The 140,526-nt window shown below is 43.7% G+C and overlaps 8 protein-coding genes and 1 long non-coding RNA gene across 23 annotated transcripts in view; 6 read left to right on the top strand and 3 right to left on the bottom strand.

Annotated features, from left to right (window-relative positions):
• The window catches only part of AIFM1 (apoptosis inducing factor mitochondria associated 1), a 25,877-nt gene extending 12,709 nt beyond the window's left edge, over positions 1 to 13,168 (bottom strand). The window contains exons 1-7 of one of the 6 annotated variants that reach the window (XM_083596694.1): positions 12,944 to 13,168; positions 10,088 to 10,230; positions 5,858 to 5,951; positions 5,403 to 5,432; positions 2,397 to 2,521; positions 2,170 to 2,300; positions 841 to 931 (exon numbers count right to left, since the gene is read on the bottom strand). In XM_083596694.1, coding sequence (XP_083452820.1) covers positions 841 to 931; positions 2,170 to 2,300; positions 2,397 to 2,521; positions 5,403 to 5,432; positions 5,858 to 5,951; positions 10,088 to 10,230; positions 12,944 to 13,016 — 687 coding nt within the window. In that variant the 5' untranslated portion in view covers positions 13,017 to 13,168. Of the gene's footprint in view, positions 1 to 840; positions 932 to 2,169; positions 2,301 to 2,396; positions 2,522 to 5,402; positions 5,433 to 5,857; positions 5,952 to 7,160; positions 7,289 to 10,087; positions 10,231 to 12,943 lie in introns of all 6 variants that reach the window. The other 5 variants (XM_083596695.1, XM_083596697.1, XM_083596696.1 and 2 more) reach the window with 5 other exon arrangements.
• A 10-nt stretch (positions 13,169 to 13,178) lies between these two features.
• On the top strand, positions 13,179 to 25,259 carry MARS2 (methionyl-tRNA synthetase 2, mitochondrial). 2 transcript variants are annotated; one of them, XM_083596701.1, is made up of 5 exons: positions 13,179 to 13,483; positions 14,247 to 14,581; positions 18,550 to 20,165; positions 20,203 to 21,882; positions 25,062 to 25,259. In XM_083596701.1, exons 1-3 carry the CDS (start codon positions 13,237 to 13,239, stop codon positions 19,690 to 19,692), a joined length of 1,725 nt encoding a protein of 574 aa, XP_083452827.1. In that variant the 5' UTR covers positions 13,179 to 13,236; the 3' UTR covers positions 19,693 to 20,165; positions 20,203 to 21,882; positions 25,062 to 25,259. The 2 variants fall into 2 exon arrangements, with proteins under 2 accessions (XP_083452827.1, XP_083452826.1); XM_083596700.1 differs by having other exon boundaries at positions 18,550 to 21,882.
• Positions 25,260 to 27,933: 2,674 nt separating this feature from the next.
• On the top strand, positions 27,934 to 36,431 carry RAB33A (RAB33A, member RAS oncogene family). Its single transcript, XM_083596702.1, has 2 exons — positions 27,934 to 28,488; positions 35,819 to 36,431. The coding sequence occupies exons 1-2, from the start codon at positions 28,294 to 28,296 to the stop codon at positions 36,272 to 36,274; spliced, it is 651 nt and encodes a 216-aa protein (XP_083452828.1). The 5' UTR covers positions 27,934 to 28,293; the 3' UTR covers positions 36,275 to 36,431.
• A 6,886-nt stretch (positions 36,432 to 43,317) lies between these two features.
• RBMX2 (RNA binding motif protein X-linked 2) lies at positions 43,318 to 48,172 on the top strand. 2 transcript variants are annotated; one of them, XM_083596647.1, is made up of 6 exons: positions 43,318 to 43,415; positions 43,965 to 44,080; positions 44,195 to 44,246; positions 46,572 to 46,701; positions 47,041 to 47,218; positions 47,594 to 48,172. In XM_083596647.1, exons 1-6 carry the CDS (start codon positions 43,411 to 43,413, stop codon positions 47,950 to 47,952), a joined length of 840 nt encoding a protein of 279 aa, XP_083452773.1. In that variant the 5' UTR covers positions 43,318 to 43,410; the 3' UTR covers positions 47,953 to 48,172. The 2 variants fall into 2 exon arrangements, with proteins under 2 accessions (XP_083452773.1, XP_083452774.1); XM_083596648.1 differs by having other exon boundaries at positions 47,041 to 47,226; positions 47,605 to 48,172.
• A 9,735-nt stretch (positions 48,173 to 57,907) lies between these two features.
• Positions 57,908 to 70,602, top strand: SLC25A14 (solute carrier family 25 member 14). 2 transcript variants are annotated; one of them, XM_083596645.1, is made up of 9 exons: positions 57,908 to 58,170; positions 60,710 to 60,857; positions 61,069 to 61,163; positions 63,166 to 63,251; positions 64,630 to 64,725; positions 66,620 to 66,744; positions 67,662 to 67,797; positions 68,583 to 68,663; positions 70,158 to 70,602. In XM_083596645.1, the coding sequence occupies exons 1-9, from the start codon at positions 58,107 to 58,109 to the stop codon at positions 70,197 to 70,199; spliced, it is 873 nt and encodes a 290-aa protein (XP_083452771.1). In that variant the 5' UTR covers positions 57,908 to 58,106; the 3' UTR covers positions 70,200 to 70,602. The 2 variants fall into 2 exon arrangements, with proteins under 2 accessions (XP_083452771.1, XP_083452772.1); XM_083596646.1 differs by lacking the exon at positions 57,908 to 58,170 and adding an exon at positions 58,952 to 59,794.
• Positions 70,603 to 77,258: 6,656 nt separating this feature from the next.
• Positions 77,259 to 82,756, bottom strand: GPR119 (G protein-coupled receptor 119). The gene is made up of 2 exons (XM_083595281.1): positions 80,466 to 82,756; positions 77,259 to 77,682 (listed from the first exon to the last, which is right to left on the bottom strand). Exon 1 carries the CDS (start codon positions 81,453 to 81,455, stop codon positions 80,469 to 80,471), a length of 987 nt encoding a protein of 328 aa, XP_083451407.1. The 5' UTR covers positions 81,456 to 82,756; the 3' UTR covers positions 77,259 to 77,682; positions 80,466 to 80,468.
• Positions 82,757 to 84,079: 1,323 nt separating this feature from the next.
• Positions 84,080 to 125,131, top strand: ENOX2 (ecto-NOX disulfide-thiol exchanger 2). 7 transcript variants are annotated; one of them, XM_083595293.1, is made up of 15 exons: positions 84,080 to 84,294; positions 97,901 to 98,017; positions 101,700 to 101,831; positions 102,831 to 102,968; positions 104,299 to 104,505; positions 105,917 to 106,150; positions 107,172 to 107,384; positions 110,489 to 110,595; positions 114,227 to 114,338; positions 116,473 to 116,654; positions 117,767 to 117,874; positions 118,563 to 118,616; positions 120,425 to 120,533; positions 121,476 to 121,561; positions 124,912 to 125,131. In XM_083595293.1, the coding sequence occupies exons 1-15, from the start codon at positions 84,132 to 84,134 to the stop codon at positions 125,044 to 125,046; spliced, it is 2,097 nt and encodes a 698-aa protein (XP_083451419.1). In that variant the 5' UTR covers positions 84,080 to 84,131; the 3' UTR covers positions 125,047 to 125,131. The 7 variants fall into 7 exon arrangements, with proteins under 7 accessions (XP_083451419.1, XP_083451420.1, XP_083451418.1 ...); XM_083595294.1 differs by lacking the exon at positions 124,912 to 125,131 and adding an exon at positions 123,420 to 123,538 and having other exon boundaries at positions 118,563 to 118,625; XM_083595292.1 differs by having other exon boundaries at positions 84,081 to 84,294; positions 118,563 to 118,625.
• Positions 125,132 to 130,007: 4,876 nt separating this feature from the next.
• On the top strand, positions 130,008 to 133,228 carry PIN4 (peptidylprolyl cis/trans isomerase, NIMA-interacting 4). Its single transcript, XM_083595299.1, has 4 exons — positions 130,008 to 130,143; positions 131,108 to 131,181; positions 132,046 to 132,165; positions 133,053 to 133,228. The coding sequence occupies exons 1-4, from the start codon at positions 130,104 to 130,106 to the stop codon at positions 133,209 to 133,211; spliced, it is 393 nt and encodes a 130-aa protein (XP_083451425.1). The 5' UTR covers positions 130,008 to 130,103; the 3' UTR covers positions 133,212 to 133,228.
• A 5,812-nt stretch (positions 133,229 to 139,040) lies between these two features.
• On the bottom strand, positions 139,041 to 139,962 carry LOC310753946. Its single transcript, XR_014543521.1, has 3 exons — positions 139,450 to 139,962; positions 139,304 to 139,335; positions 139,041 to 139,154 (listed from the first exon to the last, which is right to left on the bottom strand). It is a non-coding gene; the product is annotated as an uncharacterized lncRNA (long non-coding RNA).
• Positions 139,963 to 140,526: the final 564 nt, after the last annotated feature.

The following is a 140,526-nucleotide window of genomic DNA, read 5'->3' as shown; positions in this document are numbered from 1 at the left end:
TGGGAAGAGCTGCCCTAACAGATAACCTTTGCTTGCCAGTGGTGTGTGGGGCCAGAGGCAAAGTAGGCAGAGAAATGGTTCTAACTCTTACTTCTGTACAGCTGGCTTCATTCAGCCATGTAAAAGCCAACATTCAGGCAAACAGGGTGCATCACTGCAGTTCAAGGATGAATTCCAGCCAGGAAAACACACACAAGGAGGATAAAGAGAAGGGCTGGTATGAGTCATCGCCTAAGGTGAGGGGCTAAGCAGAGAGGCTTGGAGGGCCAACATTGCCCCTGAGGCCTGAGGTTCCTCATCCTGCCTACATCATCTTGAGAGGACCTCCTATGGGCTCCCCTGGCTTGGGTGACAGTAAAAGAAATGGAGGCAACCACTGCTATGGAACAAACTATCCATTGCCTGGTGCCAACTCTTATCTTCTGGCACCAGGCAAGCCCTTTTTAATTTTTGCAAGCCTTTTAACATTTCTCCTCCCTAGGAACATAGGAAACAACCTTACTACAAGTCAGGCTACTGATCTATCTAAATACACGTTGTCTGTGCACTGACTGGCAGCAAAAGCTCTCTGCCATTTCCAACAGAGGTCTTTCCCAGCCTGACTTGGAGACTGAACCTGTGACCTTCCGCAGCCAACACATGCACTCCGCCAATGACCCTTCTGCCAGCCCCCTGCTAAAATTGGGTGTCATGCTGTTTTATATACAGCAGCATCTCTTTCAGTTTTGACACAGATTGGTTTGTTATTGATTCTGCTTTGGTTTCAAGAAATAAAGGAGAGGATATAAATCCCTTCAGATATGGTACTGATGAAACAGATGTAATCAATGCTACACCAACCTTCCTTCCAGTGAGGACGGCCACTCCACCATTCTCTAAGTGAGGCAGGTCACGTGCAGATACATAGAACGAAGGTGGCTGGAAGTATATACTGCAGTGGGGTGATAAATAAGATGGGAGAAAGTGATGCTCCACTCTAAGTAGCCATTATCTTCAGACGTGCTTCCTCCCATGTATACCTCCACATACTCAAACCCAGTAGTGGCCAATGTGGTCCCCTCCAGTTGCTGTTAGATGACATCTCCCATCATCCCTGACCACTGGCCCTGGGGCTGGTGCGTTTTGGTAGTCCAACAATGCCTGGAAGACCCTACACTGCCTATTCCTGTTTTAATATCTCCAGAGGTGACCCTGCTTCAAAGTGCTTGCACTACTCTCCTCAAGTTAGGCAGCTGAAGATTAGGACTTCTGGGTAGTGATACCCTCTGGGTGGAATTCACTGCCCCATGAGGCCAGTGAAAGTCAATCCTTGATGAATATTTAAAAGCAGGTAAAATCTTAGTTAGGAACAACACTTGCTGCTTAAGACTGGCTGCTGCTGTTATTTTATTGTTGCAGGTTATTATTATACAGGGTGCCCATTTTTATTGTGCTTACTGTTGATTATATCATTCAATGGATCATAAGCTGCCTCGAGAGCCCTTAGCTTTTGGTCAACAAAATTGGACAAAAATACTAAACTGTACATTAAACTTAAAACTCAAAAGCAATTCTTGGGAAAGATACCAGGATCCTTCGTGCCAGGGATGGGTTGATCTCATACTTTTTTTAAAACACAGAATCTTCATGGTCCCCCAGCATGTTTTAAAGGTACAAAGCAAGCAATTCACAATCTCTCAATACTTAAGCCGTAACTGATCTGTGTTGAGCAATCCTGAGTATACACTCTTGCTCAAGGACATACAATGAGCCATGCTGGACCAAGAGCCAAGAGGTCCATCACTGTTTGCAAGGATCCCGGCAACAAGCACGTCTAGGAGCCAACGCCCCAACCTGCAGATAACAACCCAACTTTTTTGCTCCAAATTTATTCAGTTGGGAAATAGCTGCAGCACTTGAGGGAGGAGGTACCTCAGGAACAGCTAGCAAATCCATACAGGGAGCAGGGAACAGAAAGATTTCAACCAGCAAAGTAAAGAGCTCTGACCAGACTTCTAGGGACCTATTGTGCACCACTCATTGCCAAGCAGGAACATGAGGCACCTATTTGGGTAACAGCAGATACTTTCCAGGGCATTGCTTTGGATTCCAAGTCTCAAACACTCACATTGATTATCATTTTGGCACATTTTGGGGGAATATGTAGTGAGGGAGGAACAAGAAACCCACCTCCTCTGTTTACCATTCCATTGCTTGAACCGCAGCGTTTCTGGGACATCTGGGTCATCTGAAAACCACAGTTCTTTGGAAAGTGGGGGCCGCATGTATGGAAGTTCAGGGTCTTCAGACACAATCAATACCTTGGACATGAGGCAGTGAAAATATTTACCTTGAGAACCTCAACAAGTACAAGAAAATTTGATGTCACAGCCAAACTCCGTGCTTCTGTCACTTACCTTGGCCCCAGGATCTCGAGCCCGGATGGATCTGGCTGCAGCAAAAGCAGCAGTGCCTCCACCAATTAGTAGGAAAGGAGCATGGGACGGAACTTCTGAGCGAGCGGCTGCTTCTGTTTCTTGGGCTGCAAGCAACAGACAACCAAGTGGACAGTGAAGGCAACCACAAAGGAAAAAGGTCTCTCGTCCAAAAGAAACAGAAAGGGAAAAGAGCTAAGTCTCATCTCTCTGCCTGAGAATAATTTTAATACCAAAGAAACAATATTAGTGTGTAATATAGTGACTTCATGTATTCAAAATGCATCTGATATTTTCATTGTTGTAATCCTCAGAACACCCCTATGAAGTAGGTCAATAGTGCCACCCACAGTTATATCTGTCTTGGAGGTTTTATTAAACATGATCAGAGGGGACCAGCTGGTTAAAGGGATTCAGGTCGGAACTAAACAATACAAACTGAGAGCGTTTGCAGATGACCTAGTATTAACTTTACAAGAGCCAGACACTAGTACGAAAAGAGTTTTAGAGCTAATACAAGTATTTGGTCAAGTAGCAGGTTTTAAGCTGAATAAACAGAAAACGAAAGTACTGGAGAAAAATCTAACAGTTGCTGAAAGAGAGAGGTTTCATAGTGAAACCGGTTTAATGGTAGCAAAGAAAGTGAAATACCTGGGGATTAATTTGACATCTAAGAATGTGAACTTATTTAAAGACAATTATGAGAAATGTTGGACAGAAGTTAAGAAAGATTTAGAAATATGGTCAAATTTGAGACTTTCCTTGTTAGGCCGAATTGCTGTTATTAAGATGAATGTTTTGCCGAGAATGTTGTTTTTGTTTCAAACATTGCAGATTGTGAATAAAATGGATTGTTTCAAGAGGTGGCAGAAAGACATATCTAGATTTGTCTGGCAGGGCAAAAAGCCCAGAATAAAATTTAAGATATTAACTGATGCAAAAGAAAGAGGGGGGTTTGCCCTGCCGGACTTAAAATTGTATTATGAATCAGCAGCTTTTTGCTGGCTGAAAAACTGGCTGCTTCTTGAAAACACAGACATTTTGGATCTGGAAGGGTTCAATAATAGGTTTGGTTGGCATGCATATATATGGTATGACAAGGTTAAAATTCACCAAGGTTTCAAAAACCATATTGTTAGGAAAGCATTATATAATGTTTGGATTCGGTATAAAGATCTGTTGGAAAACAAAACCCCTAGGTGGCTGTCACCAATGGAAGCTAAGGAAGTGAAAAAACTTAATATGGAATCTAAATGGCCAAAATACTGGGAAATTATAGAACAAGAGGAGGGAAAAGTGAAATTGCAGAGTTATGAGAAATTGAAGTTTAAAGTAAGAGACTGGCTTCATTATTACCAGATAAATGAAGTTTTCAAACAGGACAGGAAAATTGGCTTTCAGGTGGAGAGATCAAAATTAGAAACAGAATTGTTGGAACCCAATACTAAGAATTTGTCAAGAATGTATAACTTGCTGTTGAAATGGAATACACAGGATGAGATGGTTAAATCAGCTATGATTAAATGGGCACAAGACATTGGTCATGACATTATGTTTGCTGACTGGGAACAGTTGTGGACTACCGGTATAAAGTTTACGGCATGTAATGCCTTAAGAGAGAACATTATGAAAATGATTTATAGGTGGTACATGACCCCAGTCAAGCTTGCAAAAATCTATCATACGCCCAATAATAAATGCTGGAAATGTAATGAAACTGAAGGTACTTTCTACCACCTTTGGTGGACGTGCCCAAGGATCAAGGCCTTCTGGGAAATGATCTATAATGAAATTAAGAAGGTCCTTAAGTGTACCTTTCATAAGAAACCAGAGGCCTTTCTCCTGGGCATGGTAGGCCAATTGGTGTCAAGGAAAGATAGGACGTTCTTTATGTATGCTACAACAGCAGCAAGAGTTCTTTTAGCAAAGTATTGGAAGACACAAGAACTACCCACGCTGGAAGAGTGGCAGACCAAGGTAATAGACTATATGGGACTGGCCGAGATGACTGGCAGAATCCGCGACCAAGGAAAAGAGACGGTGGAAGAAGATTGGAAGAAATTTAAAGTTTATCTTAAGAACTGTTGTAAAATTAATGAGTGCTAAAATGTCATGGGTAATGTAAAACAGAATTGCAGTGACAAATAATTGGGTAAGAGAAAAGGGATTAAAGAAAGTGAATTATAAGTAATTGAAATTAGGGGTTGCTGGAAAAGTTTAAAACAGGGATGCAGAAAAGGGAGGTATGGGGAAGTCGTTGAAACAAGGTTTAAGGAAAAGAGGTTATGAAATTATACGTGTTTATATGTTTGTTTGTTTATGTATTGTCAGTTGTATTGTGTTTTAATATATGTTGGAAAATTAATAAAAATTTATATATAAAAAAAAAATAGTGCCACCCACAGATTGGAAATGAGGGGCTGAAGCTGAGAGGACAGTAGCTTACCTAAAACCACCTATCGGCACAAACAACTGTCAGGTGTGATGTGAATTGTAGCAACACCTGGAGGGGCACAGGTGCTCTCTCCTGTTGTAAGCTTTACTACAACTTAGCAAACCCTCCAAAACAATGGTGGTCACTCCAAAGAGACAAACAGGGTCAGCCTAAAGCTTAAATCCAGGTTAAATTCCTTGACATCACCATGTAGGGACAGGAAACCCTGGAGGGCAGGAGATAATATTAAGCTAGACAGATCACTGCTCTGACTCTGTAGAAAGCAGCTTCCTGTATTCACAGTAGCATCAAAACCACACCAGGATCACAAGCCCAAGCACAGGGGCAAAATACAAAACTTTCCTAGGGGACCCCAAAAACGTCTCTTCCTTCCTTATAATCCAAAACAGAAGAGCAGACAGCCGCTCCATCATAGCCTCCACTGCAGCATTTATTTCTGAAGCAGCACACATTGTAAAAATAACACTATTCAAAGATACTTTGGTGGTGGTGGGAAGGATACAAAGTCTGTCTGTCTTGAAGCACTCTCTCACCTGCTGTGCTCTGGGAGGCAGCATCTGCTTCTGGAAAGAGAGGAGATGCAATTTGGAAAGCTGCCCTGTGCAGGTAAGCAGAATGCAACTTCACATCACACGCAGATCAGGCCAACATGCTAGTTTGATGGGGATGTCTGCTACAGCTAACAGGATAGGGTCGTATTTGCTCAGAATCTTACTGCTAAAGGCCTATTTCCCCTCTGTTGACAGCTCCGTTTCCTTACATGATGGTAAAACCTTTTTAAACAGCGAACCTCATTTGAACTCTCTTCTTTGCAGATCCCAGCTTGCAAACCAACATTTTATAGCAGGGACCTGCTTTGACACGTATCAGCCCCAGCCAGCATGGACAGCTGTCAGGAGTGATGAGAGCTTGAGCTCAACAACATCTGGAGGTGTTACACATCCCTCTTCTAAAGGTTGAGGCAATCCTGATAAAGCTAGATACATACCTGACAGGGGTTTTGCATCCTGCTCGGGGCGCTGATCCATTGTTGCAATGCGCTCATTATACCGCTTTTGATCTTCTCTTAATGTCTTGTACGCCTAGACAACCAAACAGGTGACAATTTTGACATACATTTGGTTTATCTTTGCATTTACTGTTAGCTGAGCAATTGGCTTTTGCCACCCGGCACACTCAGGAAAAGTGGCTTCATTCCAAGGAAGTAAAGCAAAAAAAGGGAAGCATCTGCCTCCCGGGGGGGCGGCAGTGGGAACACATTTTATACAAAGATTGTGGGCTTGAAATGCAAGGGGTAATTTGAGAGTCCCCTTTTGCATATGGGAGAGAATTTCTGCAACTCCAAGTGAAGGTTGCTATAGAGGACTGGCCAGGCTTAGCTTCAGCAAACATATAAAGGTGCAGACAGCTGGAAAACCTGATCCATGGATCAGCAGCTACTGGGCTCTGGGGCCAAATCCAAATGTTGCTCTCTTAAGGCACCAGCAATGCAGGGGCAAGACAGCTGTGGGATGGGGGAAGCAGTGGCTGTGGTCTTGAGAGGCTAGATAAGTCTCAGCAGGCTAGCTGTACTCAAATGTTGCCTCTAGTGAAAGTCGCTGCCGACTGGAATTATATTGCTGAGAAATAAGTTGGCTCAAAGTGTGCCTGTGGACTATTTCTTCCCCTCTCAACAAAAAGTAAATAAATAAAACCATGTATACTTCCCCAAAGGGGGTCTGAAAAAGTAACAGGATACCCCAACTCCATGCAAAAAGTGAATTAAAGCATCTATTAGCAAGAAGCAAAAATCACACAAATATGAGAAGACGTGGGGGAGAATGGAAAGTTAGCAATTGCTAAAAATGAAAAAGTGTGCAAGGTTCTTCTTAAACAGGTATAAAATTATGTAAGATAAAAGAATAATGATGGAGAGACAGAGAGAGAGATAGACAGAGAGAGAATCAACATCCATCAACAAAGAAGCTGAGCCTTCAAAGACAGCAGGAGCAAAGACAAGCATTTGATTTACCACAACCAGAAGCATGAACTCCAAAGTCAGCCTTCTCCAACCTGGCACTCTCTAGACTCCCACTAGGCCAAGACAACATGGCTGAAGGTCAGTGCTGATGGGAGTTGTAGTGCAACAACAACTAGAGAGCACCAGGTTGGAGAAGGCTGCAGTAAAGCTCGATTTTATAGAAAGATTAGGTTGTGAACATTTAAGACTGCCAGCATGAAATGGCAAGCTTCAGTTATGTCATGCACCACCCACCAGCCCCAGCAACCAAACTCAATGGAAAGCAGCTTACATAAGCGCCTGCCCCCGTAACTGCTCCTCCTACAATTAAGAAGTACATTAGGTTGCTGCTGCCCTTGCCAGGAGCACCTGGAGACGTTAGCGATCTAGAAGGGGGTCTGAGATGCAGGCACTGCAAAACTGTAAAAGGAGACAGGGAGGAAAGAGAAGAGGGAAAGGAAGCAGAGAGCTCTGAATATGAAATTAGGACACTGGATTATACAGATCTTGGGGTGAGCAAGGGCTGTGTCAAAACCAGTATGCTAAAAGACAGAAGGTGTTCATTTATAGTAAAGAAAAGGACTCTTTTCATCCCTGACTCATTGTAGATTTAGCTTTGACCATGAAAAGAAGCAGCCTTGTTCAAGAACAGCCACTGCCTTCCCCTCCTGCAGCTGAGGCATGTGAGAAGGTGAGGTCCGCACATAACATCTGCTATTTCATGAAATTATTCTGCAGAAGAGAATGCTAAAGCAGGTGCCACAATTCTTCACCATTACCACCAGCAGTTGCAAAGGTTCTGCTGCTTCTTTGGATTGGGTCCTAAACATTTTGACATGATGATGACGATGTATGAAGTGGCAACATTGCACAAGAGGTGCATACTATTCCAAAGGTCCTTTCCTATCATTCAAAATAAATGAGAGGCACATTCTGAATCTCCATCTAGTTGCTCTCTGAGATTATTCACATCTCTCTGTTCAAGGAACCCAGCATAATGTCTTAAGGTGGCAGGCAACTGTACATTTGCACAATGCACTAGATTTACCCATGTCTCCACCAAAACAGGTTTCAAACTGCCCATCCCATACCCTATACTGTTTTTTTAGAAGAGGAAGCACATGCAAAGAGTAGAGTGTGTGCTTTGCATACACAAGTCTCCAGTTCAATTGCTGGCATCTACACTTTAAAAAAAGTATTGGGAAGTAGGTCATGGGAGATATCTCAGCCCCAAACCCTGGAAAATTGTCACCATTCAGTTGCCAAAACAATGGGCAGCTTAATGGCCTCTTTTCATTTACAACATCAGTTATTAGCTCCTTTGAAGAGTGTTTTAGGCTGTCCCAAGCAGTTTCCCTTTAGAAAATGATTTTGATGTGTTCCACGGGCAGATCCTCTGAATGGTTTGGGAAGCATCTGATGTTGCATAGGTGCTCAAGCTAAGAAGGGTTAGACTTGGCCAGTCCCTGGGATCAGAGACCACTGGGAACATCAAGTTAAAAGTAGCTAGTATAATAAATAATGCTTAGAACAATATCTTTATATATTGTTTTGTTGTTTAGAATACCTAATGCTTTAATTGTAAGCTATGCTTCACATAGGCAAAGTCCAATGCAAAAGCTTTCCTAGTAAAAGGGTTTCAACAAAGAGACAATGGATGACTGATAATAGCCAGACTAGTAATAGACTGTGACTTGGTAATGGCACTGGACAGATCAACTACTTGTCTGACCTAGTAAATATTTCTTACCCCCATTATCCCTAGTGCCACAGTTCCTGGCAGCTGCTCCCAAATCAGCACAACTCCAAAATAGCTGGTCAGTAGTGGCACCAGTGGCTGATGCAGGATTTCACCGGTGTTGGGGGCAAGAAGAAGAGACACTGAATAATAGCAGCTTTTCTATTTTAAAAGGGTCTCCAGTGGGCCATGGAAAGCTTGCTGAGACAAATGAGCCAAGAACTAAGAACACGTTGCACAAACGCAATCAAAGCATCCTGCAGATCTCGACTGCTTAAAGACTCAGGGGTTCGATTCTCAGAGAACAGACAAACCAATTGTTCTGCTATCAGGTTCACGCATCAGGCTCATGTACCCAGTCTTTCCCCAAAGTTTTCCAGTGATGGCCTGGAATCTTGGTTTGAAATGGATTTCCAAATCTGTTTTGGAGGCAAAACATAGTTTGATCGAGTTGAACATAACAGCCACCCATGGTATACTCAAACCAGGAAGGGAATCAGAGTGGGCAAGGAGTGCAACAAGTCTGAGGTCTGATCCTGGTGACCAAACCATAATTTAAGAACGAAGCCAATGTTCCTTTTTTGCCCTCGGTTAAGTCCTGCTATTTAAGAATCTGATTTTAAACAATAATTCATAACTGACCTTCTTTTGAAAAAAGGGTATCGTGGGAGGAAAATCCTTAAACCAAATTTGCATATACCCAATCTCAAGGAATACCAAATCTGCAAGTTTCCTCAGAGACTAAAACAATGGCTTTGTCTACTGCTAATGTCATAAGCTATGGCATTTACAGCATTCTACAATGTGTCTGGAAAGCAGAAATAAACAGAACTCTCAGGCTAAGCAAGTGTATCAGCTTGCGTTTAGGGACAAGCTCAGTGTATGATGCAATAATTGCTTTAAAAAAATCTCTCCTTTACAAAAAATATCAGAATTCTTCCAACCAGTAAGAATAAACATAGAATTTCAATCTAGTTTCTGTACAAACTCAATAAAGTGGTACCTTGGTTCCCAAACGGCTTGGCTCCCAAACGCTGCAAACCCACAAGTGTTCCAGTTTGCGAATGTTTTCTAGAAGCTGAACATCTGTTTCAGCTGTTGGCATTGTTTCTGGGGCCAATCAGCCCCAGATTACAAGCCGTGCCTTGGTTTGCAAACGTTTTAGAAGTCGAACGGACTTCCAGAACGGATTAAGTTCAAGAACCAAGGTACCACTGTATAGCAGACAAAGTAGCCATTTGTTTGTGGATATATAGTGTTTGCCCTTCTGGTGAGATAACTGAAACAATGAGAGAAAAGGTTAACTTTTGAGCCAGGCTTAACTTTGCTCCTGTGAGATTTTGCTGACGGAGAAGAGAAGCACAGAAACAGAGATGAGAAGCAGGAAGAGCAGAAACCAAAGGAGGGCTTAGAAGAGAAATGACCACCGTGTAGCAGGAGACATCTTGCTCTTTTCTTGACCATCAGGCCTTTCTACTTACATAGGCCCCTGCTCCTAAGGCGGATAAGCCCACAAGAAAGGCAAAGACAGTATTTTCGCCTTTGCCTCCCGGAACACCAGAACTAGTCATTTGTCTGCTCAGCTGAACTTCTAAGGGAACTTTCCATCGCTGAAAGAAGTTGCCTGGAAACACAATTTGTTAGGAGGGAGAATAGTCAACAGTGTACCTTAATACACCAGCTAAGTTATAAATTGACAGTTGAGCAATCTACTTGTTTCACAGCCAGTGCTACATTGGTACTAAAATTATTTCACTGAGACATCCCAAAAGATAAAAATTGAGCTGTTTACCCTCTAATGCAAAGCACAAAGGTGGGCCTCGGATTTAAAATAAGGGGCTCAAGGTGGCAGACAACAAGGTTCCTCCCCTCCCCCCATCTCTATATTCACAATCACCTTGCAATCACCTTGTAAGTTAAGAGACAAGAGCCACATAATAGATATTCTGGCTTACCGTGGTTTATTGTGAATATGAAATAGGCTGGTACACATACTGTCCCATCACTCCCACTTGAGTCTTCCCCGGGGCAAACAGAATAAGCAAACCACAAAACCTTGGTTCCCTGTTATGTCTGAACCAAGAATCCTGGTTTGTAGCTCCCTAAGAGGCCATGATCTCCAAGCCATGCCTTCAGGTTGGCTAGCAATCATGGCTTGTTAGGAAGCACCTGTACTTTGAAACTCCCTGCCTATTGCTATTAGGCAGGCACCATCACTATAATCTTTTAGATGCTTGCTGAAAACTTTTTGTTTCAATCTTATACCTATCATATGCAATCCTATACATGTATATTAGCCACATTCAGTGATACTTCCTCCCAGGCAAGCGTGCAACGGTTCTTGGTCAAATTCAGTTGGCAACTGGGTTCAGCAGAATACACTCAAAGGTACCAATAGTAATCTACATCATTGGCAACTCTAAGGCCACAACTTAGAACCATAGCAAGCTTTGAGGCCACAGCCAAGAACTAAGTTTAACACTGACTAAAAGCATTGATTGACAACTTGGCATTCCATTCCTGTCCACAGGCAAGTGGACTGATTTCCAAAATCAAGAGTAACTGTTCATAAGCACCCATTAACTTCTCCCTGTTACTAAGTCCCCTAGAATTACAAACCTGCAATAATTTTTACTTACCTGATTTGTACTCATAAGGGACATTGCTCTTGTGAGTGAAAAACAGACTGGTTTATTTGTTTAAAGGAGGCTTAAAAGTGCAGCAAACATGTGAAGGAGTGGCAGAGAGCACTCTGTCCCTCCTTCATCAGCTTGCTAATTTGCCTATGTGGAATTCCTGATCCAATACAAGACTGCTTCAGCTGTGATTTGACACCTTCAATGACATAGTAAAGGTTAAGTAAATGGGAGTCTGTTTTCCCCATCATGTCTATTACAATTTAGTCACATGAGTCTTGCAGCCCAAGTCTATGCAGAACTAAGGTATTCCTAAGCTCACTGAAATAATTGACTTTAAGCACCATTAATGTGTACAGAATCAGACTTGTTAGAGATGCAGAGAGCTAAGCTTTAAATATTCCAGCATCCCCACTCACTTCTTTCTTCATTACTATAACTGCATTTTACTTGAAAACAGAAGAAGCCACAACTAACACACATTCCATTCCTCAACGATCAACAGGGAAGTTGCACCAAAATGATTTGAGACTTATTTCCAAGCAAACACTTTTATAATTGACCAGGGAGAAATATAGGCTTAAGTTCTTGATTTCAGAAATGAGATCATTTTAGGAATTCAACAGCCAAATATCTACACTGACCAATTAGTTAGATGTATGAACACGTCAAGTGCTGGGCTCTTCTTGAAATCATTCATTTGATTAACCAACACCAGGAGGGTTTGTTGACTCTAGGCACTGTACTTTGATATTTGCCCATTTAGGTTTACCAAATTCTCTTCTCTGGCCTCTTAATACCATTCTAACTGCAATCCTAACCAATTTGAAAATAAATAAATAAATGTTCTCCAAAAATGTAGGCTATTAACATATGGGTGCCAACAAAGGCTTTTTTAGGACATAAGCAAAGGATGAAACAACAGTAATAATTGGTTGCAAGACCAATAACTCTGCCTTTTAGGATAGAAAAGTGAGTTCCATTCACTTGGAAAGATCTGGAATTGTTGTTGTTGGCAACCATCTATCTCAAGAGACAATGGAGTGTCCCTCCGGGAGTGAAATGGGTAGCTACATATCTGTACTTTACACATGTTTATTACTTAATTAATAAGCCCCACTGAAATCAGCAAGGCTAACTTCCAGGTAGACCTGCTTGGGAATAATACGTTGGTCCTTGTTTTTTCTTTCTTTAAGAGCTTTGGGGGAGACTTGGCATGCACATCAACCTTTGCAGAAGTATAGCGTCATAACGACCCATATACTTCCTTGGAATAAAGCGTCAGCTTCGCATTGCCTTTGTGCATTATGCGGTACCTCGGGGTTTTTCTTTGTTTTTGGTTAGCTGGCAACTCCATCCTAAATAGCTCTCCTTGGCCCACCCCCACCCCGAGAATCAAAGCAGGTGGAACTGATTTCCTTACGTGGGCATCTGGAACGAATGAAGCAATTTCGTAACTAGAAGTTGTGAACATGTTACCTACGTTCAGAATTAGCGGGTGTGTGTGTGTTTAATGTACCCTAAAAACAAAGACACGTCATTTATGACAATCGCACTGCAGCAAAGGAAGCACTGAACCCATTTCCCCGAAGGGGAGACTGAGGGACTTCTGGAAAGACCTTCTGGAGATTCGCACCCCCACCCCACCCCCGCCTGCCCTGCCTTCCCCTTTCAGGCCACGCCGGCGAAACCCCCGCTCACCTGTCCCCGCACGGCCCCGTGACCTTGGGCCCAGCGCTCGCACTAGCCTGGTAGCCACGCGGCAGCGGAACATGATGGCGGCGGCAACGGGCACCGACCCGATTCAGGTCCGATCCCGGTCTCCACCTCTACTGACAGAAAGACGCCCGCGGAACGCCGGTCTCCCTGCGCACGCGTGTTCCCTGTCAGCGCGCGCTGCCGCTCTAGGAACGGGGGCTCTGCGACTCTACGGCCAGGGGGAGGGGCGCCTGAGAAGGGGCGTGGCCTCCTTGTCCTCCCCGCGTGCGGTGGTCATGCTGCTGCTGCTGCTCCGCTCCCTTGCCGCGCGCCGCCTGCTCCGCGCTGCTCTCCTCCCCGGGCAGGGCTCGCGGAGAGGCTGCCACTCCTCGGACCGGAGCGGCCGGCCGCTGCTGCTCACCACGCCCATCTTCTACGCGAACGGCCCGCCGCACATCGGGCACCTGTACTCTGCGGTGCTGGCTGATGCGCTGCACCGGCACCGGGAGCTGCAGGGCCGCGGAAGAGGGCGCTTTACCACGGGTCAGTGAGAGGGCTGGCAAAGGGGGTTGTGTGAATGGGTGGTGGGTTTTCTTCTCGTGTCAAAGGATGCTAGATGTTGCTGATCGGTGGAGGCTTTTCCTTGAGCGTTCTTTAAAGCGGTTGTTGTTGTTGTTGTTGTGTTCGTCTCCCTTGTGCGGAGGCTTACCTCCCTCAAGCTTACAATCTTTTCCGCGGGGAGATGGGTAAATAGCAGAATGAAGTTTCAGTGAAGCACGTGTGCATGCAAGTGTGCGGAACCAGCCAACTCGCGAGGGAAGGTGAGGCAGTCGCTTTGTGGGCAGGATCCACAGGGGCAGCAGATCCCAGACAGTAATGCATCACTGCTGCTGCAGTGGCAGCAACAGCCTTGACACACTCCTTACCCACCCACCTAGCTGCCAGATGTTCTTGGGCTGCAACTCTCATTAGTCTCAGCCAGAATTGCCAGCAGAGATGATAGATGGATGCTGTAGTCCAACAACATATTTGGGGAGGGGGGTTCTTTTTCCTTTCATATAACCAGTTTTCTCCATTTTCCAGCCCTAAGAACATCAGATCAGCTGGATCACATTAGAAGTCTGTCTAGTGCAGCCTTCCAACCTTGGCTACCCAGATGTTGGTTAGCTGCAGTTCCCATCATCCTTGATCATTGGTCAGGCTCCCTGGGGATGATGAGAGTTGTAGCCCAACAACATCTGGAGGCCCGCAGATACCAGGTCTGTTAGATTCTTAATTCTTTGCACTCTCCTATTTCTCTGCACAGGAACTGATGAACATGGTCTGAAGATCCAGATGACAGCAGCAGCTGCAGGCAGTTCCCCTGCACCGTTCTGTGACTGTATGTCAGCTAAATTCAAAGAACTCTTCACCGAGGCGGGCATCTCTTATACAGACTTCATCCGTACCACAGAACCTCGGCACAAACGGGCTGTAGAGCATTTCTGGGCTGCTCTGCAGGACCAGGGCTGGCTCTACCAGGCCCACTATGAAGGCTGGTACTGTACTGCTGAAGAAACCTTCTTGGCTGCTTCCCAGGTCACTGAGCGTCCTGATGCTCATGGCAACAGGCACATGGTCTCGCTTGAGAGTGGCCACCAGGTAATGAAAAGCACCTCTGTATGAGTTCCCCTCTGTGTCTTTTCAGTTCTGATAGGGAAGCCCTGTTTTGTAGGGTTCCATCACTCGGGGAAGTATCTTTTGGGATTTGCTGCAGAGTCTGCTTTAGGATGGCCCCTATGATCTCATGCAACACATCTCAACAAGCATTTGGGGCAAATAGGAAGCACACAGATGCAGTTATATTTTAGAAACACTTTTCATCTTACCTCTGCCTTGGCTTTAAGCAAGAAAGGCTTCAGTGATACTTCTGAAATTTAATTATTTATTCACCATAAATATTCCCAGGTTGAGTCACATAAGAATAAAACAAATACTATTAAAAAATTTAAAGGAAGATTGAGAGCAGTGGATTAGCAACTGTAAACAATTAAATTGTTTCAGTTTTCAGAGTTAGAAGCTGGTGGGTGGGTGTTAAAGAAATATATTTCCATGCTGCTGAAAACTTAGCAAAGTAGGTATTAGGTGGCCCTGCTTTGGTAGAGCATTTCAGAGACACATGGCATGTAACAAAGTGAGAAGACCCTGGCTACATTTAAACACCTGCCGTTCCCCTACAATCCTGAGAACTGTCATTTATTAAGAGTGCTGGGAACTGTAGCTCTGTGAGGGATAAACTACAGTTCTGAGGATTCTTATTTGGGGAACAGGTGTGATTTAAATGTGCTTGAAATGTATGTTGGGTACACAGCTCCTCTCTCTATACCTCACCCCCCTCACTTTGATGTTTGAGGAAGGCCTCTGATGAGCACATTGGCAGACTGATGTGAAATCTCAAGTCCATAGTCACTGCTTTGATTTTTTCCCCCCTCCAACCTTTGATTATTATATTTGAAGACCTACCTCTTTTTATCCTGCTAAGAAATCCTCCTCTGCCCCTTCCTTTTCATGCAGTAGCAAGAACACAGTCACATTGACTTTACTGCATGGCTGATTCCCAAATGACTGCAGACACCACGAGGTTACGTAGTGTCACCAAGCAATGCTGCATCTTGCAAAATCGCTCCAGAAGTGATTCTGTCCAGCCATTCAATTGCAAGCACACAAACCTTCTGTGTGAGTGAGGGAGGCTGAATGATGAGAAGAGGTTGCTATATGAGTCATGGCTTAGAAATTTGGCTCCTTTTTCTATAATGTGTCTCTGGCATAGGAAGGGGCATTGGGAAAATGCAAATGTTTCTTGCAACATTGGTACACACAATCTCATGCTTTTTTTACAGGTGGAATTATAGCAGAAATGACTGAGCAATTAAGTCACGTATGAGGCCAAATAAGGGACGCGGGTGGCGCTGTGGGTTAAACCACAGAGCCTAGGACTTGCCGATCAGTAGGTCGGCGGTTCGAATCCCTGTGACGGGGTGAGCTCCCGTTGCTCGGCTCCTGCTCCTGCCAACCTAGCAGTTCGAAAGCACGTTAAAGTGCAAGTAGATAAATAGGTACTGCTCCGGCGGGAAGGTAAACGGCGTTTTCATGCACTGCTCTGGTTCGCCAGAAGCGGCTTAGTCATGCTGGCCACATGACCGGGAAGCTGTACGCCGGCTCCCTCAGCCAATAAAGCGAGATGAGCGCTGCAATTCCAGAGTCATCCACGACTGGACCTAACGGTCAGGAGTCCCTTTACCTTTACCTTTATGAGGCCAAATATGTGTGTGCTTCACAATCATGCTGCACAAGCATAGAAATCTGATAATTGGTGGAAAATTCAGCATCCTGGGAATTTCCTGGGGATTTGAAAAGCAAGTTTCTAGTCCTTCAGTTTGCAAAGTTAATATGTAATACCTGTCGCAATCTCAGAAGTGAGCAAGTGGGGCTGAGCAAGATTTCCAGTAAGAAGCCTTTAACAGTTGTGTTTCTGTATTCTATGAGAAGCAAAGAAAAACCAATCCTGTACATTAATAGTGAAAGTTCTCTGACTCTGAATCTTTATTTTGCTGATATATCAAAACTGCATAAGAAGGAATTAGCAGCAGGCTCAGAGGAACCTTGTAGAAACACAAAAACCTTAAGGGAATAAAAGCTATAAAGGTGACAGGTAGGAACTAAGTGAGGACTGAGCAAATTTAGTGGGCGCAGAATGATGATGGAGTTTTGTGTGGGAGGAGGAATGGAAACTGGAAAGATAGAAAGAACGTGGCTGGCTGGGACCTTGAATAGTCCAAGCAAGACACTTAGCACTGCAACATTTTGTTGCAGGTTCGACTTGTTGGTGTAACATAAGCAGACACATTAGGGTTGCTTAATTTGCACAATTTATGCAGGTTATAGGATTTGGTTTCTCTTGGCACCAAGCAATGCAGCATATGCACAGCCTCGGATTATGCAGAAACAACAATTTGGCCTTTAATTCTGGGTGCACATTTTCTGCATATTATGAGGAATTTGATTTATTTCTATACATTGTTTGATACTTAATCCATTTTGGAGGGTATAGTTGGTGTTTGTGTGAATGAGCCTGCTTTATTATAGAAAGGCATGGTATAAATGCTGGGGGGAAATGAATAATGGTTCCTGGTTATTGGCTGAAGCAGGGCAGTCCAACTTTTCATACTAAGTGGGCTGCAAGAGCACTTCAACACAGAACCAGCAAACCGCATGCCGTGTTGTCATGGGGACTGGAATGCTAAAATGTGATGCCCCCTCATGCTGCCAGATAAATGAGGTACTGGTTTTTGGCAAGGAGGTATGAGGCTTAAGCAGCACCACCTCCTTCCCGAAGCTGGTGAAGCAGGAACAAGGTTTTGGAAAGGAGGCAGGAGGACCCTCATGCCTCCTTCTCAAAGCCTAGTGCCTTGCTTACGTGGTTGGGGAGAGTCAAATGTTGCTGAGGGCCTCAAGGGTGACATGTGGCCCTTGGGTCATGTGTTGAACCGTCCTGGTATGAAGGAATACCGTGTAGCAATTTTTCTGGAGCCTAGCAAGTCTGAGGACTCATGTGTGCTATACTTTCAGTAAAATGTCCTGGGAACTGTAGTTTCGTAAGGGTGCAGAGAGATTTTAGGAGACCTGCCCTCCATTACCTTTGCAGAGCCACAGTTACCAACACCCTTAACAAACTACAGTTCTCAGAATTCTTTGGGGGAAGCTAAAGCCAGGATATTGCTTTACATGTATAGTGTTCATGGGGTTTGAGAGTGGTCAGTGCCTGGATGGGAGGCTGCCTAGGAGCTCTAGATATGCTGCCTTAAACTCTATGAAATAAAGGGGGAATATAAATGTTTGATTGGTTTTTCAAATTAGAATTTTACAGTCACGTGTCCAACTTACAACATAAAAACAAGATTCCAAGGAATCTCCTCGACTTCCCTCCTCCCCTTTGTGGGTCCTATTGTTAATCATTTCCTCCTGCATCTTTTATGATAATCCAAAATCTTTTACCTCTCCATTGTGTCCAAAATTCACCATTAAAATACAAGTGATATTCCAATCCTACTAACGATTTTAACTGTTTACAATGGTTTTTAAAATAAGTTATAATCTTTCCCCATTCCTTATTAAAATTTCGGTCTTCCTGATTTCTGATTCTTCTGGTCGTTTTGGCCATTTCAGCATAATCCATCAACTTGATCTGCCATTCTTCTCTGGTAGGGACTTTATCTTCTTTCCATCTCTGGACCAATAACATCCGCACAGCCATGGTCGCATACTTAGTCTTATCTGCTCCCTTGGGATTTCAGCATGGGGGGAATATAAATGTAATGCAGATGTGGGGAAACTTCTGGCCTTGCAGATGTTGTTGGTCTCTAATTCCCATCAGCCCCAGCCAGCATAGTTTGGGGTGATGGGAGTTGTACTTATGAACTATAAAGGTCAATGGGAGTAATAGTCCAGCAATATCTGGGAGGCCAAATGTTCCATCATAGGTGCAATGAATATAAACAAATGAATAACTATTTGTAGGGGAGACAGCAAAAAAAAAAAAGGTTGTGACCAGTTTCTCTCTTGCATCTCAGGTGCACTGGACCAAAGAGGAGAACTTCATGTTCAAACTGTCCGAATTCCGGGAACCTTTGCTGAGATGGCTCCAGGAAAGCAAGGCAGCCATAACCCCTGAGCCTTTCCACCAGCAGGTGCTCCATTGGCTGGAGCAGGACTTGCCTGACCTCTCTGTGTCGCGTGACCAAAAGCGGCTGCAGTGGGGCATCCCTGTCCCCCACGACTCGACGCAGACCATTTACGTCTGGGTCGATGCCCTGGTGAACTACCTGACCGTTGTGGGTTATCCTGACACACACCACACCTGGTGGCCCAGTGCAACCCACATTGTGGGCAAAGATATCCTCAAGTTCCATGCCATCTACTGGCCTGCCCTGCTCATGGCAGTGGGGCTGGAGCCTCCAGAGAAAATCCTGGTGCACTCCCACTGGACAGTTCAAGGGCAGAAGATGTCAAAAACTCTGGGCAATGTGGTAGACCCTCAGGCCTGTTTCCAGCGGTACTCAGTAGATGGCTTTCGGTACTTCCTGCTGAGACAGGGTGTCCCTGAGCGAGACTGCGACTACTATGATGAGAAGGCTGTCAACTTGGTCAATTCAGAGTTGGCTGATGCCTTGGGGGGTCTTCTTAACCGGTGCACGGCCCCCAGCCTCAACCCCAGCGGAAGCTACCCAGGCTTTTCAGAGGCATGTTTCCCTCAGGTCATGGATGCTAATAGGAGAGGCAAAGCCATGGCTGAGGACTACAAACTGGTGTCATCAGTGAAAGACCTGCCTGCTCATGTGAGCGACTGCTTCGAACGCTTTCAGATCTACAAAGCTTTAGAATCGATCCTGGACTGCGTGAGGCAGACAAATGGCTTTCTTCAGAGGCACGCACCTTGGAAACTACGTCGTGAAGATCCTGAGGAGCAGCAGTGGCAAGACACCATCCTGCACGTCACCCTGGAATGCCTTCGGATTTATGGGAGCCTTCTGCAACCAATGATCCCAAACACTGCTGATAAAATCCTCACCAGGCTGGGTGTTAGTCCCACGGAAAGGTCTCTAAGCAACTTGAACTTTCTTCCTCGCTACTATGGCGAAAGGTCTCCCTTTGAAGGCAGGAGGCTTGGGCCAGATGCTGGGCTCCTATTTCCAAAGCTGGAAAAATCCAAATGAACCCAATTTCCAAAGCTGGAAAAATCAACAGATGCTGCAGAAGATCATCCACAAGTAGTCTCTTTTTATGCTTTCAGAAGGAGAAAAAAAGATGGCAACTTGTGCCTTGTGGTTACATTTTAGTAAATGGTTGGCGGCACGGTGTAGGTATTTACTCTCTTAAGTTCATTCACAATAGTGCCTAGTAACAAGGTTCATTCATTGAAAGGGAGAGCTAGCTTGGCTCTGGTGCATATTACTCTGATGGCCCCACTGAGGATAATAATTCCTTTTAAGGCACATCTCTATCAATCCCCCCACACAGAAGAATTAGGATAGCACTCACTTCTCATTGACCAGTCTGAGGATGTGGTGTGTTGGTGATGGCTGATTCTCCTGAACATTTTTGCTGAACATCATCCAGGTGTCAGCAAAGTAGAAGTGGCAGAGTATGGCTTTGCCCACACACTGGTTGAGGAGGACAGTCACAAATGGTGAGCTGGGGTTCTTATTGTCCCAGATGGGGTCCAGCCTGTGGGGTCCAGCTGCCACTTGGCAATCAGTCATGGCTTGAAGAGGCACTCCACCCTTTCAAAAACCTCCATGCCTTTGGAAAACACGTTGCCAAAGTCTGTTCTCCAGTTCAGGAAAAATTCCCAGTATGAGACACAGAACATTGTTTGTATTCCAGAGCCTGGGGGGACAGGGAAGCATGGGTTTGATGTATGTGAATGCTGGCATATTAATGTGGCAGGGATGTGAAGCTTGAGGACAGGGATGTGGAAACTATGGCCCTCCAGATTTTCTGGGGCTCCCAGCTCCCATTAGCCCCAGCCAGCATAGCTGATACTCAAGGATGATGGAAGTTGGAGTCAGGCAACATCTGGAAAGCCACATCTTTCCCATCCCTGCAATGTCCCACAATACAGATGCAGGCAGAACATAGATGAAGCTCTTGAGTGATTTGCAGGAGATCAGCAATGGTTTGGGATGCCCAGTGGTTTAGCAATTGCAACAATAAACAGCCCCCCCCATTAAGCTGCTGAAACAAATTTTGGAGGAAAACCAAGGACTGGAGTCAAGGTTTTGATTCTGGTAGTGAAAACAAATTGCTACCTGAGCAGGCGGTGCTTTTCTTTATTCTAAATGCATGTCCAGGAGCACCACCCAAGCCAACATTCAATACATGGTTCCTATGCGTGGGTTTCGGGGTCCTATCAACAACAGGATCTCATAAACTTGGAGTCTGCCTACCCCTGCTCATGTACGTTGGTCTTTAAATTTGGGATGGGGAAACTAGTCCTCTAGATATTTCTGGGATCCAACTCTCATCAGTCCCAGTCAGCAGGCCATAGATCAGAGACATTGGAAAGAGCCATAGCTCAGTAGCAGAGAATCTGCTTTGCATCCCTGACAACTCTAGATAGGGCTGGGGGATAGTCTTGCCTGAAATCCTGGACAGCTACTGTCAGGCAGTATAGACAACACTGAGCTAGATGACCCCATGGTAAAGCAGCTTCCTATGTTCCTATCATAATGGATATTAACTGATTCACAAATGTTAATTTGAATAAAGTAATAGTTCTGCTTTTAGATCAGGAATTGCCTTCCAGATGTGGGGCTCCAGTTCCCATCAACCACAGACAGAACAGCCAATGCAGAGATTATGTAACTGCAGGCTAATAACTTGCTTTGTTGCTAAGAAGGTATCTAGCACCTGCAACTTTTGTAACCGTGTGTGTGTAAAAGGTAAAGGTCAAGGACCCCTGGGTGGTAAAGTCCAGGCAAAGGAGACTATAGGGTGGAGCGCTCATCTCGCTTTCAGTCCAAGGGAGCCGGCGTTTGTCCACAGACAGCTTTCCAGGTCATGTGGCCAGCATGACTAAACCACTTCTGGTGCAGTGGGACACCGTGATGGAAACCAGAGCACACAGAAACGCTGTTTACCTTCCCGCCACAGCGGTACCTATTTATCTACGTGCACTGGTGTGCTTTCGAACTGCTAGGTTGGCAGGAGCTGGGAAAAACCAACAGGAGCTCACCCTGTTGCGGGGATTCGAACCACCGACCTTGTGATCGGCAAGCCCAAGAGGCTCAGTGGTTTAGACCACAGCGCCACCCGCTCACCACCTTTTTATTATATATATACACACATGCAAAATTAATTGAGAGTATCCTTTTATAATTAATCAAATACCCCAGTAATGAGAGGTTGTTGTTGTTGTTGTTTAGTCGTGTCCGACTCTTCGTGACCCCATGGACCAGAGCACGCCAGGCTCTTCTGTCTTCCACCGCCTCCCGCAGTTTGGTCAAACTCATGCTGGTAGCTTCGAGAACACTATCCAACCATCCTCTGTCATCCCCTTCTCCTTGTGCCCTCCATCTTTCCCAACATCAGGGTCTTTTCCAGGGAGTCTTCTTTTCTCATGAGGTGGCCAAAGTATTGGAGTCTCAGCTTCACGATCTGTCCTTCCAGTGCGCACTCAGGGCTGATTTCCTTAAGAATGGATAGGTTTGATCTTCTTGCAGTCCATGGGACTCTCAAGAGTCTCCTCCAGCACCATAATTCAAAAGCATCAATTCTTCTGCGATCAGCCTTCTTTATGGTCCAGCTTTCACTTACATACATCACTACTGGGAAGACCATAGCTTTTACTATACGGACCTTTGTTGGCAAGGTGATGTCTCTACTTTTTAAGATGTTGTCTAGGTTTGTCATTGCTTTTCTCCCAAGAAGCAGGCGTCTTTTAATTTTGTGGCTGCTGTCACCATCTGCAGTGATCAAGGAGCCCAAGAAAGTAAAATCTCTCACTGCCTCCATTTCTTCCCCTTCTATTTGGCAGGAGGTGATGGGACCAGTGGCCATGATCTTCGTTTTTTTGATGTTGAGCTTCAGACCATATTTTGCACTCTCCTCTTTCACCCTCAATAAAAGATTATTTAATTCCTCCTCACTTTCTGCCATCAAGGTTGTGTCATCTGCATATCTGAGGTTGTTGATATTTCTTCCGGCAATCTTAATTCCGGCTAGGAATTCATCCAGCTCAGCCTTTTGCATGATGAATTCTGCATATAAGTTAAATAAGCAGGGAGACAATATACAGCCTTGTCATACTCCTTTCCCAGTTTTGAACCAATCAGTTGTTCCATATCCAGTTCTAACTGTAGCTTCTTGTCCCACATAGAGATTTCTCAGGAGACAGATAGTTTGCTGTGGTCGACACAGTCAAAGGCTTTTGCATAGTCAATGAAGCAGAAGTAGATGTCTTTCTGGAACTCTCTAGCTTTCTCCATAATCCAGCACATGTTTGCAATTTGGTCTCTGGTTCCTCTGCCTCTTCTAAATCCAGCTTGCACTTCTGGGAGTTCTCGGTCCACATACTGCTTGAGCCTTCCTTGTAGAATTTTAAGCATAACCTTGCTAGCGTGTGAAATGAGTGCAATTGTGCGGTAGTTGGAGCATTCTTTGGCACTGCCTTTCTTTGGGATTGGGATGTAGACTGATCTTCTCCAATCCTCTGGCCACTGCTGAGTTTTCCAGACTTGCTGGCATATTGAGTGTAGCACTTTAACAGCATCATCTTTTAAAATTTTAAATAGTTCAGCTGGAATACCATCACTTCCACTGGCCTTGTTATTTGCAGTGCTTTCTAAGGCCCATTTGACTTCACTCTCTAGGATGTCTGGCTCAAGGTCAGCAACCACACTACCTGGGGTGTACGAGCCATCCATACCCTTCTGGTATAATTCCTCTGTGTATTCTTGCCACCTCTTCTTGATGTCTTCTGCTTCTGTTAGGTCCTTACTACTTTTGTCCTTTATTATGGTAATCTTTGTACAAAATGTTCCTTTCATATCTCCGATTTTCTTGAACAGATCTCTGGTTCTTCCCATTCTGTTGTTTTCCTCTATTTGCATTGCTCGTTTAAGAAGGCCTTCTTGTCTCTCCTTGCTATTTTTTGGAAATCTGCATTCAATTTCCTGTATCTTTCACTATCTCTCTGCATTTTGCTTGCCTTCTCTCCCCCGCTATTTGTAAGGCCTCGTTGGACAGCCACTTTGCTTTCTTGCATTTCCTTTTCATTGGGATGGTTTTCGTTGCTGCCTCCTGTATAATGTTACGGGCCTCCATCCATAGTTCTTCAGGCACTCTGTCCAGCAAATCTAAATCCTTAAACCTGTTCCTCACTTCCACTGTGTATTCATGAGGGATTTGATTTAGATTGTATCTTACCGGCCCAGTGGTTTTTCCTACTTTCTTCAGTTTAAGCTTGAATTTTGCTATAAGAAGCTGATGATCTGAGCCACAGTCAGCTCCAGGTCTTGTTTTTGCTGACTGTCTAGAGCTTCTCCATCTTTGGCTGCAGAGAATATAATCTATCTGATTTCGATGATGCCCATCTGGTGATGTCCATGTGTAGAGTCGTCTTTTGTGTTGTTGGAAAAGCGTGTTTGTGATGACCATCTTGTTCTCTTGACAGAACTCTATTAGCTTTTCCCCTTCTTCGTTTTGATCTCCAAGGCCAAACTTGCCAGTTGTTCCTTTTATCTCTTGATTCCCTACTTTAGCATTCCAATCCCCTATAATGAGAAGAACATCTTTCTTTGGTGTCACTTCTATAAGGTGTTGTAAGTCTTCATAGAATTGGTCAATTTCAGTTTCTTCAGCACCAGTAGTTGGTGTATAAACTTGGATTACTGTGATGTTAAAAGGTCTGCCTTGGATTCGTATCGAGATCATTCTATCATTTTTGAGATTGCATCCCAGTACAGCTTTCACCATTCTTTTGTTGACTATGAGGGCCACTCCATTTCTTTTACGGGTTTCTTGCCCACAGTAGTAGATATGATGGTCATCTGAACTGAATTCGCCCATTCCCGTCCATTTTAGTTCACTGATGCCCAGGATGTCAATATTTATACTTGCCATCTCATTTTTGACCACATCCAACTTGCCCAGGTTCATGGTTCTTACATTCCAGGTTCCTATGCAATATTTTTCTTTACAGCACTGGACTTTCCTTTCACTTCCAGGCATATCCGCAACTGAGCATCCTTTCAGCTTTGGCTCAGCCGCTTCATCAGCTCTGAATCTACTTGTACTTGTCCTCCGCTCTTCCTCAGTAGCATGTTGGACGCCTTCCGACCTGAGGGGCTCATCTTCCAGCGTCATAACTTTTATATGCCTGTTGTCTTTGTCCATGGAGTTTTCTTGGCAGGGATACTGGAGTGGCTTGCCAGTTCCTCCTCCAGGTGGATCACATTTGGTCAAAACTCTCCACTATGACCTGTTCATCTTGGGTGCCCTGCTCAGCATAGCTCATAGCTTCTCTGAGTTACTCAAGCCCCTTCACCACGGCAAGGCAGTGATCCATGAAGGGGAATGAGAGGTTAGTGCTCTGCTAAAGCATGGAGTATTGTAAATGTGTGTATATGTATGTGCGCCATTGCTACTGAAACACACCTGACTGTATATATGCCATTGGATGAAGTTAGTTTTCAATTCTTCCACATGCTTTAGCCCTAATACCTGCTTTAAAGACCAGACCTGGGGAATGTGAGTGAATAAGAGTCTGCTACGAGTAGAACTTTCTGCTTGTGTCTATCTCTATTTTCCTAGCAGCAAGTCATACAGATGTCAGGGTTTATTACCTGTCTATCCAGCCTTTCCAATAAGGAGCTTAGGGCAGTGTCCATGGACTCCTTTATCACCAACCCCTCATTTATACCCTTGCAACAACCCTACTTAAGAGAGAGATTGACTGGCCTAGGCAGAGGTGTACCTAGGGGGACTGGCCAAATTAGCCCCCACCCCAGCAGGTAGCACACACACTCCACAAAAATCACACGGTTGCTTGGCACTCCTGGGTTACAAGGCAGTCTTGGTTGGTAGAGTCCCGGCTCTTCTACCTGCTCACAACCATCTCGTAAGGTGATGGGCAAGGATCATAGGTCTGGGCAGTGTGTGGCCCCTTCAGGGAGTGGGGTGGGGAAACAAAGAAAGAACTGAGTGCACAATTTTGGGGGATCTCAAACCTGTGGTGTGAAACTACCTGGTTGTCTGCTTCCTTTCCATTGTGCTCAAGGGAAGGGAAGGGAAGCGCACAGGAAAATGAAACAAAAAGGTTGACTGGAGGGGGCCCCTAGTTCTGAGCATGGAGTTGCAGTGCAAGCTATTTACTAAATGGGTACAGTTGCTGAATCCCCAAGAACAGGGCATCAGCCTGCAGACTGAAGAAGATATGAAAGATATAAAAATTGCATAAAGCACTTTGTAAACAAAAGGGAAGGCTGATAGAAATGACAAACAAATAACAGCCATAATCATGTGCCAATATCATTTCTGTATCCCAGGTGGTGGTCAACACTTTTTAGGATCCAAAGGCACATTTGCAATCCTGAGCAACATATTGTGGGCACCACGTATAATGTGAGCACTGATCTAAGGCTTGGCAGAATTCTAAGATCGCTTCAGCAAGAAACAACTGAGCCTAAACTTTGTATAGTAGCAGCAGCAGCTTAATCCTAACTGTCATCCTCACCAGCATTGTAAGATGCTGCTTTGCTGAAGCAGGTGCCAAACCCTTCAGCAATTCTGCCACAAGCAGGAGAGCTTCTGGTTTCACCTGGTCTTCTGCTCTGGAATTCTCCAAGGATGACAACAGAGTCACAGCTGAAAAACTTCATGCACCCTTTAACATGCCAGGAGAACAAAAACCCTGTTTACCATCAAGCATCATTTGTGGAAGGCGTCTCCTTCTGGGGATTTTCCTCTATCTTTGAGGCTGACCTTATTCAGTTAGAACTGAGAACCACTTGCCCATAGCCTTATTATTTATTCTGATTATTTTATGAATACTGCACAATTAATTATATTCATCTGCCCCAGCTGCAACAAAACATGTCTCTCCTGCATCAGTCTCTACAGCCATAGCACTGCAACCTTTTGACTTCAAACCCAAAGGTGCACTCCTCCATTGTTGCCCAAGACAGACGCCAACCAGTTATATTCCATTTAGTTAGTCACTACTTCTAGACCAGATTAAAACAGCAAACCTAAAATTATATACCAAACCCAACAGAATTCACATTAGATTCACTTATGGGTAAGCATGTTTAAAGATGACTCTGCAGCACAATCTTATCCACGCTAACAGTAAAATCCTAACCAAATCTCAGAAGTAAATTTCAGTGGAATTTAAAGGTAAAGGGACCCCTGACCATTAGGTCCAGTCGTGACCAACTCTGGGGTTGCGGCGCTCATCTCGCTTTATTGGCCGAGGGAGCCGGCATACAGCTTCCAGGTCATGTGGCCAGCATGACTAAGCCACTTCTGGCAAACCAGAGCAGCGCACGGAAATGCCGTTTACCTTCCCGCCAGAGTGGTACCTATTTATCTACTTGTACTTCGATGTGCTTTCGAACTGCTAGGTTGGCAGGAGCAGGGACCGAGCAACGGGAGCTCACCCCGTCGCGGGGATTCGAACTGCCAACCTTCTGATCAGCAAGTCCTAGGCTCTGTGGTTTAACCCACAGCGCCACCCGCGACCCATAAGCCACCCACGTCCCATCAGTGGAATTTAGTCCCAGGTAAATGGGGTTAAGATTACAGCCTAACCTGAGAGCATATGCCATTGAATCTTCTGTGTTGGATTAAGGTTCTTTTTTTTGAGGGGTGGGCATATGCAGCTCCTTGCCAAGGGCACAAGGGACCCTAGGTAGGCCACTGGCCAGGGCTAGTCAATGTGGAGCCCTCCAGATGTTGGGATGCAGATTCCCATCAGCCCCAGCAAGCATAGACCAAAGTCAGGGATGATGGGAGCTGAAGTCCAAGAAGCATCATTTTCTGCTGGACTCGCCCAAGGTCAAGTTAGCTTCATGAGTGAGGATTTTAGCCAGGATCTTCCCAGTCCTATCCCGACATTCTCAGCAATACAGCCCTCACCGACACTGGAGCGCGTTGTTTAGGCAGCATGTGTTCGTTCCATCACTGTAAACATGAGAGGCCTCCGTACGTGTCTTCTATTATAATTGTTTTTACATTCCTTTGAGCAGCAGAACGTGGGTCACCAAGCACCCCCGTCTCAGATGTTAGCAAGCGCTAAGGAAATGAGCACATTTCCATGCGCAGCAGGGGATGAACAGTTAGGAGCTGAGAGAGCCGGCAAGCAAGCGGGGGCCACCCAGGCTTATTGGTTTCCCTCGTCCTGCCTTCTAGTTGGCTAAGCGCAACACAAGGCGCCGGTGGGGTGCTGCTAAGGCTCCGCCTTTGGGGCTGTGCCCTGGAAGCCGGCTGGGTGTCGGCAGCCAATGGAAACGCGGAGCGATGGGCGGCTCCTGGCCGGTGACTCGAGGGTGCTCCCGCAGCTGCGACTCATTGCTTAAATGCGGCTGGCTGGACCGTCAGCTTGGAGTCTTGTAGGCAGGGAGCTGTGTTTCGCCCCGGTCGCCATGCCGGCCGTACTGAGCCAACCCTGAGCTTTTCCGTCGAGTCCTGCCTTCGTTGGGTTTGCTTATTTGTTCCTTTTGCGCGGCGCGTTCCTCCCGCTCTCGCGCTACGGAAAAGCCGAGCCTTATCCTCGCCTAGCCTGCTAGCCAGCGCCGACGGCGTGTCCTTCCAGAATGGAGCTGGAAGCCTCGATGGAGCAGTCCGTTCAGACGCGCATCTTCAAGATTATCGTCATTGGCGACTCCAACGTGGGCAAGACCTGCCTGACTGTGCGCTTCTGCGGGGGAGCCTTCCCGGCAAACACCGAAGCCACCATCGGCGTGGACTTCAGGGAGAAGGCGGTGGAGATTGAGGGAGAGCACATCAAGGTACAGCACGAAGAAAAGCAGGGAGGGAAGAGGGGGAGAGCGGGGGAGCCGGGCCTGGTGCACACAGCCTTTTCTGGGAGCCGGGTCCTCCTTCCAGGTGGCTTCGTCTGTTATTATCGGGGTGTTTTTTTAAGCAACCATAATTGAGGATGCTGCTTCTGAAAGCTCCGCTCGTCTTCTATTGCTGCCATGTCTGAAAGGATGTAGGGCGCCCCATGGAGGTGAGGAGAGCTGGGGAGCAAAAAATCGATGGACTCCCGGAGAAGCAGGCTATAGAACCCTGTTTGGTCTTGGGAGAGTAACGGGAAACCAGTATAAGACAGGCTTGGGGAGGAGGAGCAACAGTAGGCAATCTACCCTGAACTGCAAGCTTCTTAAGGCACAGTGTGTAAGATGTATATATTTTGTCTAATCCAAATCCTGGTGCTGTTCTCCTCACCACCATCTTAATATGCTCACAAAAACCCTATTGGGTGGGAAATGATGAGGGAGGGAGAGACAGCAAAACGAGGACTGGCCCAGTAAACTTAATGTGTAAGTAAGGATTTGAAGGCCCGTAAATCTGTGGTAGAGCTCCTGCTTTGCATGCAGAAGGTCCCAGGTTCAATCCTTGATAAAGCTGGAAGAAAGAACCCTGCCTGCAACCCTGGATAGGCTCTGCTATTCAGTATAGACAGACCAATGGCTGACTGTGTTGCATGTATATTCTCCCTAACTACTTACATCACTCTGGCTCCAGGTTCTTCTGAAGGTTGGGGTATTAATTTCACAGTGACTAATTTCTAAAATTACAAGTGTTTTAGGGCTCCACAGTGTCTGGAAGTCAAGTGTGGTGGAAGCATTCCCCGTCCCTCACCCCCAACTTGGCAACTCCCGATTGCTAAAGCTGGTTGTGATGCCCTATAGTGGCAAGAGAAAAAGAGGGCCAGGGCATAGTGCTCACTGCATTTACATCACTTCATTACTCAACTACTTGATGACTTGCATCTGTGAACTGACACCCTCCTCCCCTGTTATGCCTGATATGAAAGTTCTGGCTTCAGTGCTGGAATCTGTGATGGCCTATTCCTACAGGCAGTTCACTACCATGTCCATAATCAATTGGCATGCATGAATGAACCAGCCTCCATAACTGTACTGTGCTCAGATGCTCTGTTCTTTATGGCTACTTCACATGTTTCACTAAGCAAACACCTCCTTCCCAGTAGAATGGACAAGGTGTGGGAGAGATACACTGGTAGAAGGGGGAGGTATGAGCAGGGCCAAGATTTAAGTGCATTCTCACAGTCACATCACATCCCAGAAACTGTACGCAGCCCTGGTGCTTCTGTTATGCAGACTTCTGTTGAGGTCTCTGTGTGATTGCACAAGGACTGCCTATACTGTGGGATTCTGAAGCTGTTATTAACTCTGATGTTTTAGTTTTGGATCACTTTTGCACACCAGGAATTAAGGACTGGATATATGTGTGCTGGTTCAGTCATCTCTGCTACATCCTTGCAATGCTAGGCCAATCGAGAGCACACATATTGACATTGGGGATGGGAGAAGAAAGATATAAAATCCAGAATATTTAGATATCATAAAATCGGCATCTGCAGAAGTGTTCAGATTGCTCAGTTACAGTAAATTCCAGGGCAAAGTATACGTTACATACTAATGCCATACTCAGTTTAAGAAGGATATTGACAAGCCGGAATGTATGCAGAGGGTAACCAAGAGGATCAAGGGTTTGGAAACCAAGCCTTATGAGGAATGGTTGTAGGAGTTTGGTATGTTTAGGGTTCCTTCCAACTCTACAATTATATGCTTCTATGAGTCATAGACCTTTAAAGAGCAAAAATTCATATAGGAGATTGCCTATACTAACCTTTCTCTTTTTTTCTCTTTTTTCCAGTAATTTTTTTTATTATTTTCCTTATTCATACTTTAACAATACAATACAGTAAATCATATAATTACTTTAGCTCTGCCAAGCTCACAACTTCCCATCCGCTGAAGGGATACTTCAGCGAGTATCCCTTATTTTCTTATATTGCATATTCTATTTATTTAATCTTATATCTGCCATACATTGTAAGAGCTATTTCAATCCTGCCAGTGTTTTTAAAGTTTTACAATTGTCTTTTATATACACCATAAATTTACTCCAACTTTCTTGAAACCTCTGGGCATCCTGGTCCCAAATTCTTCCCATCAGTTTGGCTAACTCTGCATAACTCATCATTTTCGTCTGCCACTCCGCAATGGTAGGGACTTCTTGCACTTTCCAGTTTGGGGCAAGCATATTTCTTGCTGCAGCTGTGGTGTACATAAAGAATCTTTGGTCTAGTTTATTAACCCATCAAACCCAACAAAAAGGCTTCTGTTTTTTTGGGAAAAGTGTACTTAAATATTTTCTTAAGTTCATTATAAATTAGCTCCCGAAAGTTCTTAACTTTATCACAAGTCCACCACATATGATAGAAATCTCCATCCACCTCTTTGCACTTCCAACATTTTTTATCCTTCATCCTGTACATTTTTGCCAGCTTTACCGCTGTTAAATGCCACCTATAGATCATTTTCATTAGGTTTTCTTTTAAAGCCATACATGCCGTAAATTTCATATTTACTTTCCACAACTCATACCATGCATCCAATTCAATATTATGCCCAAAATCTATAGCCCATTTTATCATTGCTTCTTTCATTTCCTCATCTTTTGTAAACCATTCTAATAACAAATCATACATTTTGGATAATGTTTTACCTCTGCCTTCTATTAAGTCTATTTGAAATCTTGATTTTTTGTCTTCAAACCCAGCTTTCTTTGTGTCATCCTTCAGTATATCATTAAGCTGATGGTATTGCAGCCAACCTGTAAGCATACCTTCTCTTTGATCATATGGCTTAAGTTTTATCCCTTGTTCCATTTTTCTAGTAATTTTTCTAGTACCGGTAATTTCTTCTTTCCCTCCATGTTAACTTTCTTGATGGTCAACACTTCTATTGGCGATATCCACCATGGGGTTTTCCTTTCCAATAATTTTTTTATTTCTTTCCCACACCTCATAGATTGACCTTCTTATCATATGGTTTAAAAAACCTTTATGGACCTTTATTTTATCATAACACAGGTACGAGTGCCACCCGTACCTGTTATCATGCCCTTCTAAATCCAAAAGGTCTGTGTTTTCCAGTGTTATCCATTCTTTTAGCCATACGAGACAGGACGCTTCATAATAGAGATTCATGTCTGGTAGGGCAAATCTGCCTCTTTCTTTTTTATCTATCAAAATTTTCATTTTAATCCTCGGCTTCTTTCCCTGCCAGACAAATCTCGACAGTATTTTTTGCCACTCTCTACATTGTCCTGTCCCCTTAATCACTGGAATTATTTGGAACAAGATTAATATTCTAGGTAAAACATTCATCTTAATCACCAATATTCTGCCCCGGAAAGAGAGTTTCAGCCTATCCCAAATTTCTAGATCTTTCTTAAACTCTCTCCATGTAGTTTCATAATCATCTTTATACAAATTTATATTTTTTGTTGTCAACCATATTCTGAGGTATTTCACTTTCTTAGTCACCATGATTCCTGTCTCCTGTTGCAATTCCTCTGTCTCTTCTTTGTTCATGTTTTTAACTAACATTATTGGTCTTTTCTCAAAGGTATTGAAGCCATATATCTAGAACAAAAAGCCAAACTTATTATAAATAATAATTTGTCAGACACTTTTGAAGTTTCCAAGGGGACCAGACAGGGGTGTCCCCTGTCACCTTTGGTGTTTATTACAGCTTTGGAAGTTCTAAATAAGAATTTGAGAGAAACATCAGAAATTAGGGTGGGAGTAAAAGAGTTTAAAATAAAAGCGTTTGCTGTCGATCTAGTTATAACATTAGAAGATCCAAAGAAAAGTGTACAAGAAGCCCTGCAGAAAATAGAGGAATTTGGCAAAGTGGCGGGGTTTAAACTTAATATACTAACCTTTCTCAACTTGATGCTCTCTAGGGGGTTTGGATTACAATTAACATCATCCCTTACCACTGGTCATGCTGGCTGGGACTGATGAGAGTTATAGTCCAAAAATCTGGAGGGCACCAGGCTGGGAAAGGCTGGTCTACATGGACAACCAATAGGGTTTTGACATGGACCTTTCCCAACCCTACCTGAAGATGCCAGGGCTTGGACTTGGACCTTTTGCATGGAAAACATACTCCATAACTGAGCTACAGCCCCTTCCGAAAGAGCAGGTGCTCATGGGATTCAACCCCACCTCAAACTCTACAGAGCAATTTCATAAGCATTCAGCCATAGCATCTGACCTGTCCACCACTCTCATGTCCACCTTTCTCCTTTTTCTATCCACAGTTCCCAAGCGCAGTTCAGAACAGTAGGGAATTTTGTTCAGGAGAGGGAGTTAGTGTAGTTGCAGTTATCTTTACCTAAGGTTAGGGATGCGGGTGGCGCTGTGGGTTAAACCACAGAGCCTAGGACTTGCTGATCAGAAGGTCAGCGGTTCGAATCCCCACGACGGGGTGAGCTCCCATTGTTCAGTCGCTGCTCCTGCCAACCTAGCAGTTCAAAAACACGAAGTGCAAGTAGATATATAGGTACCAGTCCGGCGGGAAGGTGAATGGCGTTTCTGTGCGCTGCTCTGGTTCGCCAGAGGTGGCTTAGTCATGCTGGTCACATGACCCGGAAGCTGTACACCGGCTCCCTTGGCCAGTAAAGCAAGATGAGCGGCAACCCCAGAGTCGTCCGCGACTGGACCTAATGGTCAGGGGTCCCTTTACCTTTACTTTTCCTAAGGTTAACAAGCTGCTGCAGTCAACATTATTCACTGTCCTGCTCAACTGTCAAAGGTAAAAGAGCTCTGCCTTCCCTTGCATCTGATACCTCATTCTCTTTGTTTCTCCTTTTTAAAGAAAACTGCAGATACCCCAGTGGTCAGGATGCCATGCAGTTGTGGGTTCTGACCTGGAGTGCCCAAATAGATGTAATGTTTAAAAACCTCTTTCTTTCTTTTTAATGCTTTAAAAAAAGGGAGGTTGACAGTGGAGAGCTGGCAGGAAACATTTTGCTTGACCCTTTCCTCACTGCAATTTTTTAACTGCAAACCTCTCCCCCCCACAGCAGCTTTTTCCTGCCACGCAGGGTTGTAAACGCACATGTTACCCTCTGTATGGCAAGCTTGCATCCTCTCCCAACCACATGAACATGTTCTCTAAAAATAACCCCATATAATGTGAGTGTGTGGGTACATGCAGTCAAAATGACCGTTGCTCTCATTCCCCATAGCTAAGGGATGGTTTGGCATAATGTTAAGTCTGAACTCTGAGGCTCGGGGTTTGTCTCACTCCAAACAAACCATGAACTGTAGCCAAGGTTTGCTTTTGGATTACTGCTCATGCCTTATCTGCAGGAGGCAAACCATAATGTTAAGCCAGAGCATGCCTTAGTTCCAGGTACTAGCATGGGAGCAGGATGACCCTGGGAGGAAGTGAAGCAGCCACTATTCTTTTTTACTGTGAGAATTCACATACTAGTGCATTCATGCTTAGCTGTGGTTTTGGCTTATTGCTGCGGGCAAACTGCACCAGTCTGTGGAAAAAGTCACTTCAAATATAAAGCCATCGCAGCAGACCAAGATCTGCATGCAAACCTTTCTCCTGGAAGAGCCTGCCTGCCCCAGGTTACAGAGAAGATGCAGTGTGTGGGGTTTTTTAATTAAAAAAACAACAAAAAGCAAGGAAGCATTCAAGAGTGGAACCAGCCCACATGGTCTTAAGCCAGGCATGTGCAAAGTCCGTTTCAGGGGCCTAATCCAGCCCAGCGGTCGATTTAATTTGGTCGGCCCTCATGCATGTTCACTTCATCAAATCTGGCCCTCTTTGAAAAAAAGTATGGGCACCCCTGTCTTAAGCAGTGCAGTGTATTCCTATTGCCTCATGAATGCAGACCCAGTTTCCTTGAAGCTCCTCTGCCTCCAGGCCCTCAGAAAACCTTCTGAGGACAAAGATGGGCCATTTGGCCTTGTTTTGCTTCAAGACCAGATTACAAAGGCTAACATGTGGAAGAGATTGCTGGTTGTGGGAAAAGATTAGGTAAAGGGAGGTCAATTCATGTTTACTCAACTAAGAAAGGTGTGGGCTAGGAAGTAGGCCCATGTCTTCTTGTTAATCTCTCCTTGTCTCAGCTGGGGAGAAGGCTGACCCTACCTATGAAATGGGTCATATTAGGGAATAATAACTCTATAATTGTAGAAAAAAACTTTAATTGACTTTGATTTTATTGAATTCATAATCTTTTAGGCTTCTATATTTGATTTTTATTTAATATACCCCTTCAGCATATTTTTCTTGTGAAGCAGTTTATAAATCCGCATATATTTTAAACTAGATCACAACCAATACACACTTTTACCACTTTAAAAGTTAGAGCTTCTCCCAAAAAATCCTGAGAACAGTAGTTTACCCCTACAGAGCACTGCAGGCAAACTACATTTCCCAGCATTCATTAGGGGGAAACCATGTGCTTTAAATGGTGTGGATATGACCTTAGATAATGTGGTGGCCTAAGTATGTCAGACTAGGGTCCAGCTTCAAATCGTGAATCAGCCACAAAGCTCAGAAGATGAATTGGGAGAAATCTCAGCCATACCAGGGGGTTATATAAAATAAAAGAGGGAGGAAAAACCATGTGGGACACTCTGGGCTTCCTGAAGAAAAAGCTGGATATAAATGGAGGCTGAACATTTTCTGTCAGCTGTTAAAAGATTCTATCATTTCCTTCAGAGCTCATTTGCCCTGGTTCCTGTCTTGGGTGCGTACTTGCGCGCGCGCACACACACACACACACACAGTGGCTGGGTCTATGAGCTTCCTTGTTAGTTTTCCCACAGTGCCTCTGGCATTGCTTGGCTCCGTGCCATTATACAAAATAAAAAGACAACAGTACAGCATGGGCATTGTGGGAATTTGTTTCAGTGGCAGCTTGTAGCTGCCTGCTGCCTCAGATGGGTGAGCCCAGAGCCTGCCAAAAGCACTTTACTGAGGGCCTTCATATGAGCATAGATAGCTGCCCCAATACCCAGTCAGACCATTGGTCCTTCCAGTTCAATTTTATCAACAAAGACTGGGAGCAACTCTTGGGGATTTAGGCAGGGAACATTCCAAGCTCCACCTGTAATTGAACCAGGGATTGTCTATAGGCAAAGTAGGTGTTCATACCTTGATCTTTGGATCTTCCTCCATGTCGACCCTTAATGCTGGAGCTGATCCTGCATGAATGTACTCTCTACCTGGCTTGCAGACTCTTCAGAAATTCTGCTCTGTTCCACAGGTGCAGGTCTGGGACACAGCAGGCCAGGAAAGGTTCCGGAAGAGCATGGTGGAGCACTACTACCGCAATGTGCATGCTGTTGTCTTCGTCTATGATGTCACCAAGATGGCTTCCTTCATCAATCTTAAGACCTGGATTGAGGAGTGCAATGGCCATGCAGTCCCTGCCCTTGTCCCTAAAGTGCTTGTGGGAAACAAGTGTGACTTGCGGGACCAGATCCAGGTGCCATCCAGCATGGCCCTGAAGTTTGCTGATGCACATAATATGCTTTTGTTTGAAACCTCAGCCAAGGACCCCAAAGAAAGTCAGAATGTGGAATCTATTTTCATGTGTCTGGCTTGCCGGCTGAAGGCCCAGAAGTCTCTACTTTATCGGGATATGGAGAGGCAGCAGGGGAAGGCACCTAGAATGACGCTTAATGCAGACGGGAGCAGCAAAAACCCTTGTCCCTGCTGAACTGTTGAGGTTGCAATTCCTGACCATTTAATGGGTATGTGTGTGACTGTGAGTGAGAAGGGCAGATGGTTTTGCCCCTCGATGAACTGAAACAAGACCCGCTTGTCTCAATCTAAGTTAAATGTTAAGTTAATAATAAAATTTGTATGGCATTCAACTGGTTTGGTTGTAGCTTTGTTTCTGCTGGTTTGTGATCTGAACAAGCCCTTGTGATAAACACCTTCACTGAAGATGGGTGGTGGGTAACGTGACTGGTTTTATTGGTATGTTAACAGGAAAAACAACAACCCTGTTATTAACTCAGGAGAGAAGTATAGACTTAGCTGTTTCTGGTAGTATTTATGAGTACGCTGCCAAGCAGAGTGGTGTACTTTTGGAAAGGCTGCACAATATTCACTCATTTCCCATGCATAGGTTCAAAGGATGAAGAGACACTTTGGTAACAAAACTGAATGTTTATCTAGTTACACACTCTGAGAGTGTAAAGCATGATGGTGACGCTAAGCGGGACCCTAAACTTGGTTCAAGACACAAACTCTTTACAGATAATTTAAAACAGCACTTTTTCAATTTTAAGATTCAGATAGACTTTTCCAACCTAGAATGGCTATTCATGTTCCTAACCAGCAACACCCACCCATTCCCTTCTGGAATTTAAGATCTCTTCAGGGAATCAAAACTGGGTTGCCCTGCCTAGCTAACCCACTCAGATAGCCCAAACCCCAACTGCCCACACTGACAGTTTCTCCCTATCTCCACTGTCCCTGTCTAATATGCAAACCAGAGCATTCCGTACTGTGTCACAACACATTAGTGTGTTGGCCGCAGTGTGTAGGTGTGTCGTGCAAATGCTCGGAAAGGAGTTAGTTTAACCTCTGGTTTGCTATTAAAAAGGGACACGGGTGGTGCTGTGGGTTAAACCACAGAGCCTAGGGCTTGCCAATCAGAAGGTCAGCGGTTCGAATCCCCGTGACGGGGTGAGCTGCCATTGCTCGGTCCCTGCTCCTGCCAACCTAGCAGTTAGAAAGCACGTCAAAGTGCAAGTAGATAAATAGGTACCGCTCCGGTGGGAAGGTAAACGGCATTTTTGTGCGCTGCTCTGGTTCACCAGGTGCAGCTTAGTCATGCTGGCCACATGACCCGGAAGCTGTACGCCGGCTCCCTCAGCCAATAAAGCGAGATGAGTGCCACAACCCCAGAGTCGTCCACGACTGGACCTAATGGTCAGGGGTCCCTTTACCTTTGCCTTGCTATTAAAACTGAACTACTGTCTTGCAAAACGATGCATGTCTAAAAAGTGTGCCACCACCAATATGAAAAGTTTGGAAAGCTCTGCCACATATAATCCCGGTCTACATTCTTGAGTACCTACCTTGAGTTAAAACCTTGAGTTAAAACAGCACCTTGAGTTAAAACAGTAAGCCTACACTTAAAACCTCCCCTCACTTTCTCCTGACTGGCTGTTGGTTTCACCAGCTGTCACTAGTTTCTGAGTCACCAGGAGGCAGGCCCAGGGCTTGACTGTCACAGTCTTGTCTATGAATGGTGGCAGTAAATGTTCTGATCTCCTCTCTTCCTGACTAGATTAACCAGGATGCTCAGTACTGAACAGAGCAGTGCTCACTGACTTAAGTTGGAGCTGATCTCTGAGCTGACCCATCACCCATCAAAGATTGGCTGAAAGGTTGAATCCTAGTGCTCATTGATGTGTCACTTCCAATATTGTCAGTTTGCTTTAAAAGGCCTGGTTCCTAAACTATATTACCAGGGGATGGAGGAGCTGCTATGACACAATGATGCCCAAACCCAGCTACGTTAAATGTCATAGTTTCTCCATTGATGTGCTTGAGCAATCATCTCTTCTATCCTTGGGGACATTTAAAAATAGCCACTTCAGTCTACCTAGTTGTCTGTTATTTTATCCACTTACACAGCTAGTTAGCTATTAGGGGGCTGGCATTTTATAGGGCAGGGCGGGAGGAAGGAATAAGAACATAGGACTTTGCCTTATGCTGAGTTGAATGAATTGGTCTGTCAAGCTCTAGAGTTTTGGACAGGGTACCCTACAAACCGTACCTGGTGACGCCAGGGGTTGAACCTGAGACTGTCTGTATGCATGGCACATCCTCTAGCACTAAGCATGTTCCTCAATGCAGCATGGGCAAGTGTTTCCCCTTGCACATTTTTTTTAATTATCTGCAAAACTCCTGGTTAGCCTAACTCCAGTGGTCTCTCTCTTTTGTACAAGGATTGTGTTGTTTTGGCTCCAACTCTGTAAGCATGAAAGGACTTGAATTGGCATTAGTATATCATAAAATCATAGGATTGTAGAGTTGAAAAGGACCATAAGGATCACCTAGTTTAACCCCCTACAATGCAGGAACCTTTACCCAAAATGGGGCTCAAACCCACAACCCTCGGATTAAAAGGTCTCACGCTCTACTGACTGAGCTATCACAGCAAATCCATCCAAACCTGCAACAGAATCTGCAAGAGAATGTTGCATTATGAACTGCTCCTGCTCAGGATACTCCATTCCACTCCCCCTCCTTCCTTATTTTCCACCCCACTGCCTCCAGCTGTCAATTAGCATTCTGTGGCATCTGATCATGCTCAGAGTCCTCAATGGTTTTCCCCTTTAGGGGCTTTTTTCACAAAGATAAAATGTTTTGTACTTTGTAAATCTTGGAGTTACCCTGATCCTGCTGATGCCTCCCTATCACACATGGGAAGTACTATTTTGGTTACATATGCAATGACACTCACCACCTGCACATTAAAAATAGAGGGGATTGTGATGGTTTCTTCATGGAGATGGGGAATCCCATTTAAATTTCTCTGATCAGGCATAAAACTAGCCTATGTCATCTCTGAGGAGTGTATTATTAACGTGGTTCTTCTCAGACCTCTCCAGCTCTTTGTGGGAGGAGAAACATCATCATGGGAAGGAACCACATAATTGATGGGGTCCGCATGGATCTTGTGAAACATTTACTGATACATCAGCTTTTGTGGATTAGAGCAGAGATGGGGAACAAGCTGCTCTCTATATGGGGATGGGGTATATAGCTCCGTGGTAGAGCATCTGCTTTGCATGCAGAAGATCTCAGGTTTAATGTTGACATCTCCAGGTTGAACTGGGAATGCCCCTGTTTGACACCTGGAGAGGTGCTGCAAGCTACAGTAAACTACGTGTAGCGAGCCTTTGGCCAGATGTTACTGAACTACAGCAACCATCAGTCTCAGCAAGCATGGTCATTAGTTAGGGAATGATGGGAATTGTAGTTCAGCAACACCTGGAAGGACAAAGGTTCCCCATACCTGCTGTAGACAACACTGAGCTAGCTGGACCAGTGTCTGTCTCAGTAGAAGGCAGCTTCTTGTGTTCGACTCTCAACTCCCATCAGTACCTGCCAGCATAGCCAATGGTGAGGAATAATGGGGTGCCAGCCAAAGCTTTCTGGGAAGGCTGTACCATAACCAGGATGCCACCCCCTGGTGCAGCCTTTCCCAACCTTGGGTCCGCAGATGTTGTTGGACCACAGTTCCCAACATTTCTGCCCATTGAGCCATGCTTTCTGGGATGACGGGAGCTTTAGTTCAGCAATATATGGAGACCCAAAGTTGGGAAAGATTACACTAGTGGTTCCCCGCTTACTTCATTTGACAGGATCACTCAGAACAGGACCTCTGAAGGAGATCATAATGTTTAGGTAGGTAGATATGAGGGAAGGCAGATATTCAGATAACCTGGTCCCAATACTCTTGAGCTTTAAATATTAAAAATGTCTTAAATTGGGTTCTGAGATTAACTGGGAGCCAATGAGGCTGACAAAGCACAGGTATTGTATGGTCAAATATCTGCAATTCTGGACCAAATGGGCCCCACCAAGCTTTGTCTGCCCTCAGCTAGCCCCAACCTGCCTGTCTGCCTATTTTAAACCAGTCAGAAGAGTGGAATTGGTTGTCAGCTTCCTCCTCCCCAGGAAGGAGGATGGGGCAGGAAGGATGGCAGGAAGGAGGATGGGGACAAAACAAGAAAAGGTTGGCTCTGCCTATTATTGGCTCTGTATCTGCTATTCATTTTGCCTCGGTCTCCTGCTAGCCTTCCACCCTGCCAGTCCCAATGGACACCAACCTTCCCTGTTGGAAACCAAATGGACCTGCCCTGATACAAACACTGGGAGGGTGTGGGAGAGGTTGTCCTGGGAAAAGGCATCTCAGGAGCATCTCTCAGCCCCTGCAGCTTTGGTGCCTGATACCACACTGCAATAGGCCAGAAGCCAAATAAGCCCAGTGTGGTAGTTGTTTCTGAGCGATAGGTAAATGTTTAAAAATAGACCAACACTTATCAGGCACTGGTGATGTCATTGCCTGCTGAAAAGTAATTAGCTGGCTCTTTATGAGGCTGGTCTCTGTTGCTCACACCTCATTGCTTCCTTCCTACTCACACCAGCTAGAAATGCCAAAGGAGCTCTTTAAGCCAGCAGGACACTTACAAACATTTGTACAGTGCTTAGATCGTTAATAAGATGCCGAACTATAAAAACACAGTTTGTTGGTGTCATAAATTGCAGGACAAGGTCTTCAATGCTCCCATTCCAATCTGGTTAAAGTAGTAGTCTTCAACTTTTTCAGACCCAGGACCCACCCAACATGCCTTTGAGGACCCACTTCTTATCCTGATTACTATAGTATACCATAATTGGAGGGGGGGCGTGGTGCTGCTGTCATTACCCACACCACCTTAGATCAGGCTATGACCCAGTAGTTGAGTTGAAGACCAGTGAATTAAATGATACAGTAACTCACAAAAGCTACTAGTCTACAATTACTAGCTGGATGCAACATGTAGCTGGCCCTCTAAGTGTCCCTATTTTCAAAGGACAGTCCCAGATTAACATAAGCCATCCCAGTTTCTGATTTTACTCTGAAATGTCTCGCTTTTCTTTAGGAAGTCTCTATTTTGATCGAAGAAATGTTGGAGCATATGATAGAATGTCCTTATTTTCATCAGAGAAATGCTGAAGGGCATGGAGTTATGTGACTCCAAGCCAAGGAGATAAGTAACTATTGATATAGTAACTAGGGGTGGTTGGCTTTTTCTGCCCAACTCTGCAAGGGACTGAGTCCCCTAAGCCCGGAAACTTATGTCCCCACTGTGGAAAGACGTGTGGATCCAGAATTGACCTCCACAGTCACTTACAAACACACTGTTAAGTCAGTGTTCATGGAAGACAATCTTACTCACCAAAGAAGAAGAAGATGATCAGTCAGAGATGAATAGATGGAGGCAGGATAGTGAAAGCAAGGCAGATCTTCATTTTTCTGTTGCAACAGAGTTCCCTCCCCTCCTTGCAAGGAGGTAATAGAGACCCAGAACAAAATGTGCAGGAACCTTTAAACCTTTTGAAATTGCCAACCCCTTAGCCCGAGACCACCCTAAAATAAGGTTACCACATGTCCCCGTTTCCCAGGACAGTCTTCAGATTTACAAATCAGTCCCCATACAAAATCCACTGAAGTTGAAAAGTATCCCGGGATCCAATGGGGAAAAATCTGGTAACTTTACCCTAATTTCAGAAGGGAGGGGCTGAATTGCAGTCAGTTTTGTTAATGGGATTTGCAAGTGAAAATACAACTGGAAAGCTTTTCCCATTTCCTCCTATTGCAGAGGAACATTTGAGGTCACTTTGGGAGAGTCAGAATGGCTTCAGGATTGCCCTCCTGTAATATTTCAAACATGTGGTTTATATACTTAGATATGTGTGGTTACCTTGTGGATTTATGAACACTTATTCTATATTTGATACCTTAGAATTCTGATAAAGCTATACAACCTTTAGAAGACATCTGAAGGCAGCATTGTATAGGAATGGTGTTTTTTTTAAATGTTTAATGTATTACAGTATTGTATTTTTATATATGTTGAAAGCCACCAAGAGTGGCTGAGGCAACCCAGTCAGAAGGTGGGGTATAAATAAAAAAATTATTCTTATTATTCTTATTATGGAATAGGACGTCCCTATTTTAATGGGAGAAATGTTGGAGGTTATGCATGTAGTTGAATTGACTGGAAACTATTATTACTATGCTATTATTACTGTTACTATTATTTCTAATTTCTTACCCACCCTCCTGCCACATACGGTCCTGTGATGGGTTATAATAAATTAACTGTACAGTACTGTATTAAGAACAGTTTCCAGCTGGATGAGTATGTGTCCATTTTTGTATTGTTTTTAAACTCTTTTGTTTTGTTTGTGCTGTAGTAACTGTTTCTACTTGTTTCTTTTATACTTTGTACATTGCCTTGGAACGTATGTGGAAGGCAACTAATAACATAACCCACAGCTGTCAACGTTCCCCTTTTTTAAAGGAAAATCCCCTTATTCCGAATAGGATTTCTCGCAAGAAAAGGGAAAAATTGACAGCTATGACATAACCTACCCTGATTCTCCACTGTTTTTTAAACTCTATGCAAAGCAGACGCTCTTTTCCGGGGCTTTTTCCTGAGGAGCCGCCTCACTCACTAGGAAAGATGTCCCTTGTACAATTTACACACGAGGAGCACAGCCACCAGTGTCCACCGATACCCACATTTTTAAACACCTTGGTTTGAACACGTGGGAATTCAAACCTTCTGCATCTTAAAAAGGGTTTATGAAATTTAAAAGCATTAAAACATGTTGATTGCATGGACATTTAGTTTGGATCATATTATTTATTAATCAAAACGCAGACAATTGGAATCGAAGCCACGCGCTCCAGAGTAGTCCGGTCCCCCCAATGGAACCTCCCATTACGAAGGACAGAAGAATTTTCACCACAGGGATGTGAAAGGCTAGAGCGACACCGCTTGGCACCACCAACGCCAATGCGCAGGTTTTCAAATTTCTGAACGGTAATGTCAAGAATGCGTTCTACACTGTTTCTGTCTCTATGGTTCCATTGCATTATAGAGCTCCGGGTTGGGACAGCATGACCGAGAGAGACGGAGCATTGGGATTGGTCATCTCGTCAGGAGGCGCGACCTATCAGGGACAGGAGGAGGCGGGACTACGCGTGCGCGGCCGGTCGGGCTTGTGCAAGGTGTGTTTTTTTTTGGTTGCACGCAAGAGACGAAGAGAACCCCCATGAAGTAAGTGAGCGGGCGGGGGTAGGGAGGTTTTGGTTTGGTATGGCGTGTGGAGGTTTGGGAGAGCGAGGGGGCTTCTCTTGAATCAGTGCTCGGCCTTATAGATCGTCTTTCCGAGAGCCGAGACTCAGCCTGAAACGTGTGACGCCCTGACACGGAAGAATAGCACGTCTGAATTTGCGCAAGATCGCCACGCATTCCTCTCGGGTCCTAGCTGTCAACGTTTCCCTTTTTTAAAGGGAAATTCCCTTATTCCGAATAGGATTCCTCGCAAGAAAAGGAAAAAGTTGGCAGCTATGCCTTAAATATGCCTCAGTATTGTGTGGCGCTAGGACGAGATCGGCGACGTACAAGTCTCTCAATTCTGCCATGAGCCTCGCCGGGTGATATTTGGCTAATTACCTCTCTGTTCCTCACGGGGACGGTGTTTTTTAAGCTGCGGAAGGACCATGTACGCTGGCGCGAATTGCTGGGACACCCTTCAGGGTGGTGAGAATGGATGTGAAGTCTGTCCTGAACTCACACGGCTTTTGTTTCTCTCTCTTTCTCTAGTCCACTAACCAAAGTGAAGCTTATCAACGAGCTGAATGAGCGCGAGGCACAGCTTGGTGTACAAGATAAGGTCTCCTGGCATGCTGAGTACAGCGACAGTGCCTGGGTGTTTGTGGGTGGGTGTCAAGCGCAGAAGCAGCCTCCGAGGCACAATCCCTGAAAGTATAGCAGTTTGTGCGACTTTTGCTGGGAACTGTACTTATTTCCTCCTCCCCTTTTTTTGCTTCTAGGTGGTCTTCCCTATGAGCTAACAGAAGGCGACATTATTTGTGTGTTTTCACAGTAAGTGAAAAATTGAGATCTAGTTTGTATTTTACATAAAAAACATAAATGAGTTAAATACATAAACATATAATCCTTTTTGTATTTAATTTTTTATTAGTTATCCAAATTTTAACAAATCAATCCAAATTGTTTAAACATTTTAAAAAAATAATTAGGTTTCCTGCTCCTGTGCAAACATATGTCCAATTCCTCCAGTTGTTGCCTTCTTCATTCTTCTTACTTAATCATCTTCTCACCCTTCTATTCATTTTAATTCATTTACATAGCTAGCCGCTCTTGTTGCCTTACAGTCAGCTCCTCTGTTATTTCCCAAACACATAAATGTCTGTGAGCAGCCTTTCAGGCACTCTTCTCAGGTCTGGTGTGAAGAGAGATTAATTGCCATCATTTATTGTCCATTCAACATTCCATTTCTTTGAGAACTCCTTTGAAGGCATCCCTTTTGACTTCCCTCCCCCACACTGTGGATCTTAATGTAATGATTTCCCCCCTCTGTATCTCTATCGCAACTATTTTTATAAATCCTTTGTCAATCCATAGTTCAAATTTTTACTACAGATTTTCTGTCAATCCTACCAAAGTATGTAATTGATCACAATAGCTTTTCAAATCAATTATAAACTCCCCATTCTTTATTAAAGACCTTCCTGGTTTCTTTTTTTTTCCCCTGTAAGTTTTGCCATCTCAGCATAGTTCATCAGTTTTGTCTACCATTCTTCTTTGGTTGGTGTTGTACCAACTTTCCATTTCTGGGCTAAGAGAGTGTGCACAGCCGTGGTCGCATACATAGTTTTGTCTGGCCCATTGGGATCTCTGGTCCTATAATACCTAAAAGAAAAACTTCTGGTTTCTTAGGAAAAGTTATTTTCAACATGTTTTTCAGTTCATTATATATCATTTCCCAGAGGTCTTTAAAAACATTTATGGTGCAGTCTACTCAGAAGTAAAAGGTAAAGGTACCCCTGCCCGTACGGGCCAGTCTTGACAGACTCTAGGGTTGTGCACTCATCTCACTCTAGAGGCCGGGAGCCAGCACTGTCCGCAGACACTTCCGGGTCACGTGGCCAGCGTGACGAAGCTGCTCCGGCGAACCGGCACCAGAGCAGCACACGGAAATGCCGTTTACCTTCCCGCTATAAAGCAGTACCTATTTATCTACTTGCACTTAAGGGTGCTTTCGAACTGCTAGGTGGGCAGGAGCTGGGACTGAAAGACGGGAGCTCACCCCGCCGCAGGGATTCGAACCGCCGACCATGCGATCGGCAAGTCCTAGGCAAGTCCTAGGCGCTGAGGTTTTACCCACAGTGCCACCCACGTCCCATACTCAGAAGTAAGCCCCATCAAATTCAATATGACTTTTCCACACTTCCTTTTGTTCTGCTGCTTTCCCCTGGGGAAAGCCATTCTTTATAGTGCTTGATCACAATTCGGGTTTTCTTCAGATTGATGTTCGCTCCAATTTAGAATTAAAAGAGAGTGTTTACCCTGGGAAAGGAGCAGGGCAAGGGGAAAGCCGCTCGGACCCATCCATAAAAAGCACAGGGCAAGCAGAAAACTACTTGGCCCCGTGCTTTCTAGATATGGGACATGAAATTAATGGACAAGGCTGAGTTAGGTCCATTAATTAATAGTGTTACAACCCACCCCAGTTTCCATGAGTGGTGTGAGACTCCCAGGTGTGCTTTCCAGGGTCTGTGAGCCTGCTGAAGGCAATGAGACACAGCAGAATCTGTGGTGTCATTATGATATGTGTTTTATTTACACGTATATAGAACTTGTGTCTAGATGGAGGGACTGCAGAGTGTTCGCATCACAAGATGGTCCTATTCTCCCATTGCTGCAGCCTCAGATTCCAAGAGACCGCAGACATCATGTCTGACCCTCTCTACAGCATAAAACAAGACTGCCTGCCTTGTACTTTGCCTCCCCACACTCCAGCTTGAAAAGGGACACCTTTGTCCTGTTTGCTTATCTCATCCATCACTGCAATTCTGCCCCTCGCTTCTGAAATTCTGGCTTCTTGTCTCTGCTAACTATCTCTCACTTCAGGGAGAGGCTTTCCCCCACTGTAGGTGGGGGAATAGCCTGGCTGGCTATTTATGCACTGTTCATACTAGATGGCTCTTGATGTGACCCAGTGTGGCAGTTACATTCATGGATACAATTTTTGAAGCAGGGTTATACCCTTCTCACCTCTCTGCCTTGAGAAATTAAACCCTACCTCAGCATTTGTGTTTTCTTAATATTTCTTGGCTTGACTTGTATCCTTCCATGTTTTCAGTGTGAAGCCTAACTTCTGTTGATCTCTGTTTTTCTTTTCAGGTATGGGGAAATTGTGAACATAAATCTAGTACGTGATAAAAAGACAGGGAAATCCAAAGGTTTTTGTTTCATTTGCTATGAAGATCAGCGAAGCACCATTCTTGCGGTTGATAATTTTAATGGAATAAAGGTTGGTTTGGCAATTGGAGACATAAAGTGTCTAGAATTCCTCTCTGTTGTACTTAGCTACTAGAGTCAGGCTGTGATAAGTCCTCACTCTGGAAGATGCATTGAGTCACTAGACTCTTCTAGGAAAGGTTTGCAGAAATTGAGCATTTTCAATAGCCCTCAAAAGGACTAGTCGTAGTATTTTGTCAGGCATCTTAACATTCTATGAGTTTAGTTCTTATTTTGCTCCAGGCTTATGTTTTGTGGTGCCACATCTGCCTAAATCTAAAGAAGAGGAGAATAACAAGGTTGCCAGTTTAGATGTGTTTGTTCCATAATTGTAATGATTCTCTGCTCACAGATTAAAGGAAGGACAATTCGTGTGGACCATGTGGCTAACTATCGCCCACCGAAAGACTCTGAGGATATTGATGATGTAACAAAAGCTCTCCGAGAAAAAGGATGTGGTGCTCAAACACCTCCAAGTTCACCAGAGTCTTCAAAAGATAGTGAGGTGGTAGTAAAAAAACACAAAAAAGGTAGGATTGTCTAGCCTTTGTTTAACGGGTGGTTTGAGGTGAGGGTGAAGGAACTGAAACAGATGGCTAGTCTTTATGTGTATTTCTCTTAAACTGTTGCCTTTGATCCTTACAATGTATAATGCAAGGTCAGCAGTAGGGCAGAACTGATACCAAGAATAAAAAGAGCGAACTGAATTTGGGAAAGATGGGTTTAAAAATGTTTCGTGTCTGATTGTCTTGGGATTGTTAGGGCATATGACACACTAGGAAGAAGAGTTTCCTGGAGAGATGAAATATTTGGGAATGGTTAGGTGAAAGAGCAGAAATAAAGAGGACCTTTAGTAGGGATGTGGCAAACCTTTTTGACCTCTGTGTCTTGCTGTTCGTCTAAAGAGAAAAGCAAGAAGAAGAAGAAAGAGAAGAGAGAGCACCGAAAATGCGCGAAAGAGGAACAGCTTGCAGACTCGCCTCCTTCTAAAACCAGGATCAAAGTTGAGAAGGAAGACCCAGGGTATGAATGGCATGCCAATGCAAGTCAGCAGACCTGGAGTAGCACATCTGGGCACAAACATGCAAGCAGGGCACATCATGAACAGGAGTCTAAGTATGAGCATGTGAGAGTGAGGTCTCGAGACAGAGCCACAGACAGGGACAGGCAAGAACAGAGAACAATTCACAGTGAGAAGCACAAGAAGGTAGATACTTCCAAAGAAAGGCCCCGAGCAATAGAAAGCAGAAGATCCCGGGAGTAATGGGAGAGAAGAAAAGACCTGCAAGGAGGAGTCTTCAAGCCACCACAGACCCGCCTGACCCTGTGACATGCAGGGAGCCCTGAATCCTTGGTGGAGTGAATGTTGTGTGCTGTTGGCCTCCGTTTGTTTTTAAGTAACTTTTTATTGTTTTAGAAATAGAAATAATGAATTTTGCAAATAAATAGACCATGTCTTCACATGTCATTTGTATATATCACAATCTTGTACCTATTATTTCTCCACTAATCCCAATATCACATCACCCAGATTTTTATCAGCAAGGGAGAGTTAAACAATTTGAACACTGGGAATTCACATTGCAAGATTTCTATACCAATAATCAACCTATATTTGGTAACCAAATAAAATTAACTTTGTCAAATCTTAAACACAAACTGGATTTATTTTAATCATATTCATAGTTTCATTATAAAAGAACATGTAAAAACACAAGCTCTGAGAGCCTTAACACAATCTGAAAATTTATTAAGCATAAAGGATTAGTGTCTAAATTGTACTCTATATAACTTAGTGCAGGATTGCCCAACAGGTTGATCAGGATCGACTCGTAGATCACCTGACTGATTTCTGTCGATCGCAGCCCAGCTCTCCAAGGCAGCCTGAGAGAGCACAGCATGCTCCTCGCAAAAGACGCACCTGCACAACAAAGGCATAAGGAGAAGGAGAACCAAGGAGGCAGAGGAGGCATACACAGACGGAGAGGCATGCCATGAGAGAGAGAGAGAAGCTGGGTGCAGAAAGGATTCCTTTAGGTTCACACTGTGATAGGAATTTTATGGTCTAAGATATATGGTAATGTTCATAAGTGTACCAACCAAGCACATACATAGATCAGCACAGGAAGACCAACCTGGAACCATTTTGATTCCTAAACTGATCAAATGTTTTCTCTGCAAGGTCAAAGTGGAAAACCCTCCCCATTCTCTTTTCCTTCACAAATCCTGCCTTAAGGGTATGTCTGTGTTTGAATAGGGTGTGAGCCTGTGACCTGGCCCAGGAACTAAGTATTTATCACTACAAAAGAATGGCCAGGCTCCCCAGGCAATCCAATCAAGTAACCTGCCAGACAGGAGATCAACAACAACAGGAGAAAACAATATTCAAATTTATGTTTTATACTGCCTTTTCTGTGATGTAGGTGTGATGTATCTGAGGGGTGGTCTTAGGTTACACCCCTTCTGTGATGTATGTATGATGTTTCTGGGGGTGGTCTTGATCTACAAGGTGGCAGTTTCAAAAGTCTTTATAAGGCCTTGCACAGCATTTTTCTGGGTCCTCCTCCTTTCCTGCATTTGAGGGGAGCACCCTGTTGCAACAGATCAATAAAGATCAAGCTTACTAGCTGCTTTGCTTCTCAATATTCTCTGGTTGGCCTCTGTTATTCTCTCCTACCAATAGGGAACCTATGTAAGGACTCTATATGGGCTCTTGGATACCCCATAAGGGAAAAAGGGCAAAATGTTGTTTACAACAACAACACACACACACACACACACACAGAGAGAGAGAGAGAGAGAGAGAGGGAAGCCCAGCACACTCTGACTGGCTTTTCAGAGAACTTTTGCCTCCCTTTCTCCCCCCCCCCCCTTAAATTCCCCCTTCTCATGTTAAGTTAGCCACCTCCTTCCACACACGCACCCCATGCACACTCCTTGTCCCTCCAGTTTGAGTGTTTTTCCTCCCCCCATCCCACTTAAACTCCCCCCTCCCATGTCAAGTTAGCCACCTCCTTCCACACACGCATGCACCCCGTGGTTACTTGAAAAATGGGCACTTTTCACATGCAGACCACAATTAAGTCATCAGCTGGAAATTAGAAGCTAAGGTTGCGTTTACAAGCTGACTTCCTTGCTCGAAAGCAAAAGCCATCCAAATCCAAAGGGGCAGGCGAAAGCGCCATCCATGCTGCTGTTAAAAGACCTGAAGGGAAGTGTTGATCTCATTCCAGGGTTCTGAGTGTTAATATGCTCTTGAAAAACTCTTTTTTAATTGGTTTCCTTTGAAACACTTGTAAACACCATGTAATGCAAAAAGTCACATTTCACATAACGACATGTGGCTGTGCTTTTGTCGTCTTCGGTGACTGCCTACCTTGATGTAGTCCACTTTTCTTCAGCTGGTGGGTGCTCAGAGACCCAGATTTAGGGCACATTTCAAGCACACCAGCAAGAGCCATGGCAGCGCCAGAGGGAGGAAATTGCTCTCCCCCCCCCCCAGGATACAGCCCTCCCCACTTGCCTCCTCAATTGCTGGGCTCCTGTCCTTAATGCATACTATTTGTCTCAAATTAGACCTTAATATAAATGAGATTGCCTGACGAAAGCAAGCTCACACTTCTCTTTGAATTTGTATAGATACTTAAGGTGCATATGTAAGACGTTTGTTTATAATTATATTTTGAGAATGATTCATGTTCTTATGTAGCTGCATTGTTTAATACTTTCTGGATTTCCCATGATCATATTATAAAGTAGCTGTGTTCTATGTTACAAATCAAGCACTGCTAGGAGTTGTCCCCCCCCCCCAATGTACCGTATTTTTCGCTCTATAACACGCACCCGACCATAACACGCACGTAGTTTTTAGAGGAGGAAAACAAGAAAAAAATATTCTAAACGAAACACTGGATGTATGATTTTTGTGGTTCATGCTGTGGCCACAGACATGTGATCTGACAGTGAGTTCGGGGTAGCCCAATGCAAAAATCCTGAGGATCCATGCTTTGCAACCACGTTTTTGCACCACTGCGGCCCCAGGCAACAGTGGGTGCGTGATTTTTTTGGTGCAAGATGTAGCCATGGACATGCTATGTGATCTGATGGTGAATTTGGGGTGACCCAGTGCAAAAATCCTGAGGATCCATGTGGATCTGTGCTTTGTAACCACGTTTTAAGTGGGGAGGGAAGGAAAAGCACTCAAGGGACAAGGAGCACGCGTGGGGTGTGTGGAGAAGGATGCTGCTAATGATGCAGGCGAGGGGTTTAAGGGGAGAAGAAGCACGCGTGGGGTGGGTGGAGAAGGATGCTGCTAATAATGAAGAAGAGGGGTATAAGGGGAGAAGGCTCCTCTCCTCTCCTACTTTGCTCCTTTAAAGCAAGCAGGCTCTGCTTTTCTCCCTCCTCCCCGCTCATCCTCAGCTTAGCGAGCTGAAAAACTTTGCTGCTATTTAGCGAGCTGAGTGGGGAGGAGAGAGGGACAGAGAGCCTGCTTGCTTTAAAGGAACCAACCGGACAGGAGCCGCTTACACTCGTGTAAGTGGCTCCTCTCCTCTCCCGCTTTGCTCCTTTAAAGAAGCAGGCTCTCTGTCCCTCTCTCCTCCCCACTCAGCGGCTCTTCTCCCGCTTTGTTGTTTCAAAGCGAGCCAAGGAGGAGGGAAGGAAGGGGAACCATGGATCCTCTGCTCACGACTGCAGCAGATCCCCCCGCCACCCGTAGGCATTCCCTCCATAACACGCACAGACATTTCCCCTTACTTTCTAGGAGGAAAAAAGTGAGTGTTATGGTGCAAAAAATACAGTATTTCTTATCGCTAAAAAATTCATCGTGGACTAGATTTTTTTTTTTTTGAACCACTGTGTTAAAGAGTCAAGCATCGTGTTTAGTTCTGTTAGTGGATTTTCCATTGGAAGCATTAGTTCTTTCCAAGTATTTTACAATAAGCTTTACAGCTACACCCACAGACACACACATATACACACAAAATAAATGCATTTGCAAAAACTTACAAATTTGGTTGCATATGAACATATCATTTACAAGAATTAAATAAAACAGTCAAAATATTTAACTTGTACACTGAGTTACGAGTACCATATTTTTCACTCCATAAGCCACAATTTTTTATTCCTAAAAAGTAAGGGGAAATGTCTGTGCGTCTTATGGAGCAAATGCGTGGTCCATGGAGCCGAATTGCCCAGGGGCAAAAAGCAGATAATGCTTTTTTTTTAAAGAAAGCAGGAAGAGGGTGTTGAAACAGAGCCGCTGAGGAGCTAATCAGCAAGCGATCGGGAGGGGAGATAAGGGACTCTAGCGATAAAGGAGGCTGCCTGGGGGGGGGGGTAAAGACAGCGAACTTGCAAGGAGAAGAGACAGGAAGATTAAAGCAATAAGGAGAGTAATTAGAAGAAAAGAAGGAGCAAAATACTGCTCCAGCTAAGTAAAAGACACTAAGAGGGAAGGGGGTGTTGAAACAAAGCCGCTGAGCAGCTGATTGGCAAGGGATCGGGAGGGACATAAGGGACTCTAGAGATAAAGGAGGCTGCCTGGGAGCGGGGAGGTGAAAGCACATGGATCCTCAGGATTTTTGCATTGGGTCACCCTGAATTCACCATCAGATCACATAGCATGTCCATGCTACAGCCTGCACCGAAAAAATCACGCATCCACTGTTTTGTGGGACCACAATGGCGCAAATACGTGGTTACAAAGCACAGATCCACATGGATCGTCCGGATTTTTGCATTGGGTCACCCCAAACTCACTGTCAAATAACATATAATGTCTGTGGCCACAGCATGAACCACAAAAATCATACATCCACTGTTTCGTTCAGAATATTTTTTTTCTTGTTTTCCTCCTCTAAAAACTAGGTGCGTCTTATGGAGCGAAAAATACGGTAATTCCAATTAAATCAGGTATAATAACGTATGATGTTTAGATTGGTGAACATAGGCAAATAATAGTTTATACCCGTAACAATTCAAAAGTATGTTTTAATATCCATTTTTTGCCATTGGTTACATATATCATAATTAGAGAAAGACAGTGGTATCTCGCTTTTCGAACGTTTCCGTTGACAAACATTTCTGTTTTCGAATGCTGTAAACCCGGAAGTAAATGCCTTGGTTTTCGAACATGCCTCGGAAGTCAAACATGTCATGCGGTTTCCGTATTGAGGCTTCCGTATTGAGTTTTTGGTTTTTGAATGTTTTGGAACTCGAACTGTCTTCCAGAATGGATTACGTTCGAAAACCGAGGTACCAATGTAATAGGGAGTGAAGGAAGAGGGATAACATATGTTCACCAGACTGTATTATAGATGTACTTTCCTACCATATGCTTCATTGTGAAATTGTAATAAAATCATACCAAACTGCATAAAAGTTGCCATGTTTCTTTTGTCCTGTCACTTTTAATTTTTGTATGAGTGTTTCTAGCAGTGCTGTCTGCCAGATGATGGTCTATATTTCATAACTGTAAGGATTTCCATGATCTGGCAGTAGCTGTTCTTGCAGCGGTTAACAAATGTGTTATAAGTTCTTATTTCTAATGCATAACATGTCTTGGTTGTATAATTTGAGCCAGCTCTGGGTCATGGGAATTGTTTGTGCTCTGATCAGAGATATTTATGAAAAAACAGCTTTCCAAAAATTTTCATATTTGGGGCAATCCTACCACATATGCTGGCGTGTCCCTATGGTAGCACATCCTCCCCAAGACATGGGAGAGCTGTTTGGTTTTATATATGCTATACATCTGGGAGTTAGGTGCCATCCATGTACTTTCTTGAGAATTCTTTCCCTTGTCATTGCTGATAGGGATTTGGTCCTAAGTTAATTTAACCTTTTCTTCTATGTCTAAATACCAATTTAAAAAAGATAAAGGTAAAGGACCCCTGACAGTTAAGTCCAGTCGCAGACAACTCTGGGGTTGCGGCACTCGTCTCGCTTTACTGGCAGAGGGAGCCGACGTTTGTCCGCAGTTTTTCTGGGTCATGTTGCCAGCATGACAAGCCTCTTCTGACGAAACCAGAGCAGCGCACGGAAGCGCCGTTTACCTTCCCACCGGAGCGGTACCTATTTATCTACTTGCACTTTTTGGCGTGCTTTCAAACTCCTAGGTTGGCAGGAAAATACAAGCTTAGTTCTCACCAATTTCCTAATTTTGCTGAGGGCAAAATTGTACCTCTATAATAGTTATATACATGGATGAAGTTAGACCTTTCATCACCATGTTTTCTCCATCTATTATTTTCTCATATGCTGTTAATTATCCAGTAGCTTCTTTTTTAGCTTGAGTGCGTATTAAAAGGATTGTAACTGATAATCCAGTAGCTATAGAATTGGAACATATCCCAATTGATTTTGTATTTCAGTTGCATACACACAAACCTTGCCCTGGGATAGGACCTTCACCCCTTAAAAGTTGTGAGTGTAAACAGGTTTATGAGCCGGTGTAAGGAACAGAACTTGTTTTTCATAAATGCTATTGCACTTATAGACACACCATCTGCTTTCTGATATTGTCCATTGGACTCCTGTTTGAGTTGACACTAAATCTGCCATATTGCTTAAGTGACTTGCTTCATAATAACTAAGTTTGGGAGTCCCTATCCACCTATGGTGGGATGAAGGGAAAGCATTAAAAAAAAAAAGTATGATCTATCTGATTGGAATTTGAATTCATTAATCCTCCTTTGCCATTATGCAATATGGGCTGATAGGTCCTAGACTGGCCATATTTCCAATACAAAAAGTAATTCTGGCACCAGCATTACTTTAGATACAGCCTGTCAACCAGTAATAGACAGATTCATTTTGTTCCAGTGCCATATGTTTGAATTTATTGTTTTCCAAACTTTGTTATAATTTACCTGGTGTAAAGTTATAGGTGACTGCTATTCCTAAATATCTGAAAGTTTTCCTGGCTATTGGTATCTGTAATGTTTTAGAAAATATTTTTTGGAGCCTGTGGTGTATGGAAAAACACTCCTGTTTTTTTGAACTCTTACTTTAAGTCCAGAAACAGTGGGGAAAGCCTCAAATTCCTCACTTAACACCCTATCAACACTAATGGGATCTGATGTACATGATGTACATAAAATAATACCATCTGCATAAAATCCCAGGATGTATTCCTTTCTGTTAATGGTTACCCCCTTTCCAGCTAAAATTGAGTGTAGACTTCTTGCTAAGTGTTCTAAGATTAATGCAAATAACAGAGGTGATAGCCGACAGACTTGTTTTGTTTTGTGGCCAAGAAGACATTTAGGTAAATCTGTATTATTTATTCTAATAGTGGCAGACGACATAGCAGAAATTTCCCCTAATGGTAGGGTAAATTTAGGGCCAGGATTGTAAAAAAATTATAATCCAAATTAAGAAAAGAAATTGAATGGTAAGATTCTAACTTTGAGGAGTATGGTTTGGAGATTCCTACGTGAAAACAATTGAGAATAGTAGTAATGGGTCCTTTTTGCAAAGATATTTTGCCAACAACATCTGTTTAAAGTATGTACAGTGGTACCTCGGGTTAATAATCCGTTCCGGAGGTCCGTTCTTAACCTGAAACTGTTCTTAACCTGAAGCACCACTTTAGCTAATGGGGCCTCCTGCTGCTGCTGCGCCACCGGAGCACAATTTCTGTTCTCATCCTGATGCAAAGTTCTTAACCTGAAGCACTATTTCTGGATTAGCGGAGTCTGTAACCTGAAGCGTATGTAACCCGAGGTACCACTGTATTTACATTTATACCTGTAGTCGTTTTTTGTAAATAATTATTAATTTTCTCTACCAATTCACACCTTCTATGTTTACTGTTCTTGTTCTGTTAATTAATTGGAACTCCAGCAAGTTTACCTAAGTTCCAGCTCTGGAACCTTCTTAAAACTATTAAAACATTAGGGAAATACAGCTTGAAGCATACTCTATTTGAACAGCAGAGAGTAATGCAGCACCTCTGTGGGTACAGAGTACTGTATACCACAAGCATAAAAAGCAAATATATTTCAAACATTTTAAAGAAATAAATGTGGGAGTATATTGAAATCAACCTTTGTTTTCAAACAACATATGCCTGTCCCCAGGTGCCTTCAAGAATGCATAACCCGTTCCAGTCCGGATGCTTTTGTTTTCTGTGGAGAAGTTTTTTTAAAGTGTCAAAAGGTAAATCCTGAAAGATCTTAACTGGGTTGTTGTCTTAGGTTGGATATTCCTTCCAACTTTCTTAATAGCTTTCCAAATCTCACATTTTTTCTTGAAACAGTGAAAACACATAATAATGTCCCTTGAATAAACTGGACCTGGGACCGGAAACTTTTGCACATTTTGTCCAAATCCAGAAAGTTGCAAGTGTGAATGGATTTGTAAGCCAATGTAAAGAGCAGAGATGTATTTAAAAACAAACAAAAACAGAACATTGCTTTTATAAGGACACCATATATTTCCAAGTTCTTTAAGTTGCCCTGCTAAGCTTGCTTATTGCCAGACATTAGCTCTGTCATGTTGCTGAATTAGCATGCGTTGTCATAGCTGTTTAGATTTGGGAGTCCCCATCCTCCAACAGTTGGGCAAAGGTACAGCAAAGATTTTTTTAATGTGTGGTCTGCCTGTTTGCAATATGAATTTGTTAAGTTTCCTTTGTCATTTGGACATATGGATTGGTGTGATACAAACTGGATAACATTTGAAATAATAATAATAATAATAATAATAATAATAATAATAATAATAATAATAATTTTGGAACAAATAAAAATTTAGTTGCTATCAGCTGGTCCATAAAATTTTATAATATGCCCCATCATTTATTTGTTTAAAATATGCTGGAGCATGGATAAGTCAGTTGGTTTAGAGCATGGTGCAGATAACACAAAGGTTGCAGGTTGAATTCCTGTATAAGACAGATGCTTATTCATGCAGTTCAGGGGGTTGGGCTAGATGATCCTCAGGGTTGCTTCCAAGTCTTCAATTCTCTGATTCTCTTGATTGTTACTCTTATAGTTTACCTTATACATTTAGTGGTACTGGAGTGCCCTCTACTGTTGAAAGAGGACATAAACCATACTGTATCTTTTAAAGGTTTAAGTTAATTCAACTGCTTTTTCAAACTTGTGACATATGTAGATTTATTATAGAAGTAACTGAACTGCAGAATTACAGCAAAACTGTGCAAAGCTTAGACTGGTGAAGGACACTATTGATTATTTGCCAAAATAAGTACAGGTATTAATTACTTTAAATGTGAAGGGGTTAGGAGAGCCAATAAAATGTTCAGAATGGCAACTTATTTGTTCAAAATGGACATACAGTCTTTTTGCAAAAAACACATAAAACAGATTTTTTAAAAAATACAATGATTCATTTATGTTCTGATTAAAATCACCATCAGTTATTAACTCATTTGAGCTCCCCCCCCCTTTTCATTTTGGCCACAGTTGCCCCCAACCCCAGGAAGGGTAATTGGCATCAATAGATGCCAGTGTGATACTGTGTTCCATTAACAATGCCTTTATTGAGACCAAATTGATGTGTTTATTGTCAGATACAGTTGATTGTCTGGAAACGAAGACCAAGGGTGCTAAACCTGATACAGTACCAGTTTCTGATAAAGGTTGTTCTTAAAACAGATTTAGTCAAGGAAAGGCATTCGAGATCTGACATTAAGCGTTTGCAGATCACAGTGATCTCCACAGATGTCTGCCATGCAGGTCTTGCTCTGTTTTGTTCATGCTCTACAAAAATCTTAAGATTTTAAATGTGAAAATGAAAGGAGTCGCTTTGATAAAAACACTGCAAGGCCTAGAAAGACCTTTCTTCTGTTGTGTAGATAGGTGGTTTGTTCCTTCCCAAATATCTGTAGTGATGATGTCCTCCTATACAGTATTTAATATGACCATCATCTTCTCATGCTGGCCAACAGGCAAGAATGAAATCGCAAGAACCTAGTCCTAATCGCTACGCCACACACGGGTGTAACCTTTTCCCACGTGCCAGGCACTCAACCCGCCGTGGCAGCCTCAACCTCTCCTTTGTCTCTCCCGCTCATCCCTCAGGAATCCTGGCCAAGGGAAGGGGGCGGGGCGGGAGGGCGTGACGTCGCGCGCGCTGCATGGGCGGGGCGGGGCCCCCGGTTGCTGCTATGCCATTGGCCGGATTTTACCCCGCCCCTTGGAAAACGCCCGCTTCACTTGTCCAGTCATAAGCTATGGGACGGTCTTGCGCATTTTATATCACGCGGGTAGCGAAAGCCTTACTCCTCCCCCTCCCTCCCGCTTTTTGGCCTTTGCCGGTTGCCGTCGCCGCTCTTTCTCTCTCCTCAGCAGGAGCGCCGCCGTGCGAAAGAAAGAGCCAGGCTGCTCTGGGGAAAAGGAGCGGGGGTGGGGGCGTCCCTGCCGGCTCCCGTCCTCAGCCGCAATGTCGGTCCTGAGCTGGAAGCCGTTCGTCTACGGCGGCCTGGCCTCGCTCGTCGCCGAGTTCGGTGGGTGAGAGGGGAGAGAGGGACCCGGGAGGTGGGTGGGGGGCCCCGGCCTGGGCGCACGCTCTCGCTTAACCCCGCCCCTCCCCGTTACCGGGCAACAGGCCCCGCCCTTTCTGGGGCCTAGTGTCTCCGGACTGCTGTCAGATACCCGTTAGGAGGCTTTGTCCGGCCCTTGAGGGCTTTTCCTTATCTCCATCCCCTCACTGCTAATGGCGCATCCCGTTTTCAGTTCGGTCCATACCACTCTGCCAGAGAAGAAGGGGTGGGGAAGCCTCGGCGGGGTGAGGGGGTTTTAGGACAGGGGAGATCACCTGCTTCGCACCTCCACCTGCCGGCGGAGCTCGCAGGGTGACCTTGGGCCAGTCGTGCGCTGTCAGACTAGCCTACCTCGCAGAGTTGTTGTGAGGCAAAAGTACAGTGGTACCTCGGGTTACGTACGCTTCAGGTTACAGACTCCGCTAACCCAGAAATAGTGCTTCAGGTTAAGAGCTTTGCTTCAGGATGAGAACAGAAATCGTGCTCTGGCGGTGCGGCGGCAGCAGGAGGCCCCATTAGCTAAAGCGGTGCTTCAGGTTAAGAACAGTTTCAGGTTAAGAACAGCCCTCCAGAACGAATTAAGTACGTAACCAGAGGTACCACGGTATCTCTGTTGCTTGAGGGAGAAAATGAGGATCTGAATGTTAATAACGGGTGGTCATTGCAAGGGTGGCTTATTGGAAATGGAAAGAGAAAGGGGAAGATGGGGAACGGACGGACAGTATGATGTAGGGGTTAAAAGTTCTGACTTAGAACTCAAGGAACCGAGGTGCCGGTGAAGCTAAGTGGATGACCTTGGGCCTAGCACTGTCACTTGGCCTAGCCTACCTTGTAGGGCTGTAGTGGGGATGAGAGAACCACATACACAGGTCTAGTGACCCTCAGAAGGAAGGTGGGATATAGAGAGAAGCCCCTATGTTGCAGGGCCTCATTTTTCATACTAGTTCAGGCGAGAAGTTGATTTGACTCCTCAGCACAAAAGCTCTTGGGGTGACTTTGTTCGCTATACGTTCACTCTACCTATGTGTTGTGAGGGTGAAAATGAAAAGCAGGATATTTTATGCCAATCTGCACTCCTCAGAGGAAGAGTGGCAAAAATACATATAAATATATACAACAGTGGATGACTTGAGTCAATGGGTTGTTCCTGACTTTTAAAATATTTTAATTGTAAAAGCAACTAAATGTTCTTCTGGCACATTAAGGAGTAAGTAGATTTATTTGTGACACATGCTTTTGTCAATTGGAGACCGCTTTAGCTGCATGAAATGTTATCACATCTATGTGTGTATGCATACACCATGCATGTACACATTGCTTTGTGTTTCTGTATGATAATTTATAAATTGCCTAGTGTTTTCTAGGTGCTATGCAAAGATTTAAAAGCAAAAAACAGTTCCTGTATGTACACTTAAAGGCTAGCAGACATGTTTCAAAGGGGAAATGATAGGGAAGGAATAGAGAAAAAGCAAATTCAGGTATTAGTTCTTCATAGTTGCATAACTGTTCCATAAACAAATGAAACAGCCACTGAAAGAGAGTTATCAGAGAGGAGGAGCCAAAAGACAGTCACAGCAGAGCTGATGAGGTGGGCCTTCCTGTCTTCTCCCTTGCAAATCAAGTGTATACTGTATCTTACTGACATCCATAAATCACATGTGTGCATATAGACACAGTTTTTAAGGTATCAAACAGCACTTCAGCTCTGGTTCTTGATAAGATGCAATTAAACACTAAATTCATTAATTTATTTACAGTGAATAACAAAACAGATTAATTCCTTATGGCAAAATGTACAGTGGTACCTCGGGGTAAGAACTTAATTTGTTCCGGAGGTCCATTCTTAACCTGAAACTGTTCTTAACCTGAAGACCACTTTAGCTAATAGGGCTTCCCGCTGCCACCGCGCCACCAGAGCACAAGTTCTGTTCTCATCCTGAAGCAAAGTTCTTAACCTGAGGTACTATTTCTGGGTTAGCGGAGTCTGTAACATGAAGTGTCTGTAACCTGAAGTGTATGTAACCCGAGGTACCACTGTATTGGTTTCTGCCTTCTTGAGCTGTTCAGATATGACTCAACAGCGTGCTGTAGCTCAGTTGGCAGTTATTGAACCCTGGAGAATTGTGCCAATCACTGTAGACAATGCTGAGCTAGATGAACGAATGTTTTGACTATGTATAAGGCAGCTTCCTATGTTGCTTCTAATGCCTTAATAAATCGGTTGGTCTTTAAGGGTGCCACAAGACCCTTAGTTGGTTTTGGTGGAGTGTGGGAAGCAGATGGGAGAAATTCTTTTCTGTATGGATGGCTTAGTTCAGTACAGGCAATACTTCTGCTTTGTAGGAAGAAATAAGTCAATGAACTTGATTGCATCCTAGTCAAATATGCAAATTATTACAGAGCGGCTAGTGTTGGCATGGATTTGGGGCAGGGTTGACCAGTCAGCATCCTTCTCAGCCCTCACTGTGGTGTCTGAACTGAAGTCTCTCTCTTTTTCTTATAGGAACGTTTCCTGTGGATCTCACCAAAACACGACTTCAAGTCCAAGGCCAAAGCATTGATGCCCGTTTCCGAGAGATCAAGTATCGGGGCATGTTCCATGCCTTGTTTCGCATCTCCAGGGAAGAAGGCATTCTTGCACTCTACTCTGGGTAAAGCTCTGTCCTTTATGCACAGTAACCACACAATGCTTGAGGCATCTTCCCCATCCTTTAAATTGAGGTTTTAGAACCTGTAGATAGCAAGAGTCAAAACTGTATACTGTAATTGGAATGCTAGGAGAACTCAGCCAAAAACCCCCAAGGAGGAGTGATGCTCCTGCTTTGCTGAGTGGAACTTAACTGTCTTCTTCCCCCACCACAGGATCGCTCCAGCCTTGTTAAGACAAGCATCTTATGGCACAATAAAGATTGGTATATACCAGACTTTGAAGCGACTTTTTGTGGATCGATTAGAAGGTTAGTTTGCCAAGAAAACAGTGTGTGCCTTTTTTTCTTAATCTATAGGGCCATGTATATTGATGATGCCATACTATAAATAATTTATCTGGTTTGGGCTTCCTCTTTTATGTCTCTGGCCTCAAATCCCTAAGGTGGACAAAAGGGCTGCATCAATCCACTGCAAATAGAAGATGGAACTGCACCCAAAGGTGTTCTAGAAAGACTCAACATATTTCAAGTTATAAAGTTTACTCCTCAGGAGTAGCTTTATTTTTTACTTCTGTTCTTTCAAGGGAGAGTGAGCCACATTTCTCTCCCCTTCATTTGCTGTCTTTGACATTTTCTACAGCATCTTTGGCTGCAATTGCTCTTGTTGGTCATAATTCATGTTTTTTTAAAAAAGTTCTCACTTAATGTTTGTTTATCAGTGGCTACTGTATGAGATTGGGCCCTTTGGTGTAGGTATACTAAGTTAAGCATGCAGGGATGATTCTATTACATACATACATAATTTCATTTGTATGCTGTCTTTCCACAGTTCAAGCCATGCTCAAGGTGGCTTACAATACGAAAAAATACAAAACTGCAACATTATGAAAGTAGTAATAAACAAAAAAATAAAACCAGACTGAACACTTTCCACATAAATCACAAGATGTAAAATAAAGATACCCCCTCCCCCCAAAAAAAACCACCCCAAGCAACACCCCAGCCTGAGATCTGTTCAGCAGCTTCAGCTTTTGTAGCTGGAGTCAGTTAGGACCTGGCTGTCCCAGACCAGGTGGAAAAGGCTTGCAAGGCAGGGAGCAGGTCTTTCAGGTCTCACAACAATATAAGCATGTGAAGGGGCTCATGCATACATGGACTAATCCCACCCTCTGGATACGGGCATGCGTGGTTGACATGCACTACTACCACAGCCAATGCACAACTGACATCAGTCTGAAAGGACTTCTATGCATGCATTTATGCACACACATAGATGCACTACAAATAGCACCTGCTATTCCTGGAGTCTGGCAAAACTGGAGTGATACTTGAGTGTTGGGGGAAGAGATGCTTTTTACTGGAGGTAGGTGAGGTATTGTAGCCAGTCATGCTGTGATTTTAATTCAAACAACTGGCTGTTACTTAGCTTCATCTTGGTCCGTTTTCTGGCTGCCTCTCTAGTATTTCCTGCAATTCAGAATCAAGTTCCTGGGCAGCACTGTCCTCTTGCTTTCCTTTTGGAAACTTGGAGCTTGGTACTGTTGTTGTTGTGGACTCTGATTAAGCTGGTAGTCCTGCCACCCCTGGGCTCCTGATGGAGAAACCATAGCATAGCTTGAGTTCCTCTAGTACTAGCAACTGTAGAATGTAACATAACTTACTAGAATCCAGCAACATGCCTCCTTGTCTCTTGGCTGCCCAACACAGTTTTCTCTGTCTATGCCTGCCACGTGTGGTGTGTCATGGTCTCTCTGCTTCTGGGTACTATGTCCTAAATATTTGTTTCCCTTCAGGCCCCACGCAGCTGTTGACCCGGTCTCCTTTGGAGAGCGCTGCGGTCAGTACCACTGCCCTTCCCAGCATTAACTCTGCTCTAACTCTTGGCTTTTACTTTCTGAACTAATGACCTAATCTCCTTGGCTGGGGTTTTTTTGGTCTTGGGGATGGCTCTTCTAGGTTTTGGTAGAATCCTCCCCACCCCCACCATCAAAATTCTTTGAACATTGCCCCTATGGGATTGGATGACATTTCTTTAGACAGATAACTGTCCCAAAGAGCAAGTTAACTGGTAGTGTGCCCCTGTGCTCTCATTGGTCAAGCTGCAGAAGTACTTTCATTAAAAACCAGAAGTGTCACAAGGCTGTTTTTGGTGCCATAGGCCCAGAAGAAAAAAAGCTGGAACTCTTGGTCTTTATGTAGCATTTCATCTTTGTTGTCTTTGTTTTTCTTCCTAAAATACTCTCTTGCTCTCCCTCCTTTGGGGTCTATTCTTGGGTTATAACTCCATCTCCAAACTCATTCCTGTTTGCAGATGAAACATTACTACTAAATGTTATATGTGGAGTTGTGTCAGGGGTGATCTCCTCTGCGCTGGCAAATCCAACAGATGTACTGAAGGTAAGAGGGACCTGCCTTTGTGTATATACTTGCTGCTTCCATATGTTATCTCCTTTGGTCCTTAGCCTGTGGAGATGCTGTTATTTTGCTTCTACAATCCATAGCACTGCCATAGCTGCTACTCCATGTTTGCCATACTTTTTGACCACACACACAGCAACAAAGGGAAGAGACCGAATACAGTTTCACATTAGTGTAACACTTTTAAGTTAGACACGTGAAGACCAGTAGCCCTCAGCCTCTTCTGATGAGCCTTTAACTACAGCCTGCTATCTTGTTCTAAAAATATTAATGAATTTTTGTATTTGTTTAAAATGATGATGGATCCATGCATATTTGGTTTTAATTTGTTTGAGGATTTTTCAATATGTTTTGTCATTTTTAATTGTATACTGCTTGGAGTATTTCTGATCAAGCAGTTTGCAGTCATACCTCAGGTTACAGACTCTTTGGGTTGTGCGATTTCGGGTTGCGCACCGCACTGAGCCCAGTAGTACCAGAACGGGTTACTTCCAGGTTTCGGCACATGAGCAGAAGTGCTAAATCACACTTTGCGCATGCACAGAAACGCCGAATTGCAACTGACGAGGCGCTGCGGGTTGCGAACGTGCTTCCCGCATGGATCACGTTCGCAACCCGAGCATCCACTGTATATACTTTAAATACAGTAAGCCCACAATTTATGCAGTGGCTACATTCCAGGGATCACCCCTAAAGCCAAAATCACTTATAGTCAAAAGTAATTTGGTTCAGTGGGTGGCCAGGATTGCCAAAGTAAATTTCCCCAGAACACCCCCCTTTTCACCCCTTTTTAATTCTTAAAATATTACTTTGCACATAAAGCTGAATGTGGACAAATTAAATGTGCATAAGTTGCAGGCTTATTGTAAGACTCATTTTAACCCCCTGCAAGCTATATTTGGCTGTCTTCCTGCTTCTTTCTCTCTTGGGTAACCAGAAGCAAAGGAGGACAGCAGTGGTACTTGTGCAGAAGAGGTAATTTAAGCAGGTGCTGCTGATATTTGAGGGATGAGAACACCCACAGAATGGTTTAACAGTAGAGGAGGATTGCCTTCCTTGCATCTGGTCACATTTTCTCTCTCAAACATCTTTTTCAACCTTAAGCACACATACACAAAAAGTTTGTGGTGATAATACCATATTAGTTTACAGCATGACCCACCCATAGGCCCTGGCTCACTAGTTCAAAACCAGCCATATACAACAAATGGTTTTGATACCGTGCTAGACAACTGCTTCATGCTTAGATTCTTGGGTTTACAAGCAGTTTACTTTGGATAGCAGCTCATTCATTACTTTATTGGGAATGTTGATTCATTTCTCTAACTGGGAAGTCTCGCTCATCCGTCTCTTTTAGATCCGAATGCAGGCTCAGGGCAGTCTGTTCCAAGGAGGAATGATTGGAAGCTTCATAGACATCTACCAGCAGGAAGGCACGCGGGGGCTATGGAGAGTAAGTGCTTCTTTTGTACTCTTTCTTTCTTTCTTACCCTCCTTCCCCACCGTCTACTTCTCCTTGTAGTGCTAGCATCCCATCCATCTATCATTTGCTTTTTAAAAAATTCTTCAGAAAACAAACTTTTTTGTAGTGAGACTTATCAAGTCTTATCAAGTCTTATTTTGTAGTGAGACTTATCAAGGATAATATGAATTTCTGCATTTTGGTTTCCTAACATGTAAAATCCACGTTGTTTTGGTATAGTGAGTGAGTGTGCTGCAGATTGAATCGGCTAATATTCCTAGTTTGCCTTAGTACCAGCATGTATTCCTTAAGTACAGTGCTCAAATTACTGGGGCGTGTGTTCAGAGGTGACCTTGCCCAGTACCTTTTCAGATGTCCCCATTGTCTACTATTTAGAGAGATTATTGAGGGAAGCCTGATTTTGCTACAATTAAAGAGGGGTCAGGGGGTAAGTTGCTCCCCAACTCTTCTGCCATAGTTTGAGAAGTGACCAAGGTTCTTCCTGTGGTTGTCTTAAGGCATGGGTCAGGAAACTAAGGCCCGGGGGCTGGATCCGGCCCGCAGATGGTCTGGGAATCACCTTGGGGATTCTGATCGTTCAGGCTGTGCCATTCTCCCCCCCCCCCCCACACACACTGTGGCAGCAGCACCTCTTCCCTCCCTCCCTCCTGGCTTTTTCCCGCCCTGCCTAGAGGAGGAAGGGGGCTGGGCTTTGTTGAGCCACAGTTGGGTGCGGGCCATTTTAAGCAGCCCCCCCCCCGAGCCAGCCCTTCCATGCCGCTCATTGTCCCTCCGCCACCAGCCCCTGCCGCTCGCAAGGCACAGATAAGCAGCCACCAGGGCTCGTCCAGTGCTGTGGAGAAGGGAGGGGAGAGTCGGTGAGGGGGGATTTCCCACCCCCCCAAATATAGTCCGGCCCCTCACAAGGTCTGAGGGACGGTGGACCAGCCCCCTGCGGAAAAAGTTTGCTTACCCCTGTCTTAAGGCTATCTTTGTTCTGGATGCCACCTTAGCATGAGAGAACATGGAATGTGATAACATGTTTTTGCGCTGGATAAATGCTTTCTGCTCCATAACAAATAGTATTTATATCGCCATTCATCCAAGTTCTCAAGGTGGTCCACAAGGTTAAGAATAAATTTAAAATACATACAACAAAGAAGTGCAACAACAAAACCACCCAGAGTGGCTGGGGAAGCCCAGCCAGATGGGTGGGGCATAAATAATAAATTATTATAAAACTGTATGCATGTCTAGCAAAGTGCTGGAATGAAACAATAATGAACTTGACTTATTCCTTGCTTTTGCCTTCCCCTTCTTTAGCTATTGGACCTGCTTGGGGGGGAAATTCTCTGCAGAATCTTAATTTATCCAGTTCATGAGGTGGATTCAGTAGCTTGCTTGTCTTTTCTGAGGGTGGGGGGGAGGCAGCAACTGGGATCATGGTTGCAAACCCCTTGGGTTTGTAGAGTTAAACCAGTTTAATATAGCCACAAAGTGGGATCCAATACTGCCTTCTTCCCTAATTCAATTCCCCAGCTCTGACTTAAGCAAGCAAATACCAAGATGCAACTTCTTGGAAGGAGGGGGACTACAAGGCAAGAACATTAAGTAATATAAAGAAATCAGTGTGCTGTATTCTAGTCAAATTTTGTTTTCTATTGCAGAGTTAAGGATAGTACAGGAATCTATCTTTTCTAAGGATAGCAAACGTTATTATGCCCAGGATACTTTGGTAGTCCTTAATAGCCAATGAGCCTTCCTTTTCCAAAAGATTATGCAGGCTGCAAACGTCAAGGTATTTGGGAGTGGAGATGCATGGGAGTTACTAGATTGAGGGTCTCTGGTGGCAGCACTATTAACTTTCAGTCTTTTTATTTGGCAGGGTGTTGTCCCTACTGCTCAGAGAGCTGCCATAGTGGTGGGAGTCGAATTGCCAGTCTATGACATCACCAAGAAGCACTTGATCCTTTCAGGACTTGTGGGGGACACAATCCTTGCCCACTTCATGTAATTATTGACCAGTTTTGCATGTATAAAATGAATGTAAACATAGTGCTGTGTTGGGCAGATCACCTCTACCCACCGTCAGATCAATTTTCTGATGAGCAGAGGTGATGATAACTCCTTATCCGAGGCTGGTCTGCATGAATCAGCTGAGGATGTGAGCTCTGGTGTGAGAGGATGAGCGGGGAGCAGTATTGTGTGGGTACGTCTATTTTTGGTCACACCTGTTGATGGCATGCAGCTCCTGGAAGATTTGTCAAAGGTGAATGTGGCCCATGGACTTTACACTTCTGTGCTGAAGTTTCTCATTTCCACTGCCTGAGGAGTAGGTGTTTTTTTAATGTTTGTGTCATGGAAGTATCAATCTAACATAAACACAAATAAATTAAGAAAAAACAGTTACTAAATCATCTGTAGGCACCTTACATTCAATTCTGGCAGGCACCTCCTCTTTCCCCCTTCTTACTCTCAGCACTGAGACTTGCCACTTTTCAGAAGAGGAAGGGGAAGTAAAAAGAGAAAATGCCCCTTCGCTCACTTCATGCTGGAAATGAGAGGCAAGCCCTGCCCTTCTCTTGAGTCCTCAGGCGCATACAGAGATCTGTGGAACAGAAAGGGCCTCATCTTTAACTTCTTTCCAGATTCTGGTCAGGAGCAGTCAGGACAGATCTGCAGTGCTTCGAACTTTTACCAAAGCCAGTGCCAACTAATCCTGGCCCTACTTTGAGTTGTCTGTGTATACCGGAAGATTTAGGGGAGAGGGGCTGGTGATAACCAGAAAAAATGGTTCCTGTGCACATCACCTCCATTACGTCAGTCTTGTTTCTAGAAGCAGTATATTAAGAATGGGAGGAATCCGCAACCCCGAATTGTTCCCCCTGGAGTGCAAAAAGTAACCTCGTGTATTCTTCTCTATTTAGTTCCAGTTTTACATGTGGGCTGGCTGGTGCCGTTGCTTCAAATCCAGTGGATGTGGTGCGGACACGTATGATGAATCAAAGGGCCATTGTGGGGACCGTTGACCTCTACAGGGGTACACTGGATGGTCTGGTAAAGGTAAGGTTTGTAACGAAGTCACTTTTGGGTCTTGAAATGTCAGGGACAAAATGGAAGATGGGTTAAAATCCTAAAAGTCCTTTGAAGTTGCTCATACAACATTAAAATAATTCAGTGATGTGTATATGGCACGTGAGGTTTCTCCAAAAGCTAATTAAGATCCTAGTGTTATGCCATTCGTTCACAGTTTGTAGAAGCAAACAGTATAAAGCAGCCTCTTTAAATTAGCCCCTTTCTTCTTTACTACTTTTTAAAAATTAAATAAATAAATACAAACTGATCAGTGATTTGGTGTGTATATAGGGATTGCACTTTTTCCAAGACAAGGATAGATGACAAATCTACTGGGAACTTCTTGTGCCTTCTAAATGAAGGAAACTTGCACACAAACACATGTCTGTGTATTCCTGGTAATTCTTGTGCCTGCCTCCAAAGCTAGTCATTGGGACTTTGCCTGCAGTTAAAACATTAGAAAGAGCAAAGGCATATAATGAGCAGCTGGAGGAGATAGCGGGTACCTGTGGCCCTCCAGATGTTGCTGGGCTACAAAGTCCCATTATCCCTGACCCATTGGACATTCTGCCTGGGAATGATGAGAGCTGGACTTCAACAACACTTGGAGAGCTACAGGTTCCCCTCCTCTGAACTAGAGGTTTTCTAGAGACTGAATATCACCCTGTAACAGAAAGTTAATTGCTTTCTGTTCTGCCATATAGCTGCAGGCCTTTGAGAGAACTGGTAGGTTGATCACAGTGGGTCCTGAAAATTTTCTGTCTCCTTCCCAGACATGGAAAAGTGAGGGCTTCTTCGCGCTTTACAAAGGATTCTGGCCAAATTGGTTGCGGCTTGGCCCCTGGAACATCATTGTATCCTTTAATGTGTGTGACCTTGGTGGGAAAGGAAAGTCGGAGAGAGTTCTCAAAGCAATTATCCCATAGTATTCTTTCTGGAGTTAGATATTAGATCATAGCTAGACAGATCTTACAACAATCCAGCAATGATGTATTCTCATTTCACTTTCAACTGCAACTAAATTAAACTGTTGTTTAAAGGTGAATGCCCAGTGTGCTGATGCAGGCTGCTAAAATTGCAAGGGCTTCACTTTGCTCCTTGTTTGTTGCTGCTAGGGACCAAGCCATGGTCTGGTTTAGTTTTGGTTCTGAACCTGGGCTTGTGGGTTTACTGCTCTCTAAACAAACCATAAGTGGTAAGCCAATAACAGACTTTGGTTACAGTTTGTAGTATACTTGTGGAGAGAATTAAACCACTAACCTACGTTAAGATGTAATCCTAAGCCACACTACAGCTTAGTTTCCAGCAGGAATAAGGGAAGAGACAAGCTCCTGTGATTTCATCACTGTGTGCTTGCTTTTAAACTGTACTTTAGTTTAAAGTGGTATGCGAACCAGGCCACTGTACATTATGGGAACTGTGAGACTCTTGGAGCTGAAAGGACCTTGTTTTTCATTTTAAAACAAACAAACTGGTCCTCTGTGTAGTCTTTGTGTGCTGTGCATTTTTAGCCAAATTGATATTTTCTCAGGGGTGGGGAGTTGGGGCCCTTTTCAGTTTTTATTTTATTTATCTAGGGTGTACTAAACAGTGGTGATACAATTACACTGAGTGGGCAAGGTAAAGGCTGCAGAACAGTGGTCAAAGGGGCCATAGGTACCACATAGCACAGCTTAGTAGTGGCAGAGCTCATACTTTGCATGCAGAGGATTCCAGTTCAATCCGGGCAGCTCCCATTTAAAAAAGGACCTCTAGTAGTCAGATACGGGAAAGATCTCTGCTTTCAGAATAGTGGTATTTCTTGGTATAAGGGAGCTTCATATGTTAACTGTGTATTTGGACTATATGTATAGCCCAGATTTCTCACTAGCCTGAAATGGGGGCGGGGGATGATGAAGCAGTACTCTAGCTGTCTAGCATGACCAACACAGGTGGAAAATAGGCTTTGTGGTTCTCAAGTTGCAGAAACAATGAGGGAAGTCCTAGGAATATTTGTTAGCTGGGTGATTATTTTTCTTTCTCCTGCTTTTTGACCAAATAGTAACAGTCTCTAGGCTTCTGCAGTTCTGACTGTGGAGCTGTCTCATTACTTGGGTGAGAAAGTGGATTCTCTGATATATCACGAGTGAATAGTTGCAGATGGTTATCCAAAGCAGGTGTTGGTTGAGAGTCTTCTTGTCCCAGCAGCTCCAGGTCGAAAGCACTTATGACTGGACTGCCCTTCTGTTTCATGGTTTGAAATAGAAACCTATAAAGTGGATGCTTAGCTGCGATGAGACTTGGGACAGGGAGCAGGGTATGGAATGAAAAGCCAATTCCTTGAGGGCATTTCTTTAACTTGTTGACAGTTTTTTATCACCTACGAGCAGCTGAAGAGGCTCCCTTTCTAGGGGCCAGATCGGATTGGTGATTCAGCTGCCCTTCTTGCTCACCTGTTCCTGCATCTTCATGTCTTTTTGCCTATGCGGACTGAGGCCTACCATCCCCACTCCTGAATGCTCAGGCCTCGGGAGCATAGCTTGGATGAGAAGGGGGATGTTGGGGCCAGTGATATTCAGTGCTTTCCCATAAAGGGAAAGTTGGAGAGCAAGGGGGAGAGAATGCATAGGGCTGAGTCTGTATCTTCTGTGAAGAGCTGTGTGAGTTTGAGGTCTTTCAGAGTGCAGCTTATTGCAATGTGGATTTTGCAGTAAGCTGTGCCTTCCCCTTAACTTGTGCAAGGGGGAAATTCAAAGGAGCTGCTGCATTCCCTTCCATTGTCATGTTACCTTAATAAACTATTTATTGGAGCTATGTATGTGTTTTGTGTTTTTCAGTATTGTAAGTTTGGTGCTGGAGGAGGCAGCCTGTGAACAAGAACAGCTGCTCTCTTAGTAGACAAAAAACTAAAAAGTTGTACATCCAACTGCCCTGTTCACCAGCCCCCAAGGTAGCATTGTCACAGAATGTCTGAATTCACCAACTCCTAATGCTGCACTGCTGTGATGACGCAGAATGTTGGGGAACATTCTAATTATTGTGAAGAAAGGATCAGTTTTTGATTCTATAAATTGCTTAATGTTCAAATTTAATGCTGCTGCCCTCAGGAAATTGGAAAGTCACTTTGATTTGGATGATGATTCATGCTTGCCTATTGATGGAGGAAGCCTAAAGAACTGAGGAGAACAGAGTAAAGATGATCAGAATGTCCTGATGCATGGATGTATATTGCTATTAAATATGTTTTCTTTCACTAGCGTCCTTGAGTTTGTTAAAAGAGGCAAACCTCTTGATCTGTACTTTGTTAACCCTCTAAGGGGGCAAATTGACCTCCCAGGAATGATTCATCAAGGTAGTTCCTATGCGTAGAGCTATTGAAGATGAAAAATGATTAAGGAGTCTGTTGCGTACAGATGGCAAACAAATGGTAGTACCGGGCAAATAAATTGCTTTTCAAGGATGTGGACATCTGAGCCCCATCTGAGATGGGGAAATTCAATTAGATTTTAGAAAAACAGGTACATTGCAGGGAAGGGAGGGAATAAAAATAGCCTTGTAATGCAGGTTTCTTCTATACATTTTGATTTTATAGCTTGTTAGCCTGGGCCATGAATAAAGTTAGAAATTGGGGACGTGGAGTTAAACCCCGCCCCCCATGTGCATTATCCAGTTCTCTTGTCTCTGGAGAGTGTGCTATATTGATGTTACTGTCTGTATAATATCCCCAGTAAAGTGGCTGCATGAAGGTAGCAGGTAGTCGTGCTCTGTCTTGATCCATATTAGCTGTTTTGTAGTATTAGCATTGGAAAGTCAACCAGCTTCATGTTCCTTCCCCTTCATTAGTCAGATGGAGTTACATCCTGACTTCTGTGCACCAGTTTTTTCTGGGCAGTATTCAGGATGACACCTGTGAACTGTGTGTCACAGATGGCACCTTTGCTGCATTTGCCGTGCTCCATCATAATAGCAAATATTTATTTTTTCAGGGTTTCTTCAGTGTCATTCACTTAATTCGTGTGCTTGGGGGGTTTTTTGTGTGTGTTTTTTAAGTGCAAACACAAGACATGATAAAACAGAGCATAAAGGAAATGCCTTGCAGCTTCTATGTTTGCTTACGTTACTCTAATTTTTAATATTTATTAAGCACCAACAAGGTTTTGATAAGGATGGAGCCAGCTTGCTCACTAGAGTAAAGTGGTTTGAGCATATAACACCACTCCTGGCTTGACTGCACTGGCTGCCCATTAGTGTCCAGGCCCAATTCAAAGTGCTGGTAAATAAGGCAGAAAAACAAACTTATCAAACAAAAGAATGCAAACTCAGTGATTCAAAATACCGTAAATGGCTGCTAAGCACCAACCTTGTGCCAGCTGCCATACTCTCTCTGGGATGTGGCTTCTTCACCCAGCACAGCAGTGCACACAGCAAGCAAGATCTATAGTTCTCAGCTTATAATTCTTCACCCTCAAAGAAATAAGTCAATCACTTCTATGTTTTGTTTTGTTTTTTAAGGAGCTGAGGATGATGCACTAAGTCTGTCCTATAGCAACCCTGGGAGGTATGTTGGACTGAGAGACTAGGGCCAAAGTCATCCACGGAGCTGTAAGCCAGAGTAGAAATCGACCAGGATCTCCCCCAGCCTCCTATAATACACTGCAAAATTGACCAAGGCCTATGCCTATATAGCTTGTATGCAGATAAGTTCTGTTCAGATTTTAGTACTGACATGCAGAGGAAGATGTATGGGATTAGTGTGTGAGATCCTTGTTCTACATGCTTCCCTCATGTGTTTTGTATTTTGTATGAACGGGCTTAACCTGCATCTCTGTTTCCCTTGATAGGAAAGGCAAGGGACTTCTTGGTTCCTTTTTTTTTTTAGTAGCCTACACTCACCTGTTTTTCACAAGGTTCCAGCTATGGCAACCCAAGCAATCAACAGATTATCAGTGTAAAAGCACGTTCCACATCATCAAATGTGATTCTTCATTTAATACAAAACATCTGAAATGGTATTTTTCGTAATTTCGAATTAATAGACCGATACCTAGTCCAAACTGAATACACCTTTTTTCTCCTCCATCACAACTTTGATGACATAAAGCTGCGGAAATAAAATTCATATCTATATCAAGGGTTCAGTTCCTTAACTCCGTTATTGTTCCCTAATGTACAAAAATGATCTTGTGTCTCCAAAAAACATCAGTACACGGTCCCACTTTTCCTGAGATGAAGTCAGGGTGCAACTGTAGCATTCACTGACAGTGGTTGGTATATGGTGTCACAGCTAACCATTTGCCTTTTAAGTTCTTGTGAAAACCTGTAAGACATTGTATCCTGCATATAAAATCAGCTGCATTTGCAATAATACATTTTTGTGCCATTTGCATATTATGTTTCACATAAAACTTTTCTTGGATTTGCTCAGCATAGAAGTGAGTTTTCTGGTCACTCGGGTTGTGATTATTTCATTCCTCTTAATACTGACACAATGACTTTCTAGAATCCAAAAGTTTCTTAAAAGTCTGTACTGACTGGAGACATTCAATACCTCTAGGTGTCTTTTCAAATAAAACACGGAGAAGTCCAAAATGCTTGTGATCCATGTCATTCATCTATCTTCTGAGGGTGATACTCTTCCTCAGTGGCATTACAAAGTTGGCAGCCGCAAATTCACCAAATAGTAATTGTGGGGAGTAGCTCAAATTGTCCCCACTCTGAATTGGAGAGACAGTTGAGCAGGAGTCTTGAGGATAACTCCTAGTTCTGTCCTGGTTCATTTCTTCTTTTCCTACCAGTGCAAGACATCCACTCAGTACTGCAATAAGAAAGCAAGAAAGTACATGTTGCAGTGTACGTGTGGAGAACCTCCAGATGTTGGCCGCCCAACTGGCTGTGCTGGCTGGGACAGATGAGAGTTGGTGTCTGACAACATCTGGAGGGCCCTAGCTTCTCCATCCCTGTTTTACTGCAAATGCAGGCTATGTTGGACACTTGCTTTTTATAAAGTAAAAAGAATCTGAACAGATTGGGGGGTGGGTAATAGTAGCTCCGTATTAGGTAATAAAATGTGTGCCTCTTATCAAGTTCCAGCTTCAGCAGCTAGCATCTCCATTTAAAAAGGTCTCAGGTAGCAGAGCTCTTCCTAAGACCTTGGAGAGTAACTTCATAGACTACTAGTGGACCAACAGTCTTAGGGCAAGGGAAGGAAAATGATCATCCCAAGGGCCATATTCCCATCTGGCAACCTTCCGGGGGCCACATGGCAGTGGTGAGTAGGGCCAGAGGCAAAAGTGAACAAAGTAACATGTGTAAAATTTACCTTTGTACAAATGCAGTAGGATAGTTCATATACAGACACCTGTATTCTCCATTCAGAAAAGCAATAGGTCTTACCTGAGTTCCAACTAGGCAAAAACACTCTGGATGTGAAGCAGAGACAGTGGGCAGGTAACGTGAGATGGGGTGATGTTGCTTGGGGAGATAGTCCTGGAGCATAATATTCAGCCCCCAGGTCTTTTTTACCCAACCCCTGACTTAGGGTGAAGGGCTATACTTCAGCATTGGAGCATCTGCTTTGCATGAAGGTCTTGGGTTCAGTCTCTGGCATATCTAGATAAGGCTGGGGGATACTCCTGTCTGAAATCCTGCTGCCAGTCAGTATAGACCATTGGTAGATTGGGACCTACTACAGTGTTACGGTCTGATCTAAGGTGGGTCACAACAGCAGTGCTACCGCATTCAAATATATGGTGGTAAATTAATAAATGGTTCCTCAAATACATGTTTGGATTAAAGATGAGTCCTGTGTCTAAAAAGGTTGAAGGCTACTGCTGTGGACAAAATTGATCCAATGGTTTGACTAATATGCTCCTATGTTCTGCGTCTAATTTTTATACAGCACAGTTCCTTTTTTCCAAATGTACATTGCAATCCATTTTCACCTTTGAGCTGAATAAGAAAGCGGAGTTCCTTTCTGCTCTGACATCAAGGGCTGCTTTTTACACCAGCTTGGAAGCTTTTAAGCACTCCTTCAGTTCTCCTCTTGGCTATTAAAAGAATTAAGGGATGCAGTTCCAAGTCAAAATCGTTTAACTCTATGGAGCAAACTGCACAATGTCCTGAAGATCAATAATATAGCCACTCTCAATAAGCCAGTGCCATGGGACTGGAAGAGGAACAGCGATATAGCTGTTCAGTTGACCTTTCTTTACATAGTCTGTGGTGTTTTATTTGTTGGGTTGGATCTAGACTTATTCATACTTGGGGCGGATTCAAATCAGTGGAAATAGGGTTACTTCTGTTGTTGTTGTTGTTATAGGCTGACAGTTTTTGCATGAATGCTCTCAAACACAGGTCTTGCTTACTACATTTCTAAGACACCTAAAGGCAAGTCTTAGATCACCACACTGTCCCTTCATCGTGTGTTTGTGCCTCAGAAAAGCACGTTAGTTGCCCTTCTTTAATGCTGACACAGAGGGTTGTGGCTCTTGCCTCAGCTGCAGCAGCGATGACTATCCTGAGATTTGGAGGGAATGCTGAAATCTTGCCTAAAAGTCTGCAAAGTAGCTTGTGCCTTCTGACAATCTGCCCCAAGAGCAGCTGATGGGGTCATCATGATTCGTTTATGATTGCAGAGGAAGCGATACACAACACCCAGAAACTTGATCCTTTGTCCTGGGTACTGAGGCCGGACTGTTCCCTCTTCAGTCCCATAGTCTCATGGCATCTGGCAGTTATGATAAGGCCTGTAAATAGCTTTATCCCCCATATGAAACATGCTACCAATGGTTACTAACCAAGAAGGCTATGTTCTGCCTCCACTGCCAGAGGCAGTATTCCTCTGAATACCAGCTGCGTGGCTGGGACTTACAAGTGGGGTGAGTGGTGTTGCGGCTCAGGTCTTGCCTGTGAGCATCTCATAGGCATCTGGTTGGCCACTGCAAAAACAGGTCTTGGACTGGATGGTACTCTGCCCTGATCCAGTACAGTTGTTGTTCTCTTCTTCTGGTAATGGAGAATCATAGAATTTTAGAGTTGGAAGGGATCCCGAGGGTCATCTAGTCTAACCCCCCCCCCTGCAATGCAAGAATCTCAAATGAAACATCCACAACAGATAGCCATCCAACCTCTGCTTAAAAACCTCCAAGGAAGGAGGGACCACTGCCTCCCAAGGGAGACATTTCCACTGTCTAAACAGCTCTTACTGTCAGAAAGTTCTTTCTGGTGTTGAGTCAGAATCTCCTTTCTTCTAACTTGAAGCCATTGATTCGACTACTACCCTCCAGAGCAGGAGAAAACAAGCTTGCTCCATCTTCCATGTGACAGCCCTTGGGATGTTTGATACAGATATATTCCAATGGCCTATGTTCACAGTCTCATAGGAATCTGCCTTAAACACAGTCAGACCACTGTCCATCTAGGTCAGTGCTGGCTACACTGACTGGCAGCAGCTCTCCAGAGTTTCAGTCAGAGAACATTTCCAACCCAACCTGGAAGTGTCAGAAATTGAACCTTGGGACTTTCTGCGTGCAAAGTAGATGCTACCCTACTCAACAATGGCCCTTAGGGTGTTTTGTCACCTGCATCCCAAGATGCCTGGAACACCCAACTCCCAGTACTGTCTGTTATCCCCTCTCTATAAGCACATTTTCCCAGACACTGCCCCTGCAAGCAACAGCAAAGTGGAAATACAGTGTTGTTTGGAAGCATTGAAGCATAAGGCTTTCTATTTCATACCCAGCCTGTTTATAACGGAGGGAGGAAGTCTGAAATAAATCAACCACTTTGCTTTGACGCAAGTGGCAATTGGGGGAGATAAGATACATTAGTGAAGGCTGTCCACCCCTCCTAACATGACCACACATCCTGAATGGCACGTAGGACAAAGTGCAGGATAGCTGAGAAAGGTGCACATCCTGGGCAAGAGGAGGTCTCTTGTTTTCTTTGTTTGCCTTTGTACCCTGCCTTTGCCTGCTGGCAGAAGGTCACCCAAAATTGACACAACCACATAATACATTTAAAGCACATGGCTCCCCGCCCCCTCCAAATATTGGGAGCTATTTTGTTAAGGGTGCTGAGGATTGTAGTTCTGTGGGGGGCAAACTACAGTTCTCAGGTTTCTTAAGGGGAAGCCACGATTGTAAAAGTACTGTGCTATAAATGTGTGGGTGTGACCTTAGATCAGTGTTTCCCACACTTGGGTCTCCAGTGGTTTTGGGGTGACAAATCCCATCATCCCTAGCTAGCAGGACCAGTGGTCAGGGATGATGGGAATTGAAGTCCAAAAACAGCTAGAGACCCAAGTATCTATGGGCTGAGGACAGGTGATTTGAAATTAAAGGCTAGTACTGGCATCACTTTTTTTTGAAAATAATTTTTTTATTAATTTTCACAGATAGTAAACAATAAAAGAAGGATACAAAAATCAAACCACAATCTAATATTTGAACTTCTAATAAGTAATCCTGCTATTTTGTAAGTCTTCTTTTGAGGTTATTTAAATCTCAAGGCTTCCTTCCACCCCCTTCTACTGGTTCTTTGCATCTTACATCATTCTCTGCATTTTGTTATCATTTTTACCCAATTGTTACTCCTTATCATTTTCTAGTTCCTTACTGCTTACAAGTGCTTAATCGAACCCTCTCAATGTACCAACTTGTTTACAATATTTCTGCAAATACACAATACTTTTCCTCCATTCTTTTTTAAACTTTTAATTGTCAGAGTCTCTGAGTTTTGCCGTCAGCTTTGCCGTTTCTGCATATTCCATAAGTTTTATTTGTCATTCTTCTATTGTTGGCAACTGTTCTTCTTTCCATCTTTGGGCTAACAGGATCCGGGCTGCTGTTGTGGCGTACGTAAATACTTTCTTCTGTTCTTTGGGAATTTCTGTTCCTGTTACACCTAATAAAAAAGCTTCTGTTTTTCTTTTTTAAGTTAGCTTAAATATACTATTCAATTCATTATATATCATTTCCCAGCGGCTTTTAATAACCTTACATTCCCATCACATACGAGAGGATGTACCCTCTTTTTCTCTGCATTTCCAACACTTATTAGAACTTGTTTTATACAGCTTAGCAAGTTTTACCGGTGTTATATACCACCGATACATCCTTTTCGTATACCGGTAGTTCTCTTTAACTCTGCTACATCCAGTAAATTTGAGATCCACCTTCCAAAGTTTTCCCCAGTCATTCATTTGTACATTATGTCCCAGATCCTTTGTCCACTTTATCATTACACACTTAACCTCTTCATCTTTAGTTTCCCATTCCAACAACAAATTAAACATTTTTGACAGTAATTTTATATTATCCTCCACTGTTTCTCTTTGAAATCTTGATATGGTGCGACTAAATCCTTTCTTTTTATCATTTTTAAAAGTTTCATTTAGTTGAAAGTATTGTAACCAATCTGTTACTTTCTCCCAGATTTCCTCAAAATCTTTCAACTTTAATTGATTATCCACTTCTATCAACAGCTCTCTGTACATTGGCCATTTAGTCCTCATGTTAACCTTTTTTTTACTGATATTACTTCTATGGGTGAGATCCACCATGGTGTCTTTTGTTCTAATAAATCCTTATATCTCTGCACTTTGGCTTTATTATACCATAAATATGCATGCCAACCAAATCTATTGTCATGTCCTTCCAAATCTAAAAGATCTGTGTTTTCTAATTTAATCCAGTCCCGAATCCAACAGATATAGGATGATTCATAATATATCTTTAAATCTGGTAGGGAGAAATCTCCGCTGTCTTTAAGATCTGTAAGAAGTTTATATTTTATTCTCAGTCTCTTCCCTTTCCAGATAAATCTCACAATATCTTTCTGCCATTTTTTGAAGCATCTCATATTGCTTATCACCGGGACCGACTGAAACAGAAATAACATTTTTGGCAATAAGTTCATTTTAATCACTGATATTCTTCCCAAAAGTGACAAATTCATCCGTCCCCAAATCTCTAAATAATTTTTTATTTATTTCCATACCTTTTCATAGTTGTCTTTAAATACATTAATATTGTTAGCTGTTGACCATATTCCCAGATATTTAACCTTTTTGTAAATTTCTATTTCTAAGTCCTGTTGAATCTCTTTTTTTATCTTTTCCTGATACATTTTTCACTATCAACTTAGTTTTATTTTTGTTCAAATTAAAGCCAGCCACCTGTCCAAATTCATGAATTTTCTTTAGGACTTTCAGAAGAGAATTTTTTGGATCCTCCACTGTTATTACAATATCCTCAGCATATGCCTTCGGTTTATATGCTTTATTTCCAACTGCTATACCTCTGATAGTTTCATCTGCCCTAATATTTCTCACCAGGACCTCTAATGTCAAACAAACAAACAAACAAACAAACAAACAAACAAACAAACAAACAAATGTGACAAGGGACAGCCTTGTCTTGTCCCTTTCTGTATCTTACATTTCTCTGTTTTCACATTGTTTACAATTAATCTGGCATTTTGTTCTGAATATATTGCTTCTATTCCTTTCTTAAATTTCTCTCCAAAATTTATTTCCTCAAATGCTTTTTCCTCATCAATAAACATCAATGCTGCTTGCTTTTCATTTCTTACTTCCAGGTATTCTATTACATCATAATATTCCCAATATTGTCCTTCATCTGTCGACCTGGAAGGAATCCTGCTTGGTCCTGGTGAACTATTTCTAATAGTATTGCTTTAATTTTGTTTACCATTATATTTGCAAACAGTTTATAATCATTGTTCAATAATGAAATTGGTCTATAATGTGTAACCGATGTCAAGTCTATCTCTTGTTTAGGCACTAAAGTTATGTAGGCCTCTTCTCATGTTTTTGTTACCTTCCCCTTTTCCAGAATTCCATTCAGTAATGGGTTAATTACCAGCTTCTGTAACTTCTTATAATATTTGGCCTAAGGCCGTCCGGTCCTGGTGATTTCCTTATTTTAGCATTATTAATTGCTTCAGAGACCACAGAGAAATTTACTGGTGTATTTAATGTAATTAATTTTCCTGTTTGAATTTTTGGTAATTTACTTTGTCTTATATAACTTTCCATTTCTTCTCTTTTCTCTTGTCCGATCCAATATAGGTCTGTAATCAATTGTCTTTTCTTTAATCTTTAATTTATTAAAGTGTTTTTAATGCCATCTTTGCTTAATTGCCATGCCAATAGCTTTCCTGGCTTATTGGCATATTCAAAAAATATCAGTGTGTACTTGCCTCTGCACTTTGCACTGCCGGCTCAACCTGAACATCTTTCAAAGCAACAGATTCCACAGAGACACTATAAATTGATTCTTACGCTCTCATCTCCAAAGGTAACTTGCCCAGTAAAAGTTGCCCTGGAGGAAGGAAGTGTGAAATTACATTTTTGCTAGCAGTCTCACACAATGCAAGCATTTCTCCCAGAGAAAGCTGTAGCTACAAGGGAGCTAGCTGGGATTTTTGCCCTGGGTGAAGCTTCCAGAGGGGCTCCATTGAGGCTGCCAGCCTCTCTCTCTCTCTCTCTCTGTGTGTGTGTGTGTGTGCAAATATGCATGAATGCATGTCCCAAACTGGGTCTTTGACCCAGGTGAATAAAGCCTAGTTTTGCCCCTGCTTCTCCAGGTGAAAGGCACCATGTGTGTCAAAGAACACATCCAAGAAACAGCACTCCCCACAGGACCTTTTCTTACCGATCACTCCTCAAGCTGAGCTAGCGAGATGGCAGGCACTGAAGCCACAACCCTGCTGGGAATAGGACGGCTGTCAGCACGAAACAAGGGAAAGACCCTGCTTCGCATGCACAAGCACATTTGATAGATTTGAAGGCGCACTTCCTTCTGCCAATAGGCATAGACCAAGGGGTTGGCCAAAGAGTTGCATAAGCCCATCACCCAGAGGTACTTCTCTAGGAGGCGCTGCAGGGAACAGTGCTGGCATGCAACCTGCACGATGCTCCCGACAAAGAAGGGTGACCAGGAGAGCACGAAACACCCCACCAGGATGGTGATGGTGCGCAAAGCCTTTGTGTCGCTGGAGAGCTGAGGGACTCGGCAGGCTGCCTCCAGTCCAATGTGTTCCCGTTCTCGAATCTGCTGGGCGTGGAGGGAGGCGATCTTCAGCAGGTGGCAGTGGAAGTAGATGAAAACAAAGAAAGCTGGGAAGAAAGCCACGCAGAAGAAAGTGAGCATGTAGGTGGGCTGGAAGACTCTGAAGAAGGTGCAGAGCCCTGTGTAGCCGTCCGCCTGGAAGCTGTGAGCCATCACAGGGAGGAAGCCAACCAAGCAGGCTAAGAGCCAAAGCCCTGTGATGCAAGCCCCAACAACTGGGCTCCGCATGATTTTAAAGTATTGGAAAGGGTGCTTAACAGCCAAGTACCTGTCAAAGGTGACCAGAATAACAGTGAAGATGGAGGCAGCTGAGGGGCAGGTGATGCAGGCCATTCTCAGGAGGCAGTGCTTTCGGGGCGTCTGGTACTCAGAGCTGGACAGCTCCTCTGTGATCAGACTTGTGATGGTAAATCCAACCAAGAAGTCAGCAACAGCCAGATTTAAAACAAAGCACAGCCCAAGGCATCCCCCTTTCGAGATCAGCCGTACCAGTGCGACAACCACCAGAGCATTCATCACTAGGATGAGGGAGGCCAGGATCGCAAGTAACACCCCAAACCCAACATTTCCCATGGCAGTTTTTTTCTTTACCAGAAGAAAGGAGCTCTGCTGTCAGTACAAGCAACCCGAGCTGCTTCTTAGGGAAACCACCTTGCTTGCAGAACTTATTTGGGGAAAAATTCAAAACCAGGATATGATGCGTTGAATGAGTGTCTTGCCGTTTCCTGAGAGCCTAGCGCCTTCTGCCACCTTCAGCTCACTAGCCTTGCAAAGTTCATACTGGCAATACCTGTCCAGGTGCTAGGTCTAGTCCCTCCCCCAGTTTCCAGACAACCTGAGAGAGGAGAGGGGAAATGCTTCCTGCAACTTTGCTGAACAAGCAAAGGCCACATTCTCTATTTACCTCTGATATTGTGTCTCTAGGTTCCACAGTACTCTCAAAATGGCATGCCTTTGTGATGAAGCCATCAGTTTGTGTTTATATTGTATTGTATTCCTTACATTCCTACGTTTTCTTGACAGAAAACTCCTTTTCTACTTGTACATTTCCTTGAGTAGCCATGCATGGTAAGCTAATCATGGCACTATCATACCACTTTAAACAGTTGTGACTTTTATTTTTTCCATTTCTGAAAATACTTGTAACAACCACTTTGTACCCCACACTAATAAACATTTCATGTACAGACAACGTAAATGATACAGTCAAACATTAAGCAGGTTTGTATAACGCTTGAAGCTGATTTCTATCAGTTAAGAGTCTTCTCATTTCTATTTGTCCCCGAGTGAGCTGTGGTTGGCTGGTGGTGAGGCAACCAAAATGTTGCAAAATATCAGAAGGAAGCCATTAACCTTAGAGTAAAAGTCCCCTGTGAATTTTGATGAGGACATTAGAATTTTACAGCAACTGTCGGGTGGGGGGCCATGAAGATATTCCCCATTGACTTTCTTTAATAATATTCCACTTGGGACATCTTATAGGACCCACTAACCCCTTGCAGAAACAATAGAATTCTAAAAGGAAATGGCCACATCTTCAAAGAAAGCAGAAATGAAGTTCTTTTGAGAGTTTGAAATCAAATAAGATTCTTGGAACTGACCCTATAAAGGAAGCCAGAAATGGGTATTGGGGTTAAGTTAAAAAGAATAGGGAGAAAAACCCTGAGCATGTATTCTTATTTAACTGTTTCCAACCACTTAGTTAAATAACATGACGGACTAGGCCTACTCTTGTCTGTATGGTACTCTCCAGATCATCTCTGAGAATGTTGCAGGATGGAGATGTAAACTGATGGACCCTAAATTTTTGCAGTATCTTCAGTTCTTTGTTGTTGTTGGAACAACCTTCAGTGTGCTGTCTGTGAGGAAGAAAGAGTGGCAAGTTTTATATACTTTCTGAGGAGGAGGGCAACCAAAATGGTCAAAGGCCTGGAAACAATGCCTTATGAGGAACGGCTAAGGGAGCTGGGCATGTTTAGCCTGGAGAAGAGGAGGTTAAGGGGTGATATGATAGCCATGTTCAAATATATAAAAGGATGTCACATAGAGGAGGGAGAAAGGTTGTTTTCTGCTGCTCCAGAGAAGCGGGCACGGAGCAATGGTTCCAAACTACATGAAAGAAGATTCCACCTAAACATTAGGAAGAACTTCCTGACAGTAAGAGCTGTTCGACAGTGGAATTTGCTGCCAAGGAGTGTGGTGGGGTCTCCTTCTTTGGAGGTCTTTAAGCAGAGGCTTGACAACCATATGTCAGGAGTGCTCTGATGGTGTTTCCTGCTTGGCAGGGGGTTGGACTCGATGGCCCTTGTGGTCTCTTCCAACTCTATGATTCTATGATTCTATTATCCTACTATTTAAGCAGGCTTTCCTTTGCTCTTAAGATTCATGATGCTGCTGTTTCATTGCGTATATTTAATTCAATATTTTATCGATGGATTGTGTTTTTACTGATGTATTTCTCTGCATTTTTGGTTACAAAGTTTGGTTCTCAATAATTATATTGTTTCTATACAGAGCACTTAGGGATTTTGTATATTAGGTGCTAACAGAAATATTTGTTAGGATAATAATAAATAAGTAAATAAATATTGCACGAGCTTTTGAGTTCTCCAGAACTCTTCTGTGCTCCCTTAGCAGAAATGAAATCATTTATTGTGCTTCCTCCATACTTTGGATGTCAGTATGAGAATAGCATTCCCATGAATGAAAATCAAAGATGCATTGCACACACTCCAACCTCCCTTTATAGTGTTTTATTTGTTCTTCAAAACAATAACATATAGTTAACCGCATTATTTATTTATTTCATAAACTTTATGCACTGTTTGTTTGTTAAAAAAAACCTCAAAGCGGTTTATAAAAAATAAATAAAACCGATTTTTTTAAAAATTGCAACCGTACGTGAATTGAGCGCTGAGGATAAGGAGGGGTATATAAAGCTGAAGCAAAGACAGGCACAAATCTCATCTGATTTGTGCCACTTTCTGCCCCATACTCACTCATGCACGCAAGCTGCCACAGCAGCCTTATCTCTTCTGAACCCTGCGGAGTCCCTGAGACTACATTACCCAGAAGCCTTCACAGCACGGTGGACTCGAGCAGCCAATCAGAGCAGGCGGAAGCGATTTCCCTCTTTAACCCCCACACTTCCCCTTTTTAAAATCCGGCAAATCCCGCCCCCCGGTCCCCGGTCCCCCCCCACCCACTCCAGCCTTCTGCGCGGTGCACACGAATCTACGGTTGCTCATCATGCTCTCGGGTATTCAAGCCACGCCCCTAGAGACCGCCAATCAACAAGACGGCGTGCAAGGCAGCTCGCAGGCGGGGTTTGCGAAGCGATCGCAACGGCGGGGCCCTCCTGGTGAAAGGATGTTTCGGGAATATCGGCGTCGGAGGACTGCGGGACCAGCAGGTGGGCGTTGCTGGGCAACGGGGCGGGGCGGGGCAGGGCCCTGCTTCCTGTCCTGCCGGGATCGGATGGGAGGGTGGATGGAGCGGGGTTGCCTCACCACCGTTGTCATGGGAACCGGCAGCGGCCTGCGCTCTCAAAGAGGGCAGCTCCCCGGTTTTTGCTCATTGGCCCTATTTACCAGGTGCAGCAGCCACGATCTGCTCCTCTCAATCGCTGCCCCCTGTTTGGACCCGATATTTGCCTTTTTAATCACCTGGGTGCGGTGGTGTAGTGGTTAGAGTTCTGAATCTAGAACCTCATCTCAGATCCCCGGACCCACTCATGAAGAGCCAGCCGTGCTTTCTTAGCCTAGCCTACCTCACAGGGTTGTTGTGAGTATGAATGATTTGGTTGGTTGGATCGGTCCAGTTAAGCCCGCCTCTGAATAGACTAACGGAACTAAGTTAGACCATGCCTATTCATCTCAATGGGTCTTCTCTGTGTAGGGCTAAGGTTGGCTGTGACCTGCCATTCGCATCCTGCACCTTCAACATAAATAGTATTTTTCTCAGGGTGGCTAGTAGAGAAGTGAGAAACAAAAAAAAGTGAAATGTAATGATAATAATAAATATTTATAATAATTAGAATTTATTATTTAAGCGAATCGTAATAACAATACAGTGATTTAAAGCAACAGCTAAAGCAACTGCTTATTCAGGCAGAGGGTGAAATCAAACTGCTCTAAGTAGAAAATGCTAGCCTCAGCAGCTCTGTGAATATAGAAATAGAAATGGGTTCTTTGCCTGTAATGCTGGCATTAGCAGTTTTGTGAACATAATTATTTTTGCCTGCCCTCAAATAATAGAACAGTACAGTAATGAGATTTCCAGGTCATCTGTCTTTGGGAGGGCATTCAAAAGGCAAGGAACCGACACAGAAAAAAAATTCTTATAGAGCCATCTTTGCTGCCTTGAGCTTCTTGAATAAGCTGTATATAAATGTTTATAATAATTCCCAATGATTTGCCCAGAATTGTATTTGTATTGTGTAAGTTTTTTTTTTTTGCAATCATTAACAAAAAAAATAATAAATGTATAACACTGTTGTAAGTTTGGGTGTTAGTCTTCATGAAGCCTGAGTCCGTTCTGATTCCTGGGGTCCTGGATCCAGCAGGGGTTAAAATCTAATGGAGGATCCCATTGCTCAACTAACCAGGCAAGCTTATTGGTGAATTAATGGCACTTTGTACTGTCCTTAGTATAACAAAGGAAATACCTGGCTAGTAGTCAGAAAGTCCCAAACCACAGAGTTGTGTGAGCTGAGAGCTGCACTAGATGCAGGCAGAAGCTTGATTTCTGTTTGAATCCAAGGTTGTGACTATGGGAGAAGTAAGACTGGGGTGTTAATGCTGTGAGCCCCTCCATCTTAGGCTCAGGTTGTGTATACAGGTAATTCTCATCCCACACTGCTTTAACTTGTGTGATTGCAGCTTTGATGAGGGTAGGGAGAATATATAAATGGAGAACAGGGAAAATCCACTATTCCCTGCTGTCTATTTATTTTTCCCCACTCCACCTATGCACCCAGCAGGTATTCCTTGCTTCCTGGGCTTTGGAAGGAAGGCACAAGGGCTCTGGGAGCATCTTACAACCCTCATGGCTCCTTCCCAAAGCCTGGCGCCTCTGTTATTCAGCTTTGAGAAGGCAGCTTGAGGGTTCTGGGATATTGCCAGAGCCTTAGTGCCACATACCCAAAGCTTGACACCTTGCTTACTCGGCTTTGGGGAAACAGCATGACGGCTGTGGCAGCATCCTTTGCACCTCCTACACAAAGCCCAGTAACTGAGGCATCTGGATTACTGGCCTCTCAGAAGATTGAAGGAGTTCCAACAAACTTTTCAGAGCCCAGTAAGCAGCCCTCCAACTTGCGTGAGAAGCAGTTTCAGGGGTTCCTGGCAATTTTGTGTTCACATGTGGACCCCTGACATCTAACCCTTGCATAAGATGCGAGTTTCCTGTATGTGCAAATAAACCGTATATCATAAATACAGTAGTCTCTGCTGTCCCTCTGAACATGTCGGATTGTTACTAGGTGGGTGATCTTTGCTGTCTATTTTGTTGTTTCTTCAGCTTGTAAACTGCCATGTGTATAGTAATATAGAAAGGCGGTATGCAAATTAAAAGGAAAGGAAACCAAAACATGGGTAAGTTCTTGGAACCCCTGGAATCTTGCACTGCTCAGAGATTGGGGTGGCATGCAACAATATGTTAATTAGATATATACGTTATATTTTGGGGTACTCTGTATAAACCACATATTCAGTATTCTGCCCAGCATAAAAAGTGGGCGAAATCTTTTGTGTAACGTTCAGTGTTTGATTAAGACAATCAGTGTGCTTGTTTATTTTTTAAATCAGAAAAAGAGGTGCTTATTTTCCAATAGGTGATTACTTGGTTACTCACCCCCCCCCCATATTAATCTATGGACACTTAATGTGCATACCGAGGTTGTGTGTGAAAGCCGAAGTGAATGTTTATCGCACATGAGCCTCTACATTAAATTGCTTCTCATGTAGAAATTTGATACCATAGTAACTGCCCTGTTGCCTTGTCCACACTGGTTTCTTTCATTGGAAGATGAAAGAAATGTCATATGATAGCTTCCACAGTTGGAGGCAGCAATACTTCTCAAACGGCTTGCTGGTTTCCCACAGGCAACTGTTAAGCCCAGAATGCCAGACTCGATGGACCATTGGCCTGATCCAGCGGTTCTTCTTATGTTCTTATGAGATATTGCACATCATCCTATGGAACAACAGACATTCTTTTCTGTGACTGTAATGGTTTCCCCCTCAGATTTATATATACCTGTGCCACTTATCAATAAAACATTTTTAGGATGATCTGAAACGGAATAATCAGACAGTCTATGATTTGATTGTGGATGAGGGTGCTGATCTGGTTTGTATTACTGAGACCTGGCTGGGCAGGCTGGGAGGAGTTGATTTGGCACAGCTGTGCCCACCTGGATACTTGGTGCAGCATAAGCACAAGCTGCAGGCATGGGGGAATTGCTGTGGTCCACATGACTTCCATTTCCAGGAAACCACTCTGGCTTAGAGCTGGCTGTGAGGGTGTGTGCACTTGGTGTCAGGCCAAGGAGACAGTAAACTAGGGTTGCTACTACAGTGGTACCTCAAGTTACATACGCTTCAGGGTTACATACGCTTCAGGTTACAGACTCCGCTAACCCAGAAATAGTACCTTGGGTTAAGAACTTTGCTTCAAGATGAGAAGAGAAATTGTGCGGCGGCGGCAGCAGCAGGAGGCCCCATTAGCCAAAGTGGTGATTCAGGTTAAGAGCAGTTTCAGGTTAAGAACAGACGTCCGGAACGAATTAAGTACTTAACCTGAGGTACCACTGTATACCCAAGTGCTCACTGAATATGCCATCTTATCAGGAGGCCCATTTCATACTTTGTAGGAACTGGGCCTTGGGAGTTATGGCAGATTCCATTTGGATCTTTCTTCCACTGCATATCAGACAGGTGAAATTTTTGTTGTCTTTTTGGCGCCTAAGGGAAAACCTTTCAGCAAATCTTTTATGTGAAGTCTATATGTGCATTGGACTTGATTTTATATATATGTGTGTGTGTGTGTGTGTGTGAAATAAATGCTACTTGACACACATACAATAAACCTGTTTGGTTTTTTTATCTTGCATGGCCAAAGAACAGGTAATGCGTGAATATCTTTTGTAGGAAGGACCCCTTGTAGCAGTTACCACAGAATTTCCTACCACCCAGAGTGTAGCTTTGCAGCAATATTTATTCTCTGGAATATTCGCCATACTGTATTTATGTTTAGCCTTGTAAATAAGCCTATAAAAATTAACAGCCTGCTAAGAGAATAGTACTGGGACGCAGGTCAGTGGTTCGAATCCCCATGACGGGGTGAGCTCCCGTTGCTCGGTCCCAGTTTCTGCCAAGCTAGCAGTTCGAAAGCATGTCAAAGTGCAAGTAGATAAATAGGTACCACTCCGGCGGGAGGGTAAACGTTGTTTCCGTATGCTGCTCTGGTTCACCAGAAGCTGCTTAGTCATGCTGGCCACATGACCCGGAAGCTGTACGCCGGTTCCCTTGGCCAATAAAGCGAGATGAGCGCCGCAAGCCCAGAGTCATCCACGACTGGACCTAATGGTCAAGAGTCCCTTTCCCTTTACCTAAGAGAATAGTAGCCTGTGTCTCTATGCTGGTTGAAAATGAAGGTTAGGCTCCTCCTCCTCCACAGCCAGGTAGAAATGCAGGCTACTAGCTTTTTTGTAGGATAGTAAAAAAAGTGCCTTCTATCAACAGCATTGTGGGAGAAGGGGCAGAGTAACGCTTCCTTCCTCTGCCATCCTATTCGCTCACCTTCATGGAACTTCTGATTACCTAGGGCTACTAGGTGAGATTTTAAAATACAAGGCTGTATGGTTATCTGCTGATCTTGGTTTCCCCTCACCTTTTTTCCGTTTCAAAGTTATGGTTATAAAATAAGCATGTTGGGAAGTTAAAAAGGTTGTTTTTTAGTGTGAATTCTTAAGAAGAAGTACTAGTTTCTCTTGAGGGTTAAGTTATGGCAAAGATAACCACTCACAGGGCAGGCAGCCAGCAAGATTGAGACTTGCCAATTGCATGCCGCTTCTCAGTGATCCTAGTACTTTTTTTTTTTAAATAATTTTTATTAACTGGCCAATCACATCAAATTAAATCACATCACATAAATTCCAAATTACAAAGCCAAATTTTTAAATTTTGTTGGGGGAACCCATACTTCAAGATCCAAAGGGGGATTCAGATCATCTTCTTATTACTGCGTTAATGTCCAAATCAGTCCCAATCAGTCCAAACAAAATTCATAATTCTATCCAGTCTTATCTTGGTGTTTCCACATCATATCTTGTTCATATAATTTCTATTTTTCCTTTACGATCTCTTCTGTTAGTCTCCTTAAGCCGATAAGCAAAATAATAATCCTCAGTGATCCTAGTACTGAAATCCTTTGCAGATTCACAGATGAGCATGCTGTTAATTACTTCGCCACCTGCTCTCTGGCCATCTCCCCATAATGTTCAGGATTTAGTCTCTTACAGAGTCACTGATTGGTAACTGATGGGGACAGATGCAGTAGTGGGCAGCAATTCATTTTAAAAAAAGAGTTCCATGCCTTTCCTCTTTAGCATCCCAGCGTTTCCAATTGCCTGCTGTGTAGCTTTATTGACGTTAAGCTCTCCTCTTGTTACGCTGGCTGCTGGCACTTGGTTTGTTTGCAGGGTCCAGCACAGCACATGCGTCACACACAGGCTGAACTGTGTTACTAGTTTGTGTTTATATGATGGTGCAGTAGTGTGGGTAGCAAGATAAAACACGCTGAGACTGAAGAGCACTCTTTGCGAAGCACCATCATGTTTTTTGTGCATTTCACAGGTACGGTTTGCATTCTGGTGTAATGAGATTCAATATTTTCGACTCCAATATGTTTGCCATGAGCAGTCTTAGTTTGCGATGGGGAGGTGGAGAGTAAAGTCTACAGACACCAGCAGTCAAGTGAGACCGGTGCTCTAGCCAGAGAGCCTGCAGCCAAGTATAACACTGAATCTGAGATCCCGGATCTTTTGGATTATATGGATTCAGCAAGAGCACAGTTTAAATATGGAATAGTTGGAGTTAAATCCACAGTGTATCTGGTCAATCTGGTGCTCTTGATAGCATGTTAATGCTGTTTCCCCAGCTTTTAGCCTTCCCAATCTGCCTTGGAATCATCAAAGGCTCTCTGTTTGGGAGGGGAGGTTCAGAAGAGCTTTCAGGATTTTAATTTTTTTATCTCAATTTTTTTCTAGACTTTAATTTTCTAAATCTGTTTCTGTGCGGCTTGAAATGTGTTATGGGAAGGATTTGGAATTGTGTCTTTGAATATGTTTTTTTATAATAAATGTTGAAACAGACAGTATTTAACCAGATGGGCAGTGGCTTCTTGACGTCTAGCTGTGGCTTGAAACAGAAGCAAGCCACTCCTAGGTGCAAGGGGACTGTAGGAAAATAGGTCATCTCTGAATCTCAAGTTTCAGTGTAATGGGAAAAATTAATAACATTTATATCCAAAACGTAATTGAGATTACCTCAAACCGGAAATCAAGCTCTGTTCTTTATGCAGATTGCCGCCACTGTTGATAGGTAAGCACTTTGTGACTGGTGAATATTAAAGATTAAAATTAGCTTATCTTGGCCAAAAGTATGAAAGCTGACTCCATTCTTTCCCCCTTTTTGCAGCTGCTTATACTTCCAAAGCATGCTTTATGAGTTTCGTTGTGTAGTTATCATAGTCAGTCTCTTCTGTATGTGCAGCATGCATCTGACAAAGGAAGCCTGTGGCACAGCATTCCTGCAGTGTTTTTAGATTTTATAGGTCAAGGTGTCTCCCTGCTACATGAACGTTTTGGAAGACAAAGTTGACTTAGCTGTTAGCCTTTACAATAGTCATCTTCATCGTACAGTGGTAGAGGTCAGTGAAGCAGGTCATTAGTAGCAGTAGCAGGTTCAGATAGAAGCAGTAGCATAATACGTTTATTTAGACCACTTGAAAGTCACAGAAAGTGAGCTATCTGTCAGGTTTCACAGCTCTTCATCAGGCAAGATGTGTATTATTATTTTAAAAAAAAAGAGAAAAATGTTGCTGATAGAAGGCCTGGTAAGAGCCAAATTATACATGACTGCAATTGTAGAGTTTGCCGTTGAGTGCAGTTCCACCCCACCACCCACATAAATTGGAGTTGCAGAATCCCCCACCCCCAATTCAGATCCGAATTGCAATGGGGGACTTTGGTTAAAACCTACAACTATACTAGGCTTAAAGGCTACATTGCACTAGAGTTCCAATATGGTTCGGGTCTTTGGTGTTCACAGTTGGGGGGGCCTGCACCAGCATTTAAGGGCAGAACTATGCAGCTGAGGTCACAAATAGTTGGGTCCTTAAGATACTGTACTAATTAAGGAAGCTCTTAAGATTGTGCCAAGAGCAAAATATATTAAATTGCATCAAAGTATACTGGGATGGAGAAACAACAATTGCTTCCCACTGAAAATGTTAAAGAACAACAGATATTTGAAACTGATTCTATTGCTGCTCAGGGCACCTTTGTATTCTTTGAGTATACCAAATTTTTTGTCAAGCAATTATAGAAAAGGAGGAAGTCTACCTTTTACCACCGAATGCTGTCACTTTTTCTATGTGTGAAACAAAATGTCTCAAATAGAAGTCAGAGTGGAAAGTAATACAGTGTGGTTGTACATACTACTTTCCACTTCGGTCTCTGTTGAATTTGCTTTTAGTAGATACACAAGTTATAATCTCCAATTTCATTAATCTCCCTCCCCCTTTTTTATTTTACACCCTGCTTGATGGAGAATTCCATGAAACTCACAAGGTATCTATTTATTTCTCCTTTCACCTGGTCCTAAAAAGATCATATGCTGCTGTTTTAATTAATTTCTAAATCAAATGTGGCCAACTGCATTTTTGGGGTCTGTTTTAGCTTCCCCAAACAGGTTATCTATAAGTACGTAAATATGGAATAATGTTTTTAAATGTTTTTAGGCAATGTATGTGTTTTGTTTCCTTTGGGGTTTTTTCATATTTTTCCTTTGAAATATGTGGGTCTACAGATGGCACAGTGTGTAATTGTATTGCTGTTGTAAGCCTTTAGATTTAATCTTTAGATTTAGCTGAATTTGCAACTAAGAAGTTGGCAATTGTTTTTGCAGACTTTGCTTTAAAGTAGTCTGTTTCAGTTTCTATGAAAGTCCATTCTTCATAAACAGGAGAGGTGTACTTCTTGGCTCTGTAGCTTTAAAAACTGTAGCTTTTAAAACATGGGTAGGCAAACTAAGGGCCGCAAGCCAATCAGGCCCAATTGCCTTCTGGATCCGGCCCGCAGATGGTCCAGGAATCACCACGTGGATCGCAGGTGCGCACGTTCTTTCCCTCCCTCTCACATGGTGGCGCCTCCTCCTCCTCCCTCCTCCTGGCTTCTTCCCGCCCTGCCTAGAGGAGGAAGAAGGCTGGGTTTTGTTGGTGCCAGCAGCAGCAGCAGCGCTCAAACGGCCACCATTTTAAGCAGCCCCTCTCCGGAGCCCTTTCGCGTGCCGCTCATCGTTCCCCCGCCACCACCACCAGCCCCTGTCGCTCGCAAGACACAGGTAAGGGGGCTCGTGGTGCTCTTGCATCGTCCCCCCACCTCCAAAAAATATAGTCTGCCCCCCCCACAAGGTCTGAGGGACAGTGGAAAAAGTTTGCTGACCCCTGTTTTAAAACAATGGGAGTGAGGAAGCTAGAGTAGCAGCATAGATATTTCCTGCCCTATTCATGATGTGGGCCATACAGTGGTACCTCAGGTTAAGTACTTAATTCGTTCTGGAGGTCCGTTCTTAACCTGAAACTGTTCTTAACCTGAATCACCACTTTAGCTAATGGGGCCTCCTGCTGCCGCCTCGCCGCCGGAGCACGATTTCTGTTCTCATCCTGAAGCAAAGTGCTTAACCTGAAGCACTATTTCTAGAGTCTGTAACCTGAAGTGTATTTAACCTGAAGCGTATGTAACCTGAGGTACCACTGTATTTAGCAGTTTGGCAAGTTATTCCTTATGAATTTGAGCTGTCACCATCCTAACAGCACAATTGAAATCCAATGTCTCCTGGGCTGAGTGTGTTTGCAGTAGGTAGGTCTTGGGTTGTGCCAGTGCAACCCCCTCATCTCTGGTGAGCAGTTTAGATGCAGTTTATTTTATTTTAATTTGCTTTCCAAATAACCAGTCACACTTTTTTGTCAATATGTTTTAAATAAACGGTGGCTGCAAATCCTATGCATGCTTATTCGGGAGCAGGTTGGAACATCAGAGAATTTTAGTGGGAGTGGAAATTGCCACTATTTCTATCCAAGGTCCAGAAGAGAAATCAATCCAGCAAGTACAATCTTTATTCTCCTGCAAATTGGTTGTTTCAACCAATACATAGTATTTTTTTACATTGTTTTTACACTTTTATATTGAATTGATTGGTGTGGAAATAATTTTGTCATTGATTATGTAAGTTACGTGAAATAGCAGACCGTGAGTTAAACAGCGCAGTATTTCGTGGAAACTGAGCTGCGGCAGAATGGAAACTGCATTGATTGTGTTGAAAACAGGGTGGAATGGAAATTGTAGCTTTAACACCTAGAGGAGCAAGCCCCATTAAACTCAGTGAGACTTAATACCAAGTGAACATCCAGGGGAATAAGTGATGCAGCCCTGTTTTGAATTGAAACTTGCAAGACTGTTTTGCAGACTATGTACATCTTTATACCATAGAATTAAAGTGGTTTAATAGGCATTGTATGTAACTAAGAAACGCTGGGAGTTGTACTTCCTTAGGTGTTCGAGATCTCTGAGAGAGAGTACTTAGCACCCTTATAAACTACAGTTCCAGGAATTCTTTTGAGAAAAACCAGGACACTTGAGGTGGCATAAAATCAGTGTAAGTTTGTGGTGTATCTATGTACAGTGGTACCTCTGGTTACATACTTAATTCGTTTCGGAGGTCCGTTCTTAACCTGAAACTGTTCTTAACCTGAAGCACCACTTTAGCTAATGGGGCCTTCCACTGCTGCTGCACCACCGCCACGCGATTTCTGTTCTCATCCTGAAGCAAAGTTCTTAACCCGAGGTACTATTTCTGGGTTAGCGGAGTCTGTAACCTGAAGCATCTGTAACCCCAGGTACCACTGTATAGGGTAAACTTTGTACTGATCAGCTGCATAAGCCCCTTGGTGCTATTTTCTTTGTGCATTTCTGCAGACCACACCCTTGGGCACATGGCAATAACAATATTGTAACCAAGCAGCTTGCGGGTGGTATTCTCAATTGCTGGTGCCTTCACAATTCCTTTAAAATTAGCTGCAGTGTTTCAAGAATGCACTTGTGTCTTGGATTAGGGGTTCCAAGTCCTTCAGTCATATTCCAGGCGCTTTGCATTCTTTTCATTTGCTTCTTGGAAAGTGTGGACTACTAAATAACTTGGAACAGATGGTTCCCAAAGCTTCGGCTTCGCTGTGAACTCCTCCAACTACAAACGTATCCTAATGAGCCATGTCAGAGTTCCCAAAATCAGGTTATGGTGATTAAGGCAAATTGTACTGAATCTGCTCATTCTTTCATTTCACTTGCTATTTTGTCACAGGCAAGTGCTTCAATGTTTGGTTTTGGTTTGTTGATGTTGTAGCAGCACAAAGATTCTCTGTCACCACATCAACTTGCAAGGGATTTCCTATTGCTGTTTTTGGATGCTTAATTAACTCTTTAATCCCTACCCCTACTGAAGTTAAACTTTTGTGTGTGTAACTCAGATGAGCACACACTTATCCCCTCTTTTTTTAATAATATTTTTTATTAATTTCTAGCATACAAATTTTTTTAAGACATACCACACAAATTATTATACATATGTCCTTGTTTGGACTTCCTTCAGCATCTCTGATAGCCTTCCGTCTTGATTATTTCTCCTGCAATTATTAACTTAATATTACCTTTACCTTTTCTAACAAATCATTTCTCCCTTTCCATTTTTACAATGTTTCTTAAATTACTCCTCACAGAACTTCTTGTAGTCCTACAAACGTAATCTGATCATCACAAATACTTTTCAGATACTCAGTAAATTTAGTCCAGACCTCGGTAAACCCCTGGTCCCACCGGTCTCGGATCCTTCCTGTTAGCTTGTCTAATTCTGCGTAGTCCTATCCCCTCTTTAACCCCACCTTCCTCGCTTTATTTCCCGTGTTAAGTTATAGATCGTAAACTACGCTGGGCCTGTCATTATCCTCTGCAAAGTGGCAGGCAGGTAGATGGTGCTATATAAATAATTAATTTACAAAAGGACCATATTGGGACCATCTCTGTAAGGGAGCTATAGGATTGGGCAGATTTGACTGTTTTGGTTCCCTGTCACTTTTGTATGTGTTCATTCATATGTCTGGTCTGCCCCATTTAAAAGCAGTGCTGGGGGAGGGAGGATCACATTTCTGAATATATGTATCTCAAAACAATGCAATTTAAAACATGTTTTGATAAAGTTTTTGCTTTAAAAATACCTTGCAAAATGTAAATATGTGCAAATCCCAAAGGATAGTTATATTCTGATTTGCAGCTTTGAGAAGTACAGATCAAGTTAGTTCATAGCAAAGAAATAATAATTTTCTCAAACATCTCTAGAAAGGTGGCTGAAAAAGAGGATCTTTCGTTTAGCTCCTCTTGCTCCTCATGGAGTTAGGCTGGGAAGTATTCTCAAGCTCTTAGAAGATTGCTTTGGCTTAGATATGTCTGTTTCAGCAGTGATATCATAAAAGCCAGTTTTTGTAAGGTCGCGAATTTAAGCCTCGCTTTAACTTTTCACGGTCGGAATTTGGGGGGAAAGTCAGGCTTATATTCAGGCCAGTACAGTAAATGAAATAAATGAAATAAAATAAAATTGAGAGGTGTTGTAACAGCATGTCTGTGTGCAATGAGTCTGTGTTTGGTAGGTTGCAAATTGTGTGGCCCTGGTGTATGCAGAACTGAAGTCTATACATTTACTTTAAACGTCTCCGTTCAGAGTTTTCCGACATGTCTGTCCCAGCATTCTGGCAAGAGAGAAGACTGTCACTATTGCAGCCTTGGTTCCAGGTGCAGGAAATGTAAACCTGACTATGTAGGGAATGCTCTAGCAGTAAATGTTTATCGTTCTGAAGTGCCCCAAGACTCTCCAACCATCCCAGTGATGGCTGAGACTTGTTGCAGCTACTCTCACCAGGGCTTTGGGATTAGCATAGGGTTTAACACCTAGCATCATCAAATAAAGTTCTGTCCTCAAGAGGCAAGTCTGCTTGATACACAACATGCCAGGATAATTCCTTCACAACAGCTCATTCCCTCTTTGCTACAAAAGGACCCTTTCACTTCTCCAGGTTCTTATGTGATAAGCCATATTGGTGAGAACTTAGTCAAGATGTTCTGTTCAGTTAAGCTTTCCTCTTGCTTTTGAGGTGTTTCAACGCTAGACAGTCTTACCACTTGTATCCTGTATTTATTGTCATAACCAATTGTGCTAGGTGCCAAGGTTAATTGCAAACAAATTTCTGAAGCTTGTGTATCTCTTGTCCCACCCCCACCCCCCATTTCCTAGTACCACAACACAAAGCTGGACTTCAGATTTCTATGGAAGGTATTCAGCACCAGCAGCATCAGTGGCCATCAATTATTAAGTTCCTGTTTGTTTGTTTTTTAAAATTTATTCATTTTTTAAACTGCTAGTCCCTGTACAGCAGAGAATAATCTAAGTACTGTATAAATAGTCATCCTTTTATCAAATGCCTTTCAAATTATAAAAATACCTGCAGCTCTTGCCCTCAATGGTATATAGAAATACTTGACTAAAAAGTAGGTAGAATAGCTTTTATAGTTATGGGACTAATTTAGATCCATAAAGAAGTATGCAAATTGTCTGCTTCCCCTAAGCAGTGAGAAGAGGGTTGGCAGCTGTGTGGGGAGGGCCTGAATCCCCTTTGGACAGTGCTTGTTCCGTGGGCTGCCAATTGCCGACCTCTTTTCCTAGCAGTGCATCAGTAGGTGAATAGTGCAGTGTTTTCTTGTATTACTTCAGGATTTTCTCTCTCTGAGGCTGTGTTGTGAAAACATTTGGCTTGCACTTGAGTATTGAGGATTTGTTTGGAAATCTGCTCCACTTCCCAGTGGGGAGGAGTTGTGGTGGACCGCGTGGCCACCCACTCCCCACCGGGGGCGGGGGACTTTGTCCCCCATTGCCTGGGGGATCCCGGCCACGTCAGAGCCCGACCAGCCAATCCACTGGCCGTGGGGGCGTGGCCGGGGCCATTTAAACTGAGGAGCAAGCCAGAGGACTTTCTCTTTGGCTCGCTTCCTCAATCACCCGCCCTCCCTCCCTATTTTGCAGGTTAGGCAATGGCCTTGCTATGGACTTCGGTTGGTCACCTTGGTTGGCCGAGGGGCCTGGTAGGAATTTTTCCACTTGGCAAATTGGCACTGGCCACTTGGTTTTCGCCTACCTCGTAGCAGTCATCACAACTTTGTTAGGGTTGCGGTTAGGCATTGTTTGACCTTGTGGGGGGGAGGTGAGGTGTGGCCATCACCTGCCCCTCCATGCTTTAGGGTATTCCGTTAAAGGAATCCGGGGGTGTTGATCTAGTCTGAAGCCCGGCTGGGGGCTAGGGCCTTGACACGACCCCGACGGGAACACCAGGGGGAGCTTGAGTTGGTTTGCATCAACAGGGCTCCCCCTACCGGTGGCTTACCCTAACTGGACTTCTTGCACAATGGGCAGGAGTCAGATATAATCAGGTTTAATCAATGCCTAAGCCAATACCGCTCACATTCTGTAATTCAATAAAGTTGTGGGCAAAATTTGCCCAATGACATAAACCTAATATCTGTGTCCTTGTGTGAGTCATTTCCAACGAGGGGGTGGCTGTGGGGTCTCGACACGCAAATTAGAAGGGATCAAATGCTATTCTTAACAAATTCTTCCCTTTTCCATCTCTCTCAGGACTAAACCACCTGCCCTTTGACCCTGGCAATAGCAAACCTCTGCCATTCAATAGCAGCCCTGCTGAAAATGGAGGCGAGGCAAGCCAGAAACGGAAGAGGATAAATTTGCCTACAGGTAGGCCATGTGTGCATGTGGTGTAGCAAGCTGTGTTTGTGCCTGGGACATGTGTTAACTATGAATGGGGGATACAAGAACACAACAGGACAGACCCAGAAGATGGTACTGGGAAAGTTCTTTCCTCTCCATGACCACTTCTGTCTCTCCTGTCTTGCCTTATTGTTAACATGTACATGAAGCTGCTGGGAGAAATAGTTTGGAAGTCTGGGCTAAAGCATCATCAGTTTGTGGATGATGTACAACTCTGTTCATCGTTTCCACCTTCTAGTTTTAGGGGTTTTAGGATGGATGAGGGCAAACAAGCTGAAGCTTAATCTGGATAAGACAGAGGCACTGCGGGTAGGAAACATGGTGCCCTGGACCATAGTGTGTGCCCAGAGTTTGATGAGGTTGCACTCCACCTGAAGGACCAGGCACACAGTCTGAGGGATTCTCCTTGACTTGCTGTTTTCTAGGAAGTTGCTGATGGAATCTGTTCCCATAAATAACTGATACATAAGATGTTACGCTATCTGGAGAAAGTGGAGCTGACCACAGTAGTCCATGCCCTGATTGCATCCCAATTATGCTACTTTAACATACTGTATGTGGGGCTGTCCTCAAACACTGTTCAAAAGTTTCAGCTGGTAAAGAATGCATTCCCCAGTTGCTTTGGGGGGCCAGATGACTAGAGCATATAACACCAATTCTACACTTGCCACTTTCATTACCAGTGAGTTTTCAGGCCCAGATATAGTGTTGGCGGTTACTTTTTAAAACCTAAATGGTTTGGGACCAGGGTATCTGAAGGGCTACCTATATTTTACATGAACCTGCCCAACCCTGATATTGGCCATAGAAGTCCTGTTTGTAGGTCTGCCTTTAAGATTCATCAGGTTGGAAGTGGGGGGAAATGGGGCCTTTTTACTGGTGGCCCCATCACTGTGGAACTTACTCCCCCAGGATGTTTGTCTTATACTCAGTCTGTTTGTATATAAGCAGGTCTTAAAACACACAATTGTTTTTTGCAGCTTTTAACTGAATAAGATTGTTGGTCTGTAATTTTAATGGTTGCTGTTTTTATCTACCGCATTGTGTTGGATGATTTAATTGGCTTTTAAAATCTAATGTTTTAAATTGTGTTTATAATTTTAGTTGTGGGGCTGCATGAGAGAACCTAAGCGAACAGAGGCTCACTTTTAGAATGGAAAAATGTCCTGTTATTCTAGCTCATTCCATGCCAGGGATCCTGGGTTCTGGGATTTCTGTTACTTGTCACTTGATAGCCAGAAGTCAGCGAGTCACAGCTGTGTACGTGCTTGAGTCAGGATGAATCTGAATTGGGGGTTTATGTTTGTTGGTCTGGTTGATATGCAGTAGCAAAAACAAAGTACTTCTTATCCTTACTTAGAAGACACCCTCACTGCCATAAAAAATTGGAATGAAACATGGACATTGCCATGATGATCCCAAAGTATGTGAAACACAAGCTAAGGAAAAGCATATATTTAATTGAGCCAATGCAGGTTGATATAGAAATACGACTTGAATTTCACAAAATTTCACAAGCTAGGTAACTCCTTGTTGGATGAACAGCTCTGTGAAACTCAATAGCTTATATGTTCCTTTACCAATTTTCATTAGCCCAATATAGATACAGTTGCACACACCCCTAACTTCCAAGTGGTGTGAGATTCCAGGGGTTCCAGGCACTTACCCAGGGTTCATGTTTCCTTTTGGGAATGAGGCACAGCTGAGTCTTTAGGATATATGGTTTATTTACACATATATACAACCTGAGCCTGCTATGCGGGGGTTCACACTATTAACACCCCAAATGGGCATTGTTTCTTCCATAGCTGCAGCACTGGATTCAAGCAGAGATCCATCATGGCTCTCGGTCACTCTGCTTGCTATTTTGCTTCTCGGACACATCACTGCTCACTCTCAACTCTAACTTTTGTCCTTCTCACTATCTGTGAGTGGAGGGAGGGGCTCATTTGCCATCTCCCACAGAGTCCTTAATCCCTCTTAATGGCTCATCACCCAGGCTATCAACTCACAGAAAGCTAGCTTGGATTGATTAGCTTTTAACACTTGCTGAATCCAGGGATTAGAGAGGCCTGGCACCCACAAACTCATAGCAATACCATTTAACCTGCATCAGTTGCATGCAAAAATGTGGGATTGTTCTTATTTTGGGGATTTGTGATATGGAACCTGCTGAAAATAGCAAAGCCATCCAAAAGGAAATTAGAGCCCCAGACTACACATCAGGGTTGATGATTGTGCTAAAATGATACTGCATGAAGCAGAAAACTTCCTTACTCTTCATGAGTGCCCACCCCAACAGAGCATTGGATGGGGAACCAGTGGCCCTCCAGATATTGTTGGATTCTAACTCTCATCTGCCACAGCCAGTATGGCCAGTGGCCAGGAAAGATAGGAGTTAATTGAATTACAAGTTCTTCAGGCAATTAAAGGAATGGGTCAGAGGATGTAAAGTACACCTGTTGCAGTGGAAACTGATCTGATGAGATGTGCAAGGGCCTGTTGGCTCATTCTAAGCATTCCATCCCCAGGGCTTTCCCTTCACTGTTGAGCTGGAATAGAGTAATCACAGGTACAAGGGGAGGAGCCAAATAATTATTTCAGACAGAGAAGGATAGATGAACTGTCATTAGTATGCGAGGTGAGATTCCCTAGAAGCAGTTTTCGCCAGTCAGTGTTTTTCCTATTGTCCTGCTCAAACTTCAAGATGGGCTGGGGAGGTCCTCCTGGTAATTCCATTACTTGTGTATTGCCCTGTTGTTTAGGGTTGCCATAAGACCGTAATTTTCCAGACATTCCCAGGATTCAGCCATTGGAAACAGTATCCAGGTGGAAATTGCTGAAATGTATGGGCATCAACAACTTTGGCCAAAACAACAACTTTTGTGTCTGGATTTTCAGTTTTTGAAATATGGCAACCCTGCTGCTGTTACTTGCCTTGAGATGAAGGGCTTCGTGATGAAGGGTGGGATATAAGTAAAAGAATAAACAAATTTAAACTACTAGTACTCGGCATGAGATCTAAGATGGCATTGCGATGTACTAAGTTTTGTGTGTGACTTTGCCACTTGAAGCTGCTCTTATGCCAAATCTATCCACTGTTTTTTAAGCTTGGGGCAGATGGGAGAGAATTTGAAAATGTATTCAGGAGTTTGACAGTGGGATTTGGCCTTTGAACATGCAGATAACACATGGACTTTGCCCTGGATTATGGCCTAGTGTGTTTTTTTTAGGGGTTATACTCTGCCATCAGAGGATCATTCTGGGGCCCATGATAAGTGCTGGCTCAGATCTATTTTAAGACTTGTGCCTTTACAACTAGAGCTCTTATTTTGGAAAGAACAAGACGTTGGTACATGGGGGATGGGATGATACTCGGGAGGGGAGCACAGGCAAATGTGGTTTGCATCAAATAGTTTGTGCCTAAAGTGAGTATTTGTTGCATCCTACTCTCCCCTTAGAATTTATCCCATCATTTGCCAAGATATGCAGGGTGTCATTTTATAGGGGAAATTTATTTGGTTTCTATCACTTTCTCTTCCAGTTTTATCGTTAGTAAAAAAAATAAAAAAATGGGGTAAGTAATAGTGATAATTTTTTTTTAAAGTACATTTGTTAATATGTTTGTCAATCATAATCCTTTCTGCAGACAGCATCCCAAATCTGAATCTAGAGTCTCCTCCAATGGATTTGGGCATGTCAGACCCAACAGCCTGGACCACTGCAATGAATAACTTGGGAATGGCACCAATGGGAATAACAGGAGATTCTCTTTTGCCTGGTAGGTTGTGCTCTTGGTTTGGTATCACCGCTGCAAGCACGCAATGCTTAATTTTTCAGGGGAGTGTTAAGGGGAGTAAATGTTCAGAGAACACACAAGATCCATAGCCTAAAATGGGTGGGGAACCTCTGGCCTGTGTCTGATAAGGCCTGTTAGGCCTCCTTATTTAGCCAACAAGGCCATTTTCAGGGAAGCCATGCCCACCTGTCCTACATCTATTGGAAGTCATATATGATGTCAGTTATGGGGTAGGTCAAAACTTGGATTATCTGAAAGGGTGTTTGCAGGTTTCACTAATCAGGTGATCGGCAGCACCTGCAAAGCACCCTGCAAAATAGCACTTTGAAAGGGTCTTTGCAAGACTAGACAATCAGCTGAGTGCTCTGTCTACTTGGCCCTTAGGAGTGGCTGCGATAATAAACAAAAAACAGCTCTGCAACTTTAAAGCAGAATCTGGCTGTGATTGGCCTGATTGGCCGACCCTCTTGTATGTTACCAAAAAATCACCTCCACTCCATCTATAGAGCTGTTAAGCACTTTTTTAAAAGTTTCCTAAAAAAAAAAAGTAATTGACTGAATGAATGGATTTATGCATAAGTACTCATGCAGCACTTCTAAAATTAAAAGAAGGAAAGGCAGCCTGGAGTGGAAGAGGCAAAACAGATGCCTGAGCCAGCTTTCAGTGTGGTGGTATGCATGGCTGTCATTTCAGTTACAAAACTGGGAGGAAGTGAGGCTAATCTCCCAGTGTTGGGATGTACTGTGAGCTCTCTTTTTCTTCAATCCTGCCTGTCCACATCTTTGTCCTCCTATGCATGAGAACTGGCTTTTGTGGGATTATGTGGGCTGCCAAATGACTCTACTTTTTTATGTATGCTTTATGTATCTCTCAGGTCCTTTAAGTTTTGATTTTATTGATGGAAAAAATCTGCTTTCCTAGTTAGAATTATTGTGCAGTTGCAGCTGAAACACTCTAGCTTGATGTCCTCTCTATTTCAGACTTCGACCCTGCGCTTGGAATGATGACTGGGATCCCACCAATCAGTCCCTTGATGCCTGGCTTGGAAATAGTGCCACCACCAGTGATTAAGGAGATCATACATTGCAAAAGTTGCACACTCTTCCCACCTAACTCAAGTAATCCTTGCCATAATTCTTGTAGTTGCACTGGGATCAATTGGTAACGATTGAAAGTAAAGAGGGACATCTGATGAATTGTCTGGTGGATGTACAGATCATGGAGGGAAGAGGAAGCTCTTTTCCCAACAGGATATTTTTTATAGTTTGGCCAGCCAGAATAGCTTTTAGATTGCAGAGGTGGCCAGGACCACCTCAACGGGAGCGCTGGGAACCTCAAGCATCTTCACGTCCTCAAGGAGTGAGGCCATCTCTGTACTTCCCTGCTGTGCTGCTTGCTGATTCTGTCCACCTAATGTGAGGCAAAATGGAGAAGCAAACATTACTGGTTAAAACAGCAGTCTAGAGGTGGTTATGGGGGAATCAGTGGCAGGGAGAACCAGTGGCAGTCAAGGATCACAAGGGCTGGTGTCCAGCAACTTCTGGAGAGTTGCATGACACCCATCCCTGGTCTAGAATGCCACTTGATGAAGGGAATGGAGGTAAGTGCTTAACTTCCCAGAACTCAGCTCTAGTCTGCTTGGCAGTACATCTCTAACACTTTCTAGTTGAACCCTCTCTGTTTTAGAATATTTTCAAGGTCAGGGAGTAATTGGAAGAGGAAGCTATAGAAATGAGGTTGCAAATCTTTTTTTTAAAAAATAAGATTTTCGACATCATGAAGGGCGAAAATCATGGCAGTGCTGATTGTTCAGTATGCTGGGCTATAGATTGGAACATGAAAATGCATAGGACATTTTCCAAATGGAAGCCTAGTTTTGCACAGCTGTTGCTGCAGGCTGCTAAACAGCAAGCAGTAATAAAAAGAGAACCCAAGTAAATTTTATAGACCCTCGTTTTCCCCTTTTTATAAAGCTGATGGTATTGTGTCCAATGGTATAAGGGTGTTTGTATTTGGCTGTGCACTGTTCTTGCAGTTTATTTTTAGTGTGAATCTAGCAGTGAGCTGTCGCCAAAAAAAGAGGATCTTTTCTTCTTTTGGAAGCATGCTGTGCTGGAAAGATATTGATTTTTGTTATTTTAAGGCTGGCAGGATATAACTTTGCCTGGCAAGGTTGAGGGCTTATCCACACTTCCATTTGCCCTGCCACATTCCCCTGGGAAAACCTGCAGGGCAAAGGCAAAACTACATGGGGCAAGTGGAAACATGGGGCAAGTAGATCTGTGCTTTCTAGGCACAGGACAAGTGCAAGTGTGGAAGAGGCCAGGGGTGGCCAAGCCTTCTGACACTTAAACACAAATGCGCAGCAGTTGTTGTCGGATTGTAGTTGAATACCAGATGTCTTTTGCTTGTGGCAAGATTATGTATCATATTTCTTGTTGCCCTTAGATCTCCCTCCTCCCACCACAAGGGAAAGACCTCCTGGATGCAAGACGGTATTTGTTGGAGGACTGCCGGAAAATGCAACAGAAGAGACTGTTGTGGAGATTTTTGAGCAGTGTGGAGAGATCTTAGCGCTTCGGAAGAGCAAAAAGCACTTCTGCCACATCCGTTTTTCTGAGGAATACATGGTGGATAAAGCTATTTATTTGTCTGGTAGATATTGTTTGTCTTTGCTTTTGACTCAGAGATAATTTCTTCTGTAGAGTTGCAAAAGCCACATGCAGTCATGTCTGTTGTGTCCCCTTCCATTTTCCCAGTTGTACAGTCATCTCTCACCAGTTTCAGTTATTTGGCTAAGGAGTCTTTTAACTTCACTATAACATGCAATGGTGACACAGACCATTGTGAATAGCTTTCATAAATTTGTCTAATAAAAACAGAAAAATGCCCAATTCCAAAATTCCAACAAGCTAAAAAATGTCAGCATGAAACAACAGTAAGGAACTCTTGTGAGCTGTACAGCTCACGAAGAGAGGGAATAATTCTAGTGCAACAAGCAGTGAGTCTCTATGATTAATGATGGTGATGATAGTTGTTGTTATTGTTGTTGTTTGTACCCTGCCCATCTGACCGGGTTTCCCCAGCCACTTTTGGCAGCTTCCAGCATATACAAAAACATAATAAAACATTAAACATTAAAAACTTCCCTATACATAGCTGCCTTCAGATGTCTCCTAAAGGTAAACCTTGTATATAGTAGTTACTTATCTCCTTGACATCTAATGGGAGGGCATTCTACAGGGTGGGCACCACTACCAAAAAGGTCCTCCGCTTGGGCTCTGAGCCAGATCTCAGTGGCTGGGCTTAATGACGAGGGTGGAGATGCTCCTTCAGGACCTGAAATCTTTATAATACCTGCTGCAAACAGCTGATTATTGAAAACTACCACCGTTTCAAACTATCCAGAACCAACATGGCTTCTTTGGAGAACTTTGGAGGTTAGCCTCCCTTCTGGAGTAACATGTGTTGTCCAGCCAGTGTCACTGTACCCTATGAGAACCACCCTCCAGAGTTGTAAGAGAGATCTGGCAAAGCTTCAGCAACTTAACAGAAACCGCAGCAACCTTTCACCCTTCCCATGTAGCTTACTTTGTGGTGTTTACAACTTAGCAAATATTGCAGTTACAACTTCAAACAGAATTTACCTGAAGTGCTTTTGAGCTGTGTAGCTGGTCTGCATCATAGATGTGACACAATCATTGATAAATCAAACATATTGATATGTGCGGATGAGCATGCATAGCAGTTGATGGTCATTTCTTTATCCAGTTTGAACATGGATGTTATTAAGCCTGAGTTGTAGCTGTTCACGTTTCCTCTGATAGGTGTCTCTGGCAGTCTCTGGAGACAAAGCAGGCAGACCCCCATGTTGCAGATGGGGGAAACAGAGGAACAGTCTAACAACAACAACAACAACTTATACCCTATCCATCTGGCCGGGTCTCCCCAACCACTCTGGGCGGCTTCCAACAGGATATTAAAAACACAATAAAAGATCAAACATTAAAAACTTCCCTATCACAGGGAAACTGCTAATGGTTGTTTCTGTAACTATCATTGCCAGGTTATCGCATCAGGCTGGGCTCCAGCACTGATAAAAAGGATACAGGGCGCCTACACGTGGATTTTGCTCAAGCCCGGGATGATTTCTACGAGTGGGAATGCAAGCAGCGGATGCTTGCCCGGGAAGAGCGCCATCGCAGAAGGATGGCAGAAAAACAGTTCCACCCTCCCTCCCCACCTCCTGTTGTCCACTATTCGTATTATGAGTGCAGTATTGTTGCTGAGAAGCTAAAAGGTACATAGGGCTGTAGTATAATGTCCCAAACTGGCAGGCTGTTGCATGAGGATTGTGGCAGGTGCTTAGGAACATAGGAAGCTGTCCTGTACCCTGTCAGATGAGTTATCTGTTTCTTACTCAGTACTATATACTCTGACTGGCTATGGTTCTCCAGGGTCTTGGAAGAAGAAGGATCTTTCTCATCACTTCCTACCTGATCCTTTTAACTGGGAACTCTACCCAAGACATTTTGCATGCAAAGCAGATGCTTTTCCACTGAGATGTGATCCATCCCATATAGACATACAACAGATGAGTACATTGCAACTGTCTGTGGAGTTAATCTCATCCACCACAGCCTTTCAGAGTTTTGCCTTGCTTGGGTGGATCATTTCATGCAAACTATGCAAAACAGTAGTATTAATTAGACTGTTGCTTGTTACCTGAACATCTCCAAGTGACTTAAAAGGTAATGGGACCCCTGACCATTATGTCCAGTTGTGACCGACTCTGGGGTTGCGGCTCTCATCTCGCTTTATTGGCTGAGGGAGCCGGCGTACAGCTTCTGGGTCGTGTGGCCAGCATGACTAAGCCGCTTCTGGCGAACCAGAGCAGCGCACGGAAACGCTGTTTACCTTCCCGCCAGAGCGGTACCTATTTATCTACTTGCACTTTGATGTGCTTTCGAACTGCTAGGTTGGCAGGAGCAGGGACCGAGCAACAGGAGCTCACCCCCTCACGGGGATTCAAACTGTCGACCTTCTGATTGGCAAGTCCTAGGCTCTGTGGTTTAACCCACAAAGCCACCCGCGTCCCCCAAGTGACTTAATTAATGTTTAATATATAAATGTAAATACATTATACCATAAAAACATAACAAAAGAACCCCTATAGCAGCCACAGGAAGCTTTGGCAGAGCACTAGTAACAAAACAATATCATTTTAGCCTATCAAACATCTTACTATGTTGATTTAAATAGTATTACTTGCAAAATTCACCAGTGCTTTGTACCTGAGCAGTGTTTCTCTCTTGGGTCAGATGATTCCAAGTTTTTGGAAGCGGTGCAGACACTGCTTGCCTGGATAGAGCGTGGGGAAGTGAACAGACGGACTGCAAACAACTTCTACTCAATGATCCAGTCGGTCAACAGCCACATCCGCCGGCTTACAAATGAGAAAGCAGTCCATGAAAAGGAAATGGAAGAAGCAAAGGAGAAGTTCAAGCTTGCACTCTCAGGAATTCTTGCTCAGTGTAAGTGTTTGGGGCTTGCAACCAGGATTTCAAAGTTTCACTTGATGGAAATGTACCATTTTTTGTTTTCTTTTTTTCCAGTTGAAGGTTGAACAAGAGAGAGAGACACAGATCCGGAACATACATTCCCTTTATTAGGAAACATATTTAGGTTTATTTCTTACAAATTTCTAAACCACCATGCTGCATTCGTACAAATGTCAAAGAAAAGCAGCAAACATTTTAAAAAAGGAAAAACATAACAAACCATTTAACAGATAAAATGCTGGATATTAAAATTAATTTTAAATGAATGAAAGGTAACTAGGCCATTAATGCTCAGTGGAAACAAGAAAATCTTACAAAGCTTCTGGAAAACTATCAAAATCTTATTCTGATGGATTTCTGGAGGGGAAATGGTCCCCAGACACAACAAATAAAAAAGCCCACAAAACTCCTACTGTGCACATTTTCTTTGGTAAACTAATGGTACAGTCTGGAGAGCATTCTTGGGTGATTAATGGGATGGGACACAGGAAAGAACATGGTAGTGAGCCTTAGTAGATGTCATGTACTTGCAGCATACATACTGCATCAGGAGACAGACCACCTATTTCTGCACCAGCTGAAGCTTCTGAATCTTCTTTGAAGTGTCTTCTTAATTTCTGTTCATACTCGGGATGTGCAGGTATTTTCTGCCTTAGTGATGTTCCTACCCGCAGGCCGCACCTGTGTTAACCACAGCCTTGTACCTTTGGTGATTGCTGAGAGGCTTAGCCAACAAAGGTAGGTGTATAGCCAAATCCCTTATCTTCCTGTTCCTTTGAGGATCTACAGATCATCTTACTAAATGGGAGATTTAAGCCTTCAAGGTAATGTAATATTGCTGCATTTTTCCTTTTTCGCGTTACTTTAAACTTTATGTGCAAAACATTTGATGCTCTTCTGAGCCCTGGGAGTGTTCTGCAGTTTTCATTGCCCTGTTATTAACCAGGATCCATTTCCAACCAGGAGATTCTGTTCCTATTGAATGTCCTGCAGAGCTTTCTCTCCTTCATTCTCTGGAACTGAGTAACTAGCCAACCAAGTCCCTGGCAGGCAGCAACCGCCTCACAGCTGGGGAAGCTGACACTTTAGCAGCCTCCTGGCCTTGATAGTCTGATTTTAAGGTCACCTTGTTGTGTATCACAGCACAGTATGACCATTCGTCTCCTGAGTGTACCAAGAGGATTCTGCAGTTTGCTTAGTGTTTGTTTTGAATTGTTTTATTCTGTTAACCTTAAAAAAATATATTGGTCCCGGATTCCAGAAGGAGTTACAGTAAGTAGCAATTGGCGGGGGGGGGGGGGGCTCAGACCTGAATCCTGCCATGATGTTGGTGTTGGTCAATCTTTAGCCAGGGTAAGAGCAATTCAGTAGCCTCTCCAGTGTTCAAGCCAATCACCTGTGGCTATGGGATGGATTTTTAGCTCCTTTCAGGGAATATAATCTTTCACAATTAAACCTTTTGGCTAGGAATTTGCAGGAATATGTTTTGGGAAAGGACCTGTATTACTTTACTGTATGTGGGGCAGCATATCATACTTCCCACATCACCAGCAGGGCCCTACTCTGGTGTTTAAAATAACTTTCCATCCCGAGGAAAACTATGCATTGTAACTTCTCATATAAGCTGTGCAAATATGTACATGTGGTGATTTTTAAAAATAATCTAGTCATGTAATGCTAAGCCAAATGCTCAGCACAAATGCATGAGTGTGAGGCTTTTCAGAGAGGATATCGCTGCTGCTACACACCTTCCCTGGTTCTGCTGCTGAACTGCTCTGAGCTAAGCCATGGTTTGGCTCAGTGTGTTGACTGAACTAAGATTCATGGTTTATCTAAACCTTTTGGCTAAAAATTTGCAGGAATATGTTTTGGGAAAGGATCTGTCTGCCCGGACACTGAGGTCCAGCGCCGAGGGCCTTCTGGCGGTTCCCTCGCTGCGAGAAGCCAAGTTACAGGGAACCAGGCAGAGGGCCTTCTCAGTAGTGGCACCCGCCCTGTAGAACACCCTCCCATCAGATGTCAAGGAAATAAACAACTATCTGACTTTTCGAAGACATCTGAAGGCAGCCCTGTTTAGGGAAGCTTTTAATGTTTAATAGATTATTGTACTTTAATATTCTGTTGGAAGCCGCCCAGAGTGGCTGGGGAAACCCAGCCAGATGGGCGAGGTATAAATAATAAATAATAATAATAATAATAATTATTATTATTATTATTATTATTATCGATCAAGACAAACCATAAGTTGTAAACCCAAGAACTTGCTGTTGTTTGTCTGTAGTGAGACAAGCTACAATCCTGGGTTCATCATATGCTGAGCTAAATTGATGGCTTAGCTCAGAGCAGTGCAGCCACAGAAGAACAAGAGGAGAAGTAAAGTGGCTGTGATTTCCTCTCTGGGAGCCCATGCCAAACCATTGTTTGCCTTAGTATTACGAGCAAGCCAACCTATTGGGAATATTAAAGCTCCACTGGAAGTCACACTCCATTTCTTTTTGGCTTCTGAGATTTTTCCAAGTCTATCACTGTGGTAGTAAGGACTAGAAACGGAATTAAAAACCAAGGTAAGATTCAGTGTGCAGGATTTTGGGCCCAGTACTTATTTGCAGTTACAGATTTATGGAATACACCTAGCCCTATTTATGACACAATGTTTGTGAAGTGGGGGGGAAATTCTCCCTCTCTCTCTCTCTCTCTCTCTCTCTCTCTCTCTCTCTGGCCAAGTATCTATTTCTTTTTACATGAGTGCTTTTCTTCCTCTTGAGTTTTTTTTAAGAAACTCCTCTTTTGAGTGTTTAGTGTCACCCTCCTCATCAAGACAGCTTACTCTGTTAACTTGGCTTCTGCCTGATTGGACATACAAACATATCTTGCCTGTTGTCTGCTTTGATCTCCAAGTTCTGTGGCTCTGGCTTCTTCCTGAGCACCATCTTTCTCAGCTATGGTTCCACCCAGCAAAGCATCATAAGAAAAAGATTCACTGGACTACCTGCCTGATCCCGCTCTCTTACTCCTTTCTCTTGCCCTCTCTGGATGATATTGTGGCCTGGTTTTGCCTGCTGATTTTGAAACTGAAGTCGAGCAGATAGTGGCCGTGTACCATTCTGCATCCAAACAAAAGGCTTGGGACCATTTCACGAAAGCGCAACGTAAGAACATCAGCGTATGGTGCAAGCAAGCTGAGGTTGGTACTTCCTTTTTCTTTTCGTTAGCTCCTTTTGGCCTATAGGCTTGCTTATAAAAGGATGGATTTTTCCAGCCTTGCTCTGGAAGGTAAGTAGCAACGCACATGGAGCTAAGTTCATAGCAAAACACAGCACGAGGAAGTTCAGGAGAGGAAGAGAACAGCCATTGGTGAACACTATTAAGAAGAAGCTCAGAATTATAGTGGGATATGAATGAAGCTCTTTAGAAATAGTTGTACTTGCATTTTGGGGCAGCATTATGCCCATGACCTAAAGATAGTAGCTCTGCTCTCTTCAGTTCTGAGGGCAGCCCTGTATAGGGAAGCTTTTTAATGTTTAACATTTTATTATGTTTTATATATGTTGAAAGCCACCCAGAGAGACAAGGGTGACCCAGTCAGATGGGTGAGGTATAATACTAATAATTACTATTACTATTATACTAGGGTGGATTCAGGTGCTTTAAGACACACACAATAGTCATATAAAAACTTAGGTAGCTAGAACCATGGCAAGGAGGTCATTATCTGTAGCCTCCAATCATCTGAATGTCAGCTGTTTGGGAACATGGAGGGGAGTGACTTGCTGGTGGGCTTCCCATAAGCTTCTGGTTGACCACTGTGGGGACAGAATGTTGGTCTAGGTGGGCCTTCAATCTGATCTGCCAGGGCTCTTCTTAGGTTAAATGGCTGGAAAGATGTGGCAGTGCTAGCATTGTTACACTGCTAGGCTGTAACAAGGCTACAAATGTCCCACGTGGGACAGACACTATGGAGACAAGAGCAGTTGCGCTGGGTTCAAGTTGCAGATGAGCTTGGGTTCATGTGAATAAGTATTCTTAGCTGTAATAGTTGAACAAAGGAGTATGGATTCTCCTTCCCTGGATGCTTTCTCTCTCCACACATTTGATGAGACCAGATGAACTACTGTCAGGTATGATTTAAAGAAGTTCTGCTATTGCAAGGATTTGACTCTTTGACCTATTCTGACTCTAAATTCTGGGCAACCATGCAGTCTGTCTGCTACTGAAGCCCACAGCAGAAATGGCGAATGTGCCAGGCATAATTTGAACGAAGCCCCTAAGTGGTGGTGCATTGTAGAATTATGAAGAGGCTGAGTATTCTTATATGATTTAGAAAGGGCTGGAGATGGACAGGCTTGGTTAAGAAGATCCATATAAGCTTTAAAAATGTTCGGCATGCATTCAGTTGTCAGGCATGCAGAACTGAGAACATAAGAAACATGGAAATGAAGACAGTCCAAGTTCTTCCCCAGAAACTTCTGGTGTTGGACTCAAACTCTCATCAGCACCAGCCAGCATGGCCAATGGTCAGAAATGATAGGAGTTTTCATGCAACAACAGTTGGAGGGCCAGAACTTTGCCATACTGCCTTACATTAAGACATACTTGCAAATGATGTAAGGATTCACATGAAACCATGGTATTGCTTAGTTCTCAAACACGCCATAACTAACATTGATATAGAAGGGCAATTTTTAAGCAAAGGTGCCTTTATGTCTGGCCTTGTTCAAGAGTGGTGCCTGTGCTACTCTGTGTGATTTCATAGTTTGCTCACGATTATTCTGGATCGCAGTGATAAATAGTTGGAGTGAGAAGCAACTGGGCATGTGTTAAAACTGGTTTAAAATACAAATATACAATGAGGTTCCTTGCAGTTTGTGGCAGCTTCAGGTAAGTAATTGTGATCTGGAACATATGGCAAGTATTCTGCACGATTTTATTGATAGTTTCGTAACTGGAGTAGAATAACGCGGGATATAAATAAATGAAATTTAGATCCTGTCCTGCTGTGCCTGCGGAGTAATTGGCACGCTTATTGCAAAACCATTTTCATTTATGTTTATTTATAAAAATGCTGCTATCCTGCCTCTCTGTCTTAACGAATCTCACAAAGCATAAAAAGCAACTAAAAATGCAACAAAGAGAATTGGCCCAAACAGTAGTATTGCTTATGATCTTGCTGTCTGTCTGCCAAGGGCTCTGTGAAAGGGCCATGTTTTTGCAGAGTGGCAGGAAGCTGGCTGTGATGGGGCCAGATTGGCCTCCGTCTGGAGAGCAATTCCACACCTTTGGTACTGTAAGAGAAAACACCCTGTCATGCGTAGTCCACCTACTTTTAGTGGTTGGGTAGGGACATATTAATAGAGAGTTCTTAAGGACCTATGTCTTGATGGCTTTGATTGTCTGACATTAAGAAACCTTTCAGCACTTTCCAGTATTGATCTGTCTTCATCCAAAAAAAAAAAAAAAAAAGAGGAGATAGTGTGAGATGAAAGCCATAATATGGAGTTTTGGGAACTTGGGAAGAATGCTGCCTACTTTTTATTTTATTAAAGATTTGTACTGTGTAATAAAAGTACATATAGTGTCTCTTTTTTCAATTCATAGGGTCCTTTTCACAGTTCAGTTACGTTCAGTGTGGGGAAAAAGAAAGGGGTGAGGGGAGAAGGAAGGGGGGTATAATGATATTTTGTTCTACTGAATAGTATTTGTGCAATTTTTTTGTGTGTAAGTGTCACATAAGTAGGTCATTCATTCATTCCTTTATTTTTGTTGGTGCTTTTAATGTGGAAGGTTGCAGGTTCAATCCCTGGTATCTCCAGTTGGAAGGATTGGGTAGCAGTAATGGGAAAGACCAGGGCATTCTAGCACCTCTGTTGTGTTGCTGTTCCCTGGCACAACTTTGCTCCCCCTAAAAAAGCTCAACAAGTTCCGGCACCTCTTTTTCTAGGGGAAAAAAACCCTGGGAAAGCCTCTTCTCTGCCTGAGATTCTGAACAGCTGATGTTAGTCAGTGTAAGCAATACTAGGCTGGGTAACATAAATCTAGCATAAAAGTCCCCAATGCCCTAGGAGCAAATCATTCCATCTCTTTAACCATTTAACACTTTTGTCTGGTTGTTCATTTCTGTTTAGCTGCCATGTGGCTTTTCTGTGTATTCTGGAACTGCTATTCACTTACCCCCTTGCTACAATAGGACCCTCCATGGTTTGCATCTGTGGAAGGGGCTGGGATTTGGTGGGATTTCTCTCCCTAATATCCAGGCAATAGCCAAAGGATAAACCTCTTAGGTTTCCCCCACCCTTTCCTTCAAATAACCATTTTTTAGACAGACTGCACTTCTACCTGACTGTTGCTAAGATCTGGTGTCCCAGAAGAGTTGAACTGGGGTGGCTTTGGTTTACATCATTCCCCAGCCATGTGTATAAGGAATGAAATGATCATGAGGCTTGTTTGAGTAATTAAAATTACTCAGTCCTCAATTACTTGAGGATTAAAAAATGGACGAACATAAAGCATTTTGTTCTCTGAACGTTCTGTGCAAGTTACAATATTTATCATCAAGGGGGAGTTGCTTTGAATTCCATGCTAATCTTCCCCACCCCAAAATTCTGTGAATGAATTTTATCAAATTGCACAAATTAGGAACTTGATAGGTTTAAGTGTCCAAAGCTTGCCATTACCAAACACAAAGTCGCTACACTTCTCCCCCTATTCCTTTTCTCCTGGTACTTCCTGCAGGTTCTTAACTGTGAACCAGCATGCAGAGCAATCAGTAGCATTTCTTTTTTCTTTTATATATATAAAAAATGCTCTTTAAATCATAGGAAATCCGCAACATTCAGAATGATGAGCTGATGGGCATCCGACGAGAAGAGGAAATGGAAATGTCTGACGACGAGACAGAACCATCAGATGCCAAGGAGATGGAAGAGTCAGGTATGACTGGCACTGTGTTGAAAGGAAGCCAGAGTATTCAAGTTCAGCGGTGAGCAATATTCAAGCATGTGTGTTCTACTTACCTACCGTAGATTCCGGCGTATTAGGCGACTGGGCGTATAAGACGACCCCCCCCAAATTGGCAGCTGCCAATTTGGTTGACTTATATGCACAGTCTTATACACAGCAGCTTCGCTGGGCAGCGGTAGTGGGCGGTGCGCTCTGCGCTGGGAGGAAACTGCCTGGCAAAGCTGCTCAGCGATGCTAAGCCGGCTTTGCTGGGCAGCTTCCTCCTGGCGCAGAGCCCGCTGCCCACTGCTGCTGCCCAGCAAAGCTGCTGAAGCTGCCACCACCGCAGCAGCAGTGGGCGGTGGGCTCTGCTCTGCGCCGAGAGGAAGCTGCCCAGTGAAGCTGGCTTAGCACCGCTGGGCAGCTTCACCGGGCAGCTTCCTCCCGGTGTGGAGCCCGCCGCCCACTGCCGCTGCCCAGCGAACCCATACCCGGCGTATAAGACGACCCCCGACTTTTTAGAGGATTTTCCGGGGTTAAAAAGTCATTTTATATGCCAGAATCTATGGTATTATTTTTAATCAGGGCCCCAGGTTTTTCAAGCTAGAGTCAGTTACGAAACAGTACCTGATTGGAAATGGCAGAGCTAGTTGCAGTTATTTCCTGCACTGGGGATCTCATATTTCTAGATGACCTACCTATATACCGTATTTTTCGCTCTATAAGACGCACTTTTTCCCCTTCAAAAATGAAGGGGAAATGTGTGTGCGTCCTATGGAGCGAAGAAGCCATAGCCCCGCGACCCTCTCCCGGCTGGAGAGGTGACGCGCGGCTATGGCAGGAGCCTCTTTAGCCGCACACCACCTCTCCAGCCGGGAGAGGGTCGCGGGGGGCTTCTTTAGCTAAAGAAGCCCCCTCGACCCTCTCCCGGCTGGAGAGGTGATGCGCGGCTATGGCAGGAGCTTCTATAGCCGTGCGTCACCTCTCCAGCCAGGAGAGCGCGCGCGGGGCTAAAGAACCCCCCCGGCACCCTCTCCCGGCTGGAGAGGTGACGGGCGGCTATGGCAGGAGCCTCTATAGCGGCGCGTCACCTCTCCAGCCGGGAGAGCGCGCGCGGGGCTAAAGAAGCCCCCCGGGACCCTCTCCCGGCTGGAGAGGTGACAGGCGGCTATGGCAGGAGCCTCTCCGCTGCGCGCCACCTCTCCAGCCGGGAGAGCGAGCGCAGGGCTAAAGAAGCCATAGCCCCGTGACCCTCTTCCAGCTGGAGAGGTGACGCGCGACTATGGCAGCAGCCTCTCCGCTGCGTGCCTTTCCGCTGCTCCCTGACCTGCTCTTTGGGGCTGGTGGTGGGCTTCCCCCCGCCAGCCGCAAAGAGCAGGTCGAAAGGAACCTGAAGCCTGGAGAGCGAGAGGGATCGGTGAGCACCGACCCCTCTCGCTCTCCAGGCTTCCAAGATAGCCTCCTGAAGGTGACTGAACGCACCTTAAACGGCACCTTGTTTTAGAGGGGGGAAACAAGAGAGGGAAAATTCTCCCCCTCTCTGCGCAGCGCCTCCTGCTGCTTCGCTGAAGGGGCGCTGGGCAGAGAGGGGGAGAATTTCCCCCCCTTGTTTTCCCCCCTCTAAAACAAGGTGCGTCCTATTGTCCGGTGCGTCCTATAGAGCGAAAAATATGGTACATTGTTTGAGTTCCTGCAGATCTGGATTCTCCCATAAAATCTGAAATTGTAGTTCCACAAAGAGCTGTCTGAGGCACCACTTAATACAGGGGATGGGACCTGTAGAAAATGATTTGTTCCAGTGATGTACAGCCATTGCATTTGCTTATTGTCCCCTGCTGCAAAGCATGCATGGTATCATGCAAACTACAGATCAGTCTGACGCAGTCCATACTACAGCTGTGTCATGGGTGCCTACAGAGCAAATTACCAAAACAGGTGAGACCAGACCCTGATGTATAACACATGTATAACACAAACATCTCCAATACATTTATTAAGGAATTAAACATATATTTAGAAGGTGTTCCAGAAAATAAAAAACCAAATGGGGAACAATGAAGGTCAAACTAATTCCAAGGACAATAGGTGTATCCACCTTCCCATTTTTTCTCTTCCCAACCCCCAGCTCTAATATCTCAAGCAGAAGCTCTGAAGGAAGAAAATGACAGCTTAAAATGTCAGCTTGATGCCTACAGGAATGAGGTGGATCTCTTAAAGCAAGAGCAGGGCAAAGTGGACAGAGATGAAGACATAAGCAAAGACCAGAAATTAAAGATTCTCCAGCAGGCTTTGCAAGGCATGCAGCAGGTAGGACTCTTTCCTGCAAAAGGAAACCACCTCCAATGAATATTTGTAGTAATTGCCTTGTGCCAAAGAAGATCTCTCTTCCCCAACAGGGTGCCCTCCAGACGTTTTGGATTCCAACTCCAATAATTCCTGACCACTGTCTATGATGGACGGTGCTGACAGGGTTGTAGTCCTAAACCTCTGGGGAAGGCTGTTCTACTGATGCCTTTTATTGGAGTGAAAATAAATGCCCTCATGAAGCTTGCAAACATGTCAACATGTCCAAATCTCTTTCCAAGGTTGCAACATGGGAATGCTCCCTCACTAGGAAGTAGACTTGACTACAGAGCAGTACTGTTTAGGCTTTACAGTGCCAGAGCCTTCCCTGAATGCATTTCTGAAATGTGATTTCTGATGTAGTTGTAAAACTGCTTCTGTGCAGCTGGGGAAAGAGTTAATCAGTGTGGTTCCATGTGACTGGTAGAACAATTAATGGACCTAATCACATGGACTAATGCGGGTCTTCTTCACAGAGTTGGCACCATGAAAGGGCACCTAAATTGTTTGCTCCAAGCAGCTGTTTCAGGAATATCTTTTATGTTCCTAAATGCTATGATTGTCAGCGAGACTACAAAGGCTCTCTCATCCCCAGAAAGAACAACAGCAAGTGTTTTGGATAATAAAAAAGGGATGTCCTCTAAAAATGAACAGCTCAGGTAGCTTTAACTTTTGTTTGCAAAAGTTGTACCATGAGCAATTGACCCTATATGTAAAATGGGCTGGATGTTATATAATAAATGTTTCTCAATGCATTGAAGATAGGTTCTGCCAGAAAAGGAGCTCTACTGGGAGAGAGGTTGGAATAAAATAGGGGATAAGACAGTGGAAAAGTAGATAGAGCAGAGGAAGTAACACTTTGTCTAAGAACAGCCCTCCTGGGTCAGACCAGGGGCCCATGTTTTCCAGCATCCTGTTCTCACAGTGGCCAACCAGGTGCCAATTTATTTAATGAATGAATAAATAAATCCTAGTTTGTCTAATATTAGTTTCGGTTTTGTTTGTACTTTACTCAGTGTATGGGACTGGGTGGCTAAAAATACAATAGATGAAACTGTTCTCTTCCTCTTTCCAAGCATCTCCTGAAACTCCAAGATGAATGTGAAAGAAGAGATGCTGAACTGGAAAAAGTCAATGAAGAAAAAGCACAACTCGACAAATTGCTCGAAAGCCTAAATGAAAAGGTAAGATTTGCTGCCAGGTGCTGGTCTTGCTGGCTCTCCATCCTAACTTGTACATAAAGCTCCCTTTGTAACTGGGAGCCAGTATTTCTCTCTTACAACCTAAACCCATCTCACAGGGTAGTTGTGAAGATAAAAAGAATGGAATAGGGAGAACCATGTATGTTGCCCACTATCCTTGGAGGAAGGGTGGGATAAAAATGTACATACATACATACATACATACATACATACATACATAATCTAGGCCTTGCCTAAATAGTCTTGAATTATGTAGTAACCTATTTACTGGCATTGCTATGAACAGAGCAAAGGTGTATGAAGTTGGGTAACTTGCATCACATCTGTTGAGACTTTAAATCTTTTACATGTCGAAAGTCTTGTAGTCTCAAGCCAGTGTTGCATTTCATATCGCCTGCCTGTATGACTTTTCCCCACATAATGAGTTTTTACAATATTGCTGTTGTTTTTAATTATTAGACACTTCTTTGGGGACTTGCACAAAACTTGCTCATCTTAAAATAATAATATTGGGCTAGTGGCCACACATGATTCTGTTCTTGATTGTTAACTCCGCCTTAGTTTGATAAAGTGATGTTTATCACTGAGAGGGAAAAGTGCTGAGTGGTTCAACTAACAAGAATAACATGCTACTGGGACTATGACTTTTTGTTTCTCCAACTGAATATAGCAAGAGCTGGCTGCTGGACCAGAATGGGGGAAAGACTCCAATGATCAAGACCACGTGAGTTTCGTAAGTTTCTTTCTGAATACTTTGACATAGTCTTATTTTTATATTTCCTTGTGAATTCAGGTTCAAATATGGCTGCTTTTTTATTAACCCAGTCCTACTATGCAGAGTAGCAGGCAGTATTTTCCTTTGCTTGCCACAAATCCTAGAATGAGCCTCAACCAACCTGTTGAGGTAATATAGGCAATGGTGACAGTGGTGACTTTGAGGCATAAAACCATCCTTTTGCCCCTTTCTATTTCTGCACTGGAACATGCCATCCCTATGACATGTGATCTTAATTCTAGTCATGGTGATTACATGGTTTGTAACAGTTACTGTTCTCAAACTTTATGGAATTGCACCCTTTGTCTGATTTCCTAGATCTTCCATGATTATGAAAATCTTGCAACCTACTTTTGGTTAGATTTCTTTGGGCTAATTCAGTTTTAGCTGGCCCTCACCATTTTGTTCCCTGATGGATTATCCCCACTGTGTAAGCTTCCCACTTTCTTAAGGTCTATATATAGCAACACCCTAGACGTCCCAGGCCCTAAGGAAGTTAGATTAGCTTCAACCAGTGCTAGGGCCTTCTCAACATTGGCTCTGGCCTGGTGGAACACTCTGTCTCATGAGACAAGGGCCCTGCGGGATCTGATTTCTTTCCGCAGGGCCTGTAAGACAGAGTTGTTCCGCCTGGCCTTTGGCTTAGAATCAGTTTGATTCCCTCCCCCTCTTTCTTTTTCCTTTCTCCTCCTGTGAAGAGGCTGCATCCTAATGTTTTAATGTTGTATTTTAATCTTTTTAAAATTGTATTTTAATCAACTTGTTTTTATTATTGGTTGTTGGCCGCCCTGAGCCCGGTCTTGGCTGGGGAGGGCGGGGTATAAATATAAATTTATTATTATTATTATTATTATTATTATTATTATTATTATTATTATTAGGAACTCTTGCTGTGTTAGACAGAGGTCTGCCCAATCTGTCATTTTTGTTTTCAAAGGCAGCCATCAGTTGCTTCTAGGGCAGGCTTCCTCATGCTCAGCCCTCCAGATGTTTTGAGACTACAGTTCCCATCATCCCTGACCACTGGTCCTGCTAGCTAGGGATCATGGGAATTGTAGGCCAAAAACATCTGGAGGGCGAAGTTTGAGGAAGCCTGTTCTAGGGGCTTCCAAGCTAGGCAAGGAAGTGATGCCCTTCCCCAGCACCTGGTATTCAGAGAGAAATACTGCCTCTGTGCATGGAAGTTCTGTTCAGCTATGCTAGCCGCTGATAGACCTCTTCTCCATGCATTAGTCTAATCCCTTTTAAAAGCCATCTTGAGGCTAACTACTGTGATGTAAAGGTTTGACCTTCAGTGCAAGATTTTTTCTTTCACAAACAGCCAGTGTGCCAGGGGAAGGGGGGAACTGGATCAGGCTCATAGTGGGGAGGGCAAGGTGCATTCCCCTGCTGCAGTCTAGATCCCCACACCTGCTGTTTCCATTTGCAGAGAGAAGCTCACATTTGTTGGCTGACTCTGATTTGTGTGTTTTCCTGAAGAATATTACACTAATTGTGAGCATGCAAAATAAAAATAAAAATCCATTGTAAGTGAAGAAGTCAGTGCCCATTCAGAGGTGGGTGGGTGTGCATGCATGCGTGCCTTTGGGAATAATTTCTGATGTGTTTTCTCCAGCTCCTTTATCCTATACATATTCTATAATATTTTTACTGTTTGTAAAGTATGCTTACTGTGCAGGATGCAGCTGGTGACTTAATTGACAGATTGCTAGGATACAAATCAGTGCTAGAAAGTAATTATCTGTAATTGCCTTTAGGCCAATGACTTTTCACCAGCTTGCTCAGTGTGCCAGGAGAAGGAGAGCACGCTTGAGAGAGGACTCAACGGCAGCCCTATCAAATCAGAAAGGGAAGCTTTGCTAGTGGGTAAGGATCACCGGCCACTGCATTGTTGAGGCTGGGGATACATTCCACACAGAAACATAGGAGGCTGCTGGGCACCATTAGATCATTGGTCCATCTACCTAAGTATCAACTGGCAGCAATCTTTCGAGGTTTCAGGCTGGGACCTTGAACCTGGGACCTTTTGCTTGCAAAGCATGTGCTCTTTAACACCCAGCTACACCTACCTCTCCCCAAAATATGCCAGCTCTATAAGCTCAGGTGTAAAGGCTCATTATCTTTTGCAATGTGCACAACCTAAATTCATTATGCACTCCAAGCATCTTTATTGTACAACAAATTGGCCTTTCCCCATAAAAGTAAAAACTTTTCCAATAGGTGGGATGGATGATGCAGTCCTGAAACAAACACAAGCTTATGTGTCAGTATTTTTTTTAATCAACAGGCACACCTTCTCTTGGTTAATTCCCAAAACACACCAAGCTGTGAATAATTTTGCCAACCAGGCAAAATCGGTTCTGAGAGCTTATTAACAAAGGTTCATCGGCTCAGAAGTACTCCTGGATGCTTTTGTCTGGGGCTTGATCCACCCACCAGAAGTGCAGCCCAGTCTGATAACCATTAATGCAGCCTGGTCTGAGTCAGGCCCACATACATAGCACCTGATGTTATAACAAATAAGTTGGAGCCCGCAGTGTGAATCTCTCTGCACTAGAAGTGGAGAACCTGTGGATCTCCAGATGTTGTTGGACTGCTGCTGATGGGAGCAGGAAGCTAAAAACATATGGAGGGTGACATGCTCCTTCACTAATGACCTGCTGCTTGGGCATTCCCACGACATTTTGAAAAGCCAAAAGGCAGCTTCTGCTCTTCCCCAAAGGTACAGAAATGCTCACAGTAGAGACATATGTGTTCTCTGCAAGCATCTGAGTCCCGGATGTAACTCCATTAATTTTGTTTCTCTAGGAATAATCTCAACCTTCTTGCACGTTCACCCTTTTGGAGCGAGCATTGAATACATCTGTTCCTACCTCCAGCGCCTTGATAGCAAGGTATGTACCTGCACCTCTTGTGTGATGAGCAAAGTAAAGTTTGTGCCACTAGGGAACATCTTGTGACACAATTAAAAGCCTCCTAGGCTCCACTGGGAGGAAAGGTGGGATATATAAATTTAATAAATAAAAGCCCAAGCTGTTGCCAGCCAAGGAGTCGTCCCATGGATTTTGGAGTGCCTGCAGATGATGATTATCATTTGATTTCTTGCTCGCCTTTCACCTTGAGGTCCCAGGGCAGGCTGCAGCGATTTAAAAATTCAATATTAAATATTCAGTTAAAAGAAATTACAGTCAAGAGGTGGGTTCTAAAACATAAAGTATATATCTAGTGTCAAAGGGTAAAGAAATGTTTCTTCAGCATATGACAAAAACTACTTAAGGTGCTAGAAGCTGTTCCATGGGCAGGGAATTCCACAGCTTAGGTGCTACCACCGAGAAGGCCCTCTGTTGGGCCCTCCACCCCAGACCTCTGAGGATGTAGGAACTACCAAGTGCCCCCACCCCTCTCTGCTAGTCTTGACACCCAAGAGGATCTGTAGAGAAGGAGGCAGTCTTTCAGTTATTTGGGGCCTAAGCCATTTAGGACTTCAAACACTAAATGTGAGCACCTTGAATTTGGTCTGGAAACCAACTGGCAACTAGTTCTGGGGTATATGTGAATTCTTAATGGAACCGCAGCCAGTAAACTGGCTACTGCATTTTGGACCAATTCAATTTTGCAAGTCTTCCTTCAAAGACAGAACCACATAGAGCACATTGCAATAGGCAGGAGTCCGTTCTGGAAGTTACCAGAGCACATCTCTGTCCAAAAGGGAGCATGGCTCCAAATCAGCTGGAAATGGAAATAGGCACTCTCTACTCACCAAGGCCACCTGAACCTCCCGTGACACTGTTGAAACCGGGATTAATCTTGTCCAGCTCTTTAACTCTATCAATCACTCAGGCCTTGTACCTAAATTGTGGAATAACTCAATAGTGGTGTCGATTTAAAAAAAATAAAAAATGATAGGAATTGCCAAGAGAATTACAGGCCTATTAGTTTGTTACCATGCATAAGTAAAACCTATGCCAAATCTCTGCTTATTAAACTGGAAGAATGGATGCTTACAAAAGGTCTACCTGGTAAGGAACAAGCTGGTTTCAAGGCAGGACCTTCAACTCTTGACCAGTGTCTAGTGTTAAGTCATCTTGTGGACAAATATGTCTTGAGAAACAAACGAAGACTCTTTGTGGCATTTGTAGATTTAAAAAGTGCCTTTGATTTGGTCGATCGTAATAAACTGTAGACCAAATTGGAATACCGCAGTATTGATCCATACCTGCTTACATTGATTCAATGTTTATACTCCAGTAACCAAATATATGTTAAAGTTTCAAAAGATGGTAGACTTGTAGGTCCAATTCTGAATAACTGAGGAGTTAGGCAAGGCTGCATCTTGGCCCCTACCCTATTTAATCTCTTTTTATCTGACCTCCCATTATTTCTTCAAAATGTAACCACTCATATTCCTTATTTAAACAATATCCCAGGTTTTTTATTACTATATGCAGATGATGCGGTAATTATCTCACTTTCCTCTTTGGGTTTAAAAAAAAATATTTAAGAGTTTCTCAAACTTTTGCCCTCTTAATAACCTCAAAATTAACTATGATAAGACAAAAATTATGCAATTTACAAAGAGGGAACCCAAAAAATGGGATAATCAATGGACATCTAATAAAAGAAGTGAAGCATTTCAATTATCTGGGAATTGTATTTAAAAATAACATGAATTGGAACACACATATCTGTGCTGCAATAGCTAAGGCTAAAGTGACAGCTCACCATATTAAATCTTTTTTTTTTCTCCTGTAGGAAATAGATATATTCCAGCTGTATTGCAAGTGATTGATATGAAACTTTGTACCCAACTTTTATATGGCACCCCAGTGTGGATTTCAGGTGACCTTAAGAGGTTGGATAAATTCCATGCAAAATTGAACTTGATAGGGCTTAATTTAACTGACTTTGAAAATTCTGACCCCAAAGATATTTGGGAAATTATCAGGAAGAATCTTACAGAAAAAGGTGTTCTCTCCACTCTTGAGGTTGCAAAGCACAGCACTTGCTCTCCTCTCTATTTAAATCTCCCATTTTGTAGAGATTTTCAAAAGGGATACATGACAAATCTGAAGAATCATGAATTGTGCAGGCTGTTTATGTTAGCCAGATTTAATATGTTTCCCTCGATGATAGTAAGAGGAAGATACTTAGCTCTCCCAGAATCAGAGCGTCTTTGCATATGTAGTAAACAGGAACCTGATACTTTGGAACATATTTTCTTGTGATTTTGGCATTTGTGCCAGAAGACAATTAATTAGAGGCCTTACAACTCAATAGGCTCAATTCTATGCTACCAACGGATCAGGACCTGCTCTCGGACAGGAATGATCAAATTACTTTAATAGTGGCTGAATTTTTGAGTGCTGTCCATGTGGAAAGACTAGGCCATTATAAAGAGATTTAGTGGTTCTTTATTGATTGGTGATGTGGTAATGTTGTGTTATTTATGCAAATTGATTTTCTCTGAAGTTAAAGATCTGACTGGGACAAACCTTGTTATGTTGAGCTTGTATTTTGCACAATTTGTATACCGTGTCTGTTTGATAATGTGTGGTTTGCTATGCCTAATAAAGGATATATTTATTTATTTATTTAAAACTAACTGGCTTTGATGGGGGATTGGAGGCCAGCAACATCTGGAGGGCCAAAGATTCCCAACCTTTGCATTTTAAGTGCTGTGGTCACACAATCTATTGTGCTTCAATAACAACCTCCTGATTTTATCCACATATTCTAGCCCAGGCATAGGCAAACACGGCCCTCCAGATGTTTTGAGACTGCAGTTCCCATCATCCCTGACCACTGCTCCTGTTAGCTAAGGATGATGGGAGTTGTAGTCCCAAAACATCTGGAGGGCTGAGTTTGCCTACGCCTGTTCTAGCCAGTGAATTGCAAACCGAAGAACGGGGGGGGGGGGAGGTGGGAGGGGAGAGATAAACCCCTGGAAAGATCAGGGGCTCTTTGATTCTCACTTATCTTTTAAACTGGGCTGTGCAGTTCATCCGTAGCAGGTGTAGTGTTTCTGGTCCCTGGAGTCAAGAGCTCCCTAGAGAAACAGTGGACAGTGTGTGACCCAAGTTCGTTAACAGGATTGTGAGTCTGGCATATCTGTTCAGGATACCCTGAAATGTCATCTCACCCAAGGTGTTAAATGTTAACCCTTCATGGTGAACTGAGAGGATCGTCCTTTTTTTTTTTTTTTGTCTTGAGCTGTTTTCAGTTACATTCTGTTTTTCTTTTCTAGATTTGTGCTAGTGAAGTGGAAGCCCTCATGATGCGACTCCAGCACACTTTCAAGCAGGAGATGAGTGGTGTTGGAGCAAGCCTTGAAAAAAGGTGGAAATTCTGTGGCTTTGATGGACTGAAAACAGCCACATGAACTTGAAGCTAATAGGACTTTGGACCATGAATTTTTTTTTCTGATTTCTATCATTGATAATAAAGAGAAAGATTGCAAGCAGAAATTGTTGCCATTTTGCAACAGAAATTGTTTGTTGGGTGAGTTTACAGCCACCAGAGAGACCTAACATTTCTGTTAGAAACTAACCATATGATATTTCATTTCAGTGCTGCGATTACTCTGTTTCATGACTTTTATTTGGACAGAATCAGCCATTTTGGACCTATCTGTTCTCAAACGGTTATGGAAATTGTGGAAAGACCAAAGCAGTGCTTTTTTTCAGCTGGTTCCAGTTCTGGGGTTTCTCAAGTCAGTTGCATTACCTCCATTGTTAGTGTGTATGCAGAGATGCTCCCAGTGGTGGCTATTGGGTGTGGTAGAGCAGAAGACTGGGAGGCCAAGGGTTGGTCAAGCCACGTCCAACGACAGCTGGAGCCAACTAATTTTGTCTATATCCTCCTCCCTTCTGAGTTCTAAAAGGGCAACACTTAGACTAAGGGGAAGGAAGCGGACATCCAGTGCCACCCTCTGGATGCAAGTTAGAAGGTAGGCAGGTGGCAGCTGCTTGAGAGCAGACTGAGCTTTGTGGGGCAGTTCTCCATTTGCCCTAATGGACCACCCTCCCCTGGGTGCTTACATTCGCTGCTTTGAGCACATTCCATGTGTTTAAACTTGGGAACAGTTGTCCTAGCAAAGGTTTGTAAGGGCCAGGCTAGATGACACATTGGTGGTCCATGATCAGACCAGCTGTCTCTTTAAATTTCATTTTAATAGCCATTGTGGAAGAAAGGAGATTGAAATGTGACTGCAGTGCTACAGTAGACGGGGGTGGTCTATTAAAAATTCATTCCATTGTGCTGCTTTCCTGATTGAAATCTTCCCTTTCTCCCCTGGAAGCTGCTATTTGTCATGGTGAGAAAATGACAGCTCCTGAGTGAGTGGAGGTTATTTTCAAAACAAGTTAGTTCTTGGTATGTGCATGCACACGAAAGCTCATACCAAGAACTAACTTAGTTGGTCTTTAAGGTGCTACTGGAAAGAAAAAAAAATTTTTTTTGTTTTGACTATGGCAGACCAACACGGCTACCTATCTGTAACTGGAGGTTATTTTGTTTGTTTATTAAATTCATATCCTACCCTTTCTCCCAAAGTTGCCCTGGGGCAGGGGCAAACATCAAGTGGTAAATGAATAAAATTTTCTTAAAAACAATTCCTATACAGATTTAAAAACAACAACTAATTAAATACAAATTAAAGATGCCAATGCAGATTTAAAAAATATAATGGAAGAAAAGTTCAGTCTCTTCTCTCTCCTGGCTCTGTGATCCCAGTTCAATTTGGACCCCTCCACAGTCGCTTTTAACAACTACTGTATTTAGAAGAAATGGGGGGGGGGGTTCTGATCATGGATCTCTGACTTTTCATCAAGCTGATTCTGCAACACTGAATTCTTTTGCAAAATTGCTAAGGGTTTTTAACATGAGTGGTGGCTCTCCTCCATGTGTGGTATCTTTGCTACAATCTGCTGGGTGCTATTAATATTGTTGCATGCCACCTCCAATCTCCAAGTGGTGTAAGATTCCAGGGGGTTCCAGGCGCTTTACCCAGGGTTTGTGTTTCCTTTTGGAAATGAGGCACAGCGGAGACTGTGGTGTCTTTAGGCTATCGGGTTTATTTACAAATACACATAACCTGAGCCTATGGTGGACGGGTTTACAGCATCAACACCCCCCCCCCAAAATGTCTTACTTCTTCCATAACTACAGTCTTGGATCTAAGACTGTCTAACCATGCTCTCTATGCGTCTAGCTCACATTGCTTCTAACTTTTAAAACTCTGGCTTTATCTGTTGAGGGAGGGGCCACACCCATTTTCTGTCTGGTCCTCTGTTCTGGTCTGATCACTTATCACCTTAGACAGTTGCAACAACACAGGAGACTAGTCTGACTTAATTAGCTGTTGACACTTTGTTGATTCCAGGGATTAGAAGTGTCTTAGCACCCCAAACTTGAATTATATTCTAACACTCACTGGATCCATGGATTTTAGCACCTAACTTAAAACATAAGTCTGGCACCCAGTTTTAACACTTTAAGCATTAATTAAATTCTGATACTACTGGACCATGAATTTAGGGGAGTCTGGCACCCACACACTTGTAACATTTCTTTATTAATTTTCTATATGACCCTTCATCTGAAGATCACAGGGTAGTTTGCAGGTAGCTTGTACCATAGGTCAATGTTTCCTGTGCCCTGATTATTAAAGTCTACACTGGGAAAGATGGCAGTAAGAATAGATTGGCCATAGAAACTCCTGCTAGGCCATGTGAAATTCATTTTCATATTTTACCATGTTTTTTCCACATTAATTTTTTTCTATTTAAAGTGGCTACTGGAGTCCAACTGATACAACATAAAACAATCTGTTTAGAATATTAAAATGATCACTGTTAAACAAGAAGCATTATCAGAAGTGGCAACAGTTCATTAACTCTGTATGCACAGCAGTCAGTAAAAACACAAAATGCCTCTTCAAATAAATAAGCTGCTCTGCCAAAGGCAGGCAAGTATGGCAGGCACTAGAGACTGTATTAAAAAATGCCCAGTTCTGCATCCAATGGCAAAAATGGCACAGAGCAGCAGGGCCTCTGATGGGGATCATATTTGTTCAGGCAACATTGGATGGCCGCTTATAGATTGCCAGAATATCTACATCACCATAAAAACAAAACCAAGGACACGTGTGCATATGCTAATTTATATACATACATACAAATTCAAAAATGTAAAAATAAATTCATCTTAGTATTTGAGGAAGACAGTGACCAGGTAACCTGTACACCTGGTTGGTCTGCTGTCCAGATGCTGAAGGGCAACTTCAAGGCCCTGCTTTTTCTCATTTAGGTTTAAAGCGGACTTGACTGTACCGCCCTCTGTAATGTTAGATTACGCTAGGTGGAAGATTGTTTTTAAGGGTCCAGGTAACATAGTAAAGGTAAAGGACCCCTGAACATTAGGTCCAGTCGTGACCGACTCTGGGGTTGCGGCGCTCATCTCGCTTTATTGGCCGAGGGGGCCGGCGTACAGCTTCCGGGTCATGTGGCCAGCATGACTAAGTCGCTTCTGGCAAACCGGAGCAGCGCACGGAAACGCCTTTTACCTTCCCGCCGGAGCAGTACCTATTTATCTACTTGCACTTTGATGTGCTTTCGAACTGCTAGGTGGGCAGGAGCTGGGACCGAGCAAGGGAAGCTCACCCCGTCGTGGGGATTTGAACCGCCAACCTTCTGATCAGCAAGCCCTAGGCTCTGTGGTTTAATCCACAGTGCCACCCGCATCCCTGTCCAGGTAACATAGGCAAGCATATAATAACACAGTCTTCCTTATCTGATATTTTGGTTTAGCATTGCCATTCGGCTGGGCAAGTATCCAGCACTCTAAAGTATGAAACTCTTTGTGGCCAAACCAAAATATCAGATAAGGAAGATTGTACCTAGTGGTGTCATGGGACTACTAGGTTCTTAAAATACTTTCTGATACTGAAACAGGGCTCAGAGCTGTAGCCCAATGGTAAAGGGTTGGAATTAAAGATGTGAAGGCCCAGTAAAATGGAACATAGAGAAGGGGAAAGTATTGGTTCTCTTCATAGGGGGAGGGATCCAGTTTTTTCCACTGGATAAAAATGGAAGTTTAGGGAAACATAAATAGTATTTTCTCTTTCAAAATGGCTGGGTTTGTTTAGTATTTTAAAATAATACTATGTAATACTATAGTCAAGTGGTTTTATCCAACTAACTTCTCACAACAGACGCATTCAAATTAATGGATCTAAGTTAGTGAAGTCCATAAATTTCAATGGATCTGCTTTTAGTAGGTCTAAGATTGGAAGCAAGCAACCCAAGGTAAGTTCAATAGATTTTCATTGCATTAGCCGTGTGGCCATAGCATGATATACATAGAAATAACAACATAAAATGGGGGTGGGGAGGTAAAGGTAGATATCGTCCTGGGCAAATACTTAAAGGGAGAAAAAAAAGAAAAAGAAAAAAAAAGAGATAACAGAAGCAACAGAGGATTTAAAACATCGAGTGACCGAATAGTACAGAAACAAAAAGACAAAAAACTGCTGAGGCTGGAGGAGGATCGTTAAAGGGGTCCCAAGGTAAAGAGACAGTAACATGAGACCAGCTTATGACTCTGAGACTTAAACTTGAGATGCTGAGACTGGACCCCAAAATCTATGTCTTGGGGCCTCCTGAAGTGGTAGAGATGGAAGAAAGAGCAGTAACTCCTTTATTTTCTACTTTAATGTTTTCAAAGTATTTTTGTGTCTCAGCTGTAATCTCTGGACTTGTATTGAAACCCCCAGCTGAACCCTGGGTGCATTTTCAATGCCAATCTGAAGAGTCCACTCAAGTGGTGAGTAAATATTGAAAATATTAGCACACAGTATTTGCACCCTACAATAATTACAACAATGCAGCTTTGTGTATCTGCCTCGGTGCACCACAGTGCAAACCAATACGGTGTAAGTAAAGAATGTTGGGGAAGACCTGGGAGAGACCAGGGTTCAATTTCCCACTCTGACGGAGCTCATTGGGGAACCAAGAGCCAGCCACCGTCTCTCAACCTAACTTTTTCTGGATATAACACGGGAGAAGAGGGAACCACGTATGCCATCTTCAGCTCTCTTGCATGTAGGCGACTGCGGGGGCTAGCAAAGGAGGACTGTCCACTCGGCCTCCCGTTTGCCAGCCCGCAGCAAACACATTTCTCTGGGTTTATCGACAAGCCTGTGATCATGGTTTTGCTGAAAGGATGAAACCCGACTTGACAGAACGTTGGCGATGCCGGGAAGGGGCTGCCTCGCTCTGTCAATGCGTTTGACGGATGCTGTGAAGCCCCGCCCCGCAGGCATCTAATTGGTCCGCTTTCGCAAAGGGGAAGGGGTGCCCGGTCGGTTGAGTCGCGGGACATGACGTCAGAGGAGAGTGACGCCGCAGCACTTCAGAGAGGGCGGAAGAAGCCGTGGAGATGCCTCCGAAAGGGAAAAGCGGCGGCAAAGGGGGAAAGGGTAAGGGATGGGGGGCGCTGACTGGGGGTGGGATGGGGTGAATGGGATGAATTCCAGCTGCAACCAGAGAACCCAGGAGTCCTAGTTTCCTTCTCCCCAGCCAGGTGCTGACAACAGGGACACCAGGAATCCTGATTTGTCTTCTCTGCCTTACTCTCCCAGAAGGGACAGTACAGCCTAAGAGTCTCTGCTTGCCCCCCAGCCCCAGCTTCTCTGGAAGGACATGCCTAACCCTGCACATCTTAAACCGGCCTGAAGCAGATTTAAGCACCAGGATGACGTGCAGAGATCTCCGAGACATGTGGTTTTCCACACGTACCTGGGATGCCCTAATAGGTTGCCAGCCCCTTGACTCACAAAGAGACCGGTTTGTATGCTGGGACCAGCATATCCCAGATCAAGGATATATAATCCTGTGGCCCTCTAGATGCTCCCAACTCCCATCGGCCCCAGTAAGCCAGCAGGGTCAGTAATGGTGTCCATTGTACTGCATTTGGAGAGGCATGAGCCCTCCTCCCCAGCTGCAGATGGTACAGAACAGCGGTTCGGATACACATAAGTCACGACAAAGTGAGGGGATACTTTTTATCAGGACCAACCAGTGTTACAAAACAGGGAGCAATTTTTCATATTCTCTCTGGTACAGTATGCTTCTTCAGGCAGAGTGTCAAGCAAAACAGGAACGGGGAAAGAAAAAAGCTTTCATTGTGATTAAGTTCCCAGTGCTGTGATTGTGCGCTTTCACATCCTGCCTGGGTTCAAGTAGGGTGAGCAGCCTTTGCCTTATAGCAGCTTAAGTCTAGCATGCTTCTGTGCATTGCTGTGAGACTGGCAACCTGGAGTTTGGCTGCACAGGGTGCACACACAGCCGAGCACCAGGTGTGGGCTTGGCACTGTGGAAGGAAGGTGTCATAGCGTACCCAGGGTGTCTCCCTGTTGCCTCTGACCTTGTGTGTTTTCATAGGTGGAGCATCCTCTGGCAGTGATGCTGCAGATAAGAAAGCCCAGGGTCCCAAAGGAGGTGGCAGCAGTGTGAAGGTGGGTGTTTTGTATCATTTCACCTTGGATAGTGTCCCTGGGGTGCAATTTTAGACAAGAAAGAGACAAGAATGTATGTACAGTGTAATTCAGCTAAACTGGGGAGGGTGACTTGCTTCCTGATCTCTAGCCGCTCAACACAGCTAGCTTGACATCAGTCTGCACAAGGAGGGTGGGGGTTCTGTGGCCCTCCAGATGTTGTTGGACTACTGCTGGCTGATGGGAGTTAGAGTTCAACACCTCTCCCCTACACTAATGACTTCATGCTATGGGATGCACAACTACGTTTCCGAGCACAATTCAAAGTGTTGGTGTTGACCTTTAAAGCCCTAAACAGCCTCGGTCCAGTATACCTGAAGGAGCATCTCCACCCCCATCGTTCTGCCCGGACGCTGAGGTCCAGCTCCGAGGGCCTTCTGGCAGTTCCCTCACTGCAAGAAGCAAAGCTACAGGGAACCAGGCAGAGGGCCTTTTTGGTAGTGGTGCCCGTCCTGTGGAACGTCCTCCCATCAGATGTCAAAGAGATAAACAACTACCTGATATTCAGAAGACATCTGAAGACATCAGGGAAGTTTTTAATGTGTGACATCTTACTGTATTTTTGGTCTTTGTGGAAGCCGCCCAGAGTGGCTGGGTACAAATAATAAATTATTATTATAAATTATTATAGTGAGATGGGGTAATGTAAACCACATTAAATTACAGTCAAATGCCAGAGCTGTCATTGGTTGCATTACCTCTTGAGGGATAATAATAATACATAATTCATAATAATTTATTATTTAAATTCCGCCCATCTGACTGGGTTGCCTCTTCAGCCACAGTGGTGTATGCTTGTCTAATCTGCATTCTGCTTTTTTTTAGGTGAGGCATATTCTATGTGAGAAGCATAGCAGATGCCTGGAGGCATTGGAAAAACTCAAGGCTGGGGTGCGCTTCAGTGAAGTAGCCTCTCAGTACAGCGAGGACAAAGCCAGACAAGGGGTATGTGCCTTTTTCTGTTTTGTGCTGACAGACCACCTTGTTGCTGTGGTTGCCAGCTTTTCCTTTGCTGCCCTGAGGACATGAGAGAAAGAGGCAGCCAAGGTGCTATAGTCTTGCTTTTGCTACTTCACTGCCTGTTCTGCTGTACAATTTGGAAACACTCAGCTAATTGAAATCTGGATTTAAAAGACTAGAGTGAAGCTTAGCTGCAGCAGAAACACAGAGGCGGAGCCAAATGAAATCTGTGTGTGCAGCACTTTGCAGAAGTAAAATGAGTTTTAAAAAAGACAGGTCTCTGGCCTTTCAGTGGAAATCCCAACAGAAGAGGACACAGGAGGTGAGGAGGCTTGGAAAGGTGAGAGTAAAAGGGAACAAAGAACGAACTTAAGCAAAATGTTGATGATATCTTAGCAACCTGACCTACAGAAAAAGCAAATTAGGCTTGTCAGGAGCACGTGCAGAAAGCAAGCAAGGTATAGCATATTGGAGAGGGAACTGAGATCCAGCTGTAAGGGCTTGTGCTTTCAGAGTAAGGAAGGGCAGAAGAGAGGTTGGATCTCCTGGTTGATCACTGGAAGATGTACAGGAGACTGGTGAGGGCTTCTCACTCTCACTTCTGTTATAGCAGCCACTTCAACAATTTCCTCCCTCCCTTTCTAAATTAGACTGTTAGAATCTCTGATGTGTAGTAACTCAGATGTGGATTTATATGTGTACAAAAAGGTCAGCACAATGTGGGGGCTCATGGGGAGCAGTAGCCCCGTCCCCAAAGCTACCCTGGCTCTGGTTGGTGGCCCTGAAGTTCTGCTAAAAACTAAACGTACTGAAATCTGGCCAACAGCCCTGCTATAAGGCTTTAACAGTCTCCCATTGTTCTTCTTTTCCAGGGAGATCTGGGCTGGATGAGCAGAGGCTCTATGGTGGGGCCCTTCCAAGATGCAGCCTTCGCCTTGCCTGTCAGCAGTATGGACAAGCCCGTGTACACAGACCCTCCTGTGAAAACCAAGTTTGGCTATCACATCATAATGGTTGAAGGGCGTAAATAAAAAATGTCCCTCTGTGATGCTGGGAAGTCCTTCCCTTTCATTTAAGCCCTTGGTATGGTTGCATGAGAAATTGGAGGTTGATTTCCACACACCCTCCCTAGGTGTGTCAAGGCTGGGGTGTGTCACCTCACCATGGTGGGGTGACAAACCGTGTGTGTATTGGGAATCAAAACTGAAACATTGAGGGTGGGTAGTGTAGAAAGGAGGCACCCAAGGAAGGACATGATAGACCTTAATGAAATTATACATGGTGTATAGAAAGTGCATCATTCCCTCCTTCTTGGTTTAGTCTTTAGTTTGGCCTTTAGTTTAGACAGCTTTAAAATTCATGGCCAATAAGGTTGTAAGTGCAATTAGCCACTGAGGTTAGGCTCTGCATGTACCAGACATTTAAAGCACCCTCCTACCCCCAAAGAATCTTGGTAACTGCAGTTTGTGAAGTGCACTGGAAATTGTAGCCCTGCAAGTGGCTAAACTACAGTTCCCAGGATTCTTTGGGGGGATTCATGTGCTTTAAATGTAGGGTGTGTATGTAGTCTTGATATTCATTCCCTTCAGAATCAGAAGCAGCATGGCTCTGGATATCTCTGTTTGCGGTGAGCACCAGCAGGAGAGGGCTGTTACCTTCATGCCTTGCTTGTGGATTTCTGAAGAAACATCTCACTGGTCATGATGGGAAACAAGGAGCTTGGCTAGATATGGACCATTAGTCTGATCCAGCAGGGCTCTTCTACGTGTTTTGTTCTTCCTGGGTAGGTGGCAGCAACAGCAGCAATTCTTTAAAGCTGGCCTAACTGACTGGTAAAAAAGGGCTATGTTTTATTTTTATTGTTTTGCAGCAAACATGACAAGCAGCCTTCAGGGCACCTCAGGAGGGGTCCCAGATGGGATAAATGGGGCCTAAGGGGCTAGCCCCCTGTAACTCTTTGAGGGTATTGAAGGGGAACGACCTGCGGTCATCCATTAATGATTCAATATCAAGTCCAAAATCTTTTAAGTTAGGGAGTAAAACCTAGGATCTCAAGCATGCAAAGAAAGCCTTCACTCTAGCACTGTGGGTGTCACTTACTTCCCCCCAAACCCCACCCTTCCAAAATGCTAAAGGCAGTTTCTGCATGGTTCCCAGGCATGCAGTTTATATGGCTAAAATTGCTTAGCTTCAGCAACAAAGCTGCATCATATGCCCTTAGACCAGGGCTGGGGAACCTTTTACAGCCCAAGGACCACATTCTCTTCTGGGGGCCAGATGTCAGTGGTAGGCAGGGCCGGAAGGAAATGTGGGTAGAATAAAGGATTATAATTTTACCTTTGTTCAGTAGGCCAGTTACTGCACACAGGCAAACCCCTTTCTATCCATGCTGGCTAGCAAAAAGAATGATCAGAGTTTATAGCCAGGCACAACACCCTATCTTTTCCTTTGTGTTGTTAGATTTAAACAAATGTCAAACATAATTTGAGAGTGCAGAGCAGAGCCAGGGAAGTGTTTGACACAGGTATGGTGTGGTCTGGGAACAGTCCAGAGGGCTAGGGCTTCATTTGGTCCCCAGGCTTGAGAAATCCCTCCCTGCTTTAGACCATTGTCCGAACTTTATTTTAGCGACCACAACAACTCTTACAAGCCTTGCTATAAGAGCTCTTACAAACTAGGTTTCCATTCAGTTCCATTATCTCTCCACACTGACAATCACCTCTCCCCTTCCGTCCAAACATAAAACCCAAAATGGGTTAATTACACCACAATGGCCAGGTTTATCTCCAGAGAGGGGTCCACTTTTCAGCATTTTTATTTGAAAGCTCATCCCATGTAGTTCTAAGAGATGTACTTCTAAGTAAGAGGTCTAAGTCCTGGGCAGTCATAGCTACATAGCCAAGGAAGAAAATGCTTTATAGCTTACATGCTGAAACTGGATGTTCGGACTAGTTTTCCAAAATACGAAGAAGTACATTGCAGCTGTTTCCACAGGGTTGTTCAAGGCTTCACATAAATGCATGGTGGTGAACCCAGCACCTTCGTGAAGAACCTGGGAAGAAGGGCCAGGGCAGGCCTAATTAGTAGATACAAATGGTTCTGCAGGACAAAAGCACATCAGTGTGCGCAGATAGATCTCTGCAGGTGTCAGTTGTACAAATTAGTTTCTCGGTTCAGGGTTGAATGCCTGAGTGTGCCTCTGTTATGCAGACATCTGAGAACCACAGGAACTGTCCTAAGTGATTCTCAAATTGAGGAAGGAGCTCTCCCTCCTTCTGATAGATAGATTCTGAATTTGTGGCTTATACACAGACAAGCAAAAACAATGCTTTTAAAACAGATTTGAAGCTGCACATGCAATAAAGGAAAGCAAATGCTTCCAGTTAGAACATACTAGAAATGTGCATTGCAAAAGATCATGTCCTTTTACAGAAGTAACTTGCATATAGGAGTTCACCATGGTTAGGCCCCACAACCACTGCATTCTTGTACAAATCGCTCAGTTGTACTTGTCCAAGTGACCTTCCTGATCAGTTGTGTTTCCTGATCAGTTGTTTTAGTGGGCTGTAGAGAGAAACTTGGCGTCTATAAAGTGTGTCTGTATAGTTTTGGTATAGAAAAATATCAGCATTTTAAAATTAAGTGCATCTACATATACCTGTGTCCACAAAACACCCAACCCCCCTGTGTGTAACTACAGGAAATGCAATAGGAACCCTTCTGTAAATAGCAAGTGCAATACAGTAGTACCTCGGGTTAAGTACTTAATTCGTTCCGGAGATCCATTCTTAACCTGAAACTGTTCTTAACCTGAAGCACCACTTTAGCTAATGGGGCCTTCTGCCGCCGCACCGCCGGAGCACGATTTCTGTTCTTATCCTGAAGCAAAGTTCTTAACCTGAAGCACTATTTCTGGGTTAGCGGAGTCTGTAACCTGAAGCGTATGTAACCTGAAGGGTATGTAACCCGAGATATCACTGTATAACTCTGTCAAAATGGTAACAAAGTATCCAGATGTGCCTTTTTACAGAGGATGCTTTCACTTCACCTTGTTTTCTCAATGAATCCACCAATTTATTGGTGAAATATCTCATTTACCAGTAAAACCTGAGCTGAAATGCTACGGATGGCAAGAAGTTGTTGATAAAACATTTCCCAATAGACTGGCGATAAACATCTTGCCACCTCTCTGTAAAACTAGTCTGGCAAGTATCTGTTAAAAGCAGACCTGTCAAAAGAGCATATTCTGTGTATGAATAAAGGTAGGGGTGACAATGGATTCAAGAACCAAGGCATTTGCCGTGCCTAAAGAATGGCCCAGGCTGGCCAGGAAAAGACAATCAGCAAGCATCATCAGGTATCCTGGCAGACAAGACAGTCATAATACTATCAGATCCCTGTTTCAGGCCACCTCTTTCTGTGACGTTTGTATTATGATTTGGGATGGTTTGACTAAGGAGTTGGGCAATTTCTAAAGATTTTAAAAGTTGATACACACCTTTGTTCTGGGTCCCCTCAGCACCTAGCAAAGGGGTGGGGACTCTGTTGCAACAGAAAAATAAAGATCTGCCTTGCTTTCCTTTAACTGTTTTCTGCCTCTACCCTTTCTTCTGTGGCCGACAACGGACTTAAGGAATATGAGCTCCCTTGGTGATAAGTTGGGTTGTAAAAGCCAACCTCCCTTTCCCCACCCCACATTTTAAATGCTACTTAGACTAATAGAGCTGGATGGGATCCTGAGGCTCATCTAGACTAACTCTCTGCAATGAAGGAATCCCTATGGCAGATGGTCGGGCTGTACCTAGAAATCGGTGTGGGAAGGGAAGCCAGAAAGAAATGGCGAGGTATTGGAATAACACTTGTACTGTAGTTTAATAGTGAATTTTGGGACACAATGGAGCGGTAAAAGATTTGGATTATTATAAAAGATGCAGGAGGAAATGATTAACAATAGGATCCACAAAGGAGAGGAGGGAAGTCCAGGAGATTCTTTGGAATTTTGTTTCTATGTTGTATGTTGGGTATGTGACTGTAAAATTTGGAAACGGGTAAAAGGTGGATCCAGCAGATTTTAAACAGATCCTAATGAATTCATATGATTTTTTCATTCAAATTAAATAAAACTGCCATGATACTGTAGACCATGTCTTAGTCTGTAGGCAGCATCAAAAAAATCATGCACCCACTGTTTTGTAGGGCCGCAATGGTGCAAAAACATGGTTAAAAAACACGGATCCTCATGATTTTTGCACTAGATTAGCCCAAAGTCACCATCAGATCAAACATCATGACCATGGGCACAGCCTGCACCACAAGAATCATGGATCCACAGCTTCCTGGTGATACTGTGGCCCTAAAACGTGGTTTTGAAGCATGGATCCTCATGGATCCTCACGCTTTATGCATTGGACCACCCCAAACTCACCATCAAATTACATATCATGCCCATGGGCATAACCTGCACCACAAAAATCTAGGATCCACGGCTTCTTGAACATATCATGGCCCAAAAACGTGGTTCTGAAGCACGGATCCTCATGGATCCTCATGCTTTTTGTCTCTACTTTCCAGGGACACTCCTGGATTTTCAGAAGCCATTCTGCTTTCTGTTTTGATCCCGGAAAGTCCCGCTTTTCCTTAGGACACCCCTATTTTCATTGGAGAAATGTTGGAGGGTGTGGTATGATGTTCCTGTTTTCATCAGAGAAACGTGAGGGAATGGAGTCATGAGATCCTGGAGCCAAGAAGATCAAGTAACTATGCAACCTTTAGAAGGCAGCTGAAGGCAGCCCTGTATAGTGAGGTGCGTAATGTTTTCTTATGTTTTTACGTATGTTGGAAGCCGTCCAGAGTGTCTCTGGCATCCTTAGTCAGATGGCTGGGGTATAAATAAAATTATTATTATTATTATTATTATTATTATTATTATTATTATTATATATCATTAATATTATAATATTATTATTGTTATAAGAACTTTAAGGCCGTACATATATAAAATAAATGTTCATAAATGTACCAAGCACACACACACCAACCACATGTCTGAAGCGCACAGAAAAAGTCCTGAAACCATTTTGTCCCTCCCAAATTTACCTGTTCCAAACAGCACATTGAAATGAGCCCTACACAGATGCAGAGTGGAGTCCCTAAGATGGTTGGGTGGCATTTTGTAGGCCTCCTTCTGGCAACTCCTGCAGCCAAGCTAGTGCCTTATGCCTTGCTCTTATTTCCTTTGGACCACCTCAGGGAGGCCGAGGTAGGAGGGTCTTGCTGTCTGGGCACAGGGTTGACACCTTTGTTTTGCAAAAGACAGGACAGGGCAGGGGACAGAGAGAGATCCGAAAGTTGTTAACATTATTTTGCCTCAAAAGATCTCACGGAATTTTGGGGTTTTCCATTCCTTAGGATATATGATCTACTCCCTATGTAACTCCACGTGTCAAGAAGAAAAAGAACTGCAAGAAAATGGAATAAAAATAAATATTTTTTAATGGATTTTGAATAAATGCACAATAAATTGTTACTGTTTTGAATTTCATTGTGTTATTGTCTTCCATTGATCTGGATACTTTTGTTGTTGCAGCCTGAAATAGCATTAGCATTTTTTGCTGCTGCATCACTCTCAGGTTGACTCATGTTAAGCTTGTGGTCCACTAAGATCCCTAGATCCTTTTCCCTGAAGTGCTCCAAGGGCCCCAAGATGTCCTGGAAGAGAACAGAGGAGGAAAATCAGCTCCGACCCCAAACACCAGGCTTAGCTTTGCAGGGGAATGGCAACCCCATGGCCTAAGCCAGCAGGGTCCTCCTCCCCGCAGATGCACAACCCCTTCCCTCCACACCCCCCCATCACTCACCAGAATGGCTTGGGTCATCTCCTGCATGGAGCACTTCAGGGATCGGAGTCCCCTGAGCTCAGCTGCCTGGCAGTTCTGGATGACCCCCAGGAGGTAGAGCTGTTCATCCTCCAGCAGCTGAAATGCAAAAGTCAGGCTGTCAGTTCCTCGTGAGGGGAGGGCTTATCGGCATCTGGGACTGCAGAGTGGGGGCCAAAGAGCCCGGGGGGCAGCGGGGGGCAGCTCTGAGTGATCCAGTCCCTGCTCTTGTTTTCTCCAATACTCACCCCTGGGGCTGGGATGCGGAACCGCAGCGGAACTGCAAACAGAAGGACATGGGAAGAGGCGAGTCCTCTTTTGCATCCTTGGACTAGTTGCCCCCCATGCCCATCCCTGCCCTCCTCTGTCCAAAAAAGGAGGGCCACTGGCTCACCTGGCACCACGGGCTGCTCTGGGTCTTGCTGGGGGGCCACCCTGTGGCAGCGCATGAACAGGCGCCTTAAGCACCTGATCCTAGAAGAGATGAGCGGAAAGAGCGACTCAGATGCCGGCAGCCCCAATTCTTGGGGTGTGTGTGTGAGGAGGGGCATCTGGAGAAAACAGTGAACCACTGCCGAATTGGCAGAACAGAAATACGTATGTGGAGCCTAATCGATCCTTGCCGGCCCATCATGACCAATTCCTTCCATCTCTCTGCAGTTCAGTGACCTGAAGGGGCATCATCAGAGCCTGAAAGAGGGGGCCCAGAGCATGAAGGGGTGACAGAGAGAGAAAGGAGGTCCCAAGTGCTCTGGGTTCAAGAGCTAAGGCCATGCCAGGACCCAGAGAGCCTGACCCACTCATTCATGCAGTCAAGCAGTGTATAAATTTCATGCAGCAAATGAAAGAAATAGGGAGAGGGGAGAGCTTTGGGTCATTCTTAACACTGTTACCGGAAGTTTTGGAAAGGGTGGGGAGTTTCCCCCTCTAGCAGGCACCATACCCCCCTCCGACTGTACCCCAAATCAACACCTTCACTTCTGCAATTTCCCCACAAAACACATCCTGGCACAGTCCTTTCCTTTTTCTATTCCAAACGCTCCCATAAATAAGGGTAGAACATTTGCCCTAATGAAGGCTGAGTCTTTTGCTTGCAAGACGCTCAACCAATCCGGCATATATTTGATCTGTTCTTGAAGATGAACCATATCTTGGTACAATATATAGTCATACATTCTCCTCTCGGCTCTAATAATAATGTTCCAGTGGTGACATTAACAGTGCTGCTAAGGGCATTTTTTGTGATTTTAGTAGTGCAACTCATGATTTTTGTGGTGCAGGCTGTGCCCCTGGTTATGATGTGTGATTTGATGGTGAATTTGGGTTGGCCCAATGCAAAAAGTGTGAGGATCTATGAGGATCCGTGCTTCAGAACCACGTTTTTAGGCCATGGAGTTGCCAGGAAGCCGTGGATCTGAGTTTTTTGTGGTGCAAGCTGTGCCCCTGGCTATGATGTGTGATTTGATGGTGC

Source organism: Podarcis filfolensis, assembly GCF_964270895.1.
Source record: "Podarcis filfolensis genome assembly, chromosome: Z".
NCBI lineage: Eukaryota > Metazoa > Chordata > Lepidosauria > Squamata > Lacertidae > Podarcis > Podarcis filfolensis.
The sequence above is the reverse complement of the archived record's forward strand: the minus strand, read 5'-3'. Positions and strand labels throughout refer to the sequence as shown.

What these genes read in the sequence shown, in the direction of transcription:
- PIN4 (XM_083595299.1), top strand. Translation starts at nt 130,104, where the DNA reads ATGCCTCCGAAAGGGAAAAGCGGCGGCAAAGGGGGAAAGG. An exon ending in GAGGTGGCAGCAGTGTGAAG is followed by an intron (nt 131,182 to 132,045) that starts GTGGGTGTTTTG and finishes GCTTTTTTTTAG; the next exon opens with GTGAGGCATATTCTATGTGA. An exon ending in AGGACAAAGCCAGACAAGGG is followed by an intron (nt 132,166 to 133,052) that starts GTATGTGCCTTT and finishes CTTCTTTTCCAG; the next exon opens with GGAGATCTGGGCTGGATGAG.
- ENOX2 (XM_083595292.1), top strand. Translation starts at nt 84,132, where the DNA reads ATGCTCTCGGGTATTCAAGCCACGCCCCTAGAGACCGCCAATCAACAA. An exon ending in TGTTGCTGAGAAGCTAAAAG is followed by an intron (nt 106,151 to 107,171) that starts GTACATAGGGCT and finishes CTCTTGGGTCAG; the next exon opens with ATGATTCCAAGTTTTTGGAA. An exon ending in AAGGGAAGCTTTGCTAGTGG is followed by an intron (nt 120,534 to 121,475) that starts GTAAGGATCACC and finishes TTGTTTCTCTAG; the next exon opens with GAATAATCTCAACCTTCTTG.
- RAB33A (XM_083596702.1), top strand. Translation starts at nt 28,294, where the DNA reads ATGGAGCTGGAAGCCTCGATGGAGCAGTCCGTTCAGACGCGCATCTTC. An exon ending in TTGAGGGAGAGCACATCAAG is followed by an intron (nt 28,489 to 35,818) that starts GTACAGCACGAA and finishes TCTGTTCCACAG; the next exon opens with GTGCAGGTCTGGGACACAGC.
- RBMX2 (XM_083596647.1), top strand. An exon ending in ATTATTTGTGTGTTTTCACA is followed by an intron (nt 44,247 to 46,571) that starts GTAAGTGAAAAA and finishes TTTTCTTTTCAG; the next exon opens with GTATGGGGAAATTGTGAACA. An exon ending in ATAATTTTAATGGAATAAAG is followed by an intron (nt 46,702 to 47,040) that starts GTTGGTTTGGCA and finishes CTCTGCTCACAG; the next exon opens with ATTAAAGGAAGGACAATTCG.
- SLC25A14 (XM_083596645.1), top strand. Translation starts at nt 58,107, where the DNA reads ATGTCGGTCCTGAGCTGGAAGCCGTTCGTCTACGGCGGCCTGGCCTCG. An exon ending in ATCCAACAGATGTACTGAAG is followed by an intron (nt 63,252 to 64,629) that starts GTAAGAGGGACC and finishes CGTCTCTTTTAG; the next exon opens with ATCCGAATGCAGGCTCAGGG. An exon ending in GCACGCGGGGGCTATGGAGA is followed by an intron (nt 64,726 to 66,619) that starts GTAAGTGCTTCT and finishes TTTATTTGGCAG; the next exon opens with GGTGTTGTCCCTACTGCTCA.
- GPR119 (XM_083595281.1), bottom strand. Translation starts at nt 81,455, where the DNA reads ATGGGAAATGTTGGGTTTGGGGTGTTACTTGCGATCCTGGCCTCCCTC.
- MARS2 (XM_083596701.1), top strand. Translation starts at nt 13,237, where the DNA reads ATGCTGCTGCTGCTGCTCCGCTCCCTTGCCGCGCGCCGCCTGCTCCGC. An exon ending in AAGAGGGCGCTTTACCACGG is followed by an intron (nt 13,484 to 14,246) that starts GTCAGTGAGAGG and finishes TTCTCTGCACAG; the next exon opens with GAACTGATGAACATGGTCTG. An exon ending in CGCTTGAGAGTGGCCACCAG is followed by an intron (nt 14,582 to 18,549) that starts GTAATGAAAAGC and finishes CTTGCATCTCAG; the next exon opens with GTGCACTGGACCAAAGAGGA.